This window comes from Conger conger, chromosome 4, assembly GCF_963514075.1.
Source record: "Conger conger chromosome 4, fConCon1.1, whole genome shotgun sequence".
NCBI classification, from domain to species: Eukaryota; Metazoa; Chordata; class Actinopteri; order Anguilliformes; family Congridae; genus Conger; species Conger conger.
The window spans coordinates 21,738,718-21,841,239 of record NC_083763.1 but is presented as its reverse complement, the minus strand read 5'-3'; the positions used below and the strand labels follow the sequence as shown (position 1 = coordinate 21,841,239).

The window sequence follows — 102,522 nt, the reverse complement described above, 5'->3', positions numbered from 1 at the left end:
ACAAGCTGCACCTCTTTTCATTTTAAGTGCCAGTTCTGCTTGACCAGCAGTTCCAGGGAGCATTCTGGCCCCGTGAGGTCATGCTTACGCCCGGCCACAGTCGAGGAATTCAGCCGAGCGGCCTCCTGCAAGATCCTCACAGCTCCTATGACTGCAATGCAAATCTTATTTCTTTAAACAAGGCCCTTATACAGTATTTCAATTATGTGAATGAACTATCTACATGACAGACTGGAATTCAATATACTTCAGATATGATATACAGAGGGCGCTGATTTTTATTGCTTTGAGGTGGGGTGCAAGAATATGATGCTTTGTATCTTAGATATTGATGCAAATATGTTTTGTTATTCTCACCTTTTTTCAGAGACTAATAATAACTGCATTCACACATTCTGAATGTATGCTGGAAGATTCTGTGCAAGCATTGTTTTTCTGGGTTAATGTAAAGCAATACTTTTCAGGCAAACAAGACATCATTTTATTTTTGATTTTTTAACACAGCGGGAACCTTACGCTGATGAGAATCGAGTTGAAATGCACATCGGTAATTTTCCATGGTTTAAACAGCAGCTATTCTACTGAGTATTTAACACAAATGTCCACAGAGAACAGCTTGAACGTAACAGTTTGTGAGTGTATAGAAATGGCTATCGTGATTTTATGCAGAACCGAGCATTTGGAGAGTTCATCGTGTTGCCATGGGAACCAGTCTCCCTGCTTGTGTCTGCCAGAGCCAGTGAGATTCTATTGCCATATACTGACAATTCACATTGCCCTCTGCCGTTGCAGTTTCAACTTCTCTACAATGCTGAAAAGAGACAGCTGAGAAAAGCAAAGTAGTCAGGTGTAAGGTGTGAACAGGTGAACCTGGGAAATGCCAGCTTTTTCTTTTCGTGGAACGTAGAACAGAATATTTGTTCTGATTAGCCACTAAACATCTAACCACTTCTTCGTCCAGAGGGTACACATGTTAAATGTTCCATTTGTCAGGTAACCACACGGAGTATCAACAAGCATTTCAAAAATATTACACAATTTACATTGTACATTAAAATTCCTGAAAAAGGAAAAGCCCTCAGCAGTGAAAGATTAGCTTCCAATCATTCTGATGATTGATTTGTTCATTGTACTACTGTATGAATCATCAAAACTTGTATGAAGCGTCACTGTTGTAGTTTCGTGGTTTGATTGCTATGTGTGCGTGTGTGTCTTTTCGCACATACAGTATGTACTTGCAAGTGCGCGATTGTTGCATTACTCCCACTGCTCCTAGCTCCCACTCTTATTACTGTAATTGTGGAGTGGAGATGAAAGATATCGCGCCGGAGCTCGTAGGCTAAATTGATGGCCGTCCTGAATATTAAAAACAGCCTGACGCAACAGCACAGCCTGTGACACAAACTTGGAAGAGAAGGCGCTGGCTAATTACATGTCGAGTGTTGATGCCTGTGCACATCTATCACGCAGGACTGACAGCTGTGAAGACACCCGGAGAAGAGGCGCCACGCGTCTAAACTGTACGTGTGTGTGCGGGTGTGTGTGTGTGTGTCTGTACATGTGTGCATGTGTGTGTGTGTCTGTAAGTGTGTGTGTGTGTGTGTGTCTGTATGTGTGTGTGTGTGTCTGTACGTGTGTGTGCGTTTTTCTGTGGGTGTGTGTGTCTGTACGTGTGTGTGCGTGTGTCTGTATGTGTGTGTGTGTGTGTCTGTACGTGTGTGTGCGTTTTTCTGTGTGTGTGTGTGTGTGTGTCTGCATATGTGTGAATGCATGTATGTGTATCTTTGTGTGTGTATAGGTCTATATTTCTGCATCTGCGTGTGTGTATGTATGTGTATGTGTGTGTGCGTGTGCCTGTGTGTATCGCCGTGTGGAAAGTGAGACATTATTTAGCAGTGAGGTACAGACTTATATATCGCCGGACGTTTGGCTTTGACAGAGCTGGGGGGTGTGGACGGGCTGTTCTACCCGCCCTACTTTCACTGCTGAGAGACGGCAGCCTGCCAGTCATTGGTAACCCCTGCTCTACCCTCAGCCTACCTGCACTCCCGGAGCAGTCATGCAGGATTCCACACTGTGCAGACTGGAGTGAGCTCTTCCCTTCACCAAAGACTCCACTCATCAACACACAGCCGGTGAGTGATAATCCCTTCTCGTCTGGGGCTTCTCCGCACATTCTGTTACCATTCTCATCCTCCCGTGCTTTTCTGTTGTTAATTATTATTATTTTATTGGGGTACTTTGGCGCAAGAATGTTTCTGAGAAGTCTCTGAGTCAGAGTGTGACAGAGAAGAACTGAGTGTTAGCCACAGGCTATGCCCTCACTTCATTCCATGTTTAGAGCTTCTAAACTCACATTTTGTCTTTATGGAAAAACTATGGACAAAATCAGAGAAGGGGAACTTCATGGGGTTTTTCTAAATCTCTAATCTTTTAATTCTTCTAAGCCTGGTGCTATTTCCACCAGGCTATTTCCTACCAGGAGGTTCTTAAATCCTTTTGTCAACAGATTTAGGAGTCTGGAGTTTAAAAAAATCACTTTCCTTTAAACGCTGAAGCCTTAGAATTACTCCTCTTCTGATCTAAAGCCAAGAAATCACCCGGTGAATCTTCTGGATACCTTGCTTTAAAATACTTTCAAATTTCCAAATTTTTACAGGATTTATAACCATGTGAAATAGCTGTCAATGTTTTTCTGTATAACTGTGTTTGTGCAAGCATAAGATTTTAGGGATGTTTTACTTAAGGTCTCAATAAAATAGAATTAAGAATAGATGGCTAAGTTACCACATATAATGCTGTCAAAATAGGCTATTTCAAGTTAACCCACTGATTTCTAGACCTGTAATCGGTCCCATGTGAGTTGGACCGATTACAGGGGACCTCCACCAAAAATGAAATGGGATCAGCGTGTCAGAAGCAAAGTTTATAATAATATAATAATAATAATAATAATTATTATTATTATTATTATTATTATTATTATTATTATTATTATTATTATTATATTATTATAAACTTTGCTTCTGACACGCTGATCCCATTTCATTTTTGGTGGAGGTCCCCTGTAATCGGTCCAACTCACATAATAATAATAATAATAATAATAATTATTATTATTATTATTATTATTATTATTATTATTATTATTATTGCTGTTGTGATTATTATTATGACTGGTTCCTTGTTCCTGAGCACAAAAGTGAAAAAATATTTTATGTAATTTATACTGTATTCTTTTGATTCAGTCATCATCTACAATGTTGTTCATTATGTCTAACTGCCTGTAGTAATGGCAGAGTACCTGAAGTCTTAGATTAGATGAACAGCACGAGCTGACAAGACACAGAAATATCCCATAGCTCCTCACAGAGACGTCACCTGTTGACAATCCTCACTTTTGGGGACACGCACAAAGGCGGCACGTCGCGCCACTCGCCGTCCCCCAACAGCACAGCTGTGTCGAAGCTATTTCTGGACCCAGCGTATCTTTACTCACCGCTATCCTACCAGGTGGATCCGACCCCCCTGCCTGTTGTCTGTGTAGGTCTTATTCCCTGTCACCGAGGTGAGGGGTCATAACCAGTTCACACTTGTAAAATGTCCTGACGCTGATGATGAGCGTGTCCCTCTTGTTCCCCGGCCTGCCTTATGTCCCCCCCGGCCCGGAGCAAGGGGGCCCCATTCGGGTCAGATTTGCATTGCATTCTGCCCCATATGAGGGGTAAGCCTTACTGTTTCCCTCTACTGTCCCTTCCCCTTCCTCACCCACTCCCGGATTCTCTCCACACTGTACAGTGACTCACCCATCAGCATTACATAAATCCATTCTGTACGGGACTGTGGAAGGCATTTTCCATGCATCAGGAACAATTAACACAATGATTAGTTAGAACTGTAATTGTTTTGACCTGAATAAAAATGCTCCACAGGGTCAGTACACTTCAGTCCTGTACCTTGTTTATTGTGTTTTTGGATAGTACGGTTGACTTGGCAAAAGATGCAGGACAGATTAGCTAGTAGTTTGGAAGGTGATCTTGCTGTCCTTCCAGGGTACAGAACAGATATGTTGGTCTAATCCAGGCATCTGCTTCTCAGGACTGGAATATTAGCTGCTGTTACGCAACAAAAGTGCAGTTAATATCACAGCCTGTTAGACGGTTCACAGTAAGGACATGAGTTTACAAATTCACTTAAATGATATAACGTTTTGGCACTGTACACTGGGAGCTGCCCGAATACTGTCATTTCTTGCAAGATCTATTTATCTACAGTGTAGCCTGTATGTACTTGGACAATAATATATTTTGTGCTGGCTCTGTCAACCAGCACATTTTATTTGAAATGAAAGAATGAATATGATGAATTGTAGACTGCCAGCTTTAATTTGAGGGTATTTACATCCATGTGGGTGATCCGTGTAGGAATTACAGCACTTAGTCCCCAATTTCAGGGGACCAAATGTAATTGGACAACTGGCGGCTCTGCTGTTTCATGGCTAGCTGTTGCTGTAGTCTATCAACATGAGGACCAAAGAAGTTTCTGTAAAGCAGGCCATCATGAGGCTGAAGAATCAGAACAAATCCATCAGATACTCACACAAATCATTGGGGGAGTCAAAATCAACTGCTTCATACATTGTTAGGAAGCAAGAAAGCTCTGGTAAGCACAGCAGTAGCAAACAACTTGGTTAAGCATGGAAGACTGTAGTGGATACCAGAAGAATACTTTCAGTTGTGAAGACCAACAGATCAAGAACACCCTACAGGATGTACGCATTGATGTGTCAAAGACCATCAACAAGAGGAGACTATATCAGCATAACCCCAGAGGGTTCAACACAGTGCAGCCACTCAACAACAGAATGGCTGGGGTAGAGTTTGCTAAAAAGTACACTAATAAAGCTAAAGTCTTATAGGCAAATGAGATTAGTATTAACATGTACCAAATGAATGGAAAGAGTAATGTGTACAGAAAGAAAGGAACTGCTCATTATCAAAAGCACCCCTCCCTCCCTCATCTGTCAAGAGTGAGTTTTGGCATGGGCATGTATGGCGACTACAGGATACCAAACATACTGCTAAAGCAACCAACAGGGTTTTCATGGCCAAAAATGACTGGCCAAATCATTCAGCCATTCTGAATGCTACTGAACATGAATTTCACTTGCTGAAGACAGGACTGGTGGCAAAATGCCTAGAAACAAACAGTAACTGAAGGGTATTGCTGCGCATGCCTGGCAGAGCATCACCAGTGAAGATACCAAGTATCTGCTGGTGTCTGTCCGTCACAGACCTCAGGCTGTCATTAAAAACCTTTGCAACCAATTACAAAATATGATTACTTTATTTCGAAGTATGTCAGTTATGTCAATTTATCCAAATAAAAAGGGGGGACTACATATAAAAAGGGCTGTCAGTCCCACATGGGTCACCTGATATGGATTTATGTACACTCAAAGCTGATGGTCTTCACCTAGTCATCACTGTCATTGTTTTATTTAAAATCCAATGTGAGTGCTGGACTACGGAACCAAAACAACACAAATTGTGTCACTGTCCCAATACTTTTGCATTTGACTGTATCTCTGTCTCTGATGTGTTTGAAAAGTATGCCATACTGAATTGTCAATGGTCACTCTAGGTCACTTTTGCTAAGTGACTGTAATTACCCATCAATGTCATTTTAATTTCTAAATAAAAAAAAGTGTGAGAGCTGTAACTGTAAGCCAAACCGCAGAATGCTATCCTGTATTATCTGACAGAGTAGTAATCGTGCCGGTGTCGGCTCGTAGACATATTTTCTTTCATCTCACCCCCGGTGTGCTACATTGGTGGTAACAGTGGGATACAGTCCATATGGCACAGTTCAGTCACAGCCATTGCCAAGGATGAGGTTTCATAGATCAAGAGGTTTGCGAGCTATATTGAAAGCTGAATGGCAGGACGAAGGATATATTGCTCTGAAATATTGACAGGGGGCGTGTTGTTGCTTAACGAGGACCTGGGATGTCTAATAGAGCATATTTTAGGCAAGACATACAACCAGTTTGCAACCTGATCCAGTTCTTTTCATAAGTCTTGTTACTTGAATGCCCTCTAACATTGGACACTGGGCTATGTTTAACTGGAAAGTGACTTTTGTCTACTGGGTCTAGAAAATGAAAAAATAAAGACCACATAAGTGATAAATGATTGCGATAGTCTCTCTGTCACAATGTTTTTTTTATAGCCGCAAAAAAGTACCTTGGAAAAATCAACATCATTAGACAAAGTTCACTAAGAAGTGGACTTTGAGTACATTATTTGAACAGCAGCAAAGAGTACAAACCCTAATGAGGAGCAGAAAACTGCTCAGTGTAAAACTGTCACAGGGAATTATCACAAAATGTCTGCTCTTGAACAACAAGAGGTTGCAACTGCCTTCATATCTGTGATTGATCAAGGACCACAAAGTGAAAAAGTGGTCAGATCCCGTGCGCAGGTCCCAGCAGATTTTGTCCATCCTCAGAAAGCTCCGCGGGGATAAATCTGACATGTGACGTGTCAGTGATACATGCTGGCCATGCCAGCTATTCCAGCTGGCCCCCTGCCACGGCTAGTCCCCCCAGCCCCCTATCACCTCGAGTCCCGTGCCTCTGCCCAGACACGCTCCCATCACAGTCCCTCTGCGGCGCTCAAGCTCATCAGAGCGTCCCTCTTGTCTCCTCGGTCCTTCAGTCTGTCCGTCAGCACTGCTGTCTGCCGGGCTAACCCCCTCCCCTCCCCTCTCCTCCCTGCTCTTTGCCACCCTCTCAGGGGCTCTCTCCTTCTCTGTTCCAGACTTGCCATGGAAGAAGAAGACCTGCTGAAGGAGCGACTTCACGCTATAACGGTAAATTCCGAGGATGAACAATGATTATTTTAAAGGGGAGATGTGGAACAGGAAACACATACTATTAAGTGTATTTGAACACTCCTGGTTGTTTCTCAGAGAAAGCTATTTCAGTTGTGTTAAGCCTACTGGTGTGCTTTTCCATTTCTCAGTAATGGCTCTGGTGGGCTTTCAGGAACCTACTGTGTTTATGGACATGCTGGGTTTCAGTCATTTGTTTAGTATAGAAGGACAATCTATCCATTTTGTCAGTTTTAAAAAAGTTAGGCAGAGGTGTGATGTAGCTGGAGACTGGAGAGTGTTGTTTGTTTTGTCTGAAGGTCAAGCTGGTTAAGGAACTAAACAGCACTGACTGGGTTCTTTTTCCAATAGTTTGTTCTTTCTTCCATCTACAGTAGTGTCAGTTTTTTGTAAATTCGGCAACATGGAGAGCAGTCTATACAGTCCAGGGTTTGTTTAATTAATTTGTTACATAGATGTTATCTACATACCCTACATTGTTTACATTTGTTGTTGTCCATTTTGATGACATTGGTAACACTTCCCTTTTTGAGTTTTTTATCATTTTATCATTTTATCATTAGTATAAAGAGGAAATAATGTTGATTTTGTCTGTAGTGTTTACTGTATTCTCAACACATTATAGAATGAGGCTCTCTAAGTTTACTTAAACATAAACTTACCAATGAAAGTAAGCTCAAATTTACCTTACCCACCTTTTTTTTAATACAAATTATATCCCACTGTCTGAGTGTGCACTTTCAGAGCTGAATACTCATTGAATACCTAAGGTGCACACAACTACTAGTTTATGTTTATGCTAACTGTTTATGTTAGCTGTTTGAACACAGTCTTTACCTTCCCATGAGTCGCACGCACATGCTGCATGTGTGGAGGAACAGCTGACGTGTTATTTTTGGCAGATGGCGTCTCAGAGCAGGTTGAATCTTATGGCAATGACATTGTCTCCGATCACTGAAAAGTCTCAGCCATTTACTGTGTCATACAATGGACCTTTTGGTCTTCTCAATGGCCACATTCAGGGGAATATGTCAATCCAGCAATGGTACCGGATACAATGCGTGTGTGTAACATGTTTGCTTTGTATGGTGACAGGGATGGGGATTGCTCTGAGATCTCTTTGTATCCATGTACACAGGATAAGAGAAAAATCCAAGAGGACATTGTCAATAAAAGGAGAGATATTGAGGAAGAAAAGTTAAAACTTCAGTATTTGAAGGTATGGATTTTACATTGAATACATAAATATGGGAATATATACTTGTTTGCGGGCTAGCGTGTGTTTGTTTATGTGTGTGTATGCGTGCACGCGCCTGTGTGTGTGGGTGGGTGTAGTCAATTAAAGCACTTTCCCATAAATCATGTTTCCACCAAGCAAACATGTTGTGATTTTAATAACTAACTAACCCTACAAAGGTCTGCTGTGATAAACAATGGAGGAAATAGATACACAAATTTGTGTTATGTTTGCAAGGCCTAATATTTGAATAACTGTGTTGAAGCAGACAGGTGGACAGATTATACCATAAATCCATGTAGTAGTCCCATGTAGTAGTTATCAAGCTGCCATATCTGGTTGCCAGGCCAATGTGTGGTAGCTCAGGTATATACACTCAGTGTGCACTTCATTAGGTAGACCTGTATACTGGCTTGTGAATGCAAATATTTAATCAGCCAATCATGTGGCAGCAACTAAATGCATAAAAGCATGCAGCAATGGTCAAGAGGTTCAGCTGTTTCAGACCAAATGTCAGAATGGGGAAGAAATGTGATCAGTGACTTTGACCATGGAATGATTGTTGGTACCAGACAGTATGGTTTGAGTATCTCAGAAACTGCTGATCTCCTGGGATTTTCACGCACAACGGTCTCTAGAGTTGTGCGAATAACATCCAGTAAGCAGCAGTTCTGCAGACAGAAACGCCTTGTTAATGCGAGAGGTCAGAGGAGAAGGGTGTACATTTGATACTAGAATATTTATATCTGCATGATTTGTTGACAAAATGAGGTTACAAATGTGTCCATTATCTTTTATGTAATGTATTAAAAAGAACTGTACAACAGTTTTCACAAATTCGTGTTGTGTCAAAAAGTGTCATGAGTTAGAAGAAATTAAACGGCCACATAGTACACAAAGTAACAAAGCAGGACTATATTGTAAGTTATACTGTAAGAAAAGATAGATAGCATTTTCTAAAAATAAAAAAAAATCCTTAAATAAAGATTCAGAGGACTAGTAAAGCAGCTTTTCATTCAGTTTCTAAAAATGCTAGCTAGATAGAAATATAATATGGCCACAATATATCATGCTTCCATTATCTAAGATATTCATGACATTACTTTTCATTATAATCACTTATAGATTATTATTGGCAGGTACTCTCACCCAGAGTGCCTTAGAGAAGTGTAGATGAATGGCATGTTTAGGAATATTAACATGGTGAGTCATTTATTTAATTTATTTATCTTACCTTACTACTAACAATGATAATTTGTAGGCTAGGTCACAAGAGATTGGACTCCTGAGCTACTATTAGTTAAGTAATGGAATTTTACTTGAACAAAATGATCTGCATATATTGATATGTATAATGTATATATATATATATATATATATATATATATATATATATATATACACACATGAGAGCTGTATGACAGATGGACGTGGAGATGTTTTACATTTGAGCCAAAAGAGGGTCCACTAATGTATTTCCAGATGGCCCCATTTACACTATATGTGACGTCCTGACGAATCTGGCATGTTAGATGACAGAGGTCTAAAAATAAGAAATTGGGTCTGGATTGGATTGAAGTGGTCAAGATTGGAATCTACCAGTGTCATAAATGAATGTTCTAGTCTATTTTTTGGTCACATTTGGTTAGCATTCTACTGATAATTACCATCCCATGACAAGTGTGTGGGAGTCATAAAGCAGTCTGTGGTAGTGCTGGTCTTTAGGTTGGATGGAATATAGAGTGCAACAACTAGGAGGCATGTGATCTCAGTCTAACGGCACAGAATCAACCACGGCATGTATCAGACATACATGAATTCCTTTTTTCAGCTGTATCAGATATTAGTGTAAGCAGAGCCTCTGTAAAAGGGGAGGGTATTAACACGGAGTGAGAGTGATGACAGTATGTTGCTATTTCTAAAAAGCCACAGTGCTGTATTTCCACTGGATGAAGTCTGTGTAGTCTGCTCCTGTTTGCATAAATATATAGTGTTAACACAGGATGTATTTGGAAAAAGGCTGAATATTAACACAGGATGTAAATAGACAGCTCCTGAAAAAATAGACTGTTCCTGTTAAACATGCAGAGATTAACGCACGATGACAGCCTGGACTGCCGCTATTTGTACACAGGCAGGTGTTAACACAGAGCATAGGCACAGATACAGTCCAGAAAGTGTTCAGGAATATGAAAGTAGGACCAGCATGATGCGGTTTTACGACTACAAATGTAAAAAGTTATACATAAAGGCCGTCCTTTGAGAAGTGTTGATATAACGTGCACCCACGTACTCTGTCTCGCGTCTCCTCCCACGTACAGAAAAAGGCTTTGCGAGAGCAATGGCTCATGGATGGACTGAGCCTCCAGAGTGCACAGCAGCAGGAAGCCATGGAACTACAAGCTCAGGATGACCAGCAGCAGACCAAAGTCCTGCAAAGCAATATCGACAGGTAACCTGGGAGTGATAAAAACAATACGCATGCTGTGTGTGTGTGTGTGTGTGTGTGTGTGTGTGTGTGTTTACACGTATGTTTGTGTGCATGTGTGTGTTAGCATTGGTAAGCTTTTGCTTTGATTATCTTGTGGGGACGACATTGGCTCAGGAGGTAAGAGCAGTCATCTGGCAGTCGGAGGGTTGCTGGTTCGATCCTGCCCTGAGTGTGTCAAAGTGTCCCTGAGCAAGACACCTAACCCCCAATTGTTCCTGACGAGCTGGTTGGGGCCTTCCATGGCAGCCAATCACCATTGGTGTATGGGTGAATGAGATGCATCAATTATACAGCGCTTTGCATAAAGGTGTTATATAAATGCAGACCAATTACCGATCTTATTTAGGCTGTGAGTGAGGAACTGCACTAATGTCCCTCACTTGACCGATGTTAAACTCTGTGAGAAGTGCCAGTGCATTGGCAATCCTCCAGACATGGCCTAAACAACCATGACATCACCCTTAATCTCAAGATAAGATTGTTTTCATATTTTTAATAGCATGATACAATCTCGAGAGGCAACTAGTATATTAATTCAATTCCAGACAAACAGTAATTTAAAATAATCACGGTCTGGACATCATAATTATATACACAGTACAGCAGTCAAGCAAGCATGTTTGATGTAACTTACAGTAATCAACTATACTGCTTAGAGAGAGTGTGGTTCCTCACATATATATATAAAATATAAAAAGACTGTTGGTGTGTGGCTGTAGGATTATCTGGTCCCTCGGAGAAGGGCACAAACATAACAGTTGCCGAACATGAGAACGAGCAGTTTTGCACGCCAGGTTCTATTTGTGGCATATGGCACAACAGGGCATCTGTAATGATTTTAAATCCACTGTTGCATCATGTACCCTTATTTCCTGTCTTTGTTGGCACAATGCATGTTCTCCCGTGTACGTCAATCCATTAAGCAATTAGTATCGTATTAAGTGGGCACTTCAAGTGCATCTCTAAATGAAATCCTTTTTTACGGTTAAGGGTTGTAGTTTTGTTGACCCTGCATGCTAAATTTAACTGAGTGGATGCATCTGTTAAATAATTTTAAACCGCATGGAAATTGAATGTAAACATTGTAAAATTTGGGGTGTTTGTTTAAATATATTTATACATATATCCTACCCTATGGAAGTCAACTGTGATGTCTTTGGGTCATACAGTATATGGCGAGAACATATTCAGTCAGTTTGCAAAAGCAAAAGGGTTTGTAAAGATAATATAATTGTCTGCTCTTGCCTGGCAAGAGGCCCAGAGGGTGACCAGGGATTTCACCATAGTGGGGTTGTACAGTTCATATGCAGATATTTAAGACATACTGACCGGTTTGCTTGTGCCATTCATATGACTCACTCTTTTAATTCAAATATAACTAAAGCACAACAATAGTACACAGCAATCCACTCTTTCATAACAAGCCCTGTTCTGAGGAAAGCCTTAACTATAGCAATAAGCTTCACAGTTTGGTCACAAGCTGAGTCGATTGTACCATGTTTTCCCCTGTGTAGTACCGCTGAGATGAGATCAGAACAACTGTATCCATTTTGAACAGGAAGCAATATCTAGATAAACACAGCATGAGAACATTCTTATTTAGTTTGAGCAAGCTCTCTTCCTTTAATTTTGCCGAATTACTGTTTGCTGTTTGTTCATTTAAAGCAAATATGATGAGACATGCGACAGGCAACACTTATGGAGCAGCAAATTGTTCCGAACCATACAACCATGGCATCAAAATGATTATTATTCTTAGGGCCCCTTATGTACAGTATTCCTCAGAAGCAAACTCATACAGAATGTGAATATGATTGCTGTAAATGTCTTGACTACCCGAGGGTCTCAGGTAGACAAGCACCTTTATTATTATTAAAAATTATTTTATTATATTATATATTTATTTTATAAATATTTTTATTCACGTTTTAATAATCATTTTGCAGAAAGATAATCATACAAAGATCTACATCATTCAATCCACCCCCTCCCTCCACCCTTTCACCTACCCCCACCTCCGCCTCCTCCCATGTACATACAATTCACCCAGCCCAATTACGCTCTCATCCGCCCAAACCAGACAAAGCAAATATATAAATATACTTATCTAACAATACATGAGAGATGATAATATGGTTCACTACTTATTCATCAATGTAGCTCATGGGTTATAACAACAAAATAAAATAATTATGATTGTACATCAATGTGACCTGCAATGCTAGCGATTAGTTTGATTAAAGTGCTCCAAATATTTATGAAGTGTATCATTTGACCCATAATACTGTACATCACTTTTTCAGGTATACAATGTAAGAGTAATTCATTCCACCAATGCTTGGAACATTAGGGGCTGAGTCAGATAAAAATAAGGTATAAAAATATAAAAAATAAGTCTTAATAAATACGTAATATTGATTTAAAAAGTGCTGAGTGAGTGTATACAGTTATACACACACATGCACTATACATACATATCTAGACACACATACATACACTCAGTGAGCACTTTATTATGTATTTATTAGACTTTTTCTTTTTTTTTTACTTATTAAGACTTCTACTGCTGTAGCCTATCCACTTAGTTATGATGCGTTGTGTGTTCAGAGATGCTCTTCTGCATACCACTGTTGTAATGTGAAGTTATTTGCATTACTGTCACCTTCCTGTCAGCTTTGACCAGTCTGGCCATTCTCCTCTAAAGGTCTCTCATGAACAAGGCATTTCTGTCTGCAGAACTGTTGTTCGCTGGATATTTGTTTTCTGCACCATTCCTTGCAGACTGTAGAGGCTAGTGTGCGTGAAAATCCCAGCAGATCAGCAGTTTCTGAGATACTCAAACCTGCCACCAGCAATCATTCTGATGGTTGAATATTAACTGAAGCTCCTGACCCATATCTACATGATTGTATGCATTGCACTGCTGCCACACAATTGGCTGATTAGATAATTGCATTAATAAGTTGGTGTAATAAAGTAAATGTTCCTGATAAAGTGCTCAGTGAGTGTATATGTACACATACATATACAGTCAGGTCCAGAATTATTGGCACCCTTGATGAAAATGAGCAAAAAAGACTGTAGAAAACAAATAATACCATTACATTATATATATTGTAATTTTCCATTTTTGTTGAAAATATTTTACTTTATTAATGATTCAATGCAATCGACCAAAATTACACATTTTTCAAATTATTAATTTCTTTCCAAAAAAAAAAAGGTTTCACAATTACTGGCACCCCTGTTTTTAGTACTTGGTGCAGCCTCCCCTGGCAAGGATAACGGCACCTAGCCTATTTCTATTATGTTTAATAAGGTTGGAGAGAACACATTTGGAGGGATCTTGGACCATTCCTCCATGCAGAACCTTTCAAGATCCTTCATATCCTTAGGTTTGCACTTATGGACTGCCCTCTTCAATTCAGACCACATGTTTTTGATAGGGTTTAAGTCCGGAAACTGAGATCGCTATTGCAAAACATTGATTTTTTTTTTCACGGAACCATTTCTCTGTTCATTTTGAAGTATGTTTGGGGTCTTGTTGGAAGGTCCACCTACGGCCAAGTCTCAGCTTCCTGGCAGAGGCAACCAGGTTTTGGGCTAAAATGTCCAGGTATTGGTCGAATTCATTATGCCATTGAGCTTAACAAGAGCCCCTGGAAGCAAAACAGCCCCAAAGCATCAATGATCCACCACCATATTTGACAGTAGGTATAAGGTGCTTTTCCTTGAATGCATCCTTTTTTTGAAACCAAACATGCTGACGGTGTACATGACCAAAAATTTCAATTTTGGTCTCATGTGACTATAGCACCCTCTTCCAATCATAATTCCAATGGTGTTTTGCAAACTCCAGACGCTTGAATTTGTTGGTTGCTCTCAGTAAGGGCTTTCTTCGTGCAACCCTTCCAAAGAGCCTGTTGGTATGAAGGTGCCGTCTTATGGTTGATTTTGAGACTTTGTGACCCCAAGACGCAACTAAAGTCTGCAGCTCTTGAACTGTGGTCCTTGGGTTCTTCTTTGCCTCCCTCACCATCTTTCTCACTGTGCATGGGGGCAACATGCACTTGCGTCCTCTTCCTGGCAAGTTTGTAACTGTTCCAGATGTTTGAAACTATTTGATTATTGCCCTAACAGTGGTTAGTGGTATATTTAACCGTTTATGTATTTTTTTTGTACCCATTACCTGACCTGTGTAGGTCAACAACCATCTGTCTCTTTTGATTTGACAGTTCTTTGACTTTCCCCATGGTGATGGATGACAAAGGGATTTTACATGTGTGTTACCTCATTTTTATACCCTAGGGAAACAGAAACTGATGGAAGGCCACAATACAGTTCCTTAAGACTGAGATTAATTTAAATAAGTAGAATTGTACTGCAGATTTATCTTTGTTTGGTTTTATTTAAAATAATCTTTAAGTGTGCCAATCATTTTGACACCTACATTTTTCATGAAAAATAGTATTACTCAATAAAAATAAAAGAAAAATCAGAATAATTGTATTAGGATAAAAGTGTATAGTTTTCCCACATGTTTGGACATATAATATATAATATAGCTTGGTATCTGTGTTGGCTATTTTATACAGCCTTTTTTGCTCATTTTCATCAAGGGCGCCAATAATTCTGGACCTGACTGTATATTATTGTATCTCCATACAAGGACATACCATTGTTAGAACTGCCAATACCCATTAACAGCAAACACGAATGCAGGGATGAAACCCGTATTCTAGTGCACAAGCTCATGAAGTTATAGACAAACAGGCACACCTCTGATTGGGGGATATTATTGCACTTGAGAAGAGGAGAATGATAAAACACATCGATTGTCCTGAATGTTTGGCTTCGCTGAGTGTTGTCTGAGCCTTTATTACTGGATGCTGAGCCTCACTGATGTGGCGAAAAAGCAATCTGGAGAAAAGCCTCTCCATCTCCAGAATAACACAACTAATCACAGTCAGAAATAGATCTGAATCCCAGAGGTGATGGAAGCATCCTCACCTAAGATGTGATGAACAGACAAATACATTATTTTTAAAACTACTTCAGCCATAGGTAATGGTCTGCATCGTCTTTGCTGAACAGTGTCAATTTTTGATGGCAAGTGTCCGGGCACTTCATTAACCAAGTGTACCATGAAGAAATAAGTGACCACGGTACATCTCTGTTCGAAGGCACGGCACTCTGGACATTTGTGAGGAATAACAAGTGGAGTGTGGGCTGAGTGCACAGCTTGAATTTCATGCTGGGGTTATTGATGAACTCATTTTGTCTCGGCAACATCCAAGAAGTTTTTTTCTAAGAAAAAAACACTATTTTCACTGGATGCTGTAGTCACTTTGAGAACTTTGAAAGTCACTGGCTTTGAATATGAGCTGAAAGGATATTAGACATCACACAATTGTGGCCTCATCTGTGAAATGTAATCTTTGACAGACAGTCACAGAAACCTTTGCTGTATTAAATGGCCTATGAGAATTTAAGCCACAGTCTTCATGCTGCTTCAGGGAGCAGACCCTTTCGATTGCAGTCTTTTCTGTAAAAGTCTCAATCTGTATTGTTCTGTAGCTGGCTGCTTGCCATTGCTCAATTACCTCAGTCTAACCATGTTTTGTGTCACATCCCGTGTTTTTTTCCTAATTAATGTTTAATGTTTCAGATCAGATCTGTTCGGTATTTCTCACCTCATTTATTTCTCTCACCAGTCTTGTCACACCCCGTGTTGCGCTCCGTACCCCTCACTCCAGTCATTCATTTCACCTGTTTGTTATTCCATCATCTCCATTCTCACACCTGATGGTCATTCCAGTTTAGTTCACCTGTGTATATATACTTGTATGTCTCCACATTTACTTTGCTAGATTGTTATGTGTCTCCTGCATTCTCTCAAGCGTTTTCCTGATTGTCTACTCTGTGTATCGACCCACTTCTGGATTAGTAGACTTCTGATTTCTGAATGCCGACTCTGTGTACAAACCGTACACCTGTGACCATGACCAAGCCCGTGCCAATCTCTCCTGTGGCTGTTTGCCAGCGATTGAACTGTCCGTCGAATTACCAAAATAAAACCTCTGCTCTACCTTCTTCCTGGTTGCATCTGGTTTCTCCGCTCGCCAGCGTGACAGTTTTGTATCCCCTCTTGCAGGATGGAACTGGAAATCGAAGCTCTGGAAAAGCAGGAGATGATGATATCTGATCATGAGCAGCTCATTCTGAAACGGCTGAAGGAAGTTGAGAAAACCACGGAGGACATAATAAAGGTATTGCTCATTTCATTCTCCTTCTCCTTCTCTCTTTGCTCTTCTGCACAGATATTTGGACTGTGGGGAATTTCTATTGTTCGGGTCACGCTTTGTTTCCCAATGCTGTTCACTCAGGTGTTTCCATGTGAGAATGAATGCTGTGAACATATTATTGGGAAGAGGCTTTTAAGCGGTCAAATGGATGCCAACACTTGAGGTAGACAGGGGACTGAGCAGTACTAGGGCGATGTTTGAGAGCATCGGCTCCTCATTGAGACTGCAGTGGATCTCACTTATAAACTGGAAAAAATAAAGGCGTTTTGCGACCACCTCTTCTTTCTAATCTTTGCCTTGAATTTTTTTCTCTTCTCAATTTTAAACGATATCCGAAAAGTAATTTTGAACTACTGTATTTCCTCACAGGCGATAAATGCAGATATCCAGCAAGGTAAAGACCTTTGTTGCTTTGGGTGTTGTTTGCCTTCATCTTTTATTACAATTTGGACTTTATCAGAAATGTAAATAGTATCAAAACTAATTGACTTTTCTTCTGTTATAGAGTCAACCCAATACATTTACTCAGCAATTCCAGATATTCCAAAGTCCTACAAACCTTCACCACTAAAGAAACCATCCAGCCCTTTACTGGAAACTAGTGATGATCAGCCTAAAGAAGGTATGGTTACTGTGACACCATTTCACATTATGGGCATAAATACTAACAATTTACCAATGTGGCCTCAACTTACATGTTCAAAAACTAATACATTAATAAAGTCTAATTTATTTGATGCAAACCATTACAACTGTACTATAAATGTAGGCTCTATGCTAAAGTGCTTGGTACAGAGCATTTGTCCTTTAGGTTTTCCCAGTGGAACTTGGTGTTAATTGCTTTTGATACATTTGGCCAGTCTGTTAACATTTTTAGAATGGGAATGAAATAAAATAAACATTTTTAAATCAGAAAAAAAGAAAACTTAACTATTTGCCACCTTCTGAATCAACTCCAAAACTGGGTTTTATTGCAAATAAAGTGTTAGGCATCTCAGTTATACTGAAAAAAATAAATAAAAATACATTTTAAGTAAGTGCATAATGTCTGCAAGTGATCATGCAACAGGTTATCCATCTTTTCCCCGCAGCCTTGTTTGCTATGGAAATTAACGTGGAGAAAGACATGAGGACCGGGGAGAGCCAGGTCCTGTCGACAGCGACCGTCACGCCACAGAAGTTTCAACAGAAAGGCATAAAGGTGTACGATGACGGGCGGAAGTCTGTCTACGCCCTGCACCCTGATGGCCAGCCCGCTCAGAACGGAGTGGGAGAGCTCACCCCGCACGAGGTGGAGGAGCTGCTGAGGAAGGCCACCGAAAAGCAGACCAACCCAGACGTAGAGTACCACGAGCCCGTGTTCTCCACCCCCTACAGCCACCCGTCCACCCCAAAGAGACTCCCCCGGGATCAGGCCAGCCCGAGGCCCAACGGTCAGTTGGAGCCACACCTGCACCCCCCTCCTGCTCAACCCGAGTTCCCCCGGAGCGACGGTCCTCCATCTCAGGAGGGAGCAAAGCGTCTGCCACCTCACATTCCACCCCCTAATCCCAACGGCCATGCGCACACAGACCGGTCCCCTCCACACAACCCTGGAAACGGCCATTTCACAAATGGTAGCGAGACCCATTTTGGGGCAACTGCGCAGAGCCCAGTGCAGCCGCCCCTCCAGCAGACTGAAGAGAACCACAGGGCTGCACTGCTGGTGGAGTCCGGAGTCAGACATAGAAGCCCGTCACCGTCTCTTCCAATCAGTTTCCAAACCAGCAACAGCATGGACTCCAAGGAGGCTGTGACCATGATATTTATGGGGTATCAGAGCGTAGACGATGAACAAGAGACCCGCTGCGCCCTGCAGCATGACGAGGCCATCCAAGCCGAGCTGGTGGTTATCGATGACGATGACGGCGGTGACGGACCGCTGTCTTACCACCCTGATGGGTGCCACAGCAAGATCTTCCAGCCCCACCTGGCCTCCAAAGCAAGTCCATACCTCACAGAGGCCCATGCCTCTTGCAACAGAACTAATGCCTCACTGTACGTCACCCCCAACCAACCCCCGGAGACAGAGCCTGGGCGGAGCCTCTTCCGACCCAGCCAGTACCCCAATAGACGGATGGGAGGAGCCAGCACAGAAGACCCCTCGACCACAGGTATCACAAAGAGAAAAAAGCAGCACTGCATATTAATGTAACCCTCTCTTCTGAAACTAACTTCCTCTGACAACATGGCTTTGGCTCTGCATGCTGGACCTCTTCCCTACGACTCACTTCCTGTAATGAACAACAGATTACTAAACCAGAACTGTGAACACTTATTTCACATCATACAAAAGCTGAGCGTACAGAATGTACATGGGAATAAGTGGGTGCTAAGGTGCTGTAGCCCTGTTGAATAGGATTTTATACTGTAAGCATTTTAAGTGTGTTTTATCAAGCTCTACTTCCACCCAGTGGCTGAACTGCACATAGCCATGACGCTGTTTAGCTATAAGGAATATAAATTTAATTTTCTTTAATTGTCAAAAGCCTGTTCCAAGTTTACAGTAACTTACACACGCAATTAAATTTGTTTCTATTTAAAAATGAAAGTGAAATATATTTGTCATAAGTATGATTAAAATGACAGTGCCTTTGGTAGTGTATAGTACAGTACTGTTCAAAGCCAAAATGAAAATATGGAAACATGAATTAAATCCAGTCTTATATGCTGCAGTTCACATGGTACACAGACATGCCACTTCATTGTTCTGAAATGAGTCATTTGTTTTGTTTTGATTTTTGTTGCTGTGTTAATTTTTTTTTCGTTATGCAAATGATTCATTTCGAGCCAACTGTCTTTGGTGCGATCACAGTCATTTGCATGGCTCCCTGGCATCGCTCTTTAACTTTTAACAATCAAGATATCTCTGGCTTGCTTTTTCTGTACATTTGTGCTAATTGAACGCTGTTGTTTCTGCACAGTTTTGAATGACAGCTTGACAATAAACATTTTTGGGACAATAGCTCTTTATGCTGTTTCCTTGACATCTCTGTGGATGTCTGAAATACATTTTGAAAAGTAATGGGATTAATTATATGTACACCTGTAGCACATATCTTCATGTTCAAAACATAGCACTCCTCAGATAAATGTTACATAATATGACAATGCAAATACAATCTCAGGATTTAGGTAAAGTTCAGTAATGGAGGTAATATCACACCGCTAAACCTGTGTGGAAGCAAAATTGGCAAATGCAACTCAAATACTGAGATGCTGTCAATAAAAGGCCTTGTTGTGAAAATCTTGTCTCTGGCCTTGGTTGACAGCTGAAGCTTCCCAAGTGAAAGAGCAGTGTTGACACTGAAGCGCCGTGAAATAATATGCTTGAGAAGTTATTACAAAATGTGAGTTATATAAGCAGAAAATGCATTTAAGAGAATCAATTGCAGCCGTCTTGGCATATCCATTATTCTTTTATAAATGCATTTTACAAGAGAACATAAAACAGGATAGTATCACCATGGCTTGCACATGGAAATGTGTTCTTGCTGTATTTTAGTGGTAATATACTAATATTATAGAGCATACTTGCAGTATACATTTTCTGTTTTCCCTAACATGGTAATTTAGCTTAACTGGTATTCAGATATAACTGAATACAGTACTCTATGACATACAATATGTCTAATTATTCATTTTTTTGTAATTTATTGATACAATATATTATTTATATTAGTGTGTGCAATGTGGTGACCATAGCAATGACCAAGAACAAAATGCCATGATATTGCTGCAGTTTAATAATGAATAATGAATACCTGAATATAATTTATTTTCTTAAAGAGTAAATTTCTCCTTAGGATAAGAATTCTTCAAATGCGATGTATCTGTTCTTTTACTAAGATTATCTTTCCATTGCGTGGCCTCAATTCATGGGTGCAGTATGAAGTAGTGCACTGAAACATGTGTCTGTGTCTTTCCTCTCCACAGCCTTAAGACTGAGAATGGCAAAGCTAGGAAAAAGTGTGTAATCTCCAATGAGAATGACTCCTGTAGCTGCCTTAAATATTCTGTGAAGAAAAGCAAAGTGAGAACATGGCGAAGGGAATGGGCCTTTTCATATTTGCACACAAATTCAAACAAGGATAAACTTCTGAGAGACCACTGACATGATGAAGTATTCTTTGTTCGGAAAATGTGATAGCGTTGCATCGTCAGTAAAGACCAGATATGTATTAACTGCATTAATTCAGAAACATTTATGCAAGATGTCATTTGAAAGGAGAAACCATTTTTGAGCTGTTTGTGTTTTGTGCATTTCTGCAGTACAAATAAATGTGCTGTGCACAATATTTACATGAACTATCATAAACAAACTGCGTGCCTCATGTAAGTGCCTTTGAATATGGTTTCTAATGCTTTTTAAGTGTGAACTCTGTTGTAACACTTGGAATAACTGTTACTATAATACTAATTATTTAGCCATTCAAATAGTAATAGTAATTTAAAAACAACACCATAACCAAAGCAAATGTACCGGGAGAAAAATGCAAAAAAGAGATTATATTACAAAACTAATTGAAATAAAATGTTACCTTGCTTCCTGTCTTGTTCTTCATTATCTTCATTAAGAAATATTGTGTGAATTTTATTCTGATATACACTCACTGAGTACTTTATTAGCACTTTAACACTGTACAACCTACTTATACATGCAATTATCTAATCAGCCAATTGTGTGGCAGCAGCAGCAATCATATTCACATCAACCGTCAGAATGAGGAAGAATTGTGATCTAAGTGACTTTGACCGTGGAATGATAGTTGGTCCCAGATTGATTGAGTATCTCAGAAACTGCTGATCCCCTGGGATTTCTAGAGTCTCTAGAGTTTGCAGAGAATGGTGCGAAAAACAAAAAACATCCAGTGAGCAGAAGTTCTGCGGGCAGAAACGCCTTGTTAATGAGAGAGGTCTCAAGAGAATGGCCAGACTGGTCAAAGCTGACAGGAAGGTGACAGTAATGCAAAAATAACCACACATTACAACAGTGGTATGCAGAAGAGCATATCTGAACACACAACGCATCAAAACTCAAAGTGATTAGGCTACAGCAGCAGAAAACTTATGAGTCCAATACATACCTAATAAAGTGCTCACTGAGTGTATATCACATCAATGATAAATAAATGCAATGTAATGTAAGGTAGCTATTTTCATGATCAAAATAAATGAGTGTTCAATATAATTATAATTCGATTTTATTGTTGGTTTATTAATGGATGGATTTGATACAAAAAAATAAAAAAATTCAAAGTCAATTGTCCTTTTTGAAACGGGAAGAAACATACAATCTATTGATCTGAAAAATATGGTATTGTCTGCATGTTCTGTGTCAGGGGGTAGTTTAGTACCCCTGTCAATGGAGGGTTAGGGACCTCTGATTTAATAAGGTGCAATCAAAATTGAAAATGTAATTGGATAAATTACCATGCTTATTTTGCAATCAAATAAATTACAAACAGAGAGTGGTATTGAACATTATTTATGTTAAACAATACAGATATTTTTCCATAGGTCTGTCCTGTTGGCAGAATTGGTTATTGCCGGAAGAGCTCTGGGTATGGCAGGTTTTTGTCTGGTATGTGTCAGTTGATGTAGAGTGTGGACATTATTAAAAGCATAGTACACTCAGGGGATTCTCCAGAGTATCTCCCTCAGGCTCCCTCGCCCTTTTGATCTAACCCTTTAATATAACCCTTTTTGGAAAACCAACTCTCCCATGACTGATCTCATATTGTACCTGTCCTGACATCCAAAGCAGCTTCAGGAATGCATTTGTGCGCTTAAAGGCTCCTAACGGTCAAGAGAGGAATTGCAGCAACAAACACCCTCAAACCACAACATGCACTGTTTTGGAAAGTTGACAGTGACGAACGCAACAGAGCCTGCCGTCTTTTCGTAAAAGGAACATGTAGCTGCCCAAATTGCACTCCAGACAAGCTATCACTGAAACTCTGTATACTATTGCTTATTATACACGTGAAGAATACATATCTAGTTTTAAAACGATACCAGTTTGTTATCGGTAGCAACAAGCAAATTAGCTATAAGTTTGCCGAATTTACAAATATCCACAACATGTGTACAGCAATGCTTGCAACACTCGCTACTATGTTCGTATTGCCTCAGATGGATATTTGTAAATTCGTCAAGCTAACTATGGCTAATTTGCTTGTTGCTACCAATAGCAACTGGTATTGTTTCATAACTACTCTTTGCTTGGATAATAACCAGGAGTGCAATTTGGGCAGCTACACACAAACAATCTGAATAGGCCCCCACGTCATTGGCTGTGGCAATTAGAACCATTTTTCAACTAATGAGCTTGAATTATTTTATAGCTGTGCAATGTTTTGGTACTGAGTGACGGCCTGTCAACTGTATATCTTATAATATAAACACAGGCAGAGGGTGAGTCAACATGTCAGTGAGCCTTTTTCAACGATAGGAAGGGATTTACAATGGCCTTGTAACAATGTTTTAACACAAAAATCGTACCTATTGTCCCTTTAAGCTGAAATGTATAGCATACGTATTATTATGCTGTATGACTGGCTGCTAAGGCTCTAAAGCGGGGTGCACAGCCAGGCCCGATCCGCTTCAGGATTTTGTGCCAACTTCTGTTCTTAATTATTTAATTAGCTAAGTAATGTCTTGATCATAGATTTTTATATGCACCAGATACAGCTGTTGACTGCATGTGTATCCTAAAGATTTTACTGAGCTCAAGTATAGGAGTGAACCAGCATCATTTCTAGAGTGGTCAGAAAAATAAATTAAGGTAATTGGTTGGAACAAAAACCAGCTCGCAGACCAGCTCTCCAGGACCAGAGTTGTAAAGCTGCTATAAAGCTATCCAGGTATTAATCTTATTAGACTTGATGGATTTCATGCCTCTTGTTACCTCAAGACAATTATAGTTTCAGGATATTCCCTTGCTGTGCTTTATTACATAGACTCGCTCCTTTTCGCTGAGGAGTAATATGCTTAATTATTCATGCATTATTCCTGTGCCACTGAGAGCTCCCTGTCCAAACAGAAGCTGGGGAGTAGGAGCAATTTCAATCATTTCTACTGATATCAAAATGACAGGGATTTATTTAACACACTAAAATAGTTTATTTAACACAGAGAAATAGTGCGCTTTGAGATTTTACTAGACATGCTTCCTGTGGATATTCCCATAAAATCACTGTTATTGTCATTGTAACAATACAAGTAATAAGAATGACAATATTCATAAGAGAAATATATTATCGTTATATATTTGTATATAAATAATGAGTCTTCTGAAACGATCCTTAGTCTTCTTTGTTATCACTGTAAGGATATAATTAAATTAGTGAGCTCTGGTTTTCTCAAGCAGTGAGGTCCATCTGAATTATAATACTCATACATTTTGAGATGCTGTACTGTATAATGTTCCTCTTGTGTCTACTGTATGGTACTGCATACAAATTGCACATCCAGGGTAATACATCATGCAGTGACAGTGTATTTAGGTCATTTATGTAATTGCAGAAAATATTGTATATGACAAATGAATAAATGAATGAGCACTTCCTGTCTACTCTATAGTAAAGAGAAAGACACACATCCCCTAACTGTAGACTTGTAGTAATGTTATGAATTCCAATAGTTCTCTAATCTCTGCTTTGACGATAATTTTATTTGAGGAAGAAATCATTATGTAGTGACATTTCCTTACTGTAGTTTAACATCACTGCTTCTGACTGATGTTGTTCAGGTAAAATCAGCAAGATCTGGTCTTAGGTGATAATGACTCCAAATATACAGTTAAAATCTTTTTCAAAGTTTGTATTTTTGTTCCCAGTTTTTATGTTACAGTATTGTGTCCCAGCTACTAGCATGAAAGAGCGCCCTTGCAGAAATATGGAAATAAAAACAGAACCGCAGGCTTCAGTGCTTGCTGGTTTGTGTGTGTGCGTGTATGTGCCAGAGTGTGTGTCTCTGTGCACAAGATATGCTGCTCTGCCATTGGTTGATCCTCACACATTCAATCAGCGTTCCAGTCGCAGTGGCAACTGCGAGGCAGAGAATCCGGCACGCAGCGAAAGAGCCAGCTGAGTTTCATCGCTGACAGAAGGTAGGATGAGAAGCACAGCAAAAACTGAAAAAAGTTTTTAAATGATTTTCTAGAGAAGCGATTACTGTCAGAATAACCTTGTTTACTATACAACAGCAGAATGCTGTTATGTAAGTGTTGTCAGAAGAAGACTGTGCCACACTCTACCTCCTTGGCAGATGTCTGTTGCCAAGAGGGCTAAACAGAATAGCCAGGACAGAGGCTGGGAGATTAGGAGATGGAAGTTCATGCAGAAATTCGATATTGAATATGTGCACGCCGCTCTCTGTTTAAGTGTGTGGGTGAAGGTAGCAGAAAAACTAAGATCGGTGCCAGCTAGAAACAAGATAACAGGCAGGGGGAACTATGGGACTGTCTTGATATGCAAATCCCACACTTTGGTAGGATGTCAGCACTTTTCATGCAATATTCTGACTCTGGTTAGGAGGCACAGGAATTGGTTTGAGAATAATGTATTGCTGTAACGTAGATAGTATGCTGAAATAAATGCAATGTAACCTGACAGCGTGTTCTTGCTATGTTTCTCCTGGGTTTACTGTTGTACAGCCAAGGTTGTGAGATGTTGTTGTTCTGAAAGATGAAAAAAGATCGATCTGTGTCGACAGTAATTTGACGCGCGTTTCCGAAAAGCACACAACTGCAAAATTAACCAATTAATGTTGTCACTCTGAGAGGTACGCCGGTGCTCTAATTGCACCCTGCGATAAACAATCATCTGACTGAATGCGAAAGTGACCCTGAGGTGAAACAACGCTTTCCTACTGATGAGATGTGTACTTTGTTGTGCAGCAGGTGGCAGAGACAGCTGCACCTCTGATTAAGGCTGCGTTCTCTCAATTATGTCATCTGTGTTTTGCCTTCTGATGTCGATTACGCTTCCAATGGCAGAAGATCTTATCTTTCTGAGTATAATAACCCAGATTTAATCCACCAGAAGGAGCAGTTTGGCATTTATTTTAAGAAAAAAATATTTTAGCATGAAGTACTACTCAACGATTTCTGTTAATTTCAGTACCCGGCAGACTCACAATGTTGTTAATCTGAAAGAATTTAGAGTAAATTACCACTCAAATTTAAGGAAAAATTGTCACTGGGAAGAATCTGGATGTCAGTATCTTGATGTGTTCTGCACCGATTATACAGGGGTTTTCAGCAAGGCTCTTTAAAAGTGTTATCAATATCAAACATATAATTGAATCTGAATGCATTCTGTCATACAACGAGGGAACCCTGGAGATACTATGTCAAACCTGTGTCAATCCGTGTTAAACTGTATGTTACATTCACTGGAAACCTTGATCATACATTCCCCTTATACCACACCCTCCAATACACACATCAAGCTAAATTGGAGAGAAGGTATTCTTATACAGCAGGGTTTATTCATTTTCAAGGGCCTTGATAGTGTTCATTAATATATATATATATATATATATATATATATATATATATATATATATAATTAAGTTATTTTCACAAATATACTGCATCCTAATTTCAGCAACATTTTTCTTCAAATGTTAATTCCCTTTTCCTGCTGGATCAACGTGCTCTATACTGCACAGGAGACGTGAAAAATATAGCCTTTGGAGGCTCAGTGCTTTTCACAAGTGTTCTCTTCCTGTTCCAGCTAGCTCTTGCTTTTATTGAATGATAATCCCCCGCACTGCTCTTGTCTCTTTTCAAGGTGTCTGCTCATATGATTCACCCAGCATTATTCCTCCGTGAAAATCCTGGAGATGCTAGCGCAGATTCTACGCCAGTGTTTTGTCACCTTCTATGGCTTTGCGTGACTCACTGGGCGACTTATAAAGCCTTATGACTCTTCGGTAAAATGAGGTCTGGCAGAGGTTATAAGCGCCGGCAATTTGGGACAGCTCACATCTCAGTAATGATGTTGGGTGGTGCCTGTCATCTCATCCCTTGCATGGCAATCAGTCTCAGGCTGTTGAAACAAGACCTGTACAATCATTGGAAAGTGGAAGTACGTCCTCGGCCACATAGTGACTGCACTCTTAAAGTGCGTGGGCTAAAATGGCCACTTGACGGGCTCTCTGGAAGCTAGGTATCCAATCTGAAGTCTGTGTTCCTCAATCGTAGAGTGCAGGAAAATAGCATGTCTTCCTGTTACAGAGAGAGAGTTGTGATGGAACCACAGCGTTAAGCTTGCATGAGGTAAATTACATTTCAGTGCCATTTATATCAATACTTTTTTTAGTCTACTTGAACTCGAGACAAGACAGCCTTCCCGTAGAGATCAATATCTGCCAAAACAAAAATCTGTGTGTATCCCTCAGCAGCTGTGTTTCTCGTATAGTTACTTAGAGCATACATTTTGACTTGGAAATGTATGTCTTTTCCAAAGTCGATGTGATATCCCTCTGTCAGGAAACTGGGAAAATATATCACTTCAGTCTGCTTCATTTCTTTGCTGTATAATCATGAATGCTGCGGAATTATTTAATGCAAGCGAAAGGTTTGCACTGCTGATGTCCACTTCCAAAGACCTGTCCTGACAGTATACGCATCAAGTGAGCTTGATAAAGTATTGTGCTGTCAGGGTTGCCATGGTGCATTGAATATTAAAATTGTTTTTTTTTTTCTCAGTTTGATTGGCATAATGAAGAAGCAAAAGGCAAAGATAAATTGTTTGCATAACTATCAATTATTTTTCACTTAAGCGTGAACTCAGCTATGACATTTTGAATCTTCCATTTGTGCTTATGCAGGAGGAACAGCTGAAATAAACAGCCTCTTAAAAAGCTGTCAGGGAAGATAATGCTTTCAAGGCTATGAAGCACAACCACTAGCTCACTTCAGAGCTCAGTCCAAAAGCAATACATTTGTAACTAAGAAACCTGGATATTCCTGTTATTGGAAATGCTATTTCTTTCAAGCAAAAGTGTTTAGTAATATCATCAATTCTTAAATCGTTATGTTAATTTATTTACTCAGTTTATTACTTATTTGAGATTAAAATGGGCTTCAAAGTGTATTTAAAATGCTAAATGAAATTCTCATTGCAAGCTCATATCATTCCATGAACCCTGAATATTGGCTTGACATCTCCTTATCAGATCCTTTCATTTCCATGGAAGCTGACACTCTAATCCAGGGAATCCACTAATGACAAGTACACAAATTAATTTACTTCCATAAAGCCCTTCTAGTCCTATGAACTGATGGCAAAATATCATCAGGGGAATTTGCCAATAGTAAGCCAATAACTGTCAGTAAAATGTGTAGAGGAGAGGAGAGGAACACTAGATTGGATTATGTGGTTTGCGACCGCTAACAGACTGTGGAGCTCAGACAAGCCAGCACCGGCTGTTCTATTGAATGTTCCATCCCCTCGTGTGAAAGGGAAGGGCTCTGAATGGACCGTCCTTTAGAACTTGGCAGGGGGACACATGATGACATCACTGTCAGATTAGCCCACAAACAACTGAGAGATAGATGCCCTGCTCAGCTCTGTTGCTGGCTGGTGCACGGTGTGTGAAGAGGAGACACCATTTTCGATCGCGGTTGGGTGACGAGTCGATGGGTTGACTGACCAGAGAGCTGTGGGAGCCTACAGGTAGAGGTTATGCGTTTGTGACTTATGCACGCAGGCTCTTTCTCTTTAGAATTGGGAAGCTTTGCAGGAATTTTCTCAGAGGTAAAACATTTGCACCAGCTTATGTAAATATTTAAATCCATTAGCATGGGAAATTGCCAATTCACTTAACTTTCTGTTGCCAGCCTACAGTTGGTGACCGAATGCTGTTCATTTTACACGTAGTGCATGTTTGCTGCCAATGTGATTCTTGCTTCGGTTGTTTGGCAATTCTTGCGAGTAGTGAGAATAATCATGTCTTATAACAGCAGGGGTTCCTTTTATTGATCTGGCCTGTGACAATGACTGTGCTGTCTTTTCCCCCCTGAAATATCCTGGCAACTCTTTTTAGCTGTTGCCAAGAAAGTTGTGGCAAACTCTTTCAGTATTGCAGCAAACTACTGTAAAAACAGAAGTCAGTTGTTATGAAAAAACCCACACCCTAATTAACAGCCTTGGTGAAAATGGATATTTAGTTTTTTGAATGTTTGTATTTTGAGAATTACTGGCTCATTCCATGAACCCTTGTATTAATGAAATGGGATTAAACAGGACAGGTACTTGTTGTGATGTCTGTGCAAAATGACATAAAAGTATGTTGCTGAATTATTGAACTTGAATTACTGAACTGAATTAGAGGGGAAACACATTTTATTAATTAATTAATGATGCTCATAAATAATCAATAAAAACAATGGTGATTTCTTGCATCTGTTTTATCTCTTGCTAGGTGTGTTAAATTAAGCTCATTTAACTTATCAAACTATAGTATAGACTGCCGAGGTAAATCGTGCAGTATGCAGGGTTTCATAAGACCATTTTTCTCAAATAAATAGTGTAATATTAAACACTAATGTATTTATTTGAACATAAACTAGGTACATAATAATGTATATATGTAATACAGGAGCTATAATAATCTGTAGATTACAGAGTGATTCAGAGGAAATGGGGCACGTGCCAAGGTTGGCTTAATTGCGGAACTAACATGATTCTTTTTCTGCTAGAACGCCAACTCATATTGTAGATGCTAAATTAATGTGACTGTTTGTGCTTTACATAGAACAGCATTTTAATCCGTTCTATTGGCTGTGAGGCCCAGCCTTTATTAAAACTTGAACTCTTTGCTGAGATCATGAGAAAAGGTATGGCAGACCTGATAATGAACCGATAATCCTGTGATAATGGTGTAACCGTCAGCTCTGCCTCTATCCCCATGTGGTCTTGCTGCAGTGTCGCCTGTGGAGGCACAGGGTTGGGGGAGGAGGAGGGGGGTGGTTGTCACACCCACAGGTACTTGAAGTGTTCTCGTTTCCTTCTCGACAGCAGCAGGGGCCAGCGCTTATTCGCTGCAGGCACAGCGCTGCACAAGTGTGGGCACAATATTAAATCCTGCAGTCTTACATAACAGGACCATTTAATTCAGCCCGGATAGCTGTTCTGCCTGACTACACGTAAGACACTACCGTATTTACTACTAAGCGCTGAAATCAAACAAAATTATTTTAATGACATCCTCAGCGTGTGATTTTCTGATTCCCCGGAGAACAAGCTGGGTTGAGTGGTTCTGATAGAAAGCCGGGGAACCATTTCATTAAAAGGTTGACTTGGCATCAGTACGAGCAACAATCTTTTTGTGCTGGTTTTGCATTTGTTTTGTGCTGAAGTGGCTTTCAACAATGCTGCAATTTGCCAGATTCCAGAGAGACATTACATGTGAGCATGTCATTGTACATCAAATTAACCAAAATAATACACTGTAGGCTGGCATGCTTCAATCAATCATACAGACTGTAGTATCTCTCCTTTCATACGCCATTCACCGGAACAAAATAATGTCTGAATGGAGGTGTTCCAATGAATAAAATATATAATATTCCATTTCTAAGCTACTTTACATTATATTCTGAACCTGTGCACTGTTTACATAACACTCCAATCTGAAACTAGAACTTTTCACATTCTACATCACATGGGACAAAACCTTGTTTTGGCTGAAAGTTGCAGATTCATAGTGTACATTGTGTAAAAGTAATACTAAAACACATTGGTTCTGAGGTTCATATTAGCCTGGAAAACAAGAATCCTCTGAAATAATACCTGTGTTCAAACACGAGCAGAAAACACTCTTCCAATACCCCAAGTGAACTTGTTAACTTTTAGTGTAACAGACTATTTCCAGCCCCATCAAACATTCTGGAATTGACTACTTTGAAATGTCAAACTGGCACATTCTCAGATTGGCTAGACAAAGTGGCACAAGTGTAGGACTGTTTACTTTGTCTAATGCCAGTGCTGCTATGGCAATAAGCTCTACTGGGTGGAAGCGACACGGTAACAGGATTCCCATGACATTCAATGATACATTTTGCATTGAGAAGCACAGCATTTGCATTTTCTTTTGCTGATGTGTGAACACAGGGTAATGTATTATGCACTGATAATAATGAAGCAATGGGTGGAGGGACATTTTTTCTGCCTTTTTAAATTAGATTTTGACAGTGTTTTAAAAAAAATTATAAATCTGTGAAAACCTGTATACTGTCTTTGTCAACACGTAACAAATTAAAGGTAAACCCTGAATAAGTGGGGAAACATAATGAATGCAGATGCTTCCATACAGGTGTACTGCCTGATACAATTAAGCAGTTAACATCCTATTATGCTCTGTGGCATGACTAAAAATTCTGAGCAGGCTCAGTTGACCTCCATTTTGGATGAAGATGGCAGGAGGAAAGCATCTAAGTGACTGTGAAATAGGGTTCATTATTGGGGCATGGATGACAGGAGCTTCAGTTACAAAAACAGCTCAACTGGCTAGTGTTTCAACAGGAACAGTGACTAAAGTGATATCTGCATTTAGATCTATGTGAAAGACTTCAGTAAGTAGGGTCAGAAATTGCGAACGAAAGTGTACATTCAATGAGTGTGATGCTTGTGCATTAGTGTGATATGTAAGGGAAAGCAGGTGACTGAGGTGACTGAGAATGCCAAGGCAGGACGTCAGCAAGAACAGTCCATTGACAACTACATATTATATTATACATATACCTGTATTATAGTACAGTAGGTTTGCAATGCATAAACCTCTCAATACAAAGAGAAATGCATAATTGATAATTCAGGTCAACATAGGCACTGGTCTATAGACATGTGGGAAAAAAGTGATGGGGTCAGATGAGTCATCCTTCACCATATTCTCGACAGCATACACCAAGAAGGCTGAATGCTCAACCCCTACAGTGAGGGTCTGGTGGCTCTGTTATGCTGTGGCGAGCATTTTCCTGGCATGGTTTTGATCCATTTGTCCCCTTAATGGAAAACACCAACATTTTGGGAAATACACCTTTTTTCCGACTTACACAGACAAGATGTTCAATTTAATTTTCATTTTTGTGCATTCACTGGTACTCAATTAACTTGTTAGCTTAGCATAAAGACTTAAAAACCTATAGGAGTCAGTAGCCTACCTCCTTCAAAGTACACCAAAATACACCTTACAGCAACTCCAAAGCTGTTTTATTTACACAAGTTATTATGTGTATTTGAAATACACGTGCGTGAAACACTGCTGCCACATGATTGGCTGATTAGGTAATCGTATGCCTAGTAGGTGAACGTGACTGGATACATCCCTCGGTGATAATATATGGTTATTTCAAACATTTCCAGTCACTTTAAAGTCTGGTTCCAGTGCCTGTGTGGATTCAGGGTGTCACCAGAGCAGCCGTGTGACAAAGTCACCAAACTTCCCTCCCTCCCTGAGCACAATATGTTTTTTAATGAAAACTAAATTATTTTCCAAAGCATGTCATTTTACATTATGTAACAATGAAGACATACATTATTATGTCCAATTGTGCCGACTTTCAACTGATGATCCAATACTCACATAGGCTCTATGAAGGTATGTCTATTGTAGTCTATAATGTAGACTACTTTCATCCAACTTATTTAACATTTAAATAAGTATAATAAAAAATAGTCAACCTACATTTTTCATTCAGCAAATATGATAATAACCGCACAGTCAAAGAAATGAAACTCGATTTTACATTTCTTTCCATGCCAGCTTCCTTTCCTTTGCTGCTGCAGAGGTATTACTTTTCACTGAATATTCTGAATGTACATATTCATTGTATGCAGTAATGATCTTCTTTTGTTCTATGGACAAAATCATGCAGCGTTTCTGAGACTCAATCCATGGCGAATAATTTTTTTCCATGTCTCATTGGAGATGGATTTTCATGTTCATTGTGAGCTTGATTGATCTTGATCACCTAATTTGGAATATGCTGTTGTGGAACTGAGAAATCTGGATATTATTCTAGCACTACATTTGCATACAACCAGATGCTACATAAATCATATCCTAATTATCCTAATTCATATTGTCATAATGTATTGGCTCCAAATAATTTCTGAGCACACTCAGAAAAAAGGAAGCATGTTCTTGTATGTAATGTGTCTCATGAATTGTGGATTGAATAACATTCCTTCTAATTTCCCACATATTACAGGAAGAAAGAAGAAGTCATGTCAAAGAAAGATAATGAATGAATGAATGAATGAATGAATGAATGAATGAATGAATGAATGAATGAGTAGCTGTTGTTTCTAAATGGACAGGATCAAGTGTATTATTTTGTTTAGATGTCACTTGTGTAGTATAATTCACTAGCATAATAAGATATACACCCAGTATGCATGTACAGGTATTGTCAGTGTATCAAATGATTTTAGGGGTATGAGAAGGTGATGAAATCTGTTGAAATATGCTGACAGAATGAGTCCAGAGAAGGATTTTTGTCTATTTTTAATATGATGGAAATCAAATTCCCAGTCTCCTCTCTTACTGACTAGATACATTTTATTTGGTTTTTGCAGATAGCCACAGCTGAGGTGAAACAGACAAATGGAAAGGAACTGAGTGAAGACTGCAGCCACTTTCGAATTCAGAAACAAAAAGAACAAAAAACCTCAATGGAGGCAATGGAGGAGGTAACCATGGAGACCAGCCAGCTATCTGAAATGGCCACAGTAATTGAATATAAAAGGGATTCTGTGGAGAAAGGTATTGTTGAAAATAAGGGCTTGATTGGAGAAGCTGATTTCTCAGATTCAGTAGAAATGAATGTGATGGATGACATTTTGGATGACTTACCAGAAGGAACAACTGGAACTGATGAACACAATACATTATCAAATGGGGACGAGACAGAGAATCATTTTCATAAAGAGGCTGCTACCTTAGAGACAGGACCAGACAATCTCGACCGAACGGAATCCATCACCTCCTCCATTTCTGATACACCTTCTAGCACAGGAAGCGTTTATGAAAATGATATGGCTCACAAGAGACAAGACCTTCCCAATGAGGAGATACCTGATAATGCCGTGTACACCAAAGATGATGCTGAAGACAACTGTGTCTATGAGAGAGCTGAACCTGAACCACAGGATCTCATTCTGGAAAATATCGACCAAACTGAAATACAAGGGTCCATCTTAGAGCAGTTTAACAGAGAGGATGCCTCCTCCGACATCTCCTCAGAATCATGCCTCGAGCTGGAAGACAACCTGAACAGCTGCTTGCGTGTTGAAATCGCTGCCGCTTCCTCCGACAGCGAGACCGATGAGAAATGGAGGACGATATTCTCCTCCTCTATTAATAGAGAAGACGACGACGATTACGATTTCTTTTTGGGCAACAGTCTCGAGCAGAGCGCCCGGGACCTTTTCATTCAAAAAAGTGACATGAAAGATGAGAGTCCCGTGAAAATTGAACGAAGAGTTGAGGCGGAAATCCCGGTAGGAGAAGAAGTCCTAGTAGAACCGGAGCACCTAACAGACAATGACTCAGAGATGCAGGAAGACCTCTATGATGCCATTCCCATTCATGAGTTTTCAAAATTCTCTGAGGACAAGGATGAGCTCTGTCAGGTCTCAAAAGACAACATGCAGCCAATTCACTCGGAGAAGGTCGACCCAAAAAAGAAGGTCCCCAATGACTACTGTGTGATTCAAGAAACAAAGAGCGAAAATGTCAGCACAGAGCACGTGGACTTCCGAATTGCCCGGAAACAGTGGCTGAAGATGGAGGAACAGACAAAATGCCAGATACAACAGCCGGCTGGCAAACAGGGCACATGTCAGGGCGGCCACAGCTTCATGTACACCCCGGTGCGAAACATCGGCAAGCCTAAGAAGGATCACGAATTCGAGAGTTTAGGCCTAAGGGAGTACACACAGTTCAGCCCATGTTCCGAGGACTCTGGCCTGGATGATTCCAGCTACAGGTCTCCTTTTGATGACCCAGAGACACCTATCGAAAGGGAAATCCGTCTGGCGATGGAACGGGAGGAGAGTCTCAGGCGGGAGAGGGGGATGGTTAAACCACCAAATGCTAATGAATGCACGCAGGATGTCTGCCCCGCCATTCTTCTTCCAGGTAAATTTGATAAAAGGCTGTGCCAAGATGTGGAGGAGAAGAGAAAGGTGTTTGAGACCCCGGACAGCTGCAGAATGCCAAAGTCTCCGAGTGTTAAGACACCATCCTTCATCATTACATCTTCGCCAACCAAAGGCCCGTTATACCATGATGTGGCAGCCAATAATATCATCATCCTGGAGCCCGATAACTGCCCAACCAGCCCCAGGAAAGGCCCCAAAGATGGTGGTGCTCTTTCCCCAGTGGCAAATAAATCCAACGAGTGGCCTAAAGAGACATCCAACCTCCTCATACTAGAGACATCCAACCTGATCATCCGCAGCGCATCTGAGCTCTGCTTGAACACTGTTGGGCAAGAGACCCAGCAGAGCACGTTCCTCAACAACCCCTTCTTCAAACTGCGGTCCAGAAGCACCCAGTCTCTGGTTGACCAGGAGATACAAATGGTCAGACAAAGAGAGGAAGAGCTGCAAAAGGAAAGGGCAAGTCTTTATTCAAAAGAAAACTACAGCACAGTCCTGGTGTCTCCAAATCTACTTGACAACTTTGACAATTCAGGTACGTGAATGCATTTTAATACCAGATGATGATGGCATAGAAAGATGTGGTATTATTTAAGCAGCATTTGCATTGCAGTGCTGACTATTATTAGTGAAACAATATCTACTCCTACATGTTTCCAGTCTCTGACTGGATGTGGAAATCAAGTCATTCAGCTTCTGAGCTCTTTTTAACAGAATTCCCAGTGAGATGCAAGTCTTCACCATCATCACCAATGAAAACTGCTCACAAGATGGATCGCTCCACACTCTCCTGTGAAACAAGGGTAAATCCTTTTCATCCATAATCCCTCATTCTCTGCAACAAAACTACAGTATTATTGTGAATAGGCATTCACATAAAGAATTGGTTCACTGGTTCACTCGGAAACAGTTATTCAGATGCCTCTCTTCCTTAGTTTCCCGAAAATTTCCCCGGAGGACGCCGCAAGAGTGCTATGGCCTTGCGCTGGGAGGCGGGTATGTTTACAAATAACGAGTGAAGCAAAGAAAACCTCTATATTTTCGCTCTATTTTATGAGAAATTACAAAATGCTGCAAAGTTTGGTAATGTATACAGTAAGCATAACATTTGCTGCTTGTGTGGTGCCATCCGCATATGGGTGATACATTGAAGAAGCAGATCATAGTATTGTGCAAGCGCCAAGAAGCCTGGATGTAGTGTTAGTCCAGTTATTCACTTTCTGCCTAGTGAGCATTTACTGTAAAGCGTATTTCAATGTACTGTCTTGGATAAAAATGTATTTATTGTATTTTCATAGAGTATTTTCTCCAAAAGTTAAAGATTTGTAATTTCCTTTGCATATGAATATAGCCAATCAGTTTGCAATTGTAAAACCATATATAAACACAGTTCCAAGGAATTACATTCCACTGTTATAGTTCATTAAACGAACATAGTTTGTCAAAATTGCCAAAATTGATTTATATTTCAGATGCATTACAAAATGGCAATTGAAATTTTCTTATTAAAAAAAAAATAATAATAATAATAAGACAACATGTAGTTGGACTAAATTTAAGAATAAATTTGACCCTTTTAAGATTGTAACATTAGAAAAAGTATTTCCTTAAATGAAGAAGAAGCACACACCAAGCAATTCATCATAATAATTCACCTGGTATTGATGTGTTCTAAAATTAGAATGGTCCCTTTTGTATTTTCTTAGCACTGACCTCTGCTTTCACATCCCCACCAATATGTAGTGCAGCCCTTTCAACATACCTTTTCTATGGAAGAAAGATCAGCTTGCTCTTTCTTAAGCATGGTCATAAGAAAGCATGTTCTTTTCCAATGCCTCTACTACTTTAGTTACACAGGCCTCTTGCAATGTAAGCAATCATAGTCTTCAATGAGAAAATAAAGAACTTGTGAATTTCATGAAGAGAAATCAAATACAATATGTAGGCGTGACAATGCAGATTATTAGTACCAAGGAAGCTGTGAAAACACCTACACATTTGAATTGCAAAATACCCCATTGAAGAAGTCGGATAACTTAGCTAGATAACTTATTAAGAACTTATTAAAAGAGACAAAGGGACAAAAGAGCAGAATTATTTACTAAAATGGGGAAATAAACACAGTGAAACATTGTTTCCCCTGTAGACTTACAACAGACTTACAATTGTCAAAAATGAGTTTTATTTGAGACCAAACAAAGCTACATTGTCAGAACCAAGAGGTCCTGGAGGCAATGAAAATGGCATAATACAAACTGATGCATACTGTTACTGGTGTCACAGTAAAAGCAGTTAATATGAGTAGGCTATTTCCCATTTGGCTACTGGTTCATGTCCCCTATACCTAGTGTTGGGTAGTAGTTTAAACTACTGGATCACAACATGTAGTTAATTACATTTTGCAGCAGTTTGCTGGTAGGTCAACTACATTCAAATTTCTGTAATGGTTGTGGTAGTTAATTACTGTTTTTGTCACATTGAGGTGTAGTCAATTACTGGAACTACAAACTACTTTTTTCAGCCAAATATTGCCTCCTCTCTTTCTTTTCACTCTAATCTTGGTTGGAGATAATTGCTTGTTCTCCTCATTGAACTGTATAATAGTTCTCTCCGTGTGCATAAACAAGGCATTGCCTGCACATGTCATGTTTGGGAAACATGATTTTAAAAAAAAACAAATATCAAAAAATGGCCACAAAGTAGTTTGAACTAATTTATTGTATTGTAGTTTTGCAAGCTACATTTGTATTCAGGGTAGCTTTGCGGTAGTTCAGGGATGGGAATACAAAAAATGTATCAAGGCAGTTTGTAGGGGCTGAAAGTCAGCCACACACATGCCCGCATCCATACATACACACACATTGAACAGAATGTGAAAATGTGTGTACATTAAGAAAAGACTAAAAAGAAAAATGATTATTAATTGCTAAAATTAATAAATATATTGAATTCTAAACATTTGCAGGCTAGAAATAGTGCACAGGGCAGAAATAGACCTGCAATTAGTTAGTATTTATTGGTGGATTATTTCCTCTGGATTACTCACTCAATGTGGTACTGTACATTACCTTACTAATGAGCAGAATTATGTCAGAATACTCGTATAATATCCTGATGACGTTGACCACCACAAATCAACAACAATTTTTTTTTTTACTTTCTTCAAATATTTTCCCCATTGAATTCAATGGAGCAATTGGCTTTCATTGTCATTGAAAGGGGAATTATGTGATGCCTGACATCACTTTGACTTCTTCCATTGGGAAATCATAGAACTACACTTATAGCATCACAGTACATATACTCAGCTCAATGAATGCTCAATGACCTCAGTATTTTCTAAGATCACACACATCTTACACACAGTTCATGGGTAGTGATGTCAATGAGGACAGAAAAAGCAGCTTGTTCTTTCAAAAAATGTGTAAAGCAGTGCTTAGACCAACACATTTACAAAGTCTTACATTTAAAATGTTGTGTATTTGTATGCTTTTCCGTGCAGCCATTTTTGCTTACACAATGTACTACAAACCAGTATTGCTTGCTTTGTATGAATTTCAAATATTTAAAACTGCGTGAAGAAATCTATTTACAGGACAGAAGTATTGAAAATGGCTTCTTTATGAAGTTTATCTTTGGGAGGGATGGAAGTTCTTGTATATGATGCAAGCGTCAAAATATTTCAAAATAAAGATATATGGACAAAACAAGGTCTCATTTGTCGTCAGAGAAAATTGCTCATGTATCCTTTAATTGTGCTTTCAGACAGTCTCTAAAAATCCCAAAACAGGTGCATTAGGCATCAGCCCACACACATTACAGTAAAAAGGCTACTAGGCGCTAATGGAAAAACAAAAATATACTTATTTAATTGCAGAAAAGAAACATTGCAAAGAACTAAAAGGTGCCGTGAGGACAGGTTACTGATGTAACTGTGGGCAGCAGGAGGCCTTTGAAAGCCTTGCAGAAAAGCCAGTCTCCACATGATTATAGCTCTTGCTTAGTGCACTCTATCAAAAGGCAACAACCCATCTATACTTCTGAACAATGGCAAAGTTTTAAAGCTGCCCACCCGTTTCAGCAGCCTTGACAGGTTCTGATATTGTTGAAAGGCACACTCAGTGAGCACTTTATTAGGTATTTATTAGACTTAAGTCTTCCGCTGCTGTAGTCTATTCACTTGAGAAGTTTGACACGTTTGTTCAGAGATGCTCTTCTGCATACCACTGTTGTAATGCTGTTGCGTTACTGTCTGCTTCCTGTCAGCTTTGAACAGTCTGGCCCTTCACCTCTGACCTCTCTCATTAACATTAACATTAAGGCGTTTTCTTGTTTTTCGCACCATTATCTGCAACCTCTAGAGACTATTGTGTGTGAAAATCTCAGGAGATCAGCAGTTTCTGAAATAATCAAAACACTGTCTGGCACCAACAATCATTCCACGGTCAAAGTCACTTAGATTGCATTTTTTCCCCATTCTGATTGTTGACGTGAACATTAACTGAAGCTCCTGACCGGTATCTACATGATTGTATGCATTGCACTGCTGCCACACGATTGGCTGATTAGATAATCCCATGAATAAGTAGGTGTACAGGTGTATATAAAATGCTCAGTGAGTGTAAGTGCTATATAAAAATTTTAAAAATTCCTTGCACAAATGATACATGGTATATTAAAAAACAGTTCAGTACAGTAACAATACATACCAGGAAAATGTATATGTCATTAGGGGGAAAAAAACTAAGCCAACTGAAAGCTTTAATTAACCAATGTCCAATTAATTATCATCATCATCAATTCTTCTAAATTACTTAGAATTACCATTACAAATGTTTTTAAAAAGTAATGCATATTTCATATAAATTTTAAATAAATGATTCTTCCAAGGGACACAAAGTCTAAAATTCTTCCATTTTAAAACATTCTAAGAATGTAGTGCTCATGTCACCATTTAAAAATATTTCATACATACTTTGAGCATGTATGTAAAATGTTAGAGTAACACATATAGAAACAAATCCTGAAAAACAACAACAGAAAACAGATCTCAAAAATGTTATTTTGGTCTGAATGTTGGTTTGAAAGTTTAAAAATGTAGCCTGTTTCACCATGCAAGCTCAGCTGAAGAGTAATCAGAAATGAAGTGCTATCGGCAGAAAACGGACAATACTGCTTGCAGTTAAGTAGATACATTACACAATTGTGCTCAAGCATAATTATGTACTTCCAACATCATTCAAGTCATTCTCAGGGCATTCCTCCATACCTAGCAACATTAAAGAAAACACACCTACATTTCCTGTAGATGTAGAAACCTTGCATAGAATATATTAAGATAAAAATCATTCCCCTAGGCGGGCGATCAGTGCAGTCGGTCTCAGAAACGGAGCATTGTGCGTTACATTTCGCAGCGTTAGGACGGGATATAAAAACGGGGCCGTGCGATGCGTTGTTCTCAGACGCTGCTTATAGAGTACAGCAGACCGCTCAGCAGTGAAGCGTTCCCGCAGAGGAAGACCGCCAACACAACTTTTTTAAATACACTACCCTGCAAAGAGACAGACAGCTCCGTTTACCGGTCAACTTTCAAACACTTTCACCGAAAAACATTGGAAAAATCTCTTTAAATTTCTTAAAGTCAATATTAGTGACACAAAAATATAAAAAGAATACTTAATAATAAAAAGAATATATACAAGTATAAATCTTACTTCACTGCTGGTTAATTGTGTGGATTCAAGCAGTATTTCTTTATCTTCCGAGTCGCTCCTTTCTGAAGCGAGATTACACACAATGTTTACCAGCAAAGTACTGTAATAAGGCAGCATTGTTAAAGAAGGACAGAGGCTTTTCAGACTGCTTGAGATGCCATTTACACAGGATTACTATTCATCTCACACTTTGACTAATAAGGTGTTTAATAAGTGTCATGGCTAATGGCACTGGCCCACTCTGTGTCCTTTCACGGCAGCAACCTGAACATTTGCCATTAAAAAGGCATGAAATGCTAGAGCTGATTATATTTCAATGGATGCGGTTTTATAGTCCAAAAGAGACTGTGGGTTCCAGAGTTTTTGGCACCCTTGATATATATGCACAAAAAGTGCTGTAAAAAACATAATACTGTTATTGACATAAGATTTATTTTAATGGAATCAACTAAAGTCTCAAATTTGTCAAATTAAAAAATTATTGACACCCCTGGATTAATACTTTAATTAATTAATACCCCTGGCAAAGATGACAGTCTTGAGTCTTCTCATCAAATTTGTGATAAGGCTAGAGAACACATTTGCTGGTATGGAGGTGCCGTTTTATTTTATTTTTCCGCTTGGTAACCTCAAAACACAAGAAGCTAGTCAAAAAAGGATAGCTTTGCTTTTCGAAAGGCTTGGAAGATTATTAGAATTGCCTGCCTTGTAAGTGAAGTAAGTCTTTTTTCCCCATAGCTTCTTAAATGTCATAATTCTTTTTTGGCCACAGAGATAGATATAGCAAAATGAAATGGTTGCAGCAGACATACCACATTTGAAAGAGCATCTACTGTGAAACTCCAGAATCAGCTCAGCTACCACGCCCCAGACAACAAACCCCGCCAGGATACCTGTGGACCAGGGCCCGGGAAGATGGAGAGCCTGCTGATGGATCCCCAGGAATATGGCAACAACTGCAGCACAACAGCAGAATAAAATTCACCCAGTGATTACATACAGTACATCCCCACCCCGATGACCATTACAACCACATATCTTTTTGTGCCTCGATCACCACTGTAGAAGAGAAAGCCCTCTTTTTACTAGAGCACATACAGCATATCAATAACTGGTTACCTCCTTTATTAAACATTTTGTCTAAAACGGAAACTGTGCTGTAGAGCTACAGCAGTGCAAGATGTACAGTACATATGTAAATTTGACTATAAATGTGATATGAGTGATATGATTTTAAAAAAATCTGAATGATATATAATTACATTTCCTTCAAAATACTAATTCAACCAAAAAGAATCCTCTCGGTCTGGAATATATTAATTACAAACATATAGTTGGGCGAAGGGTATTTTTATTAAATAAAACACTGAAGAGCACCACATACCAGCAATTATCTGTGCAATCGTACCAGCACAATAATGCATCCAATTGAATATGTACCTCCTGAGGATAAAGAGACTGCAGTGAGTATTCATTTACAAAACATTCATGCTAATATTCAAATTCTGCCAGCATAATTGGCCATGCTGCAATTTATGGGACTCTAGTGTAACTAATACCTTAAAGCACACCTTTGGCAGTTGCATACAAAATTAGCAGTGTGTTGTTTAATCAGTATATTTCAATTATAACCTGAAATACCTGAAACCTTCTTTCCCATGTCTACATATTTCCAAAATAGCCCCAGGGAAAGTGCAACTGGATGCATCAAGCCTCAGCAGATCTTATAAGTAATACTGCATTCAAAGAATTTTCAGTACATCAAACCAAATGACACTTTAATTTAGCTGAAAATGTGGTAACAATGTATGTGAATTCTTCAAGTTAGTGAGTCAAAACTCTGAGCAGTGTGGGAGGGGTGGGATTACCGTGCAGAGCCTGGCGGGGGTCTGAAGGCAGCCATCACAGGCTGTATCCCCGCAAGAGCCATGACAGTACAGCCCAGATAAGGATGAGCTCCAGCACTCTGCAAAACAGAGGAGCCGTCAGACCGAACCAAAAACACAGTGAGCTGTAGAAACACCACAAGCTGAACAACTGTCTCTCAAGTACATGATATCACATGAGGGAACCACAAAAATAGACAGAGGACACTGAGAACATAACAGTGATTGGACAGCACTGAACAAAAGCAGTTACATATTCTTGAGACATGCCACAAGCCAGAACATAAAGCAAAGTTCAGAGTGCATGAACAAATTGACACTTTAATTTTGCAGGTTAATAATTATTTAATTAAATGCTCCCATTTAATGTTTCTCGAGAATAGAAGCCCTCTGCTGGTCATGGTGGGAAGGATCAAAATGCTTTTTTTTTTTACTTTAGCAGAATCCCACAGCTGGGGGATTAAAAAATTCAAATCAATCCAAAGTGCCATTACCGGTTTGAAATGATTCAACTGCAACTACAGCTGGTTAAATCCAAAGGATCAAAGCACAGGTTAAATCCGTGTCCATCGTGAAGAGTATGTGGCAATAACTCCACATATGTTGTGTCACGAGCCGTCATGACACCCAATCAAACAGAGAAGTGGCAGAAGTAAGGCTTACGTGACTCCAGCCTCCTCTGTAAATAAAGGGTAAGGTGAACGCCACAGAGGTTAGCAGCACGGTCAGGACCATCAAGGCTCGGTGCACCTGGGGAAACAATGAGACCAATAACCAACAGGCACCTATCGTTCCCACACAGAAGCACAGCCCTCATATAAAAATGATGAGATAGCCTACATAAATCCATTACCTGAAACCAACCCCCAAGTCCACAGAGGGCTCTATCAGGCCAAACATCTTTGAAATAGCGCGCAATAATAATACCCGTGTTGACAGTGGTCATCCAGGCAATAAGCATGAAAGCACCTGCCAGTTCAGAGGAAGAATTCATCAGAGGACTCAAAACACCAGTCATGGATTGCACAATCTGCTGTTGCACTGAATTTATTTTACTCTAAGAGGGATAACTGCCAACCAGCAGAAGACTGGCAGCTGATTATCCAGTTATCCACATGCTTTGCTTACCATGAGCAAACTTACCATGGAATTTCATGAGCAAAGGAGAACGTGACCCACTTAAATTCTGAGGAGCCCCAGTAATGACTGTCTGAAAGGTAGATATCAGAGGCTGTCTGCCATGCCTGTGGATCATACCTAAACGTAAGAGAACAGTGATAATTCAAAGGTGTTAACGTTATTACTTTCTATAGTTTAAGACCAACTTCAAAATGGAAGACAAGTGTCAACATTTCTACACACCTTTATTAGCTTCATGGAAAGTATTAAAAAGGACAGTGAAACTCACCAGCATCAAACAAACACAGTTTAGTCACAATAGTCTGGTATAATAGTCTTGGTATAAAGTTCTGAAATGAATTGCTTCTTTAAAGACTTGAAATAGAGGAGTAAAACCTGACCATTTTCAGCTCTCCCATTTGCCAGGAACAGGTAGTAGCTCTCGTTCAGGCTGAATCTGGTGAGGTCCTGGGGGATGTGAACATCTCTTCGGAAGCTGCATTGGATGACCCCATCTGATAGCCTCCACGCAGTGTCAGTTAGAAAGCTCTAGGAAGGAAGGATGCAGCAGCACTTAGCAAGGCCAACGGCTTGTTTTGGTGAGAATGCAAGTCATCACATGAATAGCAATACATTCTAGAACAGGGGTGCACAACTCCGGTCCTCGAGGGCTGGTCTGCGTACTGGTTTTCGTTCCAACCAATTGCCTTGTTGTTTATTTCCTGACAGCTCTAAAAATACCGTGGTTCAAGCCTGTACTTGAGCACAGTAAAATCATTCGGATACACATTCGGATACACTACACTACAATACACTGCAGTCTGCAGCTGGAGCTCATACACAAGTCAGATAAGATATGAGTCAATTAAATAATTAAGACCAGAAGTTGGCACAAAATCATGAAACGGATCGGCCCATGTTGTGCACCCCTGTTCTAGAGAGATTCACACAATGCCAATCAGTGGTCCGCCAGGACAACACAGGAACAAAAGAAAACATGCAAGCTTGAATAATGCACAATCCAACACAGTAAACAATGTAGAATAAAATAATTTGTCTATCAATGCTTTCAGTTTATTCAAGATTGTATTTTGACATGTAATAGAAACCAATCCAATGTTTATGTACCATGAGTGCCATGAAAAAGTATTTGCCCTCTTTCTGATTTCCTCTATTACTGCATATTAGTGACAATGAATGCTTTCAGATCTTTAGACGAAATGAAATATTATGGAACATAAGATATTCCAAGCCTTTACAGGCTGATATATAGAATTTCCTTTGATCATGACATAGTGTGCTTGTAGAAACTTTGTGGTCACTACTTGGTAGTAAGGTTCAATGAGTGAGGTTTCAACAGCGCTGGCTGCAATCAAGCCTGGGTGTGTTCAATCTAATTGTTAATTAACTTTAGGTAACTGGTTGATTGAGGTAGTTTTAGAGAGGCCAATTACTTTTTCACATGGGTGATAAGGAAAAAATAAAAACGAATCGGTGCTCATCAAAAATAAACACTGACTTGTGTTTAAACAGCTGTGTTTGATTAGATCAAACACAGCTGTCAAAACAAAAGTTACCCTCAGAAACTGGGCATTCTTGTGACAAGCACAATGTCAATATAGCCTGGGGCATGTTGTACCTGTGACGCCAACACTGGATGGGTTCGGCCTACAACATTGGCAGCATCAATGTCCACCCTGTTACCATCTCGCACACACAGGTACATGTCATCATTCCCCTGTAGAAGGACACATCCTGTTTACAGTCTATCAAAAAGTCAGGGCCCCGCCCCTTGGACTTTTGCAGGCCGTAAGAAAAATATGATTTGCCCTCATCCCCCTTTTCCTTCCGCACGATGGCTTATAATTACTGCTATAAATACGCTAAGGGTCCCTTTCGTGGCAGGCAGGGGCGTATCATATGTATAGAACAGGCTGACACTGCCTGGACTAGTCAAAAAAGAAATACAGAATGGTGCTATGACAAACTTAAAAATAAAAAAAAAACAATAACAATTTTTCTTGGATTTATAAGGCATTTCTTGGCTATGATTTAAGGGAGATTTATTTCATGGTGCGCTTGCTTGTTCCTCTACAAAACATTAATTCTACCACAGGCTAATTTTCTAATGGAACAGCTATGAAATCCACTTAATGAAGTAGCTATTTCACATATTCACTTGATGATAAATCAGGTGACATCAACTTTCCTTACTGCAGGTACCAGCTCAGGTAAATAAAGTGTCATATGACAGAATGTCATATTACATTAGAAACATTAGAAAAATACCGTAAACCTTGAAGTAGATTTTTTTTTTAGTTTACAATACATTTCTGTGGAGGCACCCACCATCCATTTGTCCAGTGAGAGCGCAAAGGATATGTAGCCATCGGCTGTCCCGCTGAGCTCAAACAGTGTGCTCTGCCCCACTGTGGTGAAGGAGAGGAAGAAACAGATGGGCTCCAGCTCTGGGTCACAACCCACAGGGTCTCGCAGGCAGGACTTCCTGGTGCCACAGCCCTCAGAGCTGAACTAAGGCAGGAGAGAGAGCGAGAGAGAGTCATCAGGCTCATACAGTAAGCCTCAAAGAGAGGGTACCTCACACTAGAGCTTAATCTTCACCATCATAACCAGAGTAGCTGTAATTGAACGGGGTCTGACTCACTGGTCTTGGCAGAACAGTGGGTGCTGTGGTCGTTGCAGTGTTGTGTGGTCCTGGAGTAACTCCAGCCTGAGACACCACAGGGCCAGGAATTCTCACCCAGTAAACATCATACTTATGAACCACCGTCACCCTGACATACACAGAAACAGAAACATGCAGCACACAACATCGGTCAAGAAAAAACAAACAAAAAACCTGTGACTGGATAATGCAGTCTGCAGTGATGTACTCGGATGTGTCCAAGTTCTTACTTGAAGCCACTGCCGTTAGACTGGATTTTTTTAATCACAATTTCTTTTTGGCAAAGTTCACAAAATATACATTTTATTGAACAAGCAAAAGGCAACCAGACACTCACAGAAATTGGATACTGGGTGGAACACTTTCCGGAGAGTTCCAGGTAACTTGGATTTGTCTCTTTTTGCTGTCACTTGTGTGACTCACCGCCGACTCCTTCAAATGATAGGGTTGAAGCACACGGAGTTTGGCCAGACACAAAACACTATTAATGTCAAATGACTGTAATTTACACTGTATCTGTGTGGCTTCTGAGTTCATGCAAACAAACCTAACAGTTTCAATCATTAGTACATCACTTACCTGCGTGTGGCCACATTTCAATAGCTGTGACTTGGTGATATTAACAAGAGTAAACGATCCCACTGCACCACCATCGAGATTTGCCGCATCACGAGCTTCGATAAGAAAACCCTTGAAATATGTTGTCCCAGATTTGGAAGCAGACAGGGTTACTGGAGACATGGCGATGAGAAACAAATGTTATGTATGATCTTCCTTTAACAACATTATTGGCATATTGATTATGTACACTCAGGGAGCATGTATGTATTATGTATTTATTTCAGAGTGCTTTGCTGGAGTTAAAATGGCAGGTTTAAACCCCTCGACAACAGAACTGCATTACAACTGGAGCAGCTATGTGAGTTAAGGATGAGGTGTTCCAGTTTACATGTACTTCCGTGGTCTAGGGGTTTAAACTCTAGATAAGTACACTGCAATGGACTCAGTAAGTATTCTGCTGCTGTAGCCTATCCACTTAGAGGTTTGATGCATTGTGTTTTTCGCAGTATACTCTAGAGACTAGTGTGTGAAAATACCAGGAGATCAGCAGTTATAGAAATAGTCAATCCAGCCCACCTGGCACCAGCAATCACGCCACGCAATTTTATGCATTGCACTGTTGCCACCCGATTGGCTGATTAGATAATCGCATGAATATGGACATGTATTAGGTGTTCCTAATAAAGTGCTAAGTGAGTGTATATTGCTTGTCACTATCCAATAAGGAATCTTAGAATCTTGTACTTCTGATTAAGGTAACGATGTTAACTTCTGTAATAATGCGGCAGCAGGACATACAGTACAGTACCTTGCACTTGATCCCCAGGACTAAATATACTCTTGTCCACCGTTATTGTATAGGTGTGGGGTTTTGTGCTTGAATGATGACCGTGATTTGGTTCCATGCTCCTGCAAGCATCTGTCACTTTTCCATTACTGTAACAGGCAACAGTCCTAAAACTAACTGTGACCACCAGAGCCAACAGTAAACTTGGTACGTTTATAGACATCTGAAATGAAGAACAAATTGACAAAAAAGGTGCAATTACATGTATCCTGAATATATTCACATCATTCAATAATAATAATAAATTGTCATCTTTGCATGTCTCGAAAAGCAGAAATCTGGAAGCAGTGTGGGTATACATGTTGCGCAGGAACAATAATGTCACAAGTCCGGACTACTTCTCTCATAATTTATATAGCTTATGATTCAGCCTCACCATGTCTCCAGCATGACTTGTTCATTTGACATTTAGCTTTTCATTTCCATCATTCCATGCCTTACTAACTGCCCAAGCAAGTATAATTGCCTGGACTCAGGAGCACTGAATAACAGCTATAAAAGTGTATACTAGGACCACAAACACAAAGGACTCAAGAATGTTACACTAAAGACCGCATGATCGCACAATGTTCATCCCGTCCACCATTTATAAAATGTACAACTCATTGATTTAAAGCTGAATGTGAATACGAAAGACAACTGCGAACAATAAATTATAAAATCTGCATCATTCTCTTCACACGTAGACGGTGACAGACTGATGAATCTATTACTGAAATGTAATGTGAGCTGAATAAATATTAGGAAGAAACATTACCTGTTCCTTTTCAACTAGAAGGCTAAATAATAACACGCTTTAATTCCTCTCCCTTAAACGCTTTTGGAAAGGTATGTGAAAAGAATCGTTAATATTTATCTGTGAGGTACACCTGTCCAAAACTTGCTCCACACCCAGCAAAACAAACGACGAGGTGAAACTATCCTTACTCTACATCTACAAGTAGGCTGCATTATACTTTTTAATTATTACGTTTTACAGTTACCTTCATACAAAGTTATCACGACTCACCATGATCATTCTCACTGTACCGACCTCGTAAACGAGGAAGTTGAATCATGCATTTCATTTTATGCCGTGTAAAACTCGAGTAGTAGGCTAAATAGGAGGTGCTTTCTTCAAGGTGGCCAGTAATTGGTTAAAGACTGACACACTGCTAAACAACAGGTGACTTTTTGCCTTCACAGCGCTTCGAGGAGAGCATGACGGAAAGTGAAGTCCAGCGCTTCAAACTGGAAAGTATACCAAAATTATACTGGACTTCTCTTCCCATCAGCCCCTTTGCGAAAGTGTTGAATGTTGTCCGGTGTTCTAACTCGTTTGTACAGGTATGGGTAGCTAACCTACCTTACTTGTCTAGTGAGCTCAGAATATTTACATTTGGCTACTACCACCTAGATGCGTATCGAAACAACAACCTTATTGTTCGTTAATGTTGAGAGCCAAGCTAGGCTATAGCTAGCATGAATGCGGCAATTGTGCAACGAATGATCCTTGGCTACTTGGTGTTTTGTTTACGTTAAACAAACGAATCAGCTGGCTGCAATTAATGGAGTTGTTGTTATTGACAGAAATGTGTGTTCCCATCGGAAAGAATCTTTGTCAGTAGCAAGTCACTTTTTGGCATAGGATACTTTTTTGAAGAATTATACAATAGTGTAAAATCCAACTATGACCAGCTTGATATACAAGATACCAGCTGTTTCAAAACATAGCTTGAGGTGTTTTGAAAGCAGGGTATCCTAATGAATTCCTCATTAGTTAGCATGGGCTTGGCATGCGATGGCTTTAAACGAATGACAATGCATAACCAGTTTACTTATTTGAATGGGCAGTGACTTAAACAGCCGATAAAGAAATGTAGGTAGCTACTGATTATCATAAAGAAGATCGCCCTCTCTCATTAATAGACTTGCATTGTTACTACTAGGTCGTGGGCTCGATTCCCAGACAAAACACTACTGATACACTTGAGCAAGGTTCAGAACGGATTCCTTGAATGTCAAAGCATTACGCACTTCATTAGAGCAATAATAATGATTACCTATCATATTATGAGCAGCAGCAGTTTCATGCGTCCTTACCTAACCTTACCTGCGTTTGCTTTCAAAGAATTGTAGGCTATTGCTTCAAGAAAATGCATTCATTGTAATTGGATAAAAGTCGCTTTATCAAGGACACAATACAGAACGTGGCGGCTGGTGTTGGAGATCTTTGTTTAATTATTTTATTATTAGAGGTTTAATTATTGCATTAGATGCAGTGTAAGTCGTTGAGAGCGAGCATCCAGCATCCTTGTTAAAATGGCTATTCTCATTTTACGCCTAGTCTGCATTATAGCCGACATATATATCCCACATGGATTTTCTAGTGTGTGATTCAGAGGGAAATTACCCCCTACCCCAAATTGTCCCCAGATAAAATGTCTAGTCTGAGTCTCCACTGCCCTATTATCGCAAATGTCTTCCAGCATTTCTAACCCCGCCTATTCCCAATATTACGGTAGCCAACTTCGGGTAAAGGTTGTGTTAGGACACGCCCAAAGTCCACCCACTGAAAAATGTAACTGAAACAGTTGGCTCTATTTCCTGCGTGAGCAGGGACAAATAAGGTGATGCGATAAATTAAACATTCTACTAAAACTTTTTGGTGCATTGGCGATATAATGTGTAGGTAATTTTCAGCAGCTTGCATAAAATAATATATCCAAAGTGCAATTCGAGTCTTATGTCAAAACTAGCAATAGGCTACATTGCACAACTGCGCACGGTTGAGTTAAGGAGTTCCTTGGAGAGACGGTGTATTACATTTAACATGTAGCTCCGTCGAAACTGAATATTAAAATAGCCTGACCTTCTTCAAGATTCCTGACCTTATGAGATAGTTAATTTTGGCTGCTTGTTTTATCCGCAACGGTCGGTTAGTAGCAGTAGATGTAGCTGTCGAAGATGTCTGTCCATGATAATCTGGATTAAGATTTTTTACTCGAAGTGCGTATGATTTTTTAAATCACAGAAACATAGCTATGTTGATATAATCCAATTTCCTGCAGTTTTTCCTGCATCCTTGCCAGGATCCTTGTAGGATCGTTACGTTCGTATGACATACGTGACAATTGCTTAAGATAGGAAATATTTATGTCACGAAAGTACATGTATTTATGGTTTCCTTTTAATGAACGTGATCGAAGAGATGCCGAATTCGCAATACAAACTGTCAAAGTTTCCAAACCAGGACGCTATTGCACGCTTGCAAATACTATTCTGCTCTTGTTAATGTAATTACAAACGATATACCGTCTCATCGCAATTTTGTATCGAATTAGTAAAATAACATTAGCTATTTAGTTGCTGTTAGTACAGTTGTACTCGAGTGTTTTTTTTTTCTTTGTTTTTTTTTTTTACAATGAAAGCGCTTTTGAACAATCCGCTCTGTCCACGCCATTGTCGTATACCTCGTCGTAGTGAGAAGATCTAGATTTAAATAACCCATGGCTTTGTCAAATGCTAGAATGGCTTCCAGCATTTCTAACCCGTTAACTTCTTGTAACAGGGTATGTAGCCGAGACCCCAAGTCGTTGTGGTAGCATTCTATATTGTTGGTGGTAATGTAGTCTATATCCCTCCCCCATTGAAGGTGATCCTCGGGAATCCTGAAGCATCGTTTCCTGCATGTAAAGGGCACCTTAAATACCGGCAGCAAAAATGGTCCACAGCAAACAGACAAGAGTCATGCTACTCAATGACATGGAGAAACTCGAGCGGACTCTGTTTCGACTGGAGCAAGGTAGGCGACAGTAATTTCTCAACATTATAGTTTCGTGTCTTGTATGATAGGCCACAACCTTGGCTGGTGTTTTCTTGTATGTCAGTTTGCGACGAAGTTATTTTGGAGGAAAGCCCACGATTTACAGCGGGATGTTTGATTTCTGTCGCTTCGCCGTTTTTGTGTCCGCGACTGCGTATAATTGCAATTATGCTTTTTACATTGGGTTCGATTAGCACCTCCACTGTAGGTCAACAGTAATGACAGAAACCAATTGGAAACGGAATTATTTCCAACATGTAAGAGCCTTGTCGTACTTCTGACATTTCTTGGACGGGGCAAATATCATGTGTGGAAAGTAGCTACGCTATGTGGTTATTTATAGCGCTGCAAAAGGTTTTCGTGTGGCTTAACTGCAGTAGAGATATGTTTTGTTGAATTAGTGTTTAAAAGTTAAGTAGTCTTTTCTGGGATATGTTATAATAACAAATTTGTGCCAACATTTTCAGTGGGCAACAGTTAACAAGATGAAGTCATTACAAAACAAAAACACATGCAATCCTGCACAGTAGTCTGTAGCATGTACCCTTAGTGGTGTAATACATATCTCAACAGTCTACTGTACTCAAAATCGTGGTTGCAATGTTGAGAGTTTGCATTTTATTGCATAAGTTCCGGATTTTGTTACATTCATCATGTACTTTTATGTGCCTTAACGTAAATTAAGCAGATATATATTTTTGAGTGTATGTTTTATTAGGGAAATTAGACATTACATAAAAAGATGGTATTTTTATTTTGAAATGTGCTACATGCTCAGGGGTTTTTGAGGCTTCAACTGAAAATAGCTGTGTTTCTACATTTACTAGTATTGCCCTTTTATCCTGAAGTAAAAACATGACAAAAAAATGTACAAAACTTGGCAGTATGTTTTGAATGCAGACAGAATGGAATCCAAGATATTTGATAGTATTCTGCCCATAAACATGCCTCCACTGTCTTGAAGGTATTATTACTTTGCAATTTTCCATTAGGCTATGAGCTCCAATTCCGGCTGGGCCCCACTCTGCAGGGGAAAAATGTGCATGTTCACATCAACTACCCAGCAGAAGGAGAGAAGTTTGACCGCCACAAGTTTCGTGCTTTAGAATGGGCGAATCCCACTGGGAAAGAGGATGACTCCGACAAGTTCTGTAAACTCGAACTGAAGATTGCAGGGTCATATCAGTATTATTTTGGCTGTGGGTAAGCTAACTATTCCATTATTAATTCTCTACTCTACTTGAAATAAAAGTAATTTGTATGGAACCACAGCTTGTCACCAGCATTATACATCCATTGTCACCATTCACAGAAATGAAGAGAAGACTGGCGGTGGCTACATTGTAGTGGATCCAATTCTGCGTGTGGGTGCAGATAATCATGTTCTCCCTTTGGACTGCATCAGCATTCAGACCTATTTGACAAAGTGTCTTGGTCCTTTGAGCGAATGGCTGGACAGGCTCCGAGTGGCAAAGGAGTCTGGTAAGACTGGATAAGGCTCAACAATGTTTCAGCTTCCAGCTAAAATTTAGCTTTGAAAGACCCAAAAATGCATATAAGGAAGGTTTTCTGTTTTGTTGTGTTTGTTTACAGTAAGGCTCACAAAAGGTTCCCCTTTTGTGAGACAGAGCACCAAAAACATGTGATATAATGGTTTCATTTTATCTGTTCTTTTTTAATATTCTTTAGTTTATTACTGGTATATCTTAGTTTTTGCATATGTGACTGTCACTGGGTGAATATTATTTGGTGAATCACTCAGCTAGTGTTTGCGTTTGCATTTGACCTCAAAAAAGGCAACATTCATGCAGACAGTACTGATTTGTGCCTGATTAGAAGCAGGACTAGATTAATCATTAGCTAAATCCATGTACTGTATGAATTGCACTTAAAGACTAAATAAGCTAAGATACAAAAAGTAAGGGAAGACCAAATTATTAAATATTTTTTTAAAGCAATGTAACGTGTGGTAAATATTGTGACGTTTATGCGAATGAAAGACGCTTGTAGATCCTTGCTGCTGTATCAAATGTTCCTCTCTGAAAGGTGATTTATTGTTGTTGTTTTCAGGGTATAACATGATTCACTTCACGCCCCTGCAGACGCTAGGCAAGTCACGTTCATGCTACTCTTTGGCGGATCAGTTGGAGCTGAATCCGGAGTTCTCTTCCCCCGGGAAAAAGGCGAGCTGGAAAGATGTTGGCAAGCTGGTGGAAAAGCTCAGGAAAGAGTGGAATGTGGCCTGCATCACTGATGTGGTTTACAATCACACAGGTTTGTCCGTGCATGCTTCCAAGTGCTCTGGGGAAAAAAAGACCCCAACCGTTTTCCCTTTCGATGTAAAAGCCTTGGAACAACAGTCCAGCATTTGCATCATCGTCTCGAGTTTTTGTGTTGCAGTTCTACCTCAGCTGTCCCACTGATGCTTAAGTTTGGTGGTTTGGCATGTAGAAGAATGCTTTATATTTCAGTCCTTTGGTAGGGTGATTATCGGATCCTGTTTACACCATTACATTAATCTCATTGTAAGTTCTCTTGTTGATGTCACATGAGCACGGTTTAAATACTGGTCAAAATGTGGGTCATTCTGGTTACAGGCACCTGAGTGCAAATGTATTACCATGCACAATGTATCCGCTATGTTATTACACCACATTATAAGGTGGGTCTGATTACTTATCTGCTCTCGTTTCAAGGATTACTTAAAGTTGACAGTTACCAGTAATTATTTTTGATTATAATCCTTAACATGAAAATAATATGTGTATAAACATAGTCGTATGAATTTTTAACATTGCAGTAGTGAGTTTGGCTAAGTAAATATGCTCTTTCTGACATTTAATTGACATGCAATTATTGGATCCACATTAAGGTGTGTGAGTGATCGGGCAGTAACAGGAGAATGAACATAGGAATTCCTTAAATGTCTTTCAAGTGTCATATTTGGAAATATTAATATTAACTTGAAGGATATGAACTTGCACACTTCTGGTCTTTTGATAGGCTGATATGATGACACAGCATAAATGCACCAGAGGCAATGCATTTGATGTGCTGCTGATGCTGTCAAAAGTGAAAATGTGAAAAATAGATTAATCACAGTCATCTAAACCAGTTTTATTCATTATTTATTTTTATCAGCCAAACTGAGCAAAAGTGAAGCTATGCAGAGACTCAACAACTCTCTAGGACTCCTGTTCTCTGTCTAAAAATAAGTGGAAATATTTTGGTTTACAAATCAAATGTTACATTTTTCCTTCTTAAGCTGATGTCTACACAGCTGCTTCTTGTTTGCTTTTTTGTTCTAATGGTAACACCTAATATTCCGTATTATTCGCCCTTAATTATATAATATTTTTACTTGACTTTGCTGTGGTTTCCTAACATGAATGTTATCATGAAATTTAGACTAAATTGTAATTTAGTTTAGTTAGTCTTTATTGATATATTTGACCAGTTCAAAGATCATTATTTTTAACAGAAAGGCTATATTAATTATTTGAATTGCATTGAAACCTGTTGGCCCTTGTAACAATTGTACATCTGTGCTACTTGCACATAGTCTATTTTGGCATACAGCAATCTTTGAATACCTTCCCTCTCTTTTCCTTGTTTGTGAAACTAAAATTGTGAAGCATGAACATTGTTCAGGGGTTGCAGCTGAAAGCTTTACTGGTGAATGTTGTCCTAAAAATAGCCATGTAGAAATTTCCACTATTAGACAAACTGAGCTCTCCTGTATCTTAGCATGTAAAACTAGATTTTTCAATGTGTCCATCGAAATGAGCTAATCAATACAGGCAGTCACATTGTATTGAATCTAGCACACGTTAAGTCAATTTTTGCATTCCATACAACCATTTCATAAGATCTCCTGTATCGTGCAAATGTTATTATGTAAGCAATATAAACTCTTCAAACATTGCAATTTAAAAATCTATAAAATCTTCCCACCTGTTCCTTATAGTGAAAAAGACACTCTTTATGAAACCATAACCCCTATTTCAAGAGAAGTTAATGGAGTTACGCTAGAATTATGCTTCTGATTGATACAGTGTGTCTGGTGTTCAGTATGAAGGGTAACTGTTGTAGCAGCTGTTCAGAGCCATTTCTACTGCCCCCTCATCCCCATGCTCACACATCTTTTCATTGGATTCGGTCTTTTCACCAATCATGACATTTATAATCATGGGCTCCTGGAGCATAGTGTACAACATAATGCCATTGCACTTTGATATTTCACATTCCAGGAGTATGAAAGCATTCTCTCTGGCTTGTCCCCAGTGTTGAAAAGGTCAGTGAAACACTATCCCCTCTGCAGCTTAAAGGAGAACGGTACTCCAGATCTAAAATTGGAAGTGTAGATACAGTAGCTTTATTTTGTATTATGTATTTACAGTCCACGTGAGGTGGAGGCTGAAGTCCAGAAGCAAAACCTCCCCAGAATTGAATGTACTGATGATTATGGCTTGTGAAAAATCTTTTCATGAAAGCTGTATTGTGTCAACCACAGGGGTCATTGACCACAATGTCATTTAATTATTTTATTTTAAATCTAAATGATGTATTGTGACCAAAAACTACTGAAGGTGTTGCTGTTGGATAAAATTTACTGTATTATGTATTATTATTTATTATTGCTAAGTTTCAAAATGTTGCAAGATTGCATATGTTACATAATCTCCACCCATATGGGGTCCTGCATCTCAGTATGTTCTATTGAGGCATTTTTGTTACTCACATTTGGCTGCGCCTCAGATTTCTGCAGAGATGCTGGATGTTGCTATGACAAGACCCAAACTTACACGCAGTACAATGGAAGGTTTTCATTATTCCAGAACAATGGTAAAAGCATTGTCTGCCACAGACACGTGCAAAGGTGCATCCAAATGTGCATGTACCATGTACATCAAGCTGCGTTCTATAAAATGGTCTTTTTTCAGATCACAAAACGGGAAATGCATGTTGAAGACTTGAGCCAAAAATAATTACTCATGTTTGTTTTGAGCCAATTGTCTTTGTGTGTGACATAGTGTGGTTTATTGATCATTGTTTTTACACAGCTATTGGTAGCATTGCGAGATTGAAACAGAAAGCACTTAAGTTGAATGAAATGAAACACAAGACGGCACACTCTACTGTAACTGCTCGTTTGCTCAATATGAGTGAAGTAAAACAAAAAATATTATTAGCCTGTGTTGCAAAACATTAGTTTTGAACAGAATGTCAAAACATTATTTGTTGTTTGTTTCATCCCACTATATCCTGCTGTTTCCTCCCACTCCTGTTAAAACTGTCAAAAAGAAATGGAAAAAAATGAATGACATACGGTACATTTATTGTGTTCTTATTGTGAAATGGCAAAATATTTATTTTTTATCAGAATGCTAGTGAATTGGTGTAAAATTTTGAAATGTCCTGCATTCCAAAGATGCAGCATTCACGTAGGCTAGCACAACCACTGCCTCATTAATGTTCTTTGATATAGTTTTTTTTATTTCTATTTATTTATTTTTTTTTCGGTGTTATTTATTTATTAATTAAGTACCATATTATATGCTGTTGAACCTGTACGGCTGACCACAGAATGCAATGCGTGTAATCGGTTTCCTGAGTGATTAATTTTCAACACTTTGTGCTCCCTCTGTTTCAGCTTCTAACAGTAAGTGGATTCGAGAGCACCCTGAGTGTGGTTACAACCTGGTGAACTCCCCTCACCTAAAGCCGGCCTGGGTGCTGGACAGGGCCATATGGCACCTTACCTGCAACGCTGCCGATGGGAAATACAGGGACCGCGGCTTACCTGATATCATTCAGAATGAGCAGCATCTGAACGTGAGTCAGGGTACCTTTCACAGCCGCGACCACCTGCCGGTGTAATGGAGGAAGTGGGGAAAATAAGCCATTTGCCTTGTTCTTCCAGACAATCCGCGGAATCATTTGGCAGGATGTCTTCCCCAAAATTAAACTGTGGGAGTTCTTCCAAGTTAATGTGGAAAAAATTGTTGCGGAATTTAAGAAGCTGCTTGAAAGTGGTGAGTGTTACAGAAGCACACGTGCTAGATTAATTTAGCTTTGATAGAATGCAAAGTTTTTCAGTATTTTTACCAAAGCACAATTCCACCTCATTTCAAGAATCTGTGATTTTTTTAATACATGGTTTCTGCATTGTTTTTGTTACCTTTTCTGACATCTTAACAATCAGTTAAGTCAGAAAAGGCTGTTCAACTTTACATTACAGTAACACTGATGTGTTCTCAGGCAGCAAGGCAGCGACAACTAAGAAAGAGGGAAAAGAACATCTGAAGATAATCCAGGACCCCGAGTACAAGCAATTTGGCGGCACTGTGGATATGAACACGGCACTTGAGACTTTCATTCCTCAAAGGTGAGGAGTTGCTCCACACAAGTGTCAGGTTACTCAGTCGGGAACCACTGCCAGTGTTTGTGCTTTGGTTTGCATTGGTGTGAACTTTAATCTTTGCCTGGAGATTTTTTGACAATCTTAGTGTCAGAAGTCGTACAAAATTTGTGTACACATATGGTTATACACTCAGTGATCGCTTTATTAGGTAGACCTGTACACCAGCTTGTTAATGCGAATTTAATCAGCTAATCATGTGGCAGCAACTAAATGCATAAAAGCATGCAGATATGGTCACTAGAGTTTGCAGAGCATGGTCCATAAAATAATAAATGTCCAGTGTGCAGCAGTTCTGCGGGCAAAAATGCCTTGTTAATGAGAGAGGTCAGTGGAGAAGGGCCAGACTGGTCAAAGCTGACAGGAAGGTGACAGTAATGCAAATAACCACACATTACAGCAGTGGTATGCAGAAGAGCATCTCTGAACACACAATGCATCATAACTTTAACTGGATAGGCTACAGCAGTAGAAGTCAAAAAGAAAAATAAGTCTAGTAAATACCTAATAAAGTGCTAACTGAGTGTATTTGTGATTCACAGCAATAGTCCCTCGGCCATTCAGGAATGTTGTGGCTGGCTCAGGAAAAGGCTGGAGGAGCTGAATGCAGAGTGCTACAAGCTGACACATTGCCACCAGGAGCAGGTGTGTTACATTCCAGATCCTCCCTCATTTCTGGCTCAATATTCCTCGACTGAAAAGGAGCAGAATTTGATTTTTTCTGTTTTGCAGACAGCTGTGTGTTCGACCGGTTCAAATGGGTGGATCCTCAATATTGAAATTGTCACATTGATAGGTTTTTAACCTCTCAGCAGCACAACTTCTGCATGTCAAATGTTCAAAGTCTGTGTAAACTCTAAAGGTCCATAAACTGCTGAGTCTGCATATATTTTTTGGAATTCATTCAACTCAAATTGAAATACTGATAACATGTAGAAGTGGAGAACAAAACTTTGCAAGAGTTAAAAATGTAGGACATGCCATCGCACATACCTTTAACAAACGTCCCTTGGTTTTTTGATGCCTACCCCTCAGGCTGTAAACTGCATTGTTGGGAGCCTTGTTTACGAACGCCTGGCTGACCATGGGCCCAAATTGGGCCCCATCACTCGGACAAATCCGATCGTCACGCGGTGTGTACCACTGATACCTCTTGAACGCCTAACATGAAAAATATAATTACCACCTCATTAGAACCAGCATACTGACTCCTGAAGTATAATGTTACTTCAAATAACACAATTTTTATCTCTTAGTTGTGACACAGATGTTTGTACAAGTTTAAGTGTTCAGAATGTTTCAATATGTCAAATGGGAAATTCTGTTCTGGAAAATTATAATTGTAGAGGGAACATTAATGTGCCTGCTCACTCTAATTATCTAGCTGCTAATACTTATTTGATTTATTACTAATTAGCAAAGTTTCAGTCGACAGTCTTCACTTCACCGTGTGGGTGGGGGTGCTGTTTGTAATAACCCATTGGAAGCATTTCAACTGCTTGCAGGGACATTCTTTTTTCCTCTTCTGCAATTGCACTTTGATAGCCTGCCACTGTGCTTAATAGCTGGGGTTCTTCTCTCTTTCATGAAGTTGTCTTTCTATTCATAGCTCCATACAATTCAGTGCTCTTTACTGACTCTCGGTTATATGCAAAGGTTTTCTGCAGTGACTTTGTGTACTTCTGTACGTAAATCCTTCCCTGCAGTTATTTCACCTTCCCCTTCGAGGAGGTGACCCTGGACCAGGACCTGAAGATGATACACAAGCCGGACAAAGCCTGCCATTTCCTGGCCCACAACGGCTGGGTGATGGGAGATGACCCCCTGAGGAACTTCGCTGAGCCAGGTGAACACTCTTCCACTACAAAATTCAGGAGATTTAAATTATATCATGCAGCCCGCCTGATCACCAGTCAGCCCAGGTTGGCTCTTGTCACCCCACTCCCCATTGGCCTCCACTGCCTTCCTACTGCCGCACGCATCCGCTTCAAGGCCCTAGTGTTGGCATTTTAGGCTGCTAAGGGGACTGCCCCACCTTACATACAATCCTTAATCACTGCCTACTCCCCAGCTAGACCACTCAGGTCTGCCAGCTCTGGTCGCCTTATGTTCCCTCACTACGAACACCTGGCAGTCGAGCTGCACGTTCACACCTGTTTTCAGTTCTGGTTCCTCAGTGGTGGAATGACTTGCCTACCACGATGACTGTATTTTTGTTTAGAACAGCATTTCATATGTATTTTACTAGTTATGGATGTGATGCTTTAACTTGTGGAAGAACCTATGCACTTTTAAGTCACTTTGGATTAAAAGCGTCTGCCAAATGACTAAAATGTAAATGTATTTGCATGCGTTTCAGTACTGTTTTCCTCTTCTGATATTTTCATTTGAGGTTTCAGAATGAAAATCTTCTGAAAATATTCACAAAAATGTATGTGGATAGTTTGATATGTTTGAAATATATCGAGATGGATAAATTTCTGAGCACTGAGCATGTGTCAAGTTTCCACGAATCTTCACATGAATTAATTTACACTGGATTGGCCCAAGGAGAACCCTTCCTGGGTATATTGAGAATCTCTGTAATTCTTAATTTGTTTTCAGTTAAACCATTAGGGGGCACTAAAGGTAAGACAGAAGTGTGAGACTGCCAATTCATTGCAGCCTTGTTTCTAAAATTACTTTGAAATTCCTTGGACAATATCACAGGATCCAATGTCTACCTCAGAAGAGAGCTGATTTGCTGGAGCGACAGCGTCAAGCTTCGCTATGGCAACAAGCCGGTGGACTGCCCTTTCTTGTGGGCCCACATGAAGAAGTACACAGAGCTGACAGCCAAGCACTTCTGCGGAGTGCGGCTTGACAACTGCCATTCCACCCCCATCCACGTGGCGGAGGTATGCTGTTGCACTCCCACATGCTAGGTGCCACATGCTCTCTACATTATGTAATGTTCTCTATTGGCATGCAGTTAGATGCAGTATGGTGTCAGATGAGCACCTCTCATGTATCTGTTCTATGTTGTGCTCTGTAGGAGATGTTGGCTGCGGCCAGGGCAGTCAGACCCAATCTCTATGTGATAGCAGAGCTCTTTACAGGCAGCGAGCTGATTGACAATGTCTTTGTAAACCGCCTGGGGATAACCAGTCTTATCAGAGGTACTGGGTAACTACATGCTGCTGCTGTTTGGCTGTGAAGCAGAAGGCATGGTGTGATACTAAATCTCAAGATCTTAAAAGGAAAGACTCATACCCTTGCTCGATGCTCCCATTAAAGATTGGATTTATTTCACCATGCAAACGGATGTGATCGAAATTCCCATTAACTGTTCACGTGGTAAAATAAATACTATTATTTGTTTTTGACGCGTCAGTTGAGTGTGTGAGTCTTTTCTTAGCTGGTTTATATTAATAGGTTCCTGTGAACCCACACCTTGAACAAAGTTTTTTGGTATGTTTTTGTTTTCACTCATACCGTGACACTAAATCTTGCCTCTTTTGTTTGTTTGTCTTTTTTTTTATTTATATTTTTTCCTTTCCTCTTGGAATGTTCTGGTGAACATTCTCTCTCTCACTTTCTCCATTCCTGATCCTTACATGCCTAAACACTCAATGCTTATAATTGATCGTCACTCTGTATTACCCTTTTGTTTTAATCTGCACCCTATTTAATTTGGTTCTTCTTGGCTTGCCTTCTGCATTTTTGTTTGTCATTACTTCTCCCTTCATTCATTTTTGTCCTTTATATTGGTTTGTCAAATGGCTTCTGTAACTATTGGTAATGGCTAACCATTAACCTGACCTCCCTTCTCCCTGCTGCCTCCACGCTCACCGTCTTTCTTGCTTAGCTCTATTCTTTTGCTTTTTGTGCTGGGCTAACTGCACGCTGTCTGGCCCCTGTGTTGTGTTTTTGCTGGGCTACAGTACTTGCTGGAGGTTGCCCGCACAGTAAGGCCTGGGCTGTACATAGTGGCTGAGCTGTTCACAGGAAGCGCAGATCTGGACAATGTCTTTGTGACTAGGCTTGGTATAACCTCCCTCATCAGAGGTAGGACACATGAATAACACATTGGCTCAATCTTGTTTCCTGGAAACAGGACGAATAATAGTAATTTGAAATAACAGCCCAAGGTTTCCAGGTGTAATGAGAGTGACTGAATGGCATGAAAATACAGTGAAGCCTCTATTTTCTCTGGTTTCCTGTCCTATAGTGTCTCCTGCACCATGGTGTTACTTTAAGTACAGCACAGTTTTAAATATTGTCTTTGTAAAAAGCATGACTGGGATTTGTAACCAAGGTTGCGTCTCGCACACAGAGGCTATGAGCGCTGGGGATAGCCACGAGGAGGGCAGGCTGGTGTATCGTTTTGGGGGCGAGCCCGTCGGAGCATTTGTCCAGCCCAGTCTCAGACCTTTAGTGCCCTCTATCGCTCACGCTATGTTTCTGGATGTCACCCATGACAACGAGTGCCCTATTCAGGTATGTGACCTGGGTCGTTTAAAATGACTTGTTACCTACTATGCTGTTTTGAAAGGACAAGAAATCGTTCAATTACATGAAGTGCTATTGCAATTAAGTGATAAGTTCATACCTTAGAGTAGAAATAGTGAAGATAGGTAGTGCTGTGTGATATAGCTATCGCGGGACATTGAATTGTTTTTTGGAATGCAGGTGGTGGTAGCTTTCATTCCTTCTTTTCGTCTTTAATCATACTTGATAAGGTAACACATCTCCAAACCTCAGTGAAATGCTTCTGGGGGAGAAAAAACATCACTTGTATCTATTCAATGTTGATTCATTTACCTATTAGTAGAAAAACGCCTAGCTTACATTTTCGCTCTTTATCCTTGGTAGTCATGTTTTTAACAGCATGGTCCTGTTGCTGTCATATCAACATTGAAACGATGCAATTTTTTTTCCCCCAGAAGCATTTCACTTTGGCTCAGAAAATAGGAGGTGTGCTACCACATTGGGTATAATTAAGAAATCTAACACCGCATGCCGTAGATAGTTCTTACTGCACTTACAAAAAAAATGTTATACCACGATGGCTATATTGCCCAGCTCTAGAGATAGGCGATGTTTGTTTGAATTCCACATGAGGTACACATCAACATGTCTACCCCATGTGCTTAAACTGTTGCAGAACCTTGGGCTCTTACACAGTTAAAATTCTTGTTGCAGACCCGCTCAGCGTTCGATGCCCTCCCCAGTGCAGCGATAGTCTCAATGGCCTCCTGTGCCACTGGCAGTACCCGGGGCTATGATGAACTTGTACCACATCAGGTAAGAAGATTCCTCCCCCACTCATACTGACAGGAACTATAATGAGCCTCGTGTGCATTCTGGTACTCTGTGCAGTGCTCTGAAAGGAAGTGAGATTGATTACTCAGTTTTGGACCTAGAGGCCTATTTGAGCAAAATATCTGAGTCATTCAGGTCAGGATTCTTTCTGAAGGCCCCCCAAGCCCAGGTTAGTCGTAAGCTCCATGCTGGAGATGGCGGTGGTGTATATCGTAGAAACATATGTTGTTTGGTTTTACCCCTGATTGTCCTGTTCATCACTCAGATCTCGGTGGTGAACGAAGAACGCTTCTACCCCAAGTGGAACCCTCAGGCCAAGCCCTCATCCACAGGAGAGGTGAATCTGCACAGTGGCATCATCGCCGGGAAAAGTGCCCTCAACAAGCTGCATCAGGAGCTATCTGCCAAGGGCTTCATCCAGGTAAGGTGGCCGTCTGAGAGATTGTGTGCTGTGTGTGTGTGTATGTGTGCATGTGTGTGCTTGACCACCCTGTTGCCATGTGTGTTGCAGGTTTACGTGGATCAGGTGGACGAGGACATCGTCGCGGTAACCAGGCACTGCCCCAGCACCCACCAGTCTGTGGTGACCGTTTCCCGCACGGCCTTCCAGAACCCCAAGAGCCACCAATACAGAGACAACGTGCCGCCCATGTTTATCCCAGGTACTCCTCACCCGTATGACCATAAGCCTGCCCTTTGCCTTTTCAGTAGCACTGTACAAGGGAGACTTACAAGCGCATTATCAAATGTAAAAAGAGAATAGAAATGAGTAATTTTAATAATTTCAAATGTCTAACATCATATAAATTGGCAAGGAATTTGAGACAGTCTAAACAGAATTTATCTTTTCAAGTGAAATATATTTATATTGTGTGTTACCAAACCTGTTTTGCTTTCCTGTGGAATCACATGCGAACAAGTGTTTCTAACAAGAACTCCTTCCTTGTTACTGCAGGTAAAATTGAGGAGGTTGTTCTAGAGGCCAGGACAATGGAGAGAAAAGCTGGTCCATACCAGAAAGATGAGAAGTGCATTAATGGCATGCCCGAGTACACGGTTGAGATTAGAGAACACATCCAGGTAACATTTCTGTCATAAAACCTGTGTGTAACACCACCTTCTCATAGAAACCACAGTCACAATTATGAGTTTACAGGTCTCCATATGGATGACTTCGGCTTTACTGTTGAGGTAAATGGCACAAGGGGGCTTTGTATGCGCACACACAACAAGTTTTCACAATCTAACTTTTGTAGTGCCAGTTTAATGGTGTGACAAAACACAACACAGTTATGGGAGTTCCCATGCATTTAATAATAGTCAATGCAACTCTTAACTCTCAAATGTACTGTGCTTTGTTTCTGAATACATGTCATCACCTTTTTCTTCTTTAAAAAAAGTTTACATTTTAATAAAGAAACCATGTCTGTGCTTTTCTTTTGTATTAAAGTGGCATTTTATCATACAAAAACGCTGATACTGCTTTTGTAATTTAGCCATTATTCCCCATATGAAAGGGGCCCCCATGAACACCAATTTCAATGGTAACAGGATCTCTCTCAAACCTATTACAGCTGAAAGACAGCAGGATAGTGAAACAGGCGGAGGTGAGATCAAAGGGTCGCAGCGAGTTTGTGCAGGAGATTGTGTTCGAGCGGCTGACTCCAGGGAGCGTGATTGCCTTCAGGTAAGATGGAATACACGGACGGGCAGTCTGGTAAAACACTGCTAGAACACACAATGCGGTGTTCAAGTGAGAGGCAAGAGGCGATCCCATTCATCTTATCTGCAGTAGAAGGAGGGGGGTTTATATAGAAGTAAATAGAAATTGGAAGTTAAAAACAGCTTAGGATAAAAATAACTTCTGTAAAAGATTCTATATCTTCCACTGTTATTTATGTAGTGTGGTTTCAGTTACAGGAGGTATTGGAGATTATACTGTATGAGTCACCTTCTGTATAAGTGTAATCCACTTGGTAACCTGATACCAGCCTCATGCTTATGCTGTTTTGGGCCACGCCAGCCACTCTGACTGTTTGTTCCTCTCCCAGGGTGAGCTTGGACCCCAAATCCCAGGAGATGGTGGGCCTGCTTCGAAACCACCTCATCCAGTTCAGTCCTCGGTTCAAACACGGCAGTCTGACTGATGACAAGGCCCCAGCTATTCTGAAAACCCCACTGACAGCGTGAGTACAGCACTCTCACCCTCTGCTGTGCAAGAAAACCGCCTCAATTACTGCAATGCTGTTGAATTTTTGAGTTCTTTCAAAAACAATTCAACAGCCTTGAAATGAGTTGGGCTAGTTCCAAATGCGCTAAAAACCCCTTGCAGCAGTTCAGTTCAGCCATTCGATCCAGTTCCACCGTTGAACTTGCCACTCTCTTCTCATTTGTAGCATCATCTCCAAGCTGACCCTGGCTGACATGAACATTCTGCTGTTCCGCTGTGACGCTGAGGAGCAAGAGGACGGCGGGGGGTGTTACAGTATCCCCTCGTGGATGCCTCTGAAATACAGTGGCTTTCAAGGTACGAGGTCACGATCACCGAATGGGAAATTAGCAAGCTTTCCTGAAATTAGCTAGCTGAAGCATATTAGCATTCCTAATATGCCTCAGCACCGATTACCAAAAATGCCCTCTGAGTATGTACTTAGTTACAGCACCACATCGAGACCTGGGTCAAAATATGTCATTGCTTTGGATTCAAAATACTTTTCTGTGCTCGATTGATCTTGCCTGGTGCAAATGAGCCAACCAGAGTATTTAATCGGTTCCAGTACACCAGACAAGCTCAGTAAAGCGTAGAAAAGCTTTTGAATCCAAAACAATTATGCATTTGAACCTGGTCTGATCACATATCACATGTTTGAACATCAACTGTCTTTTGTTTCAGGTATAATGTCGGTTATGGCCGATATTCGTCCCAAAAACGATTTGGGGCACCCCTTCTGTGACAATTTGAGACAAGGGGACTGGATGATCGACTACGTGAGCAATCGATTAGCATCCAGGGGGGGTGCTCTGGGAGAGGTGAGAAAAGCTGGATTTAAAATAAGATAATAATGAGCTAATAATGTACATTCACCACGCATTGTAGCGGCCCTCATTTGACATGAAAGTGGAGGAGAGACGAGGCTACTACAAGACTTTCTCTTCCTTCAGGTGGGGCTGTGGCTGCAGGCCATGTTTGGCTACCTTAAGCATATCCCACGCTATCTTATCCCTTGCTACTTCGATTCCATCATGGTTGGGGCGTACACCACCGCTCTGGACGCTACTTTCAACCTGATGTCAAGGTATGATTTGTGTGTATGACTTTGGAAATACATTAATCATAACCGGGTACACAAGTAAATGTTTATCCTGTTGATAAACTTGACAGAATTATTCATCAGTGTTAACGTACCAGGAGGCTTTTCCCATTACACATCTGACCACGCCTATCAACACTCCAAAATTCCTGACCTGCACATCATTGAAGTTACTCAGCCAAAAATAAAACTTTAATGAGCTTGGTTGTACTTGGTTGCACTAGCTGGGTTTTATAAGAAGCTAAGGTGCCCATGTTGGAACCAATCAGCAGTATTATCAGGTATTAGCATGTAAAGCAGAGGAAGTGGGCTCAGGGTTAGGGTCCAGTGTAGAACACCGACTCCCTGCCTGTTAGAGGACTTCAGTTTCTTGCCTTGCTGTGACCTGTTGTTAAGAACGATATAACATCATGACGATCTGTCTACTGACCTGGGGTCGAATTTCCTTGCTGGGAGGAGTTGAAGGCGATATGGTACTGGTAGTGCTCATCTGTCAGGCATGAGGGAAGATCCCCCATTTAGCATGTGATTGATGGCAGGGGTGTGATACTTGTGCAATATCGCCCACATACAGGCGTGACATGAGGGGACCTCTCACTAGAAAAACTGTGTGAGTACACACTAGACATGGAAACACTATAGTACATAAACAGCAGATAATGTGGTGTAAACCCTTGTTTGTGGTGCCTTTGGTAGTCGGCATGGCCTTTACTGTACAGTGAGCAGTGTTATCTCTGCTGTGTTGTATTCTAAAATAAATGGAGAATTGCACTGGCTTATCTTTAAACAAACACATTTAGCTGTCCTGAAATCACGAAAGGCTAAACAGGGTTAACACTGGGACAGGGTTGTGGTGGTGCTATTGCAATTTTTATGACACACCTTCAACAGCTTTTTCATAAAATAACAGACCATATTAAGAAATGTTTAAAGAACAGCGGGTGGTAGATCGTGCTGTTTATCATGTGAATAAGGACCAGATGTTTCTATTTACATGACTGAGTGTAAGAAAGGCATGGCCTTTTTTATGTTGGTAAAATATTAACTTGCTGTTTTCCATATTTCACCTGTAGTTTTCCAGGCTGTAGTATTCCAGGTATTCTCTCATGGTGGGATTATACATCTTCATGTACTTAAGTTATGATGAACCTTAAAGGTAATTTCAAACTCTGTAGGTTTACAGGCTATAGACTATAGAAAGTGACCTGGTGTCTGGTGGGTAAATGTGTACATCACCATAGTGTTAGAAGGGATGTTTAAGTTGGCTGGGTGTCCCCCAGACCTGGGATGAAATTGCATTTCTGCATTTGACTAAGCTTGCCTGGTGGATTGGAACAAGTGAACTGATTCCAAAAGTGTACAGCCCATCTGCTCCAATTTTGGTCCTCATGTTGATAAGCCACAATAATTTCCAAAGACTAAAGGAAAGACTGAGAGCTCTCTTATGCCTGCATTAAGGAGGCAATTAAAGACACCTGAGCAATTAAGGTGCACAACACCCCTGAGCAACACCTGAGCAACTAATCTTCCCTCTAGGGTCTTTCAGCGCACTTATCCCTGGTATGGGTATGCACTTTGCACTTTGCTGTACGTCACTCTGGATAAGAGCGTCTTCCAAATGCCATTAATGTAATGTAATGTAATTACACCTGTGCAGCCATGTGTCCCAAACATTATGGTGCCCTGAAATGGGGGGACTAAGTATATACACTTCTAAAATTTCTACACGGTGAAACCAAAATGTATAAAAGTACACTTTAATGAAATCTGAGAATGTGCACTGCATGTTAATTGTATGATTCCAAATATAAAATCGTGGCAAATCGTCATTTGAACTGAAGCAGCTCGGCTTCTCGATTTCTAAGGGAAAGGAAATGGCAGCTGCAGGTTTTGGAGGGCACACTTATTACTGTGTCTTTGCAAACTGGAATAATCTCCCTCTGAATTGGTACAGTTTCTGGCAATCATGCAGATGTCTCTAGGAGCAGTAATAATGCTATTATAAATGTAATAATGATATAGTTATGAACCCCCCCCCCCGGGAAGTCAAAACCTTGAAGCGTGAAGTGGAGCATGAACCTATAGGCTGGATTTATGGACGATAAAGGTCGTTGTGTGTATTTCTCTGATGAATGACTTTGTTGCGTGTTCAGTTTTGTGCAGAGTGGCTCCACCTTCGTGAAGCTGCTGGCCCTTGGCTCAGTGCAGATGTGTGGGGTGGGCCGCTTCCCTGCCCTCCCCCCATTGTCCCCCACCCTGCACGATGTCCCCCTTCACCTCAGTAAGGTCACCAAGAAACAGGAGCAGTTCTGCGTGTCCCTGGCTGCAGGTCAGGATTAGGACAACCCCACCCTGTTCCAAATCTCAGACAAAAGTGTATGCGCACATATGTACAGTGTTACGACTGGCTCAGTGCCAATGGCAAAACATGAACGAGAGAAGCCAACACCGGTGATTAAGATCAGATAAAGATAAGATAGACTTTATTGTCCCAAAGGAAATTTGTCTTGGACACAACAGTGTCTGCTCTATAAGTAAAAATGACATGTAAAACAAGCAAAATACAGTCATCAGAAAATAATTTAATAATGAACTCAAACCAAAGTTATGGGGCCCTATTTTTGGGATATCATAAGTGCAAGTGCATGTGCTAGCATTGCTTAATTAGATTTTTGTTTCTTTTTACAATAGGACTAACATGATGTATTAAGTGAAGACAGAATATGTGGTTTGGAACAAAAAAAACCTGATGTATTGTTTATTACGCCTTTAAAGCCATGGCTGCATACTTCATACATTGAGCCTCGAACACACTGACAACTTTCTTTTATTTGTGCGTTTGGCAGGGCTAGGTCAAAGATTGAGCAAATCTTTGGAATGTTTAAAACAGTTACTTATTGGCTCTCGTAAACCTGTTTCACCTGCGACCACAAAAGAGTCAGGGGCAAACTACCAACAATTATAATCTCTCTTTTCCTCACACAACATTCTTTGTGTATACACACATGCACATGTGGGTGCTGAGGAGCCTCTCTTTGTCTCTTGAAGGTTTGCCTCATTTTGCTTCTGGAATCTTCCGCTGCTGGGGCCGGGACACCTTTATTGCCCTGCGTGGCCTGATGTTGGTCACTGGGAGGCACTTGGAAGCCAGGTCAGATTCTCTCATAGCAAAACACTGTAATCCACATCCAGTGCTCTTATTTTGTTTTCAAGACATGCCCAAACAATAAATACACACGTACAAGTGCATATGTACACATTTACAAATTGTCTTTTGTACTTTGACTTTAATAAAAAAAATATCTTTTAGTTCTCACAATTGTGTTTCTCAATATTACTCGACTTGTGTTCGCTAGGATGTTTTTATTGCTTTTGTTTGACTATATTAGTTATTTATTGTTGTACTTGCATAATTGTATATAATTATTTCGCATTGTGTTGTATAAAGACGGTTTTATAGATATAATCCATTGTGAGATTAATCTACGAGGCATTTGTCCCTGGTTGAGTATGCACTTGTTGTATGTCGCTCTGGATAAGAGTGTCTGTCAAATGCCTATAATGTAACGTAATATTCAAACAAAGAGAATACCAGCAAAATACAGCCTGAACTGGGCAAAATGCTACTAGCTGTGTTTTTAATAAGATATTCTTCCTGAAAAAATCAAGAGCATGTTGTCTTCTGTGTTGTTCCCTCAGGAACATCATCCTCGCCTTCGCTGGCACCCTGAGACACGGTCTGATTCCAAACCTGTTGGGCGAGGGCATCTGCGCCAGGTTCAACTGCAGGGATGCCGTGTGGTGGTGGCTGCAGTGCATCCAGGACTACTGCAACATGGTGCCCAACGGCACTGACATCCTCCAGTGCCCCGTGTCCAGAATGTACCCGACGGACGACTCTAAGCCCCTGCCAGCCGGGACTGTGGTATGACAGCTCGGTAACATTTTCTTTGAAAGGTCCTACATAACAGCTATATAACTCTTTCATAAGTACTACATAGCACATTCATAGGCACTATATAAACATTTATAAGTTCTCATGTCAATAACCTCAAATTAGGCGTGGTGTGTTATGTCAACATTGATGATATACATTGTGTAATTTCTCTTGGTATGTCATGGTAATGTCACTTGCTACACCAATGTTGACATAATACACCGTATGCCTATTGTGGTTATTGACATAAGCGCTTATGAATGCTTATGTAGTGCTTATGAATGTGCATTGTAGTGCTTATGTAAGCCCTTCAAAGAAACTGTTCCCGAGGGCACTGTAGTTTCTCAGCATTGACTTGTATGTGTATATGCACTGTGTTGTAGCAGTGTGGTTTTTAATGATTTATTTTCTCTGCATTTGGGATGTCGTCTCCCAGGAACAACCCCTTTATGACGTCATCCATGAGGCCATGCAGCGGCACATGCAGGGAATAGAATTCCGTGAGCGGAATGCCGGACCCCAGATTGACCGCAACATGAGAGATGAGGGTGAGTGAGTGGCAGAGCCGTACGTACGTCACAGCAGAGATCTTCTGATTGGAACGCAACGTCTCGTGCAAGATGCCATGTATGTATGCCCATCCATCACTTTTAGGGGTCATTTCATTTACAGTGCAGTCAGTTTAGGAGATGTATTGACAAGGCCCATGTTCTGTCGGGTTGTTTTATTGAATTGGAATTTCCTGGAATTTTCCACGATTCTTTAAGTTATAACTAATTAGCACCAGGGATGCAAACAAAATCTTGGTAGAGGATTCAGCCATTATAGATGCAATCTCTCAGGTTTGCAGATAGGCTATAGGCTGTTCTTTAACATTGTTTTTAAATTGGGCTACTGTAATATATCTAGCCATTCTACTCAACCAGTTTTGAATGGTTACAAATGGTGCATTGGTGCAAGATAAACATTTCATTTTCTGAATATCTTTCATTCCTAATGCATTCATATCTTAGAAGTTATATAACACTCATTCCAAAGACAGTAAAGATTTCTCCTCCCAACACCAGTATTAACTGACATTTCATTGTATTTAACTGAAATGAGATCTGCTTTTTCCAGGTGTTGGAATATGCATCAAACATAATGGCTCAAGTATTTTACATTCTCTCTTCAGATGTTTTCGTATTCTCACATTTAGAACTTCTCAAATTTAGTTTTATCACCGCAAAAGGTTCTTGCAGCACCTTGGTGGATGTGTCAATTTTTCAGGTGGTAAGAACTTTGAGGCCCTGCAGGACCTCAAAATATTGTTGTCCCTTTAAACCAGTAAGTGACATCTTTGGTTTTTGTGCTTCTCTCAGGCTTCAATGTGGAGAGTAAAGTAAATCCAGACACTGGATTTGTATATGGTGGCAATCGCTTCAACTGTGGTACATGGATGGACAAAATGGGAGAAAGTGACAGAGCTCGCAATAAAGGAATTCCAGCCACACCTAGGTAATGTAACACCCAGCAATTATATTTCCCCTTTTGTGTTTTAAATCGGCACATGGTTTAAATCGTCAACAGTATTATCCTACATGTACTTTTTGCTTTTGTAATTAAAAGCAATGGTTTCATTTATCAGCGACTCCAGCCTGACTCATTTTTTAAAGAGTCCAGGTCTGTTCCTGGCAGTGAGCATGAGCAATGAGTGTACCTTTGTGTTGTTTTGCTATCGGGGAGTGTGAGTAACCATTGTGCCTTTGAGCTGAATAGGATACAACCAAGTATGAGGTCTCCTTTGTGTGTGCTGGCTCCAGGGATGGCTCGGCTGTGGAGATTGTTGGTCTCAGTAAGTCCACTGTCCGTTGGCTGTGTGAGCTCCACAAGAAGGGACTGTTCCCCTACGCGGCCCTCACCATCCAAAGGGGAGGTGCGTTTCAGACCCTGCCTCAGACTCAATCTGCCCACTCGGGAAGCTTCTGTCTCCGTTTGCACCTTAGCAAATAAAATTAAAACTGCAACTCTATAACTGAATACCGCTGAGGTTCCTTTCTGACCGTGGATGTGCTTATGGTTCTGTGTGCTGAGGATCTTTAATAAACCCTGTGAAGGATATAAACTTAGTATATCCTTGGCATGTCCGGCCAAACTTCTTCCATAGCTTTCATTGTCAGTTATTTAATTGTTCCAGAGAACCTCAAGAAATATCATGCAATAAACACAAAATATGTTTCATAAATATTCTGTACAAAACCTTGAGATGGTTTATCTCTACATTTGTACAATATATATATATATATATATATATATATATATTGTGTTTTCTTCTCCAGGAAAGCAGCTTTCAGTGTCCTATGAAGATTGGAACCGAAAGATACAGAGCAATTTTGAGAAGATGTTCTACGTGTCACATGACCCGAAAGACCCCAATGAGAAACGCCCTGACCTGGTGCACAAAAGGGGGATTTACAAGGACAGTTTTGGGGCCTCTAGCCCCTGGTGTGACTATCAGCTCCGGGCCAACTTCCCCATAGCCATGGTGGTGGTAAGTTTCTTACTGAGGCATAGACTTAGTCATTACTTTGAGTGGCAACTTTAAGCCTGCGTTGCATGTTTCAGCTCTTATTCAAAGTTATAACTTATTTCCATTATTTAAATATGGTTTATATGATTGAATCATACATACTTATAGAAATAATACTCATTCTGTAGCACATACAGAAAGTATATACTCTGTGACCACTTTATTAGGTATTTATTAGACTTATTTTGAAGACTTCTTGGTGCTGTGGCTCATCTACTTCAAAGTTCCACTTCTTGTGTGTTGAGAGATGCTCTTATGTATACCACTGTTGTAACGCCTGGTTATTTGAGTGACTGTCGCCTTCCTGTCAGTCTAGCTATTCTCCTCTGACAACTCTCATCTCAAGTGTTTTTGTCCATAGAACTGCTACTCACTGGATGTGTTTTGTTTTTCACACCATTCTCTGGAGACTTAAGAGACTGTTGTGTGTGAAAATCCCAGGAGGTCCATAGTTTCTGAGAAACCAGCCGGCACCAACAATCATTTCACAAAGTCACTTAAATCACAATTCTTCCCCATTCTGATGTTTGGTTTGAACAGAACCTCTTGACCATGTGTGAATGCTTTCATGCATTGGCTGATCAGATATTTTCATTCGCGAGCTGGTACACAGGTCTACTACCTAGTAGAGTCGTCACTGAGTGTATATGCATCACATAATTGTGTAGACTTTGGCCATTATTTGGCTTTTCCTATCCCTCTGTCCTTTTCAGCACAATACATTTTTATCCTTCCTTTTGTCTATTGCCGTTCCTTGTGCATGTTTGTATATCCATGAGCAGGTGGTTTGTGTGTATCACTTCCTAGGCACCAGGGGCCGGTTGCACCAGCTGGACATAAAAAACATAACTGTTAAGCTGGTCATCGCTACGTCCAGTGATGTGTTCAATATTTACGCCTTTTGCACTGTCTAAAAATACCACTAGGCGCAGCTACATCCAGCATAGACAACGCACATTCACATAGATACATTATGTTGTGCGAATGTTGCTAAGCAGTGTGCGTTGCTTGGCTACAATACTTTTACAATAGTTTTGATTTGTTGACATTAATCGTGTCCCCTAAAGTATTCTGAAAAGCACAATTAGTATAAAATTGCAGTGCTGCTATATGCCCAACTTTCTGGGGGTAAATCACAGAGCAGGACTAACTGAGTTTTCCGGATAAGTTTTTACAGAGTAAAAGCCATAACCCTTCCAAAAGTGGAAGATGAACTGAAACCGCTATTTCGAACGTTGCCCTTCCTTGTGCGTGTTTGTATATCCATCAGGTGGTTTGTGTGTATGGCTTTCTATAGGCACCAGAGCTGTTCACAGTACAGAGAGCATGGGAAGCCCTGGAGATGGCAGAGAAGAAGCTGCTGGGGCCTCTGGGAATGAAAACCTTGGATCCAGAGTGAGTGTAACGAGAGAGAGATTTGCCGGAGTCCGAGGTGGGATTCGATTTCCGGCCTCTCACTTCTCCAAATATTTGTTGGGCGAATGCTTTACCAGTTGGCTAGATAAAATCATCTCTAGCCAAGAGCAACAATGTTCTTTTGAATTTGAGGGTTATGTCATCAGGGAGCGTTGTCGCGGTAACCTGCTACAAGCCTTCGCTTTCCTGCTCACAAGCAAACTGGCCGAGCTAACCCTGCTACGCTCACCCGCGTTTGACTCCCCCTCCATTTGAAACTCCACCCCCACCAATCCGAGTCACGCCAGCAATGTAAAAAGTAACCCTGCTACATGAGCACAATCCCCCTTTAGCGCCTCCCATTTCTCTCTTTTCCATTTTGTCTTTTTCATGTGTCTACCACTGGCTTACTCTTATTTTTTTCACTTTTCTTTTAATTTACAGTGACATGGTATACTGTGGCATCTACGATAATGCTCTGGATAATGACAACTACAATGTAGCGAGAGGCTTCAACTACCACCAAGGACCTGTATGTGCTTTTATTTAAGTGGTAACAGTGACATTTTAATTGTAAGTGCTGATGTTAGTACTCATGATTTATTAAACACCGGTGTAATGTGATTGCCTTTTAGGAATGGCTTTGGCCTGTTGGCTACTTCCTGCGTGCCAAAATGTACTTTGCCAAGAAAATGGGGAAGGAGACATATGAGAAAACCGTTTATCTTGTGAAGAATGTTCTCTCTCGACATTATGTCCACCTGGAGAGGTAAGCAACAGGCCTAGGACAAAGCTGGCAACAAAGTTAAGTCACTACTCCTAATTGTCTTGTAAGTATAAAATGCGTAATGTGAAAAATAAAGTTTATAGACGCTAGTGCCATATGAAGGCCAAACACAGGGATGCTAAAGTGATCCTGAGAAATTTGGGAACAAGCTAACCTACTTGTCCCGAGTTGATTCTGGGCCACAAGACATCTCGTGCTTTGTGGCCATCTGTTTATCTATTGTTTTTTTTCCCACCTTCAGATCATCCTGGAAGGGTCTGCCTGAACTGACCAATGAAAATGGTCAGTATTGCCCCTTCAGCTGCGAAACCCAGGCCTGGTCAGTGGCCACTGTCCTGGAAGTGCTTCATGATCTATAAACGCTCACTCAACGTCAGCGAAATGCACCCGCCCACATGTCAGTCTTCCAGCCTCAGAGTGTCCTTGCAGCTCATGTAGCAGCTCAGTATTTTGTGTTATATTTTTTCCCTTTTTCTCCCTATACATCTGCACTGCCCTGGTTTCACAATGTTTTGAGGCAGTAAATTCCAGCATTTGTTATGCTGAGAAAGAAGAATACTTTGCAGTGCAATAGATATGGCCTCACTAGGTATGATTTTTCTCAGTCATTTCAGTATTATATTTAAAAGGGTTAGTCAGTACTGTAATTCGTTTTTAACCCACTATCTTGAGTAATCCTTTCAGACACAACATCTCTGACACAGCCAGTGTTACTTGTGGATGTCTGTTGTTTTCAGTGTTTTACCAATTACCTGTATACTGTATACTAGTTATAAATGTCATTTTATTTAAAAATGAATTCAAATGGCAATTGAAATAATTAACTATGCCCTATACTGGAGTTCTGCACATTTGTGGTTCACACATTAGAATTTCTGCTTCTAAAAATGGTGCTCATTGTGATATTTGCAGGATTATATAAACAGCCTTGCCAACCATGACTTTTTGTCTGATTGTGTATTTATTGTGTATTTTCCCGCACACAGCAGGGCTTAATATTAAGTATTTCTTTCTACTGGGCCAATCAGGCTAGTGGTTAGTGTTCTACTTGGTTCCTGGCATATTGAAATAAATATGACTACTTTTTAAGGGGATTATGCTGATATTTGGATTTAAAAAATGGTCAAAACGGCTACACCATGACCAAAAATTTTTATCCTTTAGTTATATGAAAATCTGCCAACTGCTTCCACCAAATAATGACAAGTTTCATCTTTCTTAACACTTACAACAAAACACAGAGGCTAGATGTGACATTCGTCAGTACTAATTCTACAAATAATTATGAATCATCCAGCTGTGAGGCTTTGGTTAATTATTAGTAAGTGTTGGTAAAAGAATGAACAAATGATAGTGTTAGGTATTGATAAGCAAGGACAGCTGTAAAATAAGTTCCTTATAAGAAAGCCTTGCTCCAAATATGAATGATTGCTCAAACTGTAATATGTGTCCAGGAAGGTAAAAACATTTCTCTTCGACCCAGATAAGATTACTGGCTCGATTGGGCAAGTGAGCAGAGATGGATTCTTCCACTCATTAACTGAGCCAGATCATTTCACTCATTAGTTCTACCTCTGGGCTAAATAATTGTATAGTTACCAAATCCAAGTGTTTGGAACAAATCCCCAGGGAGGACACTTACTTGGGTAAGTAACTTGGGTTTTCCACCTGCAAGTAAGCAATCAACATGCCCAAACCAAACTCATGGTGGCTAACAGAAGGGAAGAAAAAAGGCTAAATACGATTGCAGTAAGTAAGTAAGTAAGTAAGTAAGTAAGTGATGGCACGCAAATAGTAAATCTTAGTCAATCTTATTCCATCCATACTCATCCTAACTCACCTGTTCCAGGTCCCTATTATTAGCTGAGTCATTGTGACTCGTGGATTTCAGTTCTAGGTTACCTGAAAATGGTTTCATTATTACATTTTTCTGCAGGTAAAAGTGAGTGATTTTTCTGTTTGTAGTAGGCTATACCGAGTCTGTAAACTTCACATCACCTCGCCCCAACTGATGATATACCGATTGTTTATTTATATTATCAACAACAACGTAGGCATATAGTTTTTTGTATAGCCTATTGGTCTCTGTAGAATCATATTCATGAAAACAATTAAAAGGCCCTGTTGAATTCAATGTATTGTGTCTTGAATAGCTAACGCGTTTTCGTTTTTATTTACAAAAAATATTTGATTGCAGAACGTGCTGATCTCTTTGCATTAGCCTAGCGTATTTTATCTGGACAAACCTCGTTCTGAAATTCCATCTCGACCAATTTATACAGCAAGTAAGGAGGTCACAATCCACGCCTTACAATCGTTCTTTTAGGAAACTCCAGCATCTTACTCATTCCACTTCGTGTGACTTGCACAAGGTAAGCAATATCCATTTCGCCTTCCGTTTTTTCAGGTTGTGTATACGGTAAGTCCATAACAACTGTAAGCATTTAAAATGCAGATAAGGCTGCTGCGTTCACTCGAGGATACGTGAGTTTGTTTTTATTTATTCATTTATTTATTTCTTCGATAAGTCTATAATAGCACCCAGTTACATATTATGGTATTATTTTCTGTAAAACATATAGCCTAGTAAATAGCCTATATGCTATTGCAGCGAATATGATTGTTTTTGGAGTCTTTATGTTGCTGTCATCTGTTTTTGGAACATTGTCAAACAAAGATTTGTGTTTGTTTTCCTCGCAGATGCGGATTTATACATTGCTATCTGTCGCCTGCATTGTAAGGATTGTGATTTCCTACAGTTCAGGCCAGGTTCCCCAAAGTTGCACTGATATGAAACCTCGGCACACCGGGACCACCGATCAGTCAACCCCAAGTCCCTACAATATAACTTCTGATCGGAATAGCTACATAACAGGAGATGAGATTACAGGTTGGCTGAAGTTTTATGTTTTTATGATAAAAATGATATAAAAACTGTCTTAATTCAGAAACAGTGCTCAGAGCTAGCATGCCGTTTCTCGGACCCTGGAGTATTCTTAACCGTCTCACAGTTTCTACTGGGTCAGGGCCCAGGTCCAAAACATTTACATTTTCCTCGACCATTTATGAATCTTATGGGGTTATTGTCTGATAAATCTGTAATTTTATAGTGCTAATCTGGGCAGGGAATTAGTGTAGGGTCAGTTGAGTTGTGTTATACATTTTGCATACAGTGGTTTATAATGTACAGTTCTGTGAAATCACATGTGAGAAAAAAAAAGTAAAGCAAAGATGCTTTCACATATAATGAAATGAACTGTTTTAAATATTCTCTACGAGAAGGAACAGTGTAAAATAAAGCTAAATCAGATGATTAAAAAAAAAAGAAATTTCACCTTTAGAATTGTATCACTGCATCACTGTTCTGCAGTTTTTTAAGAAAATCAGCAGGTAGGTTGTAGGTTGAAATCCCAGACAGCCTTCTGGTGTATTGGTATATTACATAATATGTTACTTTATTTATCAAAATGCTAATAATTTATTATAACATTAAATATTTTTTTAAATGAAAGTTCCACATTCATCCATTTTTGCATAAAACCTTTGCACAGTAATGTATATACAAAATGTGATACTGGGTAAAGATATGAGATGTTATACCAATTATATTTAAATGTATATTTTTATTTCCCTTTTCTTGCATAACATAATTATATTCCATGTTATCTCTATATTTTGGATTTACAGTAACTCTACAGACAAGCTCCACCCCTTTCAGGGGATTCATGTTACAAGCCCGTGAAGTTGGGGGAAGTGGCCCTGTTGGTTCTTTCAGTATAACAGATGAACAGGCCCAACTTCTTCTCTGCAATGCACTGCCTGTGAGTCCAGTTTCTTAATTTCTTAATTTCTTCCGAACATGGAACATTGAGCTTTTGTTCTTCAATTTTAGTCTCCAGAGAAAATTCAGGGGGGTGTTTTTTACAGAGTCCCAATAAGGAACCAGACAGACCTGTCTGTATCTAATACCATGTGAAATCAATCCCCAGTACTTAAAGCTGTTTAACCTACAGCTGACTAAACCACAGACCCTGTGTATTTAAACAAACTTTACTGGAATAGGTGTGACATTGTTTTAAATACATGTACATCAAATGATGTAATGGCCTATGAGACCACCTTTGGGTCATAAAATCCCCATGGACGCCCAATAGCTTTCATGCATTTTTCAGTTGCCCTAACAGAGATGAGGCGGTGAAACTGAAAGTCTTGGAGAATCCAGAGGAAAGTTGGTTCAGCTCCTGCCGGGAGTTTAATAGTTCTGCTCAATTTTTTTACAAAGTAGATGTGAAACTGATAATATTTCAATTTGGTTACTCTGGATGGCTTGGACCATGACCATGTTTTACGTGTCAGATTGAAATTATGCCTAGGCATTTGCTTACATTTCCATATTTAAAAAAAACATCCAAATATTTTCTTCACCGGCCAGCTGAAACTGTTATCTCTTATACTCCCTTCTCCTTCCTGTTCCCATTTGGAAGGGTGGAATATATGACACAGAAACAACCTGGGCACAAGTCCACTTAATGAGCAATAGAAAAAGAATGAGGGGGAGAGCGTTTCATATAACAGATGGTTGGCATTTATATAGCGCCTTTATCCAAAGCACTGTACAATTGATGCTTCTCATTCACCCATTCATACACACACTCACACACTCACACACCAATGGCGATTGGCTGCCATACAAGGCACCGACCAGCTCATCAGGAGCATTTAGGGGTTAGGTGTCTTACTCAGGGACACTTCGACACAGCCCAGGCGGGGGATCAAACCGGCAACCCTCTGACTGCCAGACGACTGCTCTTACTGCCTGAGCCATGTCGCCCCCACAGAAAAAAAACAATCCAGTCAGTGCAATAAAGTGAGTTAGCAATCAGGTGTTGTACATTCATAAAGTGAGTGATGAATCATATTCAATAGGTAATAGCGTGTGTGTGTGTGTGTGTTTGCATGTGATGAAGATGGTTGGTAACTTCACTCAACACCTCTCTTGTCAGGCACCAAGCTGGAGTGGAAAGATAAACATCTTAAACCATTATTTAAGAGCACGATGTTGTTTAGCACTCCAACTGAAGGGTTAAAATGTGCCATTCACACAAACATGCATACAAGCATGTTTCGAACAAACACCTGTAGTCGATATTAGAAATTAGTGAGTAGTCAGACTCAGAAAGAGTATACAGGAATAGATATAAGTTTCTGTTACAGGGAGAATCACATGCCTACAGTTAAAAACATCACTATTGACATGAAATCAGAGCCTCTTCATGGTTATCCTCTGCTTTCATTCCAGAATTCCGCAGTCACTCATACATCAAAATCACTAAAATATAACATCACGGCAATATGGAGAGCTCCAACATCAGGACGTCTCAAAGACATTGAATTCAGGTAACTGCATTTTAAGATTGATTTCCCTGCTGCATTTAATTGGCTAAAAATTGTCCTCTCCCTCTCCACCTCAACTGATGAGCATTCTGGCTCCAAATGGCTGCCGTTGCATCGCCCAGGTTTGTGTTGCACATTGGTGGTGGTTGAGGCAAGTTTCCCCTCTCATCACTGTAAAGCACTTTGAGTGTGAGAAAAGCGCTATATAAATACCCCTCAGCCTCTCAAACAATTAAACAATCTCATCAAAGCTTTGCTGAAGAATATAATATTTTTAGACTAACGTCAAAAGGTCCCCAGAAGGAGATAATAGGGAAACAATGTTGAATTGTTCTGTAGATTGAGAATAATATAATCTAGGGGGCGGCCTGTAGCGTAGTGGTTAAGGTACATTATTTGGATACGCAAGGTCAGTGGTTCCATCCAAGGTGTAACCACAGTAAGATCCGCACAGCCATTGGGCCCTTGAGCAAGGCCCTTAACCCTGCATTGCTCCAGGGGAGGATTAAATCCTGCTTAAACTAATGAACTGTACGTCGCTCTGGATAAGAGTGTCTGCCAAATCTCTTACACACCTACAGCACACCTGCTGCTGGTAGAATAAACCATGCAAATGGTGATTTCTATGGTAATATATAGATGCTGTTGAAACTTTCTGCCTTTACAAAAATAGAGATCATGTTTTACGGAATTACGACTTTCTGTATTTTTGCTAATCAAATGCAATAATCAACATGTGCAGTGTCATTACATGTAACTGTCACCTTTTTCTTTTTCCAGAAATACATACTGTAGATTTTCTGTTGTTATTCATTTCTGGACATGAACGTGGTTTTAAGAAATGCACTTCCACGTTTTCAGTGATAAGTCTTGTGCTTTAGAAGTGGATTTTTTACTTGTTTTGTTTTATTATCCTACTGGAGTGGCACATTTTTATGTTTTAAGCTTGAGGATATCTGTAGATTATGTTGGCAGTTGGTCCTTGCTTATTTTATTTAAATTATATTCTCTTTCTCTTTTCACAGGGCAACTTTTGTTCAAAACTTTAGTACCTATTGGCTGCAAGTGAACAGTTCAAAAGTCATTTACAGTGGGGAGGCTGTTTCTAATACCACTGCTGTTCCCATCGCCACCACAATCCTACCAGTAAATGCTGTGAGTTATATGGTCCAGTAATCATAAAACACAAATCTCATTAATGTCTCATACATTAGCTTCATGATTATATTGAAGCATTAAATGACTTAAATTAAATGTTGCCCTTTTGCTACTATTGTGCGTCTGTGGGTTGAAATTCAGTCCAGGCTGATTTATTGTTATTGATTTATAACAAGATGGATTTCATAGATAGTCTGTGCGGTTCAAGGAATACCAGCTATTGCTATCCTTCATGTTGTTTGATGCGTATCTTGACAGAGATCTTATTTGGCATCAATGTTGCATTAATTGTTTATCTATACCTGCTGTTATTTTACCTATTCCTGTAGAGAAGACACCAATTAAGATGTTTCAGCTGAAGAATTACTGCGTAAAGGCTGATAAGTTATGTTACTTTTCTGGGCAAATGCAGGGCTGGTTTCACAGACACAGATTAAGTCTAAATTGTGTTTTGAATAGAGAATCTCCATTCAAAATGTAAAGTAGTCTTTGAGTAGGCTTACTCTCTGTCCGTGAAACTGGCATGTTCTGTTTTATCTGTAGTCTGTGTTTAGCTATGCGGGGTCTTGAATTGCAGAGCATATCCCGAACCGGCTGTGGGACCACTAAAGTGTGTCTCAGTCGCCCCAGCGACTGTGACCCTGCTACAGAGGCAAACTGTTACTTTCTGGCTGTGTCAGCATCACCCACGGATTCAGCCATTCGCTTCGAAATGACCGGCTCCTCTGGTGGCTACATCTCTATGGGCTTTTCAGATGATCGGCAGATGGTAATGATCGGCAGATTTTTAGTGATTCACTATATCTGACAGGATTGGCTCTTTGAGTTCATGTGCACTGCTTTGGACTTATTAAGCACTAGGAAAATATATGAAATTGCTTGCAGAATTTAAATAGTGTAGGGTCTAGTGTTTAGATAGGCTATGACTTTTGTGTAAGGTGATTGAAATAAATAATGTGAATGTTTATTGGTCATGCTTGCATGCATCAACGTAAGTGGATAGGCTACAGCAGCAGAAGTCTAAAAAATAAGTCTAATAAATACCAAGTTCTACTGAGGATACAGTAAAATGTGTTTTATGTTCCATGTTATTCATCACTTTTAAACCTAAATTAAATCCTACCTCGATCTCCATTTGAGCCAAATGAAAATATGTAATTCTTCAAATTTCCTCCATCTCCTTTGTGACAGTACCTTTTACAATATGTCACTGCATTCTGTTCATTTGTTTTAGTGCTGCACAATGCCAAGATTGTGGGTAGCAGTTTTCAAAGATAATAGTTTTTTTATTCTGTCTTCAGGGAAATGATGATATTTACATCTGTGGTCTAAACAGTAACAGTGCTATTCAAGTGCAGCACGCCTATTCCACAGGAAGACGTGCCCCGGACATTTTAAGCCTGGTACAGTATCTGTTAACAGCAGTATATGCACAAATATTTTAACTTTTTTTCCTTATTAACTTCTTCTTTTAATGTCTGATGCTTGTTAATTAATTAATAATTAAACACATGCTGAATGACTAATCCAGTTGATAGAATGCTTTATTTATTTATTCCTAACAGGGAGATGTTTCTGACATTCAGACCTCTTTCCTCAATGGATTTATTAGCTGTTCTTTCACTTCTCGAAACACCATCTCAACACAGCGAAGTCTCCTTTACTACCTCATGTTTGCTTATGGACCTACTAATAATGGTACAGCATTCTGGACACCTATGCAAGATACTACCATATTTTTTACTCTTTAAAATCTGAGCTACTGATTGAGAGAGCCATTTGGCTTAAAGACAAGCTGAAATCAAAATGAACTTTTTCCTCAATTTAGTTAATTCTTCATAATCACATCCTAAAGTATATTTTCCATGAAATGAATTTAATTTATATATTCGTAGGTTTTTTCCCATCCACTTCCTGGAAAATTATTTTAATTTAGATTTTACATCATTGTCTAACCAGTGGGCATGTATGTCTGTCAATTTTCTGTTCCCTCCAATCAATATCCTTCTCCGCAGCATCACAGATCTTCATTTGATGTCGACTTCCTCATTTGATATCAGTCACAACCCCCCCCCCTCCCCAAAGATTTGTTTCCCTTGCGTATATGTCATAGCTTGGAAGCTAATGCTGCCCTTTTCAGCTTGTCTTTAATAATATTTCTAATGCATGTATGTACAAACCAACTGAACAAAACAACAAGGACAAAACAACTGAAGTGCACAATTTGAAATGCCATTTTTATGAGTGGCCTCTTGAAATTGTTTTGCCTTTTACTTATATGCATCTTATTCCTTTGCTTTTGGTAGGTAGAATTCAATTCCACATTGGTACATTTATCAGTCAAACAAAAGTAGATATTCTAAGTCCTCAACCAGTCAGCTCAAATCTCCCCCCTATTATTAAAGCACATGGTAAGTTCAGCTGTTTTATATTGTTATTTAACTTTAATAAACGATATAATAATAATGTTAAGTGTTCCTATTATGAAGGATGTGTAATTATTACAAATATGTATAGCAATAAGCAAGCATGAAGTTGTGAATAATGAAATGTGTAGAGAGAAGAGCCGTACCGTAATATAACCCCATGTCATATTTCTGTTAAGGAGTATCCCAATATGTTTTTATTACTTTATCAACAGTACAGTTCTTTGTTCTTTGATCCAAAAAAATTATAGTTTCAATGAGAATCATGCAACGATGTACGAAATATGAGTGGAGGCTTCTGATCTTGGAATGGTCTCATAAACAGATGAGAACCCCCCCCTTAGAATTCACTATTGCTTTCACCAACAGGGGCTCTGATGCTCATAGCTTGGATGACTACAGGCAGCTTAGGCATGCTCATTGCCAGGTACCTGAAAGCAGTCAAAAGCTGTAACGAAAAGTTTTGGTTTTTGGTAAGTTTCACTGGCAAGGCACATACAACTGACATCACTACCTATTTGCAAACCGAACAACATACTGTCTGTGGGAAAACAAAACAATGGAGCAGTATAGTGTTAATTCAATATTACAAGAAGGACTGCTGTAATGCTAGCACACTGCGTCTTCTCTCTTCTAGCTACATAAACCAACTGTATTTGTTGTGGTTTGATTGAATATTCTCTTCTTCATGTTCCTGCACATTGAGCTTTTCTCTTATTTTCTCTGTTTTGTCAGACCCATGTGTTCCTCATGGTACTCTCTGTTGCTGCAACCATCATCGCCTTTATCTTGATATTCGTACACCGTAGAGTCTGGAGTGGAGTAAGTGCAAAATGTCAATGTAGAGCTGCAAAGGTCCCAGTAGAAGATTCAATAAAAGCACCTATTGAAGAGAAAGATAGTCTATTTTAAAACAGGTGTTAGGAAATTTGGGGTATAGAGAATGGCATGAGAAACATAATTTGTCTGCTTCTTTTATAACTGATCACATCATTGTTTTCAGTATGTCTGTGCTATGTTCATGCACATGCATATGATAAATTAGCAAATTTCAAGGAAGACCAGAGAAACTTGTACAGCAGTGCTGGAAACCTCTGGAAAGGCAACATTGCTGGACAGGATGTGAGGTGTATTTTCTTCATTGAGACAGTGAGCACTGAATGCCATAATACCCCAAAGCGAACAGGTTATCAGAACCATATAGGGGCTATATAAAGCACCAACCTTAGCTGTCCTTGCCCTTGCTCATTCCGCTGCTGCTCTGCCATGCCGTTGCTGCCTGCTAGGTGCGCTGTTGCTGCTTTCACCTCTGGCTCACAACAGGGAGTGATGAGAGGTAGAGCCTTGACACCAAAGCTTGCATTTATCGCAATTAAACCCCATAGATATTGCTTAATTCATGCTGAGTTGTCTGCCTGAACTATCTAGCATATATACTTAATTGCACACAAAAAGTGTGGGCTAATCCAAACTATATAGTTGAATATATTATATTTTATATTATATATATTTTTAACTATGAACCATGTCTTTAATTTACAAGTACTATATGATGGAAAATTCTAGATTTATAATCTATAATCTATACTAGTCTCATCAAAATCTGATTGGTTGGCAACTTTGGTTCCAGTCTGGCACTACACCAGATTCAACCAATCGCCCAGTCTTGGACATGGTTAGGGCTGGAACTGCCTAATCTAAGAATCAAGTAAGGGACAAGCACTTTTTTTATTCAGGTGGGGAAGAGCAGAATGAAATTAAATCTGCCCATACTTTTAATAGTTTTAGGAAACATTTGAAGAATGGGTTCCTGGGGAAAATATCAAAATATTTAATGAGTAGCCTATACTGTGCATGCCACACCATTTTCCTGCCTTTCCTGCCAAGATCTAATTTTCTTAACGGGGTTTGTGTGTATGAACTATAAAGGATGGGCCTTAAATTATGCTTCAAATAAATGTAATCCAATTTCCTTTAAGCAAAATATTTGGGGTGTTTATTGTTAAAAAATAAAACTGAGAATCTTAGTGATACTCATCATACTGTGGTTATTGTTGTTGTTGTTGTGTTTGTAGGGTGCACATCCAGTTCTAGGATGCTTAGTAATGATTCTGGCTTTCATCCAACCTGTTGCGGCTCTCTTTCGTTGTGGCCCGAACGATAAATGGTTAGTCAAACTTTGATAATACGTACGTTATTAACATAAAACAACCAAAAATGTATGTAATACAAGACCGCATTTTGTTTTTTTCCCCCCATAGGAGGTTCATTTTCAGGGGGGCACACACTTTGAATGCTCTGGCAATTAAAGGCCTAGCAGGTAAGACAATGTACTTTTTGTCTATTGTGTATGATAGATACAATTGTCATAAGAGGAATATCAAAAACTGCATTTGCCACAGTGTACCAAGTATATATTTTTTAATGGCTTAGTATAACTGCTCAATTTTAAGCTTCAGAGTGAAATGTTTATGTACATAAACGTATAAATGTATTTTAAATATGTGTTTCATGTGTTATAGGCTTTACTGGAATAATAGCATATTCCATGATGCTGTGGATATTTCAGTGCAGCATTTTAACATTTACAAATTGTAGAATTTGTAGGGACATGTGACTCTTTCATGACATGTAGGAAGAAATGACATTTCTCCATTTGAAGATCATTTGTGTTAAAATGAAGGTATTTTTAGGTAAATAGAAGACTTGGCTCAGTGTATTTGTTCCCTTCTTTTTCAGTGGCTGCAATATTCACTGGCCTGTCACTCGTTGATTACACACAGACCCAATGGAGCCTTAAGGTGATGGGGGGTTTTGTTGGTTGGGAGGCCTTGTTATATGCAATTCAAGATATAAACTTCAGGCACAGTCAGAATGGTAAGCTATGTATTCGATTGACACTCCATAACCTATAATGACAAAGCGAAAACATGTTTTTAGACATTTTTGCAAAGTTATTCAAATTCATTAACTGAAATATCTCATTTAGGTAAGTATTCAGACCCTTTCCTGTGGCATTCCAAATTATGGTCATGTACATCTTGTTTGCTTTAAATATCCTTGAGATGTGTCTCAAACTTGATTGGAGTCCACCTGTAGCAAATTGAGTTGAGTGAACGTAGTTTAGAAAGGCACAAACCTGTAGGTCTCACAATTCACACTGCATGTCAGGACAAAAACCAAACCATGAAGTCCAAGGAACTCTCTGTAGACTTCCACAATAAAATTGTGGCAAGGCATAGATCAGGGAAAGGGTATACAACCATTTCTATAGCTTTGAGTATTTCCAGGGGCACACTGGCCTCAATAATTGTGAAATGGAAGTAGTTTGGAACCACTAGGACTCTTCCTAGAAATTAAATCTACAACACAATAAAGTGTTTCTGAAGCCACTGTATGTGTATAATTTGTACTGTATATAGTATACAGTTTATAAGCTATGTAAGTCACTGCATAAAACTGTTATTATTATTAAGTGATCAGGCCATGATTGTAAACAGTTTTGGTTATTTTTCTAGGTGAAGAGGGGGCTTCAAGATGGGTAAGCTGAAATGACACTTTGTTTGTTGAATTAAATGTTTATAGCTTCCATGGACCAGAGAATTATGTAGTCCCTGGTTGTTGGCAGCCTTGGTAAAGATAAGCAAAAAAATAGTTGTCATTGTTGTTTATCAGATGCATCTTAAAATGTAACCTTTTAGGTAGAATTGTTCAAAGAAAAATAAATCATTCGGAAATAAGTTTCTCAAACCATGTATGTCACAATAATTGCAACCCAGCGTCTTCTACAGGACTGCACAGAAGGTGCATAGAAAAATGAAGGAAAATGAACACTGCCTGCCATTAGCAAAACTGCACAAAAAGGCAGAAGAAATGCCAAGCAAAGGCTAGTACTTAAACATGATCAAATCAGCAACGAGCAGCTCCTCAGACAAGACTCAAACTCATAGGGTAGAGAGAACAGGATCACCAGCAGGGGGTAGCAAAGTCACCACCAGGTAACACCATTTATATGACCACATAAGAGATTATAATGGGTTTTTTTTATTTTTTATTCATCTGAATCTTTCTGAAGAGGTTATCCATGTCTTCCTGTTTCACTGTGGCATAAATATCAGGTACTATTAATCCATGTCATAGTCCAAGGTGAGAGAACACAAATTAAGTGTAACAAAAGGTTGCTGACCTTCATAAATCTGGCAATAATTATAATAATTTTCTGGCAAAAATAGCTAAACCCCAGCACCTGCTATTAGGACAGTATTTAAAAGGTTTAAAACACCAGGAGCTGTGAAGAACCTGCCTGGGATAGGGCACATTTTGTCCCCACATACAGTGAGGGTGATGGCCTGAGATCCAATTTGCCAAGGGTCACAGTTGGAGAATTGCAGAAGTGCTAGGGTGCTAATAATTGTGACACATTACTTTTTAGAATAAAAATGATTGTGTGTTTATTTTCTCTTTCTTTGATTTTATACACAATAATTGTTTGGGATACCAATAATTTTGACACTGATGGTTTTCAGAAATAATGAGATTAGTGAATGAAAAACATTGAAACTTGAAAGTAAATGTATTGAAATAAAGGTATATATCTTTCCTATATGTTTGAACATTACATAAAGATTATTATCTGTGTTTATTATATACATCCTTTTTTCTTCATTTTTATGAAGGCGGCCAATAATTCTGGACCACATTACATTATTACATTATTTTTATTATGTATATTTTTGCTAAGCATTTGATAAACAATTGAATTATTTTTGTTCATATTAACTGAGAGTGCCAATAATTCTGGAGGGCACTATATATTTAAAGATCCCTTATATCTCTAAACTATCTCATATTTGTATGGGTTAATATTTTAATGAAAGGATTTGGACTTTCTTTTATTAGTAAAATGTGAGAATGTATTTTACTTATGCACTATACTGGGTCAGTCAAATGTATTATGTGCACATTTAGGATATTTTCTTATTCACAGGTGAAGGCGGACGTAATGCTTCTGTTCCTGTACCTTCTTGGAAATCTGCCATTTTTGGTGACCCTTCTTATCGGAATTGGACTGTCATAATGACTTCTGGGAAATGGACCATGACTTTTATAAATGGGAAATTTGATTACTTTATAAGCACCAGCCACTACACCTTGTATATCTGATTACTTTTATTGACATATTAGGTTTCTTTGAATTACAGGTGTGCAATACTAATGAAGCCAAGAGGAAGTAGCTAGAAAATTCTTTGACTCTATGTGGAAAAACATAATCATTCATTAAGGTAACTGTAATAAAATGTGTCATACTGTATCAAACATCTCAGAATTACCTCACTCCCCTAGTGTCAGAATGCAACTCTATGGTAACACACTTCCCAGTCATAAAGCAGATTTACCATAGCTCCCAGTCGTTTTGTTCTGTTGTGACCTTTGTATTTTTTGCAGACTCATACAGTTATCTCATTATTATGATCTAGATATCCTGCCAAGTCCTTTGATAATTGTAGTCTAAGAAGTGCCTTCATGGTATAATTTACCTCTGTGCATATGCTTGTTTCATGTGCATGTGATTATATTCATATTACTTGTGAGTGAAATTATGTACATAGACATTTGTGAGTGAAATGATGTCTGAGATGCTATTGCTGCTACTATTGTTTTTGTTTTTGCAGTTGATGGTGAGGATGTTTTGTTTGTTTCGTATGTATTTCATGCTTAACATTTCATGCTTCATAATTGTTAAAAGTATTGCAAACAAATGCGAATGATGTCAAATCATGAATACATACTATTATAAGATTCCAAAGATCTCAGACCTAACACATTTGTATACGTTAGTTATGAAGAAGCATTCGTTTTATAATTTTAATTATTAGAAATACACTGAATTTTATTCTTCATAAATATAAATTTAAAAAACTTTTAAAATAATACATTTGTTATTTCTTCCTTTACATTACATTACAATAATTTATCATTATAGTCATTTAGCAAATGCGCTTATCCAGAGCGACATACAATAAAGTGTGAATCAGAACCAGGGACAAGTGCACTGAGGACCCTAGAGGAAAGCACACTTCCAATTCCCAGAGTGATCTCATGGATCCTATTTGTTCCATTTTTGGCAGGATATCTAATTTAGCCACACTATAGAGAATGAGGGTGGCACGTGCTACCCACCCGCCACCCAGAAGGTTCTGGGTTCGAATCGCAGCCTGGGCCTTTCTTCGTGGAGTTTGCATGTTCTCCCTGTGTTTGTGTGGATTTCCTCAGGGCATTCGGGTTTCCTCCTACAGTCCAAAGACATGCAGGCTAGGCTAATTGGAGTGTCTAAATTGTCCCTACAGTGGGTATGAGTGTGCGAGTAGATGGTGTTTTGGCCCTGCGATGGAGTGGTGGCCTATTGTTCTTGTGGCGGCCAGGGTGTGTTCCTGCCTCTCGCCTAATGCACAGGTTTGATGATGGATGGCTTATATACAGAATGCTCCTGAATGTCTTAGCATGGACTTAGCAGCTGTGCCATAACAGATCCCACGGAAGAAAAAAAACATTAAAAAGTGGGCTGTATCAAGCAGAGCAAAGCAACATGGTGAAAGTTCTCAGACTGTCCAAAACTGTCCACTGTCCAAAAGAAAGCTCTGAAAAAGGTATTCCTTTTATACATATCAAACTTATACATATCAAAGGGGAAGCCCATGCCACAGAAAAACATTTCTTCACATCGGAAACCTCTCAGGAGCACCTTGGAGGGCTCTCAGTGTGGGCCATCATGCAAGGAAGTGTAAGTTCACATTTTGAGCATTTATTTAGAGTAGGGATTCTGCAGCAAATAGGCCTATTCGATTTTGGCTGTTCTGATGCATCTGGGACGTTTTTCTATATATTGTGACTTGGACCATTTTCTCTTGACCTCGTTCCTGAGCTGGTTACCAGGGTATTTAGTTGTAGCATATTACGATGTAGGCGGAACCAGCGATGTATTAATGTAGGGTACATCACTTCCTTCAAATCACATACCACTGGTTGCAACATCAGGCGAGTCGCACTACACTTTGCTTTGAGAAGTAAGTAGGCTATGCTATTCCTTTTTCGGAAGAAAAAGTTACTTATTTACAGTCCGTTCACAGAACATTGAATTAGGCATTATTTTAAAATATACGACGTAAAGGCCGTCTACATGTAATCAACACGTTTAAAGATTTGAGCTTGTTGTGTTATATTCACTGTGGCATGAAGCGCGTGTTTTTTTCTTAGGGTTACTAGAAGCGCACGCGGTAAACGTTAGCCTCGAACACTTGTTGATAGATTGGAATATAGGTTATAGACTTTGGATTTAGAACAGAGTAGCCTACGTCAGGCCAACATTCATATTTTTAAACTGTATTTTCAATTGATAATCTCAACGGACCCGATAAACACTGCAGTTGCAGTTCATTGCAGTTGATGGCGCACATTGTAATAAATAAGTTCATAAAGAAATAACACACACATACACAAGCTATTGGCTTTCCGCTACGCTTATCCATTTCGCCAGAACAACTTTGAAAGAGACAAAATGCACATATTCCACTAACGCTCTGTAATGTTCAGTGTTGTAGTTAAATATTATCTAGAAATAACCACAATACCCTCTGTATAAATTGTATTACAAACACAATCTCTACATATAGCTTGAGGTGTGACAATGCGTGTGAGAAATTGTGTACCTGTGAGAAATGTAATACAGTTTACTGGGCAAATATGCCATCGGGTGCTAACTTATGTTTCACTGTATTTTTTACAGATGTACCCTCTGCTATTCATAATTCTGGCTGGGCCAAATAGCGTTCACGTTGTTACATCTTATTCTAATGGCAAAGTTGAATCTGCCTGTGAATCTATGACTCCCGATCATTCTTCTTTTAAACCGCAAAATACGGCCACTCCATATATAATCAGCACGGCAAACATCAATCCGCCTAGCCTGGATGAAATCATAGGTAAATTATATTTTTATTCATTTTAACTGCAGCAAATAAATGTAGATGCACTAAACGTATGTGATCTAATACTATGCATTTGCCTATGTGAATTATCAGTTCATAGGCCTCCTGTGTGTTATATTAAACCAGCATGACAGAATTTAGCTGCTCATCACATTTTTATAAGTCTCTTGTTTAAATGGGTCTTGAATATGACTGTTTGACCTTTCTGAACATTTCTGCTTGACCAATAGTAATTACACAATAAACCACGATCCCTACTGAAGCAGCTCACGCTAGCTACCTATACAGTACCGTGAGAAATGATGTGCGCCCCTCCTGATTTCCTCTATTATTCACAGTATGAAATAATCATTTAAATAATTTGTTTTGTGTTTACGTAGCTTATCTTTGTCTAATATTACATTTTGTCTAACGATCTGAAACCATTAATTGTGACAAATATGAAATAATAGAGGACATTTCATCATTTGAAGTTCATCTGTAATGTCTTTTAATGCACAGACTATCGTTTAGCACTGGGGTAATCACTGGGTTAAATGTCCAAACTGGGTTTATCTGTGTTCTTGGGTTTTCACATTTTTATGCTGTTTATTGTTTATGTTGCTGCGACATGAAAAAGCACATTGCTCACAATTTCTATTGATATAACAATAGAGGTCTTAATCTTTTGGTACACTGCCTAGTTCTGAAGTTTATTTTGGTAAACTTTCTTATATTTATTTCAGAGTTTTCTCACTTAATTATAATTACTTAAATAGTGCAAAAGTGCAGATTTGCATTCGATTTTTTGCAACTAACTTAAAATTAGCAGTAATTACACTGAATACTAATTCTGTTTATTGATAAATCTTTGTTCTTTTTGTAGTGATCCTCAGTGCCACTTCTATACCTTTCAGAGGATTTTTGTTAGAGGCTGAAGACAGTCAAGGCCGTAGACCTGTCGGCACTTTCACTCTGATTGATTCCTCACGGACTCAGCTTCTAAGTTGCAGTGGAAATACTGTAAATATTGCCTTCTATTTATTGATTTCTCCTATAAGTGTAAACATATTTGCGTACATTGTCTAATATTTCCATATCCCGGATTGGGATCTCCTCCAAGGCTTCAGCAGTAAGCCACACTAAGAATGACGACAAGAATGAAATCAGAGTCAAATGGAAAAGGCCAGAGGATGGAAACTATACATTCAGGTCCTTTAACAATCTAACACATTTGTTTGAATCTAAGAGTGAAATTTTCCATACTTTTCCTTCAAAATACAGTATTATGGTATGATTCATTAGTATATTATATTATTATATTAGTTTATGATTATCTATATATTAATGCATTCTGATTTCTTTTCAGAGCCGCATTTGTTCAGCGATTTAATATGTTCTGGGTTGATGAGCTCCGTGATCCTATAGCTACCACCTCTCAAACTACCATTACAACAACTGCAGCTTCTACCATGGCCAGCACTGCAACATCAAAACCTCCAGCCACCACTTCGACCACTTCTGTTATTAAAACATCAGCTTCTACCACGACTGAGAGCACTATAACATCAAAACCTCCAGCCACCACTTCGACCACTTCTGTTATTAAAACAACTGCTTCTACCACAACTGACAGCACTATAACATCAAAACCTCCAGCCACCACTTTGACCACTTCTGTTCATAATCCTTCAGAGTCTACCATGAATGTCAGTACTGTAAGTTCAAAACCTCCAGCCACCACTTTTACCACTTCCATGAATACATCAGCTTCTACCATGACTGGCAGCATTGTAACGTCAAACCCTTCAGCCACCACTCCAGCGTCTTCTGTTTGTAATACATCAGCTTCTACCTTGTCTGCCAGCACTGTAAGTTCAAAACGTCCAGCTACCAGTTCTACTACTGCCATTGGTACTACAGTGTAAAAATCTTCACCTACTGCTTCTATGATGACCTTCAATACTACGATAATGAAACTGCCACCTAAAGCTAAATATCATAACATATGCCGTCTGTATGTTTGTTGAGTAAATTAGGAGTTATAGTGGACTATTATCATAAATGCTTTATTGTCTTCAGTATTGAGAGATGGTTTGTTGACTGTGTGGATCTAAAAGTTGGCTGAGCGAGTGAATGGTTTTGGTTGTCTGCTACCATGTTGTTTTATGGTGATTAACTTTTTCTTCTGCTACTTCCCTGTAGTTCAGCACAACAACAGAGATTGTGAATGTAGCAACCCCACTGATTTATGGCAGTCTAGCCAAAAATGCAGACTCATCCCACAGTGGGCTTTGGTTTAAGGTATGTTCAATTAAAACTAAGAATGGGAGAAAGTAGACTAGTTGACATGTACAGTTTGAATGAGTCCTCAGTAGATGTTGTTGGGACCCCATGTAGTGTCATGTTCAGAGTGTTGAAAAGTCCCAGCAGTGATGCACTCAAAAAACATATGGAAGGAAGCCATACACAAAGCAAATGGAAAAATAATTAACATTATGATTTCTAAAATATGTGGTGCACAACAAAGAACTGCTGATAGACAAATTGCATCGTGGAAAAAAAAGCTTTGTGGATTTGGATAAGAGTGTCTGCCAAATGCCATTAATGTAATGCATTGGTTCCATTTCGAAGGCATTTCAAGGTTTAATACAAAAATGGGTAGTACAGTACTGATTTGCAATGTTATTAATCAGCTTATCATTGATTTTGCCAGTTACCACTATAAACTATATATAGAGGGCCATGAGGGAAATCTATCTACACTCAGTGAGCAATCTATTAGGTAGACCTGTACACCAGCTTGTTAAAGGAATACGCCAACATTTTGTGAAATATACCTATACTCCTAGGCTTCAAGTCTTTATGCTAATGTAAGAAAACCCCCCAAATACACCAAAAGGCGGAAGTATCCGAGAGGTGAAGGAAACGTGTGTAGTCTGACCAATGCTACTGGAACAGGGTTAATTTAATTTTGTTCTCGTTTATCTGACTCCAAAAGATAAGTTAAACTGCTCCTCTGTTCTAACGGTACAACAAAAGGAACTGCAAATGTCCGCCAATCGTGTGTCTCTATATGATCGCTATCTATTTGTATAGACGCGGGCGTATGTGTGGCATGTATAGCCTACAATGATACACTTAGTATGTATCTTGTGACGGTACTGGTGTATAGGCGAGTGACTATGGGGTGCAGGTATCCTAGGTTGTCTATGTGTGTTAGGACTCTAAACTGCTAAGTGTGCAGTGGTGTAAGTCAAGAGGATGCAAGTTCAAATTAATACAATTTATTAAACAATGTGCAATGCAGAAATATAATTACGTGAAAAGGTGCAATATTAATGGCTATACGCGAATGGTGCGCAGGAGGTCGTACCACAAGCTATCTAAAGACACTAAACACTGTATGTGGAAAACCCATGATCTATACAGTACTATTTCACCTCAACATTTATGGGAACATTCCACTGAGGTGGCAGAATTGCGCAGAGGCAGTACACTGATGGGAGCAATAGTCCTGTATTGACGAGCACTGTCTTTTCATCAAGGCTTGCTGACCCTATGTCAACATGGTAAACACAGTCTGTTTCCTTTTGGGGGTCTGCAGAGAGGCACACTTATGTACAATGCCCTACAGTTTCCCCCCTCTAGTCCCCTGGAACACTGGAAGGTTCAGGGGTCCAAGTGCAATAGAAGTGTTCTGTAGACCCAATCCCACCAGGTGTAGGCGTACTGGGCTGAGCGTGTAGAGGCGCTGGTCAGGATCCGCGTTGTCCGTTTTGCCAGGTTGACTTGTTGAACGCAGTGTTCTGGATCAATTGTCATCAGTTCCAAAGTGTCAGTGACTGCCTTTGTGCTTGCTGTATAGAAAGTGTAGTCCCACCAGGGTGAGACATCTGTGTCCATCGGTACTCGCCCCAGGATGTTCAGTTGTCCCATTGTGAAGTCCTCTGTCACCTCTAGACAGAACAAGTGGTTTGCGGCACAGGTCAGGCCCCCATAACTGAAAGAAGTCATTTCGCTGAGGACGCATCACTGAGTGTGCAACACTTGGATAGCATCAGCAAAACCATAGAGAGTTTGTACATTTATTAATTTGGTGTCATTGGTGGTGTAGTACACTGGTTGCTGAATAAAGATCTTGTAGGAATAAACCACAGGTAATGCAAGTTACCTGTGAGTCAGCATCCAGCTGTAATACAAATGTTAACCAGGTTTGTTGGACATACAGAGATAACATCAGCAGGACCATTGTTACCGCCATCTTGTGACTCTTTATTTGATGATTTGTTGTTTTCCTGTAAACCCTGGGTATATAGAGGGGAACGTGGAATGGTTCGAGGAGACTCGCTAATACGATCTTCTGCGCACTATTTGCGTATAGCCATTCATATTACAACTTGTATTTCTTGTAACACATTGGCATTCTATTTCTGCAATGCACATCGTTTAATAAATTGTATTAATTTGAACCTGCATCCTCTTGGCTCGCACCACTACACACTTAGCAGTTTAGACTCCTAGCAGACATAGACAACCTAGAATACCTGCACCCCGTAGTATAAGTGTATAATTGTAGGCTATACAGGCCACAGGCACGTCCGCGTCTATACAAATAGATAGCGATCATATAGAGCCACACTATTGGCGGACATTTGCAGTTCCTTTTGTTGAACTGTTAGAACAGAGGAGCAGTTGAACTTATCTTTTGGAGTCAGATAAACGAGAACAAAATTTAATTAACCCTGTTCCAGTAGCATTGGTCAGACTACACATGTTTCCTTCCTCTCGGATACTTCCGCCTTTTGGTGTATTTGGGGGGTTTTCTTACACTAAGCTGATACATTATGCTAACATGAAAACCGAGCCAGTGAATGCAGATGTGGTCAAGAGGTTCAGACCTAATGTCAGAATGGGGAAGCAGACAGGGTTTTATGGACAGGGGAGACTGACGTTTCAACGTCAAATTACATCTTCCTCAGGGTCAATAACAGGAACCTGTGAAGTTGTCCGGGTAAGGAGTCTCATAATCTATATGTCCTAGTTGTACCTATTGTATCATCCTTTTTTAGCTGGCTTCTAGCGTGTTGGCTCTTTTCATTTTGGGATTTTCGTGAAAGAAATGTCAACTTATCTGACCATTATACATTCTTGTCAAGTTGTTTTTGGGCCAGATTATGTCTTTCTTTTTCCTTAGGTTCATGTGCTTCTGATGTCACTTTTTTCCATTGGGAATATCATAGCATTTATTTTCGTGTTTGTAGAAGGCTGGAGAACGGCAAGTATATTTTTAACCTTGTAAAGCATGAGCTTGATTGAGAGAGCAGTGTTTTTTAATGTCACCATAGAACCACATAAGTAAGCTTCTAAATGTTAAATGAAAAGTGAATTCGTTTCATATTAATCTTACAGACAACCACGTACAAAAGTCTATCTGTCTCAGTTGTGATCTAACATTCACTTGTATGCACACACATGCTTTCAGGAGGCGCATCCTGTACTGGTCTGTGTAGTAACAGCCCTGACCTTTGTCCAGATTGTTGTCACCTTTTTCCGCTGTGGACAGAGTCATGAACTGTGAGTATGAGCCAACTTTAAATTCAGCTTCTTTTTTTTCTTCTTCTTATTGCACAAAAAACAACAAGGGGGAAAAACAAAGAAACATGCCCTGAGCGCAAGTGTCCCTGCAGGACTTGCCAATATATATACAGTGACTCAAAGGCCTGGGTGCGCTGTGAAAACAGCCACAGCTGGTACCACGAGAGCTGTGGAGAAGAAAATGGGATTGTTTGGGATGTTGGCTACAACTTTCAAGGCTGCATATGAGGGACACAACATAAAAAAGCTCCGGGAGTAATCCACATTCAGATCTCTCTCTCAGTCTCTGACACACAGGCACACACTGTTCAACAATTAGTTTAGCTTTTTAATGTAATTGCTGTTGTGCTTTAAAGTTATTTCTGTGTAATATTTAAAATATTTTCCATTGTTAAATGTTTTATTGGCGGCACGGATGGTGCAGTGGGTAGCACTGCCGCCTCACAGCAAGGAGGTCCTGGGTTCGAATCCCCGTCGGCCGGGGCCTCTCTGTGCGGAGTTTGCATGTTCTCCCCGTGTCTGCGTGGGTTTCCTCCGGGTACTCCGGTTTCCTCCCACAGTCCAAAGACATGCAGGTTAGGCCGATTGGAGAGTCTAAATTGCCCGTAGGCATGAGTGTGTGAGTGAATGGTGCGTGTGCCCTGCGATGGACTGGCGACCTGTCCAGGGTGTATTCCTGCCTTTCGCCCAATGAATGCTGGGATAGGCTCCAGCCCCCTGCGACCCTGATCAGGATAAGCGGGTTCAGATAATGGATGGATGGAAATGTTTTATTCTACCACCCACAGATCAACCTCCACATCATTCACACACAAATCAGACATATATGTATCTGCACGCACACACACACACACACACACACACACACATTTTGTCATGATGCCTTGTTCAATGAAAAATGAAATAAAGAATATTCATTGCCTTGTTCACAATGGTGGGGAGCATCCAATGCATAAATAACTGTTGGACTAAAGCGTTAGTTTTTTATTACATAATTCCAACACAGAATAGATAGAGGAGATCTGATTTGATAAATAAGAAACATATTTGGAAGTTGTGCACTGTGTGCACAGCTATTTTGTTGGTGTCAATGACGATGAGCCAAAAAATTACTTTTTGCCATAAGACAGAACTAAGCCTAGTTAAATATTTAAGATTTGTTCCATCACTTATGTAAGATGGCTGACTATCTCTGGCAAATGGTTCGAAATCCCTAGCTTAGTCATTGATATCTGTAGTTTGTGTTGCAATGTCTGTTTTATTTTGTTTTTTTCTTCAAGGAGGTTCATTTTCAATTGGTTTCACAGACTGAATGCCTTTGCAATTGTATGTCTTACAGGTAAGGATTTCAGTAGTAAAAATCTCTCACTGATGATGCAAAATCTGAAATAAATGTTTAGGTTACATGTAAAAGTATTAGCTGTTAATAGATCAGTGTCTAAAGAGAACTATTATATTGATGGAGATAGTGCATTGGTATTGCATAATCATTCAGTGCATTATCAATGCTCACATTTTTCACTGGAATTAAACAATGCTTTTCTTATGATGCTTTCTTCATTCTTTTTCAGTGGCTGCTGTATTTACTGGTCTGGCTTCCATTGAAGTCTGCTCGACCCACCTCCTTCAGAAACTGATGGGAGGTTTGGTTGCCTGGGGTCTCCTGTTTTACATATTACAACTTTCACTGTCCTGGTCAAGAACGACAGGTAGGAGTTCTTGTTTTTATACAATAACTTTCAATAAAGAATCAGGTGGATTGAGGGTTATCTGGAAATTCTCAGTTACCACAGGCTAAAAAACAATTATTGTTTGTTTCAACAGAGAATGACTGTTCAGGCAAAACGGTAAGCTAATAAGAACGTTAATAGTTTTTTATGCCTATATTAATTATAATATTGATATTTCACATATATACAAACTGTTGAAATACACTCACTGAGCACTTTATTAGGTAGATCTGTACACCACCGTGTTAATGCACATTTTTGTCAGCCAATCAGGTCAAGAGGTTCAACTCAGAAATGTGACCCAAGTGAATTTGACTGTAGAATGATTGTTGGTGCCAGGCAGGGTGGTTTGACTATCTCAGAAACTCCTGGGATTTTCACATACAACAGTCTCTAAAAACATCCAGTGAGCAACCGTTCTGTGGGCAAAAACATGTCGTTAATGAGAGATGTCATGGCCAGACTGGTCAAAGCGGATAGGAAGGTGACAGTAACGCAAATAACCACACAACAGTGGTATGCAGAAGAGCATCTCTGAACACACAATGTATCAAACCTCTTAAGTGGATAGGCTACAGCAGCAGAAGACCAATAAGACTCAAAAAATCAAAAGTCCAATAGATACCAAATAAGTGCTCACTGAGTGTACATCAAGTTCTTGAAAACTTTACATTTTTAAAGTCAAATTTTTGTCTTGCAGACAAATGTACTCACCGTACTCCAGATTGCAATGCTGGTTGTTTTCTCCCTGGGCAATGCAGCACTTTTGGTGGCCCTTCTTATAAACATTTTTGCATCATAAAAAACCTACACCCAGAGGAATCAATAGTTCAGTTATGTGCAGTTTTGTGCTTTATGAGTGTACATTTTAGAATTTCCTTTGTACCATCACTTGATTCATGCAAAACATTTACCTGCTACAGTTATGTATTAGTTATATATGTGCATTTGAATGGGAAATATTTAATATTAAGACAAGGCATGCTGTTCAGCTTCAACAAGATTTGTATAAGTGTAACCAGTTCCTGTAAACAAGTGGACTTGTTTGGACATATTTAAAGCACCAGTAAAATCATTTTCTATGAAAATACATAATCACTTCCTCTTTCCAGATACATATCAATACAAGGTGTCCTGATATTTTAATGTTTGCATTTATATTTTGAAATAAATTAATGTGTATAAAGTGATTTATTATATTGTTTTTTACAATTACAGTGATTTCAAGATATTTGGAAATACTCTAATGTACCTAGTGCTTTTATATTGACACAGCCCTGATTGGTCACAACATGCACATGTAGGGAACAGACCTTGTTCCACCCACTCACTTAGTAGAAGAGTAGAGTAGAACCACAATAGACAGATTAGACAGATCAAATGCAGTTATTTCAAGTTGATTCCAAATTGACAAATAAGTAGATTGCTATCCAATTTGTCCTCAATTAGTCAGCAGGCAAGTAAATTGGATAGTGTTGCCCCAGTATAACATCATAGTTAGTGTTTACCATCGCATTGGAAGTGGGGTCACACTAAGTTCTAAGATGGGGTAATTTTAAATGGCTGTGTCCATAGTCCTAAAGCCGCAGCAGAAACTTAATATAGGTATCTCTTTGGATCACACATGAACAAACCACTGGGGTAGTGATTCATTAGCCATAACTCATCTTCTTCTGCTTTAAACCAGTCTCTTCGAGATGTTCCTCTACAAAAACATCACTTTTTGGATTTTTATTTATCGTTTTCAATCCATTAATCAGGCATTCAGCACTTTTCACCTTTATTAACGAGCACACATTGCCAATTCCATTAAAATGGCCATGCAGTTTAAACCAAGGAACGCTTAACAGTCACACCCAGCAGTTGATATTATTGCACAATGTATTGCTTGGACATGTTGAATTGAGGAAGTCAGACACATTTAGTGCACATATGTTTAATATTAAACTCCTTAACAAATATACGGTTTGATTTAAGGGCAGTGCTGTTTACTCTTTCAATCAGCCGTATTGGGATGCTTCAGAATTTATTTGACATCATTGAAAACTTTTCAATTTCCTTCAACATAAAATTCAAGCAAACAGAACAGACCTTTAACACCAGCCTTTTAAAAATACTATCCCCGGTGTTTGTTTTCTGGTTCATAGCCTGTATTCACTTAACACTCTATGCATTCTATGGTTAAATGATTACTAAAACTTAGTAACAAAACCTATCCATTTCAACTGACATGAGGCGAGTATCCGGTTGTGAAATGGTTTGCATGCATCACCCACATGGTTGCTGGTGGCTGAGGTCAATGTGTTTTGAGATTATAAAATGAAAGGTTCTATGTAAATTAATACATTGTGGTAAGAATTGAGAGAGAGTGAACGAGAATGTTCAAACATTACCTGCATGGTTCTTTTATTGGAACAAATTCAGGTATGTCTGCAACAGCAACAACCAATTCCAAAAGTAAAAGCAAATCATAATATAGGTTTGGTAAAAAATAAACATAGATATTGTGATGCAAACAAAAGCTTTAAATGGTCTCAAATTGACAATGTACTACAGGGTTGTGTGTATAAAAGCCAGCAACATTAGTCCACTTACAACTGAGGGGATAAAATTAAATCAAATGTTTTGAAAAAATACTCCATGACACACAAACACAGAGGGAAACATTGGCACAGCTTCTGAATCACCAGGTAAATATACAGCATGCCTGGGAAATGTTTCATTTTATTCAGAAACTTCTTGCTTCAGTAAAACTTCCAGTG

At 39.6% G+C, this 102,522-nt stretch overlaps 5 protein-coding genes across 18 annotated transcripts; 4 read left to right on the top strand and 1 right to left on the bottom strand.

Annotated features, from left to right (window-relative positions):
- Window positions 1-1,311: 1,311 nt before the first annotated feature.
- Window positions 1,312-38,858, top strand: palmdb (palmdelphin b). Of its 6 annotated transcripts, XM_061238235.1 has the most exons (10): window positions 1,312-1,520; window positions 1,940-2,135; window positions 6,822-6,873; window positions 8,033-8,113; window positions 10,453-10,583; window positions 16,777-16,891; window positions 17,297-17,321; window positions 17,433-17,549; window positions 18,019-19,080; window positions 20,903-22,115. In XM_061238235.1, the coding sequence occupies exons 3-10, from the start codon at window positions 6,829-6,831 to the stop codon at window positions 20,941-20,943; spliced, it is 1,617 nt and encodes a 538-aa protein (XP_061094219.1). In that variant the 5' UTR covers window positions 1,312-1,520; window positions 1,940-2,135; window positions 6,822-6,828; the 3' UTR covers window positions 20,944-22,115. The 6 variants fall into 6 exon arrangements, with proteins under 6 accessions (XP_061094219.1, XP_061094215.1, XP_061094217.1 ...); XM_061238231.1 differs by lacking the exons at window positions 17,297-17,321; window positions 17,433-17,549; window positions 18,019-19,080; window positions 20,903-22,115 and adding exons at window positions 33,562-35,683; window positions 35,863-35,951; window positions 36,084-38,858; XM_061238233.1 differs by lacking the exons at window positions 17,297-17,321; window positions 17,433-17,549; window positions 18,019-19,080; window positions 20,903-22,115 and adding exons at window positions 33,562-35,683; window positions 35,863-35,951; window positions 36,084-38,858 and having other exon boundaries at window positions 6,798-6,873.
- A 20-nt stretch (window positions 38,859-38,878) lies between these two features.
- frrs1b (ferric-chelate reductase 1b) lies at window positions 38,879-50,186 on the bottom strand. 5 transcript variants are annotated; one of them, XM_061238240.1, is made up of 16 exons: window positions 50,054-50,186; window positions 47,923-48,124; window positions 47,133-47,284; window positions 46,891-46,985; window positions 46,533-46,662; window positions 46,217-46,399; window positions 45,507-45,605; window positions 44,269-44,416; window positions 43,892-44,005; window positions 43,602-43,717; window positions 43,412-43,498; window positions 42,731-42,828; window positions 42,247-42,305; window positions 41,675-41,818; window positions 40,863-40,924; window positions 38,879-40,699 (listed from the first exon to the last, which is right to left on the bottom strand). In XM_061238240.1, the coding sequence occupies exons 2-16, from the start codon at window positions 48,122-48,124 to the stop codon at window positions 40,607-40,609; spliced, it is 1,782 nt and encodes a 593-aa protein (XP_061094224.1). In that variant the 5' UTR covers window positions 50,054-50,186; the 3' UTR covers window positions 38,879-40,606. The 5 variants fall into 5 exon arrangements, with proteins under 5 accessions (XP_061094224.1, XP_061094221.1, XP_061094225.1 ...); XM_061238237.1 differs by lacking the exon at window positions 50,054-50,186 and adding an exon at window positions 48,971-49,082; XM_061238241.1 differs by lacking the exon at window positions 50,054-50,186 and adding an exon at window positions 48,971-49,082 and having other exon boundaries at window positions 41,756-41,818.
- A 327-nt stretch (window positions 50,187-50,513) lies between these two features.
- LOC133126160 (glycogen debranching enzyme-like) lies at window positions 50,514-76,431 on the top strand. Of its 3 annotated transcripts, none has more exons than XM_061238061.1 (34): window positions 50,514-50,570; window positions 51,596-51,745; window positions 52,759-52,969; window positions 53,079-53,248; window positions 53,837-54,040; window positions 57,420-57,601; window positions 57,690-57,801; window positions 58,028-58,154; window positions 58,730-58,832; window positions 59,223-59,320; window positions 59,894-60,033; window positions 60,897-61,084; window positions 61,222-61,345; window positions 62,503-62,666; window positions 63,372-63,473; window positions 63,757-63,912; window positions 64,003-64,153; window positions 64,447-64,571; window positions 65,066-65,178; window positions 65,543-65,677; window positions 65,888-66,018; window positions 66,385-66,521; window positions 66,654-66,787; window positions 68,956-69,131; window positions 69,851-69,953; window positions 70,502-70,727; window positions 71,176-71,287; window positions 72,101-72,236; window positions 72,542-72,654; window positions 73,058-73,269; window positions 74,606-74,703; window positions 75,148-75,235; window positions 75,339-75,472; window positions 75,732-76,431. In XM_061238061.1, the coding sequence occupies exons 2-34, from the start codon at window positions 51,664-51,666 to the stop codon at window positions 75,847-75,849; spliced, it is 4,605 nt and encodes a 1,534-aa protein (XP_061094045.1). In that variant the 5' UTR covers window positions 50,514-50,570; window positions 51,596-51,663; the 3' UTR covers window positions 75,850-76,431. The 3 variants fall into 3 exon arrangements, with proteins under 3 accessions (XP_061094045.1, XP_061094044.1, XP_061094042.1); XM_061238060.1 differs by lacking the exons at window positions 50,514-50,570; window positions 61,222-61,345 and adding exons at window positions 50,794-50,949; window positions 62,111-62,234; XM_061238058.1 differs by lacking the exon at window positions 50,514-50,570 and adding an exon at window positions 50,794-50,949.
- A 1,767-nt stretch (window positions 76,432-78,198) lies between these two features.
- On the top strand, window positions 78,199-90,399 carry LOC133127479 (putative ferric-chelate reductase 1). Of its 2 annotated transcripts, XM_061240407.1 has the most exons (15): window positions 78,199-78,380; window positions 79,178-79,311; window positions 80,790-80,887; window positions 81,910-82,039; window positions 82,620-82,811; window positions 83,344-83,445; window positions 83,608-83,740; window positions 84,349-84,453; window positions 84,838-84,941; window positions 85,204-85,290; window positions 86,544-86,635; window positions 86,730-86,788; window positions 87,208-87,345; window positions 87,987-88,009; window positions 89,456-90,399. In XM_061240407.1, exons 1-15 carry the CDS (start codon window positions 78,281-78,283, stop codon window positions 89,543-89,545), a joined length of 1,587 nt encoding a protein of 528 aa, XP_061096391.1. In that variant the 5' UTR covers window positions 78,199-78,280; the 3' UTR covers window positions 89,546-90,399. The 2 variants fall into 2 exon arrangements, with proteins under 2 accessions (XP_061096391.1, XP_061096392.1); XM_061240408.1 differs by lacking the exon at window positions 85,204-85,290.
- A 1,098-nt stretch (window positions 90,400-91,497) lies between these two features.
- On the top strand, window positions 91,498-100,885 carry LOC133127559 (putative ferric-chelate reductase 1). Of its 2 annotated transcripts, XM_061240534.1 has the most exons (12): window positions 91,498-91,532; window positions 92,252-92,447; window positions 93,319-93,455; window positions 93,556-93,644; window positions 93,802-94,303; window positions 94,638-94,736; window positions 97,630-97,710; window positions 97,918-98,009; window positions 99,311-99,369; window positions 99,602-99,739; window positions 99,855-99,877; window positions 100,461-100,885. In XM_061240534.1, the coding sequence occupies exons 2-12, from the start codon at window positions 92,252-92,254 to the stop codon at window positions 100,560-100,562; spliced, it is 1,518 nt and encodes a 505-aa protein (XP_061096518.1). In that variant the 5' UTR covers window positions 91,498-91,532; the 3' UTR covers window positions 100,563-100,885. The 2 variants fall into 2 exon arrangements, with proteins under 2 accessions (XP_061096518.1, XP_061096519.1); XM_061240535.1 differs by lacking the exon at window positions 91,498-91,532 and having other exon boundaries at window positions 92,165-92,447.
- The last annotated feature ends 1,637 nt before the right edge of the window (window positions 100,886-102,522 follow it).

What these genes read in the sequence shown, in the direction of transcription:
- palmdb (XM_061238231.1), top strand. Translation starts at nt 6,829, where the DNA reads ATGGAAGAAGAAGACCTGCTGAAGGAGCGACTTCACGCTATAACG. An exon ending in TGACAACTTTGACAATTCAG is followed by an intron (nt 35,684 to 35,862) that starts GTACGTGAATGC and finishes TCTTTTTAACAG; the next exon opens with AATTCCCAGTGAGATGCAAG. An exon ending in CACTCTCCTGTGAAACAAGG is followed by an intron (nt 35,952 to 36,083) that starts GTAAATCCTTTT and finishes TCTCTTCCTTAG; the next exon opens with TTTCCCGAAAATTTCCCCGG.
- frrs1b (XM_061238237.1), bottom strand. An exon ending in ATCCAGTGTTGGCGTCACAG is followed by an intron (nt 44,417 to 45,506) that starts GTACAACATGCC and finishes CTTCCTTCCTAG; the next exon opens with AGCTTTCTAACTGACACTGC. An exon ending in TTTGCTCATGAAATTCCATG is followed by an intron (nt 43,718 to 43,891) that starts GTAAGTTTGCTC and finishes CTGAACTGGCAG; the next exon opens with GTGCTTTCATGCTTATTGCC.
- LOC133126160 (XM_061238061.1), top strand. Translation starts at nt 51,664, where the DNA reads ATGGTCCACAGCAAACAGACAAGAGTCATGCTACTCAATGACATGGAG. An exon ending in GATAACCAGTCTTATCAGAG is followed by an intron (nt 61,346 to 62,502) that starts GTACTGGGTAAC and finishes TCTCGCACACAG; the next exon opens with AGGCTATGAGCGCTGGGGAT. An exon ending in GGGAGCGTGATTGCCTTCAG is followed by an intron (nt 65,179 to 65,542) that starts GTAAGATGGAAT and finishes TTCCTCTCCCAG; the next exon opens with GGTGAGCTTGGACCCCAAAT.
- LOC133127479 (XM_061240407.1), top strand. Translation starts at nt 78,281, where the DNA reads ATGAAACCTCGGCACACCGGGACCACCGATCAGTCAACCCCAAGTCCC. An exon ending in CTCAAAGACATTGAATTCAG is followed by an intron (nt 80,888 to 81,909) that starts GTAACTGCATTT and finishes CTCTTTTCACAG; the next exon opens with GGCAACTTTTGTTCAAAACT. An exon ending in CAATCCTACCAGTAAATGCT is followed by an intron (nt 82,040 to 82,619) that starts GTGAGTTATATG and finishes CTTGAATTGCAG; the next exon opens with AGCATATCCCGAACCGGCTG.
- LOC133127559 (XM_061240534.1), top strand. Translation starts at nt 92,252, where the DNA reads ATGTACCCTCTGCTATTCATAATTCTGGCTGGGCCAAATAGCGTTCAC. An exon ending in TAGCCTGGATGAAATCATAG is followed by an intron (nt 92,448 to 93,318) that starts GTAAATTATATT and finishes TTCTTTTTGTAG; the next exon opens with TGATCCTCAGTGCCACTTCT. An exon ending in ACAGTGGGCTTTGGTTTAAG is followed by an intron (nt 94,737 to 97,629) that starts GTATGTTCAATT and finishes CTTTTTCCTTAG; the next exon opens with GTTCATGTGCTTCTGATGTC.